Source organism: Cydia strobilella, chromosome 2, assembly GCF_947568885.1.
Source record: "Cydia strobilella chromosome 2, ilCydStro3.1, whole genome shotgun sequence".
NCBI lineage: Eukaryota > Metazoa > Arthropoda > Insecta > Lepidoptera > Tortricidae > Cydia > Cydia strobilella.
In genome coordinates this window covers 27,216,644-27,360,822 of record NC_086042.1, presented here as the reverse complement: position 1 = coordinate 27,360,822, position 144,179 = coordinate 27,216,644, and the positions used below count along the sequence as shown (strand labels likewise).

At 39.5% G+C, this 144,179-nt stretch overlaps 8 protein-coding genes and 2 long non-coding RNA genes across 11 annotated transcripts; 3 read left to right on the top strand and 7 right to left on the bottom strand.

The window, feature by feature from the left end:
- Nucleotides 1-396: 396 nt before the first annotated feature.
- On the top strand, nucleotides 397-4,762 carry LOC134754614 (protein IMPACT-A-like). Its single transcript, XM_063690936.1, has 6 exons — nucleotides 397-533; nucleotides 613-845; nucleotides 2,024-2,156; nucleotides 3,020-3,120; nucleotides 3,908-4,114; nucleotides 4,553-4,762. The coding sequence occupies exons 1-6, from the start codon at nucleotides 507-509 to the stop codon at nucleotides 4,644-4,646; spliced, it is 795 nt and encodes a 264-aa protein (XP_063547006.1). The 5' UTR covers nucleotides 397-506; the 3' UTR covers nucleotides 4,647-4,762.
- Nucleotides 4,763-9,600: 4,838 nt separating this feature from the next.
- LOC134754774 (structure-specific endonuclease subunit SLX4) lies at nucleotides 9,601-14,040 on the bottom strand. Its single transcript, XM_063691136.1, has 5 exons — nucleotides 13,900-14,040; nucleotides 11,125-13,817; nucleotides 10,661-11,031; nucleotides 10,250-10,402; nucleotides 9,601-9,737 (listed from the first exon to the last, which is right to left on the bottom strand). Exons 1-5 carry the CDS (start codon nucleotides 13,920-13,922, stop codon nucleotides 9,660-9,662), a joined length of 3,318 nt encoding a protein of 1,105 aa, XP_063547206.1. The 5' UTR covers nucleotides 13,923-14,040; the 3' UTR covers nucleotides 9,601-9,659.
- On the bottom strand, nucleotides 13,929-14,344 carry LOC134755138 (uncharacterized). Its single transcript, XM_063691619.1, has 2 exons — nucleotides 14,191-14,344; nucleotides 13,929-14,100 (listed from the first exon to the last, which is right to left on the bottom strand). The coding sequence occupies exons 1-2, from the start codon at nucleotides 14,316-14,318 to the stop codon at nucleotides 13,929-13,931; spliced, it is 300 nt and encodes a 99-aa protein (XP_063547689.1). The 5' UTR covers nucleotides 14,319-14,344.
- A 17,699-nt stretch (nucleotides 14,345-32,043) lies between these two features.
- On the bottom strand, nucleotides 32,044-34,203 carry LOC134754606 (pre-mRNA-splicing factor 38). The gene is made up of 2 exons (XM_063690924.1): nucleotides 33,522-34,203; nucleotides 32,044-32,309 (listed from the first exon to the last, which is right to left on the bottom strand). Exons 1-2 carry the CDS (start codon nucleotides 34,178-34,180, stop codon nucleotides 32,063-32,065), a joined length of 906 nt encoding a protein of 301 aa, XP_063546994.1. The 5' UTR covers nucleotides 34,181-34,203; the 3' UTR covers nucleotides 32,044-32,062.
- Nucleotides 34,204-34,691: 488 nt separating this feature from the next.
- On the top strand, nucleotides 34,692-111,735 carry LOC134755151 (structural maintenance of chromosomes protein 4). The gene is made up of 24 exons (XM_063691645.1): nucleotides 34,692-35,123; nucleotides 36,079-36,270; nucleotides 75,324-75,500; nucleotides 76,897-77,001; nucleotides 77,671-77,858; nucleotides 78,711-78,851; nucleotides 79,587-79,755; nucleotides 80,782-80,894; nucleotides 81,866-82,078; nucleotides 83,411-83,533; nucleotides 83,711-83,828; nucleotides 84,172-84,368; nucleotides 85,195-85,379; nucleotides 85,975-86,104; nucleotides 93,420-93,561; nucleotides 94,866-94,994; nucleotides 96,042-96,199; nucleotides 98,103-98,241; nucleotides 99,527-99,706; nucleotides 102,017-102,199; nucleotides 102,503-102,632; nucleotides 106,560-106,677; nucleotides 108,828-109,011; nucleotides 110,754-111,735. Exons 1-24 carry the CDS (start codon nucleotides 34,815-34,817, stop codon nucleotides 110,916-110,918), a joined length of 3,888 nt encoding a protein of 1,295 aa, XP_063547715.1. The 5' UTR covers nucleotides 34,692-34,814; the 3' UTR covers nucleotides 110,919-111,735.
- LOC134755053 (uncharacterized) lies at nucleotides 39,363-41,305 on the bottom strand. Its single transcript, XM_063691534.1, has 2 exons — nucleotides 41,211-41,305; nucleotides 39,363-40,108 (listed from the first exon to the last, which is right to left on the bottom strand). Exons 1-2 carry the CDS (start codon nucleotides 41,230-41,232, stop codon nucleotides 39,363-39,365), a joined length of 768 nt encoding a protein of 255 aa, XP_063547604.1. The 5' UTR covers nucleotides 41,233-41,305.
- On the top strand, nucleotides 44,480-45,158 carry LOC134755129 (serine protease inhibitor dipetalogastin-like). The gene is made up of 2 exons (XM_063691610.1): nucleotides 44,480-44,615; nucleotides 44,811-45,158. The coding sequence occupies exons 1-2, from the start codon at nucleotides 44,594-44,596 to the stop codon at nucleotides 45,128-45,130; spliced, it is 342 nt and encodes a 113-aa protein (XP_063547680.1). The 5' UTR covers nucleotides 44,480-44,593; the 3' UTR covers nucleotides 45,131-45,158.
- Nucleotides 61,717-62,939, bottom strand: LOC134755224 (uncharacterized). Its single transcript, XR_010129014.1, has 2 exons — nucleotides 62,871-62,939; nucleotides 61,717-61,837 (listed from the first exon to the last, which is right to left on the bottom strand). It is a non-coding gene; the product is annotated as an uncharacterized LOC134755224 (long non-coding RNA).
- Nucleotides 111,736-113,961: 2,226 nt separating the features above from the next.
- LOC134755239 (uncharacterized) lies at nucleotides 113,962-114,380 on the bottom strand. Its single transcript, XR_010129021.1, has 2 exons — nucleotides 114,333-114,380; nucleotides 113,962-114,040 (listed from the first exon to the last, which is right to left on the bottom strand). It is a non-coding gene; the product is annotated as an uncharacterized LOC134755239 (long non-coding RNA).
- A 9-nt stretch (nucleotides 114,381-114,389) lies between these two features.
- Nucleotides 114,390-126,928, bottom strand: LOC134754932 (UBX domain-containing protein 6). Of its 2 annotated transcripts, XM_063691416.1 has the most exons (10): nucleotides 126,789-126,926; nucleotides 126,425-126,498; nucleotides 124,650-124,979; nucleotides 123,876-124,018; nucleotides 122,927-123,068; nucleotides 121,202-121,296; nucleotides 120,826-120,979; nucleotides 115,472-115,629; nucleotides 115,118-115,247; nucleotides 114,390-114,789 (listed from the first exon to the last, which is right to left on the bottom strand). In XM_063691416.1, exons 3-10 carry the CDS (start codon nucleotides 124,896-124,898, stop codon nucleotides 114,517-114,519), a joined length of 1,344 nt encoding a protein of 447 aa, XP_063547486.1. In that variant the 5' UTR covers nucleotides 124,899-124,979; nucleotides 126,425-126,498; nucleotides 126,789-126,926; the 3' UTR covers nucleotides 114,390-114,516. The 2 variants fall into 2 exon arrangements, with proteins under 2 accessions (XP_063547486.1, XP_063547494.1); XM_063691424.1 differs by lacking the exon at nucleotides 126,425-126,498 and having other exon boundaries at nucleotides 114,391-114,789; nucleotides 126,789-126,928.
- Nucleotides 126,929-144,179: the final 17,251 nt, after the last annotated feature.

Here is a 144,179-nt window from a genome sequence, read left to right as displayed (position 1 = left end):
AAAGTACAATTATAAATTATTGTTTATCAATAAACTTGTATGAAGGTACATAAAAAAAAATTAATGCAAAAAGGGTCACAAATAATGTAGGTAATTATTGCAAGGATGTTAAGTCGGGGGTTAATTGCGCAAGCAACATGTTCAAGTGAGGTATTTCGCTCTTTAACTTCCCCAGTCGCGCAGATCACGCGGGCTACTGGCACTTACAAAATCGAATCATTGGATACGCAAAGTTCTTTAAACCTGTTAAAATGTTCCTGAACATTTGCCATGTATCCAGGCCATAAATGTTCAAAAAAAATAGCAAAGTACATGCTTTGTGTGCGTGCTTGCTTTATAATATATTGCAAAAACAAAACGCAGAACTGTCAGTGTCACTGACATTTTACTTTTGACATTGACAGTTATTAAATAGATTTCAACTTTTCAGATTTACACAAGATTTCTGAAAAATAATATAAATACAATAACAAGTGAAATAAATTAAATCTGTAAAACACACCAAGATGTTTACTGAGAATTTGACGAAACAGGTAACTTAAGTTAAGACCACTGCTATTTTCAATTTGACATACTTATAAATGAACTATTTTCAGTCTATTATCTTTTTAGGACGAAGAAATAGAGGCCCTAAGCTCAATATACGGCGACGACTGGATCACAGAGAGCGACGTGACAAGATCTTACAAGATCAGAGTTGAAGAGAACAAGCATGAAGCCATTTTGTATGTTACCATGCCACCGGAGTATCCTAGTCAGTCACCACCAAAGTTCGAGCTATCTGCGCCTTGGATGGAGAGAAAAGACAAGGCTGGTCTTCACCAGGCCTTGAATGAAGTTTATTTGTAGGTTGTTTACTTTTACTTTATTCTTTTATCTTGGTACATGTGCTGATATGAGACGCTTAACTTCAAACTACGATAAATCCAACTGTCAGATTTTCTATCAAACTTCGGTTTTGTAGGAAATTTCTTTTCTGTACGGTAGTATGTACTATTACTTAGTCTGTGGTAATGGTCAAAATAGTTCTGTTAGCATCCTAGAAAACCTTGGCAGGGCAAGAAAAGCATTACAATATCATCTGTATTCACCTTGTGGGGCTCCCTGGATCTCTAAGGATCCAGGGTGTCCTTTCAAAAGATCTCTAAGTTTTTAATTGAATATAGACATCATCCAGGGATTTGGTGGCTTTTGCAAGATTAGCCCTGATATGCCACCAGGTTTTCAACCAAAAGGTACAACATTGTCGCTTGATAAGGTTGATTTCTAATTAAATAATAATAAATAAATAATAAAATTCTTTATTTCAGGCCTGATTGCCCATAGATTGTTAGTTATATACAGACTTATAATATTAGAGTTAGTACATCTTAACCTAGGTATTACAGTTTTATTTATTTATTTATTTGGGGTCCCGGTAAACAGGACGATGAGCCGATGCCCAGTGGCTAAAAAACGGACAATCCCACCTCTCGGCTATATCTACCAGCAAGCTGTTGGTGCTACCCCGCAGGCGATACATTTGAGAGGCGATTCTTTTTCTCATTATGGCATGAAAATCGTCCATTCGTGCTTGTGCAAACATGCCTGATGCACTGCAAAAGCGTGGTAGCCCCAACAGCATCCTGAAGCCGTTATTGAACTGGACACGCAGAGCACTGTAAGCACGCTTCGTATAATTGATCCACAGGCCGCACGTGTAGAATGATTGGCAATACGACATGAACAATGTTTTCTTGACCTCCACTGTACAACGCGCAAACCTGCGAATCAACATATTAGCTCTTACTGCCAGTGCCCTGCGTTCCCTCTCAATATCCGCATCGTCCTTAATATTAAAGCTATATGGAAATAGCGCCTTACTGACAAGCGACAATAAGTACCCTTTTGGTTGAAAATGGCACAAATTAAAGGGATTGGTGGAAATAAGCCAGTTTTACAATAGCAATCAGAACCTTGTAGCTATACTGCCACACTAGACTTAAAATTTATGTCAATAAACGAAAAATTATTATTTTTTTAGAGACAACATAGGTGAAACGGTTGTATACCAATGGGTAGAGAAAATAAGAGAAATATTACTGACAATGAAACCTCCTGAAGTAAAGAAGATAGAGCAAAAACAACTGGATGAAGAAAATATGGATTTGTCACAGGTAAAAAATCATTTTATTTCATTTATTTTTTTATTTATAGCAGATATAAAATGAAAAAATTTGGAATTATTTTTCTGCTATTTGATGAACAATTTTCTACATTTTAACACTTTTATTGCCAACAACCTGCTAGTCGGATTAATTTTGTATTGGAAATGAGGCGCTTGTCACTTAAACTGTAACTGGTATCGGAATGCTCCTAGTCAGTATGTCACTGTCACACTGACATTTGACAAATGTCAAAAACCACAAAAATGTAAACTAAGCTCTAGAAATTGAGGGTTACTCTAATTCAATACTTTTATTGGTTTTATCACTTCTAAAAATATCAAATGGCATTTACAAATATACCTATTATTTTTAAATTATCTATGAAGAATCCAGTACTATATTCAGTGAGGTTATATATCAGATGGTCCCATATCAAAAAATTGAAAAAAGATGCAAAGGTACAGAACCATTATCTTATTATTAATATTTAAAGTTTAGTTGTTTTCATTTTGTGCTACTTGCACCAAAAGTGCAATGAAGTCTTGCAAAATAATTGTAACCTGCCACTTATAACTCAATCTGAAACAAATATTTTTTTTTTTTTTTTTTATTATTTATTGAGAAACAAACAGTCTTAAAGTAAACATAAGCAACTTAGCTAATAGCTACAAATTGATTTTTTATAGACCTATAGTTTCCTAATTCACATATCGAGGTAAAATACAATTTAGTACAATTTGTGTCAGAAAAGATTTTTACAAAAATCAAAATTTATTTGTAAGTGGTGAGCATAAATAATCTAACCTAATTTACTTGTTATTGAATTCTAACAAGTTTTGCAAATTATTAACAAATTAATTTATTGCTTTCAGGTAGAAAATTGCCCGGAGATTACTCATGGTGAAGTGATAAAAGACAGGAAAAGTTCGTTTCAAGGTCACGCAGCTGAGGTCCATAGCATGGAGGATGTCAAGTGAGTTATTTCATATTATAGAAGAGGTTAATGCATTTTGTTTTACAAAAAGACGTTAACTGACACGCGGCTACAGGCCAATATCAACCTTCGTGCATTTCAATAAGGTTCACTTTGAAACGCCGTACACGATAAGTTCATAGGACTAACCTTGGTCATATCATCAACCTATATGGGTTTTATTGCTGGAGCAGGTTATACACCAGGGGTTGGGAGTCCATTAGCCCCATAATTGATTGCGGATTCCAAACACACCTGTAAATTACTTCAAAATCAAATCCTTGTAATGTTTTTTTACCAAACCTAAGGTTACCCTTACCTTAACCTTGATAAATCTTGGTTTCTTACTAAAGATAAACCTTTTGTGTGACCAACTTAAATTTCGCCCACTCACCATTTTTATCTTGACCCTTTACCAGGCTGACATTTCAAAAATGACAATCTAATGTCAGTCTTACTCATCGATAATAGAACACATTTTTGAAGTGCCTTATGTGGGAAATATACACGGGTGGTTTAAAAATAAGTGCATTCCGGTTGCCAGGGAGGTTTTGGAATTATACTGAGCAACTTTTACTATGGGACCAACCAACCAAATTTGGCTGTTTCACACATTTTGGCTGGTCCATTTTCTATGGGAGGGTAAATTTTTTTTTCGCGATTTCGTGGTTGGTGTCATAGTAAAAGTTGCTCAGTATAATCCGAAAACCTCCCTGGCAACCTGTATGTCCCTTAGCCCGGTAAAGGGTTAATCAGACTTACCTTAATTTCCATCAACAAATTCCAGCGCCGTCATAACAAAACTGAAGCAGAACAAGAAGATAGTAAACGCAACTCACAACATGTTCGCATACCGGATAGAACGGAAAACGGACAAGGGTACGATGATACTACAGGACTGTGATGACGATGGAGAGACGCACGCCGGCGGTCGCATGATGAAGCTGCTGCAGATATTGGATCAGAAAAACACCTTGGTTGTTGTGTCCCGATGGTGAGCCTACCCTACTACTAGACCGCGGGCCAGGAACAGATTTCCATGACCAATCGCCTGCCGGGCGAAAACTCGTATAGTGGTTAACGGCTATGTATGATGAACCCTCGTGAACGTCAGCTGCCGCTCCATTGGTGGGTTGAGGAATGTTGTTGAATGACCGTTTTGCATCACAAATACATTCTCTTACACAAATTCCCCACACTAGAATGCTGTAAGACATCTGACTATGGAAGTAACTGTAGTACTTATACTTATTCAGCTGTAAACTGTGTTTGACTGTTAAAATACCTAATCCTAGTCCTTATCAAAGCATAAGTAACAGAACAAGAACATAATTCATTACTTAGCAACAATACTGTCAAACTAGAAAAACACAGTATCTGAAATTTTCGATGAATGATTTTCCATATTATTTATGAATCATGTTAATTTCAGGTATGGCGGCATCCAACTAGGGCCTGATCGGTTTCGACACATCAACAATGCCACCAGACAGGTCATCGAACAAGCCGGCTTACTGAAGAAATGACATTTAGCATAAATAACATAAATTTGTTAAGGTGCGTCCAGATCTGGCCGTATGCGGCTTTCTGGCTCTCTTCGTGGTTCTACGCTTGCGTTGCGTGCATTCTTTACGAATAAGGTGCGTTGGGATTTTTTGTCTTAGCCCTCATGAAAAACCCGTTCAATCTTACCTCAACGCACCCAAGCGATGTACTGCGGAGGGAGCCATGTTTGCGCGCCATTCGCATCTTAAATGTCATAATTATTGTCAAATTTTGTATGATAATATGACATTTAGGTATAGTGACAATTCCTCACTTTGTTCTGTTCAAGTCTGTGCCAGATTTCATTTCATTTCATTTATTTCGTTGTAAAGTCATGTACATAGTAAATCTTAAATCTTAAAAATTAGCTTAGGATTATTTTTTTTAACCTGACTTGGGCTCTATTGCACCTAGGGCAATTAGAGCGGTAGGACTGTGTGGGGGGATGGTAGCCTGGGGAAAATCCAGGACCCTTCTGCATCACACGAGACGGTTTTGCTACGCTGGAATACTCCTAAAGAGTTTTCGCTCCAGCGCAGATCAGTTGATCGGTCTCAACCTGATCTGAGGGTGTAAAGGGAATCGAGCTATTGGGAGTTTTGTCGCTGGTTCGCTATAACCTAGCCTAGCCGAGAAGACTCCAGCAAAAAACTCGGCTAGGCCCGACGAACGTCGGAGTGAGTAATAGCTTAGGATGGTATTCCATCTGTCCAATGTGTATTTGCGTCTCACATTTTGCTTAGTGAGAGAGTGAGATGCAATGCACATTGGACCAAGAAATTGGACTGGTATACCAACCTTATGCCGAGTCCACATATTGGGTCAACTTGGGCCAATCTGAGGGACGAAGCTATGTGTGTGGGAGCAAGTGATATCGTATTCTTTCTTTATTGCAGTAACAATATCCATATTACATTAAAATCACGAGCACAATTAAAATAACAATAAATAGGTACATAAAAAAAATATTAAAATGAAATGAAATTAAAATTAAATATATTGCTATCTCATTCCACTGCATAGCTGCGTCCCTCAGATTGGCCCAAGTTGGCCCAATATGTGGACTCGGCATTAGACGGACCTTGTTTGCCAAATCTGTACGCAGTACGCACCTTAGCCAAAACAAACATTCATACTTTTTAAGGCAAGTCATTTGACTGAAACAAACCTAGACTTATATTGACCGGGATATAGACCGTGATTACCTTTTGTATTATTTGTGAGCTCCCGATATTTCGACGCAGTTACATGCATCATGTTCACGGGTGACTGAAGATAGCGGGTGGGTGTCAAAGTTGTGTAGACAGCGCTCTGTCTCATTCTTGCGCGTCGGCTGCGTTCACTTTCAACGTTACCAACGGTCGCATTCACACTTGTTGGTCCGGTCGCGTTCACACTCGTTGGTCTGTCCAAACACACTACACTCACGGTGTCACTACGCGTGTTTGATTCGGATATCACTGGTTTTTTACACAAACAATCCCGGTCAATATAAGTCTAGTGAAACTAACCGTGAATCATTCAAAACTCTAATTGAAACAAACCTGTCATGTCGTCATATTAGTTTTCTTCCTGTAATCTTAAGATGTGTCAAATGTTGTTAGGGAATATTACGTAAAACTCTGCGTAGGGGGAGCCAGCAGCACATTCAGAGGGTCTACTGCGAAAATCGAAATTTCGTTATCTGCCTCTCTATCACTCCTACATATTCGAACGATAGAGAAACAGATAACGAAATTTAAATTTTTGCGTTTCGTGGTACCTGTAAACAAACCGCCTTAATGCGTCCATATCATATTTATTTGCAACAAATATGCCATTTTCAACCAAAAGGGTACTTATTGTCGCTTGTCAGTAAGGCGCTATTTCCATATAGCTTCAATTAGAAATCAACCTTATCGACAAGCGACAATGTGGTACCTTTTGGTTGAAAACGTCACAAATTATCTGTGAAAACTTGTCAAAAGACTGTTTAAGTCGTAGTATGTACAAGTTACTCTAAGGTTTAGGATGTGTGCTAGAGCTGCACTCTGGTGGCAAAACATTGCAGTAATACTCCCTATTATTAGCTTTGTATTAGATTGCAATCCTAAAGTAAACTGATCTCATATGCAGACCTTATCTCTTTGTTATCTTACAACTTTGTAAGTTATTTTTATTTGACATTATTTTATTAGTATTCTGAGTGGGGTTCCCACTGACTTAACCCTTTCGACGCCAATGACGGATATATCCGCACAGTAGGTCCAACGCCAACGACTGATTAATCCGTCACTGACCACAGAGCAACATAGACCAACGTGCATATGCATAGGGTTCAACTTCAGTTTTGACACTTCGGTGACGTGGCGTCCGACTGACAGCTTTTGTGTTTGACATGGCGTCGAAAAGGTTAAGGTCAATTTTAATTAAACAAAAGGTACCACATTGTCGCTTACCATAAGGACGAAATTTGCTTGTATATTTATACGAATAACCTGTCATAGCGTCCTTATGGCAAGCGACAATGTGGTACCTTTTGCTTGAAAACGAAGTATATTTGCATTTTACGCGTTACTGTGACTTAGTAGTAATTCCCGTTATCAATTTTGCAATGGCGTTGGCAACTGTCAAATGTTTGCATAGATGGCGCCATCATAACTTGCCCCTTTCTCTAGGTTCTATGAGATTTGGCTTAGAGCTGGCATCCAGGCCATAAAAAAAAAACTATAATTTGAGACAATTCTATGCTGGCGCCATCTGTAAAATACTTCGACCGGCCAACCCTAAATAAACTTTTGTAAATACATGAATTAAAATGAAATCATAGGTGTATCAGTTATTTAATAAAAATCTGAATTAAAATAATGGTGTTTATTGCATATCAAAGCATAAGAAACACGGAACACAGGCCATAGAAACATTAAGACGAATACTAAGGCGCGTAAAGTACCTAGTGCATAACTTTATAGCCAGTTGTGATAACTTAACCTTTTCGACGCCAACGACGGATTAAACCGACTTAGACCACAGAGCAACATAGACCTACGTGCATGTGCATAAAGTTCAATTTCAGTTTTGACACTTCGGTGACGTGACGTGGCGTCTGTATCAGGGACCGGACAACCCTTTCCGCGATAAAACCCTTTCAATGGGCGACACTTAAACACGGCTAACACATTGAAAGACTTTCCCTTTTGAACTGCAAGCCCATTCATACCCTTACCTTTGACTAACCCTTACCGAAAAGCTAACCAAAAATAAGGCTAGCTCTTAATAAGGGTTACCCTTATCTTTAAGCGCTTTTTATAAAGGTTTCCCTTTGCGTGAAAGAGACAGGATTAGTATATATCTACGGTAGTGTATGAAAAGGAAAGAAAATACGTGCCTAGTCAAAGAACGCCGCCGACGATCGCTCGGATTCGAAGTAATGTGTGCTTTATGAACAAGGTAGACGACTTAAATTAGCACGCTTATATGCTAAAAGGGAAGCCCTTTATAAGGCTAACCCTTATAAGCAATATGCAAGGTGTTGGTGAGCGGATGATAAGGGTTTTGTAAGGGTATTTGGGCTACCGATTACTCAAATGTGGTAGCTTTATATAAGGGTTTTTAAAAGCAAAACAAAGGGTTTTGTCTGGCAAAGGGTATGGTGAGTTAAGCCTTATGCAATACCCTTATAAAACCCCGATAAGGGATAGCGGGCCGGTCCCTGGTCTGAATGACAGCTTTAGTAATGAAACCTGAGGTCACCGAAGAACGTTATCCCGTTCCAGTCACCTGGCGTTTATAAGATCGATTGCAGTTGTGGTAGTTCCTACATCGGGGAAACGAAACGTACCATTGCGGAGCGAGTTAAGGAGCATATCGCAGCTGTCAAGAACCGCCAGGTGAACAATTCTGCCGTTGCTGAGCATTTACTAGAGTCAGGGCCAAACCACTGGATTGAGCTTCACAACCCTAGAATACTTTCTACAGATCGTGGGTTTTATAGTAGAAAAATCCGTGAAGCCATTGAAATAAAAAACAGAAATTTCAATCGAGACGAAGGTTTTAAGATCTCATCCACATGGAACCCAGTCATTAGTAAGTGTAAGCGAAAACAAATATCGAAAGTTGAAAAATCGAATATTGTGTTTTGTGTGTCAACCCGGTGACATCCCTAGTGCGCAAAACGTTCAAGTTAATAAACAAGACCAAGTGCGGGTAGTTAGAAAAACTCGCGCGCCTAGAAGATGTTGATGTCAACTTTAGCCAGTCTTCTCCGAGACCACGGGGACAACGCCGTCCTCGAAACGTCGGAGGTAACTTTAAAACTTATTTTACGCGATTAAGTCCCGTCGTGGTGAATAATAATGACAGCTTTAGTGTTTGAACGGCGTCGAAAAGGTTAAAAGCCGGGTTCTAAGTAGTAACTACCTCTACCTTCCATAGTAGTAACGTTACAAAAACTACAGGGCCGTCTACTTCAGGCGTCGTAGCACGGTACGCTTATCACCATGCCTGTCACGTTCTAACAAGTATGTGAGTGCGAAAGTGACGGACTTAGTGATAGGGGAACCATGCTGCGCGGGCAGCTCTCAAAACTGCAGATACATTATTTTGCATTACTTTTACGCCTCTTAGTATTAATTGTCATAATGACAGGACACATAATTGTCCATTCTTCAATGTCCACTATGTCCAGCTGTACAGTCGCCATCAGATATATCAGACCGGCCAAGCTGCTCACAAATATCTGAGCACGCCTCTATTGTCAAGGCGTTAGAGTGCGTGTTCAGATATTGTGGATACCTTGGCCGCTCCCATAGGTAAATCTGATGGCGACTGCTCTGCACATAAAAATATAGTTTTGGTTATTTTGGTAAAAGTAGAGTACATAATTCTCCTAAAAAAACACGCAATATCTAAATCTACATCTATATACAAAACTAATATTACGTAGTTAAATAATAAACCTTATTACCTTTCAGCAAAGTTCAAAACACACGATTGTCTATAAATTATTGGAATCACTAGTACCTCTTATTGTTTTTGGTATTATCAGCAGTTTTCACTGTAATGCATCTCTTGTCCAGGAATTTTAGAAGATCCTGAAATAATATTTGTATTAAAATATAAATAAAAGAGAAACATGCCCGCAATTCGCGAACTTCGGTGTTCGCGGTAGGCCCTCTGGATCGTTCGGTTGATTGGATACCGAACTATTGTATTTTGTAGAACAAGCAAGTCCTACCTTGGGGTCATACCGGTGGCCACTGGCGACCTCTTTGTGTATGACGTCAATATTGACGGCTCACAGCGGAGGATGGCTTTATGCAACACTGAACAATACAGGTGTGGAACAGGCAAGTTCTACCTTGGGGTCATACCGGTGGCCACTGGCGACCTCTTTGTGTATGACGTCAATATTGACGGCTCACAGCGGAGGATGGCTTTATGCAACACTGAACAACACAGGTGTGGAACAGGCAAGTTCTACCTTGGGGTCATACCGGTGGCCACTGGCGACCTCTTTGTGTATGACGTCAATATTGACGGCTCACAGCGGAGGATGGCTTTATGCAACACTGAACAACACAGGTGTGGAACAGGCAAGTCCTACCTTGGGGTCATACCGGTGCCCACTGGCAGCCAGTTCCTTGTGTATGACGTCAATATTGACGGGCTCATAGCGGAGGATGGCTTCGTGCAATCGCAGGCGACACGACACGTAGTTGTGGAATGCTATGTGTAAAGGCACCCGGCAGGTGTGGAGCTTGAAATAATAAATACAATATTACTATGTGCATGGCAAAGGCGGCCAACTGGCGGCTATGGAACAAGCTATTTGACACTTGAAGCATTTTGAGTTTGGGAGGCAGAGGCTCAACCCTAATGAAACTGCTACAATAAATGTTTCTTATAGGCTTTATCACGATAACATAAAGATCAAATGTATAAAACCCCTATGTGTCAAGAATATGGGATTTGAATATTTTCAATTCTCACATACTAGATATTTCCTCTCACTCACCTTAGCCTTCTCTCGTTTCTGGAAGACCCAGTCATCCGCATCACACTCTACAATTCTAATGACAGGCACTTCTCTTGTCACCATAAACAAGTCATTCTCTTTATCTGAATCATTCAAATTTCCCTCTTCACTTGTTCTTGGTGATCTTGAAGCTTTTCTTGGCGATTTAGTAGCTTTATTTGGTGATTTAGGACATTTTCTTGGTGATTTTGTAGTTTTTCGTGGTGATATAGATGTACTACTGGAAGATTTAGAAGCTGAAGGCTCGCTTAAGTTATCTGTTCTTCGTTTTTTTGATGGTGATGGCAATTCCTCGGCCGATTCAACATATGGGTGGGTTTGGTTGTACAAATGCATTAAAAGTTGTATAGCTGAAAAAAGATCATAGATATTTATACTGAATATAAAAAATTGTATAAAGTGAATGTGTGAAGTGTTCCTATTTGTATTGTAAATAAAGTTACCTCTTTTCCGTTTAAATGGCTTCAGGCCATATTTGTCCAATTCTCTATTCCTCTCCGGTGTAGACATAGAAGCATAATCCAACAATGGAGTAACATTATCAGTCTTTACTATATATTCCGATTGCTCAGGTGTTTCTACATTAACATGCCTGTCAACTTCAGTTTTAGGAGTTTGTGTTCCAGCTTCAATAGGTTTTTCATTCAAGCTTTTATGACTTATAGGATCAGAATTGGGATCAATAACATGTTTTAATGGAAATTTGGGTTTCCCAGTACCCTTTACATCTACCATGGGTAAACTGTCTCGCATGCTACCATTTGGTAAGCTATTTGTATGTCTTGATTTATCATTGAAACTAGGTAGGTTATCTATTACTGAAATGCCACCAAAATCAAAATAGTTATCTATGTTATTACACGTAGAATTTAAATTATTACTGGGTTCTGGTACTTTACTTTTTAAAAGCACTTCATTAGCATTATTCTTTTCTAAATGATCTTCTGTCACTAATGTATCATTATTATAATTTTCATTGTCATAATATGGAAAAGAGTTCATGTTTTCCAAAGCTTCATCATAGTCTACTGATATGTTATCTTTTTTTCCGAGACTACTGTTGTTTATATGATGACTATTGTTTTGACCAATATTGTTAGCCTCATTTGAGTCAGATGTTTGTGTTAAATCTACATTATCATCATTTGCTTCAGGTACTTCACTTTCATCAAGGTTTATTATTTGAGCCTCATCAGTTTCTAATGGTATGTGTTTTGGAGATATGATTTCAATGGCATGATCTGGGCTGGTAGTGTTTGGATCTTGATTTGGCTGTTCAACATCACAAACATGTAATTTCTTGTTACCTTCTGGTGATTTTGTTTCTAGATAATCATTTTCGTTTAATATTATTGTATCATCCAGAGATTTTTCTGGTACTACTTGTGTACCACCAACTTGAACAAAGGGCAATGAATCACCACTTGTGTTTGAAGACTGGGTTAAATCCATATGTTCAATATTATCAGCATTTACACTATTATTATTGTTTTCCACATCAACAACACAATTTTCCGTTAAATCAATATGTTCATCAGTCTGGCCTTCTAAAAAAACATTTGAGTTTGTTATATGTACATTTTCTGTATATGATGTATTTCTATTGTTATCTGTTTCACATTCTGCAGTTAAATCTATATGCTCTTCATCCTCCTTTGCTATGAGTATAGAAGAATCACTATCACATTCTACAACTACTGGATTTTCAACACATGTATTACTCCTTAATGTTGTAACAATGTTTTCACAAGGTCCTGTTAAATCTATTTCTTCATCAATCTTATGCATTAAATGTTGGGAAGAACTTCCTACACATTCTGTCATCTCCATGAAATCATTAGATTTTCTTTTAGTCACATCTATTTGTTGTGATATCTGAGAATGTGTTTTCATATTGCTACTGTTACACATATTTTTTTGGGCATTAATACATTCAGTCAAGTCCATGACTTCACTGGCTTGTTTTGTAAAGTTATTTGCAGTTTCAGAATCTGTCACTGTTTCATTAGGTATTTCAACTATTGCATCATCTTCATCATCAAATAAATCAGGGGATAAGCTTCGGCTTGGCTGTGTTACCACTAGTAAATTTTTCTCTTCTCCATTTCCTACTTTTATTGAAGATTCATTCTCGTCAGTGTCATTAATTTCTTTGCTACTACTTCCTGATATAAACATTGGGGGTTGATTGCCTGTATTATCTTCTACAAATCCTGGACTAAGCTCTATTACTGTTTTACTAATATTTCTTTTAACTTTGTAAATATCAATACTCTTTCTTTTGTCTTTCAACATGTTCTTCTTTCGAAGAATATCTTTGCTATATTTTAAATGTCCACTAAGAACAATGTCTAACTCTTCCTGAGAGCATTCTACTTCCGAAAACAATAGTTCAGATTTGTTCACATCTGGGCTTGATGGCCGGCCGGGTATATCAGACCAATTTTTTAACAAGCATCCCATACTATTTGGTGATTCTTCAACAATATTCTCAACATAAAATATAGAGTCATCCTTAATATTTTCATATTCTATATTAGTAGACATGTTGTATATAAATAAATTAGGTAAAACTAAATTTTTATCACTAGTTGTACTTTTCAAGTTATTTAACTCAAAAAGTAGCTGCGAGTACCTATCGGATATTATTTGTTGTTTTTCTTCCTCGCTTGTCAAAAGCAACTTGTATGGTTTTCTTCGTTTCTTGGTTTTCCTACTTGTAGTTGGCTTTTCAGGAACTTTAAATCCATACTCTTTTAGAGTTGTGCGTATGAGTCCTGTCCTTTGTTGAGTTGTCAAATATTTTGAGCTTGAACTGGAACTATCAACAGAATCTTTTGTTTGTAGCGATTTGGACAGAGCTATAGCTAGCTGAAGCTGTTCAGAATCAACGTCAATGCCAGATTTCTTGCATACTGAGTAAAAATCTTCAGAGTAAGCTATTAGCTCATTCTTTTTGGCTTTCAACACAGTCCGTATATCCTTCTGGCCTTTGACTCGTTTTACCTTTTTTGCTTTAGGCTTGGCAGGTGCTTTATTATTCTTTATTTTAAAACTTTTCTTCTCCTTAAAATCAGAGAGACTTTCATCCATAACAGTCTTACCCACAAAGTATTTGCTTACAACTTTGTACTTGCTGGCAACAAATAAAACAAATTTTAGAAACAAATCAACTAATATTTATTAACATATATATAATCTATATATATGTTACATACCTATTTAAAGTATCTACATTCATTTTACGTTATTTATGGGGCAAGTCCACTCTTTGCTCCTCTTCCATCAGCCGCCGTATAGTTCGTCCTGATCTTAATGGCAGGCCAGTAGCTATCAATATTTTCCTTTCCTGCTCTTCAATGGGATCCTCATAAAGTACGTCTGCGGCTTTTTTCATAGGCTCAGTAAAACTAGAATATCTGTAAGCACCAAATACAATCACAATATGCAACATAACCTAAATATCACTGTTGCACCTCAAATCTAGCGATTTATCTGCTGAAACTCACTGGAAAAATGCACCCCATAGTATACCGAAGCCTAAAATGCCGGCAGCAAGACGATTTCTAAACTTTGCAGCAGGTGTTCCTGTTATTTTTCTAGGTTTCCATTTTGAAGTATCAACACCGATCGCCATTTTTATATTTTACTTGACGTTTTGTTTTTGACATAACGAAGGCAATGAAGTTTAAAGAGGCTTAAACTAACATCTGCGCGACTTTTTTAGTCGTGTCTGAAACGTTCCTATTTTAAGACTTTTTCTACTTCTTTGGAAAATACTTCGAAAAATACTCCTTTGAACTGTCAAATAAAGTGAGTCAACCGCGAGTTGGAAATTTTAAATCATTTTTAAATATTTATTATTATTATTATCTTCTTTATTTATTTTGGGTCTTAGGTTAGGGTTTTATTATTATTATTTCGTTTTAGACAGGCACCTGATGCTGGTACGTCTAAATCATAGTTCACTTAGCACGATTTCACAGTTTAGATAGATTGTCTAGTATATTTATTAGTAGTGTATTTATTAGCGGTTTACATTAATTTCACTTATAATTTGGACTATATAATAAACCTTTAGTAAAACGTTAGTGAAAATAATTGTAAATAAGATAAACAAAGTTTGAGTACAAATACAAAAGCTTGTCGTTGAAGAAATCGTCATCAGAGGCAATGGATTTAGAAAGTGATTTTTGCGTGTTGCCGGGAACCTCTTTAGACGGCCTGCAGCCAGAAGATTCTTATATAATGGGTAGAACAGAAAAACCCATTCTGCCTTGACACTGGCATATCAGATAAGCTCTGAAGGAGCTGTATTCGCAGATGAAACACGAGCAGGTCATCTTCACCTCTATCGACGATACACTCGTGTCAGATTTAATAGAATATGTTACATATGAATATGACCACTGACCAGGGAGCATCCGGGGATTAGTACAAACATGGCAAAGTGTATGTGTGCGCCATAGTCTCTATGCATCACCGTACGCACACTAACAAAATCTCGACCCGTTTCTCAGTGCGCCGTGCGCCGCGCGCCGTGCGCCGTGCGCCGTGCGCCGTGCGCCGTGCGCCGTGCGCCGTGCGCCGTGCGCCACTTGCGCCAGTCAGTCACTAAAGTCGCACAATGTTCGCGCGTCACGGCTTTTTGGCACCGCTAAATAAATGAAAAATGTGTGATTATCGCAGAAGAACTTATTGCTGTGTGTTTGGGTGTCTAAATAATTCATCGATTCCAGAGTTGTCTCTGTTCAGATTACCTACTGAACAGGAAAGGTCACTTAGTCTAGCATTTAATTTTTACTTCATGATGAGATACCTACTTATTTTTTTGTTGTCAGACAGACGAAGTAGGCAGGCCTACTGTCCCACTAGAATGTATTAGGTACTTTTGATCTGTTAATTGATATGCCGCTATTGGTTTGTTTCTGCTATTGCTTCGTTTAGTCGTGCCGATTTATCAGTATTGTAGGTAGATATAGTAACTAAGTACCTACTTACAGTTATAAAATAGTAATCCATACTAATATTATAAATGCGAAAGGCTGTCTGTCTGTCTGTCTGTGTGTTCCCTCTTCACGCTTAAACCGCTGAATCGATTTAGATGAAATTTGGCATAGAGATAGGTTGAGTCCCTGAGAAGGACATAGGATAGTTTTTATCCCGAAAATCATCCCTTAAGAAAGTAAAAAGCGGGGTGGAATTGAGATAATTAATGAAGTGTCTGCTAATTTGTGTGCATAATATGCTCAAATTGAATAATTGCTATAAGATTTTCTCCAGGCGCTATTCTTACTCTAGCTGGGGTTACTAAGTCCACGCAGACGAAGTCGCGGGCAAAAGCTAGTATTATAAATGCGAAAGTCTGTCTGTCTGTGTGTTCCCTCTTCACGCTTAAACCGCTGAACCGATTTAGATGAAATTTGGCATAGAGATAGGTTGAGTCCCTGAGAAGGACATAGGATAGTTTTTATCCCGAAAATCATCCCTTAAGAAAGTAAAAAGCGGGGTGGAATTGAGATAATTAACGAAGTGCCTGCTAATTGTGTGCATAATATGCTCAAATTTAGATTGCTATGAGATTTTTCCAGGCGCTATACTTACTTTAGCTGCTGTTACTAAGTCCACGCAGACGAAGTCGCGGGCAAAAGCTAGTATTATAAATGCGAAAGTCTGTCTGTCTGTCTGTGTGTTACCTCTTCACGCTTAAACCGCTGAACCAATTTAGTTGAAATTTGGTATACAGATAGTTTGAGTGCTGGGGAAGGACATAGGATACTTTTTATCCCAGAACTCACCCCTCAAGGGGGTGAAAAGGGGGGTGGAAATTTGTATGGGGAATCAATAACCGCTGAACCGATTTAGATGAAATTTGGTATAGAGATAGTTTGAGACCCGGGGAAGGACATAGGATAGTTTTTATCCCAGGAATCATCCTTTGCGGGTGTGAAAAGGGGGGTGGTAGTTTGTATGCATGTACGATATAAATGAGTTCCACGCGGACGAAATCGCGGGCAAAAGCTAGTTTAAAATAATTGACGAATTGTGAATCAGATAAATAGAGCAAAGTTCGAATCGTTACCTTTCGTAACAACAGAACAAAAATTGATTATAGTCTGAGAGACGGGCGTTAGTTTTTTTTAGGTTGTTTTACGATGTTTTTGTATATTAAATGTGCCTCAGAGTGCAGTACAACAATGCATTCAGAATGTTGTTGGGCTTACCCAGCAGGTGCAGTGCGTCCGGCATGTTTTGTGAGGCGCGGACGGACGGATTCGCAGCAATCATGCGAAAGAGAATCGTGTCCCTGCTGGGTCGAGTCAGGCATAGTACTAACAGCATTCTGAATGTGATTGCTGTTAAATATGACTGTCCAATCCTTATTTACTGGATTGGACAAATCAAACATGTAGCACTCAGCCCCCCCATTTAAGAATGTGTAAATTTGTATGTAAATATTTGTAGGTAAACTAACGTAGCTTTTAAGTACATTTATAACTAACATCTATGGAGTCTCAGTGCTTCGAAATAAAGAATTTATTATTATTATTATTTGCATTTCAGACGCCTTCAGTGGCTGCGCTTAATTGACCGCGACGATTTGATAAATAAATCTCAACCCAAGCATGTTGTTTGTGAAGCCCATTTCCATCCAGAAGACATAATCAAAAACAGTGCTAGAAAGTTACTAAAAAAAAATTGTTTGCCGAGTTTGAATTTGACTAATCTAAAAAAAAAAGATAAACATACACAAGTGGAAATAACATTAACAACTTCATATAATAATAATTCTAGTCAAACGGAAACAACTAGTCATAGGCATGATGAAGTGGCAACTTCATCATGTCAAACGGACATTAAAACCACGGATAACCTAACTCAAACTACTGCTGGTCTTTCTGCAAGTACCCCACGCAAGAGAAAATTAAAATGGGAGCGATTAGATTGTAAAAAGCGTTTACGAGCAAATGAATCAGCAAATTCTTCACAAAATATGTTTTTAAAATTATGTGATCGTTTTTTTATCTAAGGACTTAGCCGAACTTGTTAAAGCTCAAACATACTTAAAATGTGCTAACAAAGGGAACAGATACAAAATGTTTTGCTTAAACTTGTACTACGTCAGCCCACAAGTTTACCGTTTATTAGAAAAAAATATTTGTCTGCCAAGTAGAAGTACGTTGAATAAGTTATACATTCCAATGAGTACTCAAATAAACGAAGAATTAATGACAGCACTGAAATTAAAAGTTAACAATATGTCGGAGAGAGAAAAGCATTGTACTTTAGTGATGGACGCTATGAGTTTAAAAACGAACGTGTTTTATGATATAAAAAACGATAAAATAATAGGCTTCCACGAAGTAGATGACGTTCAATCGCCGACACCAGCAAAATATGCCTTAGTGGTAATCATGAGAGGTATTTTTGTGAAATGGAGCCAGCCAATTGGCTACGCCTTATTATCGGAATGTTCAAGCGATGCTAATATATCTAAATGGATTGATCAACTTATAATTAAACTCTTTGAGATCGGATTAAAAATTAGAGTGTGCGTTTCAGATATGGGACCAGATTTGTTAAAAGCTGGTAAAGAAAGAGGGATTTGCGTGAACAAAACTTATTTCACTGTTAATGGCCATAAAATTTATTATATTTTTGACGCACCACATTTGAAAGTTGGTTCGTACCAACTTGATGGCGTATGACTTTCATTTCCATAATGGCGTTGTTGCAAAATTTTGTCACATAAAAAAATTCTATGAGCATGATAAGAAAAAAACCTTTAGACAAGCTCATAAATTGACTAACAGCCATATGTACCCTACGAACTTTGAAAAAATGAAAGTTCGTTACGCGACGCAACTTTTAAGCAGATCTGTAGCAGCTGGTTTGTCAACATACATAGATTTTAAAGTGATAGATGAATCAGCAAGGCACACAGTCGAATTAATAATGTTGATGAACGATTTATTTGACGCATTGAATTCATCGAGTCTTCGTGACAGCTATAAGTACAAAAGAGCGTTTTGTGGGCGTAAAGAACAGATTGATTTTTCAATAGAATGTTGTTTTTTTTCCGAACATTAAAATTACGAGATCCCCGAACTGGAAAAGACGCTACTCAAAACGTGAAATTTATTCAAGGGTTTGAGATCACAATCCAGTCAATTTTGCATCTGTATGAAGATCTTGAGCAAGAAGGATATCAATACATTCTAACAAGACGTCTTAATCAGGACGTGATTGAGAATTTTTTTGGTAAAATTAGATCGAAAAATGGAAATGCTCTAGAACCAACCAGCAGACAATTTATATCTGAATATCGTAAAATTTTCTTTGCCAATATTACCCGGGTACCGAAAGAAGACAATTGTACGGAAGATTTGACAGAATTCCTCGTTCACTTGAGTGATCACAACAATACGGATAACGACGCTACTCAAATCAATAACGTTCCACCCGTGATCAATATTAACCAACCAGAGATATTGCAGTCAAATAGTGTTTTGCGTGATATTATGCGTTCAGACTATGTAGAATTTGATATTCCCTAAAAAAATGCATTTTTTTGCGTATGCGGAGCCTTGTTGAAAAAATGCATCGATCGTCACGAGGATTGCGAACTCCTTAAATCGTATTTAAGCGCTAATCAGCAAGTTTGCAATTTAACTGCAGAATCTACAGACCAGATTTTGTTAGTGGTTCCACCTGACGACTTTGTAGAAAATATTAAGAGAATGGAGCAGGTATTTCAAAAAGCTTTTAAAAATAATTACATAAACTGCAAAATTGGTATGTCTATTTATGAACAAATAAAAGATTTAAATTTTTCATCGCCCTGCCCATGCTTTCCGAAATTATATTTGCAAAAGTTATTTATAAGGATGCGGATATATTACACATTAAAGTTTTATAACAAGGCATTTCGTAATAGTCGAAACCGAAGAAAGTATTTTTCTGTAGCCAATGATAGGATTAAACGAACTTACCTGAAGTGAAGTTCAATCCTGATTATATGAAGTATTTAGTCCTGGATAATTTTAACAGTGTAGTAGTCTCGATCGCTGGCCAATCTGACGCGAATTTAGAGTCGCCGAGATGAAAGAAAAAATTACCAACTGTCACGATGACATTCATATAGTTTAGAGTATTCATGCACTAAATGGGAAGTAACCATGGATTCATGGTTACTCGAGGAGGGTGGGGATACCCCTTATCCAGGACTAAATACTTCATATAATCAGGATTGAACTTCACTTCAGGTAAGTTCGTTTAATCCTATCATTATATTCGTATTTAGTCCTGGATAATTTTAACAGTGTAGATGTTTAGAGAAGATAATTAAATAATTTGTAAAAATAAATGTCTCAAAAATCTACCCAAAAACAAGCACTTGTATTTTTGGCAAGAATATGTATATCTATATATTATCTATCATGGAAACCTATACCTCTCTATATTCCATAAAAAAATTAAAATTAAGGCTAAATAAACAAGTCGCTATGAGAAATCTCAAAATATCAAAATCGGCTTTTGAGTTTCCTGGCAAAAAGCAGAGAAATTTTAAAAAATTCTCCGACCAATTACATGAGAATTACCAATAATAAAATTAGGTTTTGAACTTATACTACTTTAATGGGTAAATACTCTGAGAATCAGAGATTTATTTACTGCGTTCAAAGTTTTGAACATGTAAAGATAAGAGTTTTGAGTTTTGATGTAAAGATAATTCATATCTAACAAGAGCAGCAGACAGTAACAGAGTAGTTATCTGGAGCATCCCTTTATGCTTAAAACATTATGTTCACTGGTGAGACCTACCCATATACTATGATCTTTATCTTGACCAATGTGAGACATCATAATTAGAAAATGTAAAGAAAATATGTAATAATGTACCTATATTGCGGTATATAAATATAAAGCCTCCATAAAAGAAAGAAGACATGAGAACTGTCAAAGATAAAGATAAAAGATATTTATTCGTTACTATTTATCTACCCTTTATATTCTTGTTGCTTGTCTAAGACACATCAGACAAGGTTTTAAGACATTATGATGCTATAGTTCTCTCTTATATTATATTTGTTTATTCCAATAAATACATATTTCATTTCATTTATTTATTCATAAACAATAATAAATTGAGTCTAGACAGTCATATTTTCGGGGCATCACCCAGTAAAGGAAAAACGTGGCGTGGCAGTCTTTATTATTAATTTTTCTTCTCTAAAGATTTTAAAGAGTATTGCTGTTTTAAATAAACATAAAAATAAAAGGAACTGTATTATTTGTTGAAACATGAAATATCTAAGACTGTAATTTTACTTTCAAAATCTCAAGTTGATTTATTATTTGTAACATACACCCTTAAGAAGACACTCATTGCTTCACATTCACGCAATTAAGCGTAATAGATTGTATCATGTCCATATTTTAAAGTCTGAATACCACTCTTCTTTTCCCAGACCTGGTGTATCTTGGGAGATTAGGACATGCTCGGAGTTGTTTAAACAACTTTCAACAATAGTACTAATAAATGTACATGGTGATTAAACATTAGATAGTTTATGTTGGAAGGGATTTAAGCACCCTTATTTAAAAAGTTGTTAAGTAACCACTTAACTAAGCTAAGTAAGTAATAGTCACTTACTATGCTATAAGGGGTAATATGTATAAATAATACATCCTACACTTAAAATATTCTAAATTGCTTCCCTATCTAAAACAAGTTTCACATTGTCTTTTAATATATTTTATTTAATATACATCTAGGAATATAAAAAGGTGATGCTGTTAGAGATAAAGAATCATATCTTTCAATTATTTGTTCTAGTATTTCTCAACCACTACCTACTGAATCTGACAAAAGATTCTAAATGAGTTAGTAAGTAAGCAATTTGAACCGAAACAACCTATAATTTGGTTCAGATAATATAAATTCTTATTATATTGAAAATGTGTGAAATTACCACCACATATGTATGTGGATCGGTCTGTGGCGTTTCCTGCATAATTCCATAATAAAAACCATGAATCAATTACAACATAAGCATTAGCCTTGAGAATCCGAAATACAATGAAAAACAGAAAATGACTATTCTCATTACATATCATAATTATGAGTTATTATGAACAGAAAGTTTGTCTCAAATGCTCTGTTAAATGCTACAAATAACTTCATAGATCAGTTTGGACAGTCTTACTGCTAAAAGGTCTTTCCAACTTCTGTTTGATCTATACTGAACATATTCATACAGAAAGTATATAAAAAACGATATAAATGAAATGCAACAATATGATCTGTTGTGAATTTTATTGTATTTGTGAAATTATTTCAATTCACTACTGATTATATAAATATAATTGATTAATTATATCATTACAAATAAAATAAAAATATATAGGAATTGCTCATTATGGCATAAAGCATATTTTTCTTTTTGGAATCCAATTCTTTTTTCCATCTCAGCTCTATTATCGATAATTGTCTTCATCAGGTCCATCATCATCATCATCATCCCCCAACCGTTTAAAGTAATTTTACAGTACCAAGAGGTATCAAACATTCGAACACTTTGGATAAGAATCTTTCTAGTACATACCTAACTAATAATGTTGTTTTATTTAATGTCTTAGGCTTAAAGTTAGTAGACCCTTCAAAACCAAACAATACCAGGTAACGGGGACACTAATGTTTAAATGTTGGGAAATGTGATATGACTATTGCATAATACCTATAAACCTACATTATTATCTACCTACCTACCTACTTATATAACCTACCTACCTATTTAATATTACTTACATATCCATTAAATTTCTATTTCCTTATCACAAATGTATCGAAATCTGAGCTCGTGCTAAATTGAACCCTACCATTTTGTGAAAGGGTTCCAAGCAATTGTAGGAAAAATGTTGCCACAATTTGCCTTGCCTTTATAAAAGGCCCAAAGTTTGGTAAATAATTTAAATAAATGAGAGTTTGGAGCTTTGGACTTGCTCAGAATTTATAATTTATTGATATTAGACATCCATCCAATGGCTGACTGATTAAAATTTTCTATGTATAGTCTTTGGTATTGTAAGTACCCTTGTTCACCTACAGTTTTGTATTTTATACAACTTACTGTTCATTATCTGTAATTTGAAGGAGGAATAAACTCTTGATTTATTTCAATATATAATTCATATTTCTGAAGGAAATGGAAATTATGTCATGTTCGATTATTTTCATCAAAGGCAATTGGGCTTTGAGAACCTAAAAATTTTAATGCACAACTGACTGGGCTATCCGGGAACATATCAAGAATAAGAATAAGAAATATTATCATAATTTGTTGTGATATTTATATTTCTTGTGAGAGTGGCTAAAATAAATTAGTATTTATATTTATAATTGAATTGAATTGAGTAACCCTTAAAGGGTTATTTTTCCTTATGATATTAGAAGGAATGTATTAGTCAACATGTATGGCAATTTACCAAACTGCCTGCAAAAGGAAAAAAATTCCGTTCTAACAATATGATATTATGAAATTTATGAAACAAGCTTAAGCTATAGGAAGCTTGTAAGAAGTGTTAATGAAAATAGTATATGCCATGAACCCCCAGATTTGATCTTCATAATAAGGCAGCTGTCTGGATCTTGTCCTTATAAAGGCTGATAGCATTCTTTTGCATATTAGTATAATATGAGTAGGTATGAAGACTATGAAGTGCACTACTGAGTCACTTATTTATTTACTGACTGCCTCTCTTCTGGATAAGGCTACAGAATTTTTGATTAGCAAAGGAATAATAAAAATGACATGCCTCAAAAGGGTTCAGCATATATTATAAGTGTTTGGTACAGACCTTAATCCAAATATTTTATTCCAGCAGCTTCCAGAATAATGTTATTATTTGTAAACAATAAGTCAGCACTTAATTAGCATACAATACTAGAATAAGCTAGTTGATATTTATGTACACGACACAGGACCCCGTCCATGACTGTGACAAGATGCGCTAAATTTGATCCAGATATTTGGGTTTCTTGTTAGGTCAATCTCAGCTGCTAATGTCATTATAAGAAATTAATTAGCTATTAAAAGACATTTCGTGTATTATCATCCCACGGATGACGTGTTTCTGGTCATATATTTAATTCCATTTTATTATTGAATATTCGGTTCTCTTACTTGTCCCACGGACGAAGGGCTTCTTGCTATGCAATGAGCATAGTAATTGAAGTCATTTTAAAAAAGATCTGACCCTCGTTCCACGAACGAGGCACAATGTCGCCACGCGACATGTGGATATTTTTAAGCCAACATCTCCCAGAATGTCCCACGGACAAAGATAACATAACACCATGTCGCCACGCGACATATGGGTATTTTCAAGTCAACCCTTAAACAATGTCCCACAAGGACATAGACAAACTCGTCACACGAGAATGTATAAGAACTAGATACAAAATTGTATAGGTATTTTATAATAAAGGGAGGATAAGTACATAAACTATTGTATCACACCTCCAAGTTTCCCCACGGGAACATGGTAGAAGAGCCGGCAGTAAAGTTTCGAACCAACGTGATACCGCGATGAGATGCACAATGGTTTCCCATAAAACTGATGCTAAGTCCGAATTTGATAGTCTGCCACGGCGGAAATAGCCGAAAGTACAAAAAAAATAGCCACTTCCGGTGCGAAAAAGGGGGGGTCATTTAACCCATCTGATACTGCAATAAAAGCTATGGCATCAGTTAGAAATTTACTGGTAGATACAGGAAAGCGAAATCTGCCAGTATGATTCCTGCCGGAAGTGCTTGGCATACGCTCTCAAAGGTGACCATCGGGACCCCTAAATTAACCCATCTGATACCAGCATGAAACCAATTCCAGTCGGTAGATATGAACCTTCTCTTCAGGAATATATAAGTCTGCCAGGGCGCTTTCAGCCGAAACACCTTGACATACGAGATTATGTGAGCAACATCCGTGGAACCCGTATTTTGGAATTGTACAGATTACAGACATTTTAATTATTGCAGGCTTATGATTTATTACCTAATGCTTATATTTGTATATTTTTATGCCATTAATAACATATATTTCAAATTTATTAATATACACAATATAATTTGGGCATTAATTTAATACCTGCTCACGGCTTTGTACTTCTTTGTTTGCCTTATAAAGGTGCTAACAAATTAGCTACCGATATCTTTACAGTTGATAGTACTCGGCTCCTGAAGTATATGTAAGTATGAAACATTATAGGTTTTATGATATTATTTTGAGAAAATTGGAAAACAAATTTGCTTTGTAAAAAAACTCTGTTAATGAGATAATTAAATGAGACCTCATTGAACAGATTCTAAAACCTCTTTTAAATATAAAACTTAACTGGCCACTTCACGCTGATAAATCAAATGACACGTTGACAATGACATTTAAGACAAACAAGCAGTTAAATACATGATGATTATTTTTTAGATAGAATTATAGTTTATTTATTTTGTTCGGTAAATAAAACAAAAATTATGAGAAACTTTCTTAATTTCTATTAAAAGTTAATTGTTCTAGTGTAAAGTACCAACCATCTCGTAAAATTTCTGTAGCTAATTTGTTAGTACCTTATATATAAATGATACAATAATTTCAAATTACAATATCTTTTATTTACCAAAATGAACAAAATTATTATTATTACATACTTATTGTAAACGGGTGTAAAAAGACAGGATTTTCAACGTCAAGGACGTTTTTTTACCAATAATCCAAATATGAACATTTTAAATCATTTTTAGGGTTCCGTACCCAAAGGGTAAAAACGGGACCCTATTACTAAGACTCCAATAGATTATATTCTGTTTTTTATTCCGTAATCCGTAGACTAAAATGACATTTCATGTGGTACTAAGAAATGTCATGTCTTACATATGAAACGTCATATTAGTCTACGGAATAAAAAAACAGACCTTAGTTATCTCAATTTGTAGTGTTATAAAACAACACCCTGAATGTTAAACTACGTCAGTTTTGCGTCAACGTCAAGAAATGTAGGGGAGAGGTGGGCATGACGGGATACTTAATGTTTCAAGTCCAATAAAACTGAAAATGCTATTTTTTTTAAGTTTTTGTTATTTTTATTTTTATCTTTGGTTCATAATCAACACTTACTAGGAACTCTCTAGTTAGATAATAAAATTAAAAATAAATTAAAATGGCCAAAAGTGCCTTCTCTCCATCTTGCCCCCCAAGTATGGTAAGATGGGGAACCCCTACGGGACAAGATAAGAATGATTCATATAAATATTATATTTAGGGCCTAAACAAAACTTAAATTTTTGGCTGTTGGGTCCATCGTCTGATAACTTCTCACGAACTGTTTTACTTTTATTTCTTAAGTCGTCTGAGAGACAGAAAATGTGTTTACAGCTAACATGTACCCATCTTGCCCCATGTGCCTAATGAAATTCGAAAGTTTTTTGTAAAATAAACCGTACTTGAAACCAAACAAGTCCTTAGCTGTTGGCGTGATTGCTGGGCCATAGGAATAAATTAACAGTATATATGTGCTGGTGATAATAAGGAAACAAACGCAAACCAAATAAAACACAAAAACCGGCCAAGCGCGAGTCGGACTCGCGCACGTAAGGTTCCGTACCATAATACCATTACGCAAAAAATGGCAAAAAAGTCACGTTTGTTGTATGGGAACCCCACTTAAATATTTATTTTATAATGTTTTTAGAATCATTTATTCATCAATTGTGCATTACAGGTAATGAATACAGGTGTTATAAACAATTAGTTATAGTTTGTTATAACGGCAACAGAAATACATCATCTGTGAAAATTTCATCTGTCTAGCTATCACGGTTGATGAGATAAAGCCTGGTGACAGACGGACAGACAGACAGACAGACAGAAAGCGGAGTCTTAGTTATAGGGTCCCGTTTTTACCCTTTGGGTACGGAACCCTAAAAATAACAAGGAATATGGCAAAAACAGTTTTTTTGCAAATAAATAATTAACGACACCATTTGTCTAGCCGGTCACTGTGCGAACTGATTGCTATGATGGCGACGCATCGTCATGCGTTAACGGGATTCTGATGGTTGGTCAGTCGTGTCGCCATATAAAGCCGCTACCCCGTCTTACTCGTCTTGCCCCTCTCTCCCCTACATAAGATAGTGATTAGATACACCAAATAGGTGAAAAAACGCCTCAAGCGTAAAAGAAACCACCAAAAATCATTTTATGTCGCATTACAAGCCTGATTTAGCTATGAATACTAATACCCCCTTACTCGTAAAACTTTACGAGCCTGAATTAGTTAAATTATGTTTTATCCTTTTCTTACAAATACATAAGTCAAAATGACAGACAAAGACAAACGATTCATATAGCTAATTCAATGACTATTAATCATATTAATCACATTATTTAATTTATTTTAACTTAATTTATTATAAATATGTGTTATTAATAACGTAATAATATACAAATATAAGCATAGAGTAATAAATTAATAAGCCTGCAGTATTTGAAATGTCCGTAATATGTACAATTCCAAAATACGGGTTATACGGGTACCACGGATGTTGCGCCACATAATCTCGTATGTCAAGGTGTTTCGGCTGAAAGCGCCCTGGCAGACTTATATATTCCTGAAGAGAAGGTTCATATCTACCGACTGGAATTGGTTTCATGCTGGTATCAGATGGGTTAATTTAGGGGTCCTGATGGTCACCTTTGAGAGCGTATGCCAAGCACTTCCGGCAGGAATCATACTGGCAGATTTCGCTTTTCTGTATCTACCAGTAAATTTCTAACTGATGCCATAGCTTTTATTGCAGTATCAGATGGGTTAAATGACCCCCCCTTTTTCGCACCGGAAGTGGCTATTTTTTTTGTACTTTCGGCTAGTTCCGCCGTGGCAGACTATCAAATTCGGACTTAGCATCAGTTTTATGGGAAACCATTGTGCATCTCATCGCGGTATCACGTTGGTTCGAAACTTTACTGCCGGCTCTCCAACCAACACTTTTAGCACCTTATAGTAGCAAGAATTTGGAAAATGAAGACTGCTTCAATTATCTCCTGATGATAATGTACTTACGTTCCGATATTTTATAACTTTCACTTTCCATGTGCACTTTGCACCGCATATCGTCTTTTTAGGTATAACTGCATTGATTATTACGGGAAAACTAAGAATTACTCAATAAAACATAAATTGTTCATAAAGCGACATGTGCGTTATATGGCGCGCGAAAAAGATATGAATGTCATCGTGACAGTTGGTAATTTTTTCTTTCATCTCGGCGACTCTAAATTCGCGTCAGATTGGCCCTCAGAATAATGACTAAAGCATAGAAGTCGGGCAAAAATGCTTCGCAAATATGTATACCCGTACTTTACTTCCTTACGAATTAGATAATGTGCCGAAAAGAGATGCATATATGCTTGTTATTTCTCATTTACGTACGGTGTCATAAGTTTGATAATTTGCTAGGGATGTAACTGTGTCGACTTTTTATATCGATAAATTATGCATAAGTTTATGTGCCGTGTAAAATAATAATCACGAAATTGGCAAATTGATAATAGTCTGGCTAATGAAAGTTGAACCTGAAAAAACGCGGCAATTTCAAGAAATCTGTACCAGGCGGCTCGTTGAAATGAAATGAAATGAAATGCGTGGAATACAAGGATTGTATAACTTTTACACTTTTTATAATTTTCATATTCTAAAAATCATTAAAAAGTATAAAAATTATGCAATCCTTGGAATCAAAGAGCCGCCTGATATGAGGATTAATGCATGTACCTAATATAGCTTTTATCTCATTTGCAGTCTACCACTCAGAACCGTCTAACTATACCTCTCGTTTTTTTATCATTAGAAAGAAGGCGAGCGATCTTAACCTGTCGTTTTATCGAAAAACACTTTGAAAATAAGTCACAACAAATATAATATACGATTATTTACATACTTTTGCTTTCATAAGTAAAATATTGTTATATTTATAAAAAAACTTGTCAATAAAAAGACACGTGGAAATGGTTTACCGTTTTTTCGAATGCTAAAAGACTAAGTATAGTTTCTAGTCATGTACAGTCAGCTGCAGAGAAAAGGCACCCCCCTGCATACAAAGTTCTGTAAATTAGTATGGACGTGGGGTACCTTTTCTCTGCAGCTGACTGTACCAAATAGGAAATAATAATAAAAAACGTTCGTGTAATATTTTTTATTTATTTAATAATAGGGAATATTACGCGAAACTCGGCGTAGGTGGCGCCAATATCACAATCTGAGGGTCTATCGCGAAACAAGAAAATCGAACTTTCGTTATCTAACATCTCTGTCACTCTTGCGTATTCGAGCGATAAAGAGGCAGCTAGATAACGAAATTTCGGATTCGAGTTTTCCGGTAGGTCCCCTGAAAACTTGTCAAAAACCTGTTAAAGGTACAGTATGAATAAGTTACTCTATGGTGCACTAAAAAAGCTAGTGCTGCACTCTGGTGGCAGAACATTGCAGTAATATCCCCTATTACTCGTCCTTTGGAAATCTGAAATAAAAAGTTGAGTTTTGTGACCAACAATATTAATAAAAGGAACATTCATCAATGATCATTAATGTCTTTTTTATTAGGGTTCCGTACCCAAAGGGTAAAAACGGGACCCTATTACTAATACTTCGCTGTCCGTCTGTCTGTCACCAGGCTGTATCTCATGAACCGTGATAGCTAGACAGTTGAAATTTTCACAGATGATGTATTTCTGTTGCCGCTATAACAACAAATACTAAAAAGTACGGTCCCCTTGGTGCGCGCGTCCGACCCGCACTTGACCGGTTTTTAGTATTAAACTAGTCTGGCAAACACAATCTGTCAGTAAGTAAGAACAAAGAAAACTATAGGTACAGTCGAAGGCAAAAATATCGATCCAGACAAATGGCTTAAAAATATGTGAACACGATTTTATTGTCTGAGCGTACACATATTTTTGAGACTTTGGGAATGTATATATATTTATGCCCTTGACTGTACTCATCAATTAAAATGAGACAGTCCTGGGCCAAACTATAAGAAAGCTGTAAATCTCGATAGGTTATTGATCTGAGGTCGATACATCACTATGCCAAAAATATAACCTTTCATACTTAGCAGAAAAGTTCGAAAATATATGCAAAAATCTATATAGACTTGAATGCAAGTAATAATTACATAAACAACATATCGATTTCTATGTTTAGGGTCAGGTCCTATAAATAAATTTCTTCAAAATTGAACAAAACTCACCGATTAAAGGTTAACGGTTCGTGCGTATTTTCTTTTCTTCCTGTATGCGATTTACAGCCCTCGATCACACAAGACATTATCACAAAGGGAACTTCAAATCATTACAAATAAAAACTCAGCACGTTTTCCAACAATCTTTCAGGAATAGCAAAAATATAATTAAAATAAACCAAGATGACCGCTGAAACATCCCGAAATATTTCAACTAAAATAATACGACTATGTCAAGTTGTTACAGTTGACACCTACCTGTGAAATAACGAACATATATTTTATTTGGCTGGATTATATTATAGAACCACATAGGACCATTTGACATTTCCCTCAGTTTATCTTATGACAATACAGAAGAAAACGAAAGAACTTGCGGATTGTTGTCTCACTCACTCATAGACAAAAAGTAATAACGTGTTGTGAATACGATATCTTTTACCAAGCTTTTATTTTTGCCCGGCTTCTTTGCTTTAGTCATTATTCTGAGGATTGGCCAGCGATCGAGACTACTACACTGTTAAAATTATCCAGGACTAAATACGAATATAATTTGTAATTGTATAATAAATGTGTGATTCAATATATGTGTTTGAATTATTTTATGTTTGTTTAATCAAAAATAAAATTGTCCGTTATGTGCAAGAATACTACATTTAAGAAGAAGAAGAAAGATATTTATTCCATAAAGCACGCAGCCACACATACACAGGACAATACGATGAAAGAAAAAAGATGTTTAAAAAAGGGAATATAAAAATAATAGCAAAAACAAAAATAAAATCATTTACACATTAAAAAATAAAACTTGACTAGTATTATACTAAGCAAATAATTTAAACACAAGCTCTTAGTCTATAAAGATTTATTAGCGGTTTGGGCGACAACCGAATCCGACGAAGCGCGGACAGTCGCGCCCACACCGCCCCGCCGGTTTATTTTATCCCCTTATTTATAAATAATACATTTCTGTATTTGTTAAGAAAGGCATTGTTGAACTTTATCTAATCACTGAATTAGTTATACAGAGATGTGTTATCTTTGGCAACGGCCGGGCTCTAACCTAATGAATTGGCTGACAGTATCAGTAAATTACGGTTACATCACCGCCCTGCGCCTCCCGTCTGCTGGCTCCGCAACCACATAGGTATCACCTGTCGCTCTTTCTTTCATCGTGAAAGGCTTAGGTATAATCGACCTCAAAATCCCTAAACCCAGGTCCCAGACAACACATGTAAAAAATACAACTTTCCGGCCCTTGCCAATTTCTAAGCACTGAATTAAAATTTATCTAAAAGTGACAACCCTGAGACAGGCAAGTACGGTAGGTAATTATATCGCGGATTGGGCCGGAGATAGCCTACTGCCCTCTTTCTGTATACTATGTCCAGGGAGCGTACAGTTCATGCTGATGACAGACAAATATTATATGCCTATATTTCAAAAACCGGCCAAGTGAGAGTCGGACCATTACGAAAAAACGGCAAAAAAATTAGTATTTGTTGTTATAGCGGCAACAGAAATACATCATCTGTGAAAATCTACCTAGAGGCCCTACAAACATGTCACAGGGCTCAATGAAATTGATAATTGTCTTAAAGATAATCCACACAAAAGACTTATGGAAAAGCCAGCTTTTGACAAATCCTATCAGAAATTTTAGCTATAATCTTGGCCCTGGAAGGAACTGTCGATTTATATGATCTGATAGTAAACTTACAAAAATGTTATTTGATTGTGTAGTTCAATACCTTTAATGGATATAATTGATTTCAACACATAGATGGACCGCTTGAAGCAGTTAGACAAGTAGTCCATCTATGGTGGGCCTAAAGGGGCCCACTGATTATCAGTCCGCCGGATGATATCAGTCTGTCTGTTAGAACAAAAATTTTACAGTTCCGATAACAGACAGGCTGATATCGTCATGCGGACTGGTAATCAGTGGGCCCCTTTAGGCCCACCATAGATGGACTACTTGTCCAACTGCTTCAAGCCGTCTATCTATGTGTTGAAATCAATGAAATCTATGTTGAAAGAAAAAAAAAACTACTGAACGGTTCTTAAAATGATTTTATTCTCACTAATACCTCCCGCCTCTGTCTCTGTCCCTTCTCTCAACCTCACGCCTCTCCCTCCTCTCTCTGTCTCTCTCCTTCTCCCTTTCCCTCTCTTTCTCACGTTCGCGCTCTCTGCGTTCTCTGTCGCGGTCTCGCTCGCGCTCGCGTTCCTTCTCCCTCTCGCGGTCTCGTTCTCGCCGCCGTTCGCGTTCTCTGCTGCGCGAGCGCTCCCGTTTGCGGTCTTTCGGCCTGCGATCACGGTCTCGTGATCTGAAATGATTATAATTATTGTTATTCAAGGTGATTTTAAACAAGTATTTGGACAGGGGTCATAGTTCAAAGTTTTATGGGGTTGGTTGGTTTTGAAAACATCGTGAGGAAACCGGACTAATCCCGACAAGGCCTAGTTTCCCCTCTGGGTTGGACGGTCAGATGGCAGTCGCTTTCGTAAAAACTAGTGCCTACGCCAATTCTTGGGATTAGTTGAAAAGCGGACCCCAGGCTCCCATGGAGCCGTGGCAAAATGCCGGGACAACGCGAGGAAGATGATGGTTGGTTTTGAGAACACAGTAAAACAAACATTTTCATTCAAAGGAATGGGCCAGTAGAATTTTCTGAACTACTGACAATTTGGAGCTAGTGAAAACTGTAGGCTTGTGGGTCAGTGTGCCAAAGGGACCAAAGGAAAAAAGAAAATTTTCGACGAAAAGTACAAATTTCCGAACCCAACTTTCTACTATTATGTTGTGTAAGAAATGTCAACTTAAGTATATTTTGTCATGTAACATTTTTCTCTAGGATCAATAATTATGGAGATAGGTGAGGTTCTAACCGACAATAGTATAAGAACATAAGTTGATTGTGGCTGTTTGATATTATATACCATCACAATAGTTTGGTTATGGCATGAAACTGGCATTTTTTTAGATTTAGTTCTTCAGGATGCAAAAAAGAAATAATTTTGGTAATTAAATTGTCCTCTAGTCTGTTTTTTTATTCCGTAGACTAAAATGACAACCATAAATGTTTAAACATAGAAATAATGTGACCAGCTTAAAACAAACAGTGCTGTTCTTTGATGTCGGTTTGTGAATAACCAATAAATATTAAATTAATTTTAGATTCCATTGCCATTTTGGTATTTTTAGTTTCGACATTCATTACTTTACTCGTATAGTGATCGGATGTATTCAGTGTGTTTCTCTCGTCTTCATCAACAAATATAAGACCTTCCAATGTTTTATTTTCGGTTAGTACCGGTTGTAGCACATCACTATTTATAAGACGTAAAAAACTAGCAACACATGAAATGTCATTTTAGTCTACAGAATAAAAAAACAGACTATAGTTGCCCAAAAACCAAAACCTGTTGAGACAAATGGGATTTTTATATGACTAGATATAATTAATAATATAATGGCATTAATACACCTCTGAGAGGCTGGTATGAGTGTTACAGTAATAAAAAAAAAACATTCTAACCTTTCTCTCCTCTTGTCCCTATCTTTTCTGTCCTTGTCTCTTCGGTTTTCTTTGGATTCTGGGTCATTATCGTCATCAGAGGGCATATCTTCGTCCAAATCATCATCCAGGGCTGATACTTTAGGCTCCAACTCATTGTTTTCCTCCAGTACATGCCGTTTCTGTATCCTCGGCAGTATCACGTCGCATAAACGTTCTTCACGAAGCAGCTCATCTATGAATTCGTCTACGTGCACTATCTCAAACTGTCCCTGGCGATTCTGACGCCTCAATTTGCGGTTATCATTAAATAAGGGCTCCAGGTACTTGTAACAGTCTACGGACGTTCCTGTGAGGCGCATGTAAAAAGCGCCCAATGCACGCACATATTTAAATTCTTCGTTCTTAATAAACTCAACCACAATATCTTTCTCAGGTTGGATCTGCAGCATTTTGAGAACTAAACATAGAAAAGGAGTCGGGTAAATAAAACCGCCGTGCACGCCGCCGACGTAGCGCAATTCCATCGCTTTGTCCACTAACAACTCTGCTGTAAGAGCGAAACATTCTTCTTTCCAATATTTCGAATCGTATATACGTGCTCTGATGATTTTTTCTATTAAATATTGTGGATTTGTACCGCGAATTGATTTCGCGTCCTTTACCGTCCGGTTCGCCATCTTTACTGTTTTTGACAGCTAGCTTAAGAGGGGTCTAAACGAATAATATTGTTCTCCCAAAGTCGTGAGTATTAAATATAAAAAAAACGAGTAATAATGAGATCGTCTTAATCGGTGAAGAAATATAATAATATCAACCTGATATCATTTATTTGAAATATTTGCAATTTTTTTTAATTAACACAATACACATCGTTTGCAACAGTTTTAACATGTCATAGATATTTCAGGTAACTTTTAAGTATGTCAAAACATGTGCGATTTGGAAGCTATAAATTTTGCTGCCAATATTTTATGTCCATTGTTATTTATTGACTAATCTTGTAACTTTTAATTGAAACATCATATTTTTATGCGTATTATTTAATTTATATAAACTATAAGTATTCCGTGTTTTTATATATATATAACAAATGTTATCCTTTCGACAAATATAAAACAATAGGAAAAACGGAATTTATTTTCAGTTTTGATCATGTTTTGACAATCAGCTGTCAAACGTGACTCCAAATTCGCGCTTGGATATTGAAAACGGTCGTTGTTCAAAATATTTTCAATTCCGTGTGAAAATATTGTATCGCGTCGTTTTCCCGGTTTGCGTTAAATTAAGCTGTGTTTCTAAAATTGCCTCATAATGACGACGAGCCGAAAGAAAAAGGGTAACGCGGAGCCTATGGAAGTTGATGAAGTGGATGAAAACACGAATGTGGTTACAAACGGTGGGACTGATGCAGCTGACCAAGAGTTCCTTATAGACGGTGATGTAGACCGTGTTTCTGAAGATGAAGAAGGGGGGATCCGCATGGGTGGAGTGTACATACCGCCAGCGCCGAAGCCGGCCTGTACGTTTGACGCCACAGGGCCTAGACTTATTATAACGCATATCGTTAATGAGAACTTTAAGAGCTATGCTGGTGTACAGACCCTTGGACCCTTTCATAAGGTATGTAACTATTACCAAGACAATTGCATAAGTTTTTTTAGTCATATTTTAGACATATAAAAGCTTTTTATAGAATACTGTTTCTTAAAACCATGCTTTGTTGTTCATCACCATGTAGATGGATGTTATTGTCTATATCAAATGCATGCATGCATCATGCTGATGAATATTAAAGAAAAGAAGAAACTTGTTATAGGATATTGTTACACAAATTAACTTATATCAGGCCTTATATCAGAAATACATTTTCATACTATATCTATAGTTTTCCTTAATCTACGATAGCCGATTCTGTGTGCCTTTGGGCAACCCCAATCTTCTCCACTCTTCCTTATTTTGCACTAATCTGGTCCATGTTTTAGTCTTTCCAGCCATGTCTGTGATTTCATCGGACCATCTTTTAAAGGTGGGCACACCTCTGTTTCTTTTATGTCCTCTAGGGTGCCAAAGTGTTACTACTGCAAGAATATAAATGATAACAAATATTTGTGCCATTTTCAACCAAAAGGGTACTTATTGTCGCTTGCCAGTAAGGCGCTATTTCCATATAGCTTCAATTAGAAATCAACCTTATCGACAAGCGACAATGTGGTACCTTTTGATTGAAAACGTCTCATTTGTTGGCATTAGAAATAATTCCTCTTATTGGAAATAAAATTGGATCATCAGCATTACAGGCAAGGTCATCACTGAAAAGGTTATTAGGGTTCCGTACCCAAAGGTTAAAACGGGACCCTATTACTAAGACTCCGCTGTCCGTCTGTACTTCACCAGGCTGTATCTCATGAACCGTGATAGCTAGACAGTTGAAATTTTCACAGATGATGTATTTCTGTTCCTGCTATAACAACAAGCACTAAAAAGTACGGAACCCTCGGTGTGCAAGTCCGACTCGCACTTGTTTAACAATGACTTCGAAAGTCTACCTTAACATGTTTAATATTTTTAATTTCAGAGCTTCACCTCAATCATAGGCCCCAATGGCAGCGGAAAAAGCAATGTGATTGACTCTATGCTGTTTGTGTTTGGCTACCGGGCCACCAAGATCCGGTCAAAGAAGATTTCTGTCCTCCTCCACAAGTCCAGCAAACATCCAAACATCACCAGCGCCAGCGTTGCTGTTCATTTCTGCCAGATCATCGACGGGGTGAGTTTAGAATTAGTGATCAGATTCTATGTTGTTTTTTTCTAGGGATTTTATGCATAACCTTGCTAATTTGGCATTCATCCCGGTAAGTTAGTTAGTTAAAAGAAAATTTTTTTTTTGTAATATTTATAATATTTTGAAAATTTTTATTTAAAAAATTATAATAGTTTAATATATACCTAAAGTAAATAATAGCTATGGACATCACAGACAACCAAGTTCAGTTTTAACTTAGAAGATGTGAAGAACTGGATGATTTTTTTTGCTAAGGTAGCAGCGGCTTAGTAGATAACATTGTGGCTTTCTCAGAAAACAATTAATCGTTAAAATCATATGGTTTTAAAAACAATAAGGGACTGGTATCAAATAAAAGGAAGAAAATCTCTTGATATGGTTACATCTTTGGTAGAAGGAAATACCCCCGGGTTCAAATCTTGCTTAAGGTAATTTATTTGTGTGTTTATCATGAATATTTGATCCTGAGTTCCATAACTCCATAACTCAATAGCGTGTGCGTAACTTACTTTCTATGCATCTTGTTCATACTGATATATTAGTGCGAGGGAGATGTATAGAAAGTAATTTACGTAGATGTTAGCGTAAGTGTCAGTTCAGTTATGACACTGTCAGTGACTCACGATAAGGCTAAAGGTACGAAATGGTACAGAAATAAATTCTATGACTACAAGTAAATGCATATGTTTGATGGTGTTTATTGAATGATTTGACATCCTACACCACTTTGCACATAGCTAATTAATATTGAGAATAAAACACTATGATTTGTAGGCATGTATAATGCGCATAAGCACATTTTTAAAGGTAACTGAGTGCAATTATTTTCTTAATGGCATAAAATGTGTGAAAAGCATAAGGATGTATACACATGTGCCTGTGACTTATATATATTTTTAAATAAAAATAAAAGTCATCATAAATTTTCTTTACAATCTCATTAATGAGATTAAATAAACTCATTATACATTCCAGTCATACCCTTTTACCTTTTAGTTAATCTAATCGAAAGAGGAAGTAACATTGGTCATTGCATAAATTTATTTAAAGGTGTAGTGTTAATGTATTGTCATAATAAAATGGGGGTATAATCTTAACATTTCTGCTCATCCTTACTTCCCATTTATTTAAATTCTTACTAAAAAAGCAGCAAGTTTACTATTTCGAGGACATTTTTAACCATTTCCAATGAAAAGGTAAAAAAAAGAAGATAAAACGCTTTATCACTACATGCATTGTCTTGTCTGTCCTACCCTTAGTGTGTTTTGGGAGTGCAGACCTAGCCCACTGTCAGAACGAATGCTAAAGGGCAAAGTATGTATCTTTAATATCGTATTTTCACGGGAACGCACGAACGTGTCATACAATTTCAGTCAGTCTCAGTACAAAAAGTACTGAGATTGAATGAAGTAGCATGACAAAATACAAGCGTTTTCGAAACGATGGTAAAAGATTATGCACTACATACAGATGTACGTACAGAAGTATGACAACGGCTTGGAAAGTCATAAAAGTCATAAAAGCACTGTAGGTGACAGATTTTAGCTTAATCTCGTGCCGCCCAATGTGCAATACATTGTACAAATACAAAGTAACACTCGGCATAAACGCCTTGACGTCAAAAACTTAATTTAGTGCTAAACGCCCAGTGTCATGAATCTAAACTGGATCGGGCATGAGGGGTGGGGGGAATGACCGAGCAGGATAGTCTTATGCATCCTTTAGTAGAAGTAGCAGAGAAAGCGCTGTTATTGTTTGTCCTTGTCACAGTCTCACATTTTTTTATTCCCTACCGTAAATTTAGTATGGTTTATGGTGGGCTACAAATCTACTCGACCAATCATATTGTCGCACTGCGTATGTTCTGCCCCTCACGGGCGCACGCGTATAGCTCATCTTATGTAATGCTAGGTCTATGCCCAGTGTACAATATAATGCTCATTCCGCACGCAATAACGGCAGTTTTAAATTGTCTCATAGATTGCACATTGGGCGTATAGCCCTCCCTGCTACACTTACATACGAATTTACAAGTGCGACAGAGAGGCAACACGTCGAACGTGGTTCGCGGTAGACCCTCTGATTTCGCGTTTTTTTTTTTTTCTTGGGCGGCACGAGGATCTTCTAGGTTAGAAGTTATTCGCCTAGAATATTTACTAGTCTCTGACTCTCTGCTCTTATATAATAGGAATTTAAAACGTTTAAAATATAACAGTCAGTCAGTATTAATATAGTTATTTGTTATACAAGGGTGCAAAGTTGTATTTTACCCGCGAGTGTTTTAACACACGAGAAGTAAAATACATTTGCACCCGTGTGTAACACAAAACTTTTCCCCTCACTATAGCGAGGAAAGTGCAACATCCACAGGCGTTAGATCATCTTCATCAACTGGACTCACTCATTTTTTTTACGATATTATAACAAAAAAACTCTGGAAATTCTGTACTTTTACGTGAGAAGTTTTTAAGTAAAAGATTTTTGACAATATTGCCATTTCTGACGTATGAAATGTCAATGATGCGTTTTGAAATTGCATCGACTTAACTTGTGCGTTCAGAATTATATTTAACATAATTATTAAAAAACAAACGTTTTTTATGGAATTTTAAGGTTTATGACTTAAAATCATTAAATAAAGCTAAATTTGGTATTTTTTGTTAGATTCTCAAACCATTTATTTAATGATAATTAATATCGAACGAACCATTATCATGAGCGTTTTACCTTTTGTTATCTGTCAAGCTACTTAAACACGCTCCATCCAAGGTCAAATTACTTTCCCCACTAGTGGATAAAACGCGTTTTTCCCCGCTTGTATTGAAGGATAAACGACAACTTTCCGAGCTAGTGAGGGGAAAAATAATTTATTGATCTTTTTATTTAGTACCTAAACATTCTATTGTAACTATCTAACAATACAACTATTTGTAGTTAATGGTATATTTAAAAACTTGTGGGTATCTTGTCGCAGATATTAGTCTATAAGGGTATACTATCTAACGCTCATATTTGGGAATGGTTGTACTACCATACTGTGTTATTAGGTAAATATCTATATTTGACAGAAATTATTATTAGTATACAATTGGGGTCGGTTTAGGTTTTGGGGGCAATGGGCGAACATACGGATTTGGAGGCAACGGATTCACATAAGGAACTGGAGGCAGTGGGTAGACATCTGGGTTTGGAGGTAAGGGGTTAACGTCAGGGTTAGGGGGTAAGGGACGAACGTACGGGTTAGGAGGTAAGGGGTTAACGTCAGGGTTAGGGGGTAAGGGACGAACGTATGGGTTTGGAGGTAAGGGGATAACATCCGGGTTAGGGGGTAACTGACGAACGTATGGGTTTGGAGGTAAAGGGTCAACGTATGGGTTTGGAGGTAAGGGGATGACGTATGGGTTAGGGGGCAAGGGACGAACGTACGGGTTTGGAGGTAAAGGCTCAACGTATGGGTTTGGAGGTAAGGGGATGACGTATGGGCTTGGAGGTAAGGGGTTTACGTCTGGGTTAGGGGGCAAGGGACGAACGTACGGGCTTGGAGGTAAAGGGTCAACGTATGGGTTAGGAGGCAATGGATATACATCAGGATTTGGAGGTAATGGGTATACGTCAGGATTAGGAGGCAACGGGTACACGTCAGGATTAGGAGGCAGTGGGTTTACATCGGGGTTTGGGGGCAGTGGGTACACGTCAGTCGAAGGTGGCAACGGACGAACGTCTGGTTGCGGTGGCAACGGTCTCACGTCCGGCGTCGGCTGTAGCCGGTAGAGTGTTGGCATTGCCCGTGAATACACCACGGACGCCAGCCCGAACAGCGATACTAAAACAGATTTAATGAAGACATTTAATATTGTTGAAATCTCGATTCATTTAGCGATCTTGTGAAAAGAGAACGAGTTACAAGTAGCGACTGTTGATGGAAAAAGCACCAAAATACACGTGTAGCCATTTTGCGAGGTAGGCATTGCCCAGATGCACGGATCCAGAGGGATCCATACATCAAAATACGATAGAGCATAGGCACAGAATAAGTAATAGTATTATCATACAGAACGGCCACGCACCGCCCCGCCCCGATTCGAATTACCTCGCCCCGCGACAGCAGATTGACGAGCTTTTGCCGAACGGTCAGTACGGTTTTTAAGCAACATACACAATGACGCATGACGCGTGTACAGACGTGCCGTTCACACATAGAAACGCAAATGATTTTTGATGTATGGCGTGTGACGCAATCAAGAGAACGACCCACAAATATCTATAGCGCCTCACGAGTTTGATATTGACCATCGATTTTCAAGTGTTCTTAACGGTCACAATATGCAGCCTACTACTAGGTTACTCGTATTTGAACAATTCATATTATCTTGGAATTAAGTTGTAGTGAATCCCAGGAAAAACGCTAATATGATTATGAAAATGTATTTTATTGAATAAAAGCTAGTCATGGGTGAACTTGAATTCGCCCACAATTTTGTTTAGTTATTCATTATGATACATTGTGTAGTTGCAAAGATAGATATAACTCCGTAATAGATGGATAGTCTAAGGAAAAAACGTGCCTCGAAAATCACGAAAATTTTACTCACGCATGGCATTACTCTCGATCAGATGGCGCCAGTACCTTTGGCCTACTCTCGTATAGAGGGCGTTGACGGTTTCGTTTGTTATTTTACAATTTTAACGCATATCAGTGAAAGAACATGGGTCAAAATCATAAAGATAATTAATACATATAAAAACAATCATTTATCCATATTTTAAATACATTTTATCGTATTTTTATAAATCTCCATTTTTAGTTTTAACGTGTGTCGATAGATGGCAGTGAATTTACTGTGGTTACAAAATTTACTATGACAGTACCGCTCTATAATATTATATCCTCTTTGGTACTTGTATATAGTAGAATAGGTACTTACATGTAAATACAAATGCCTTCATCGTGGAAGTGTATTACATATTAAACGAAATAGCAGTTTTCAATCATTTATATATGTCGGCGCCGTCGTCATACATTTTATCTCCGTTTCTAATTAATGCCTTGCGTGACTTAATTTATTTTATGTTTTAAATATAACATGTCAGAAAATACTACCTGACTACCCGTATCTCGTGACTTTGTCTGTTTGCTTGTCGCTAATTTTTTAAGTTAAAAAGTCGGGTAAGTATTTCATCATCCATCCATTTAATATTGTCTTCGGTTACCGCGATAGTTACTCATGAAATAAAACTATGAAAACGGATTATATCGCGTATATTGAATTTATAATACATCCCGACGTTTCGAACTCTTTACAGCGTTCGTGGTCAACGGGTGACTGAGGAAAAAATTACAAAGTGCAAAAATACCCACATACTAAAATAATGAACAATCATAGACTACAAACTTTAAGGCTGGTTGTACATGCAAAATCGGTTCATAAGGCTAGTTATACACTATAATTATTTTTCAAGTAAGTATTTTTTAAGTACGCGATAAAAACTACGCCGGCTCCAACCCTACACCACGGACCCGAGAAGATTTAATTCCCTCCTAAATTGTAGGAGGGTATCCCAATATGGGACCGGCAACAAACTCGGCGGGACACATCTTTTCAAAGCATCAGAATGTCCAGCATCATCCAACACTAAGGTCTCACAGTCTATGTCTCGCTTGCTCCTTTATCAGATGGACTACAGGATCCCAAGCTGGTGGTAGAGAAAAGCCATCTTCCCTATTAAAGTTTGGATATTTCTTAATCTCAATGGCCTCGCGCAGCATTCTGGGTATGTAACGCTTCTCCTTGGCAAGAACCAGAGGCTTATCAAACTTGATTGAGTGATTGGCTTCCATTTACATAAACATATCCATCCATCCATTTACATAAACATATCTTTTGTGAATGCTTGACACACAAACACGTGAATCAAGTCATTGTTGCATAGTTCATAAATCAAATTAAAATCATTTACATACCTACCTATAAATTTAATAAACATATAAACATTATTTTGGCGCCATAACGGCGTACTCCGTAGAATCGTTTGCTCTTGTATCGGATTCGACAGTTTACCCCGGAACTTCCGAAATACGACACCCATGGCACAGAATAAGTAATAGTATTATCATACAGAACGGCCACGCACCGCCCCGCCCCGACTCGAATTACTTCGCCCCGCGACAGCAGATTGACGGCCGTTTGCCGGCAGTACTATTTTTAAGCAACTTACTCACACTATGACGCATGACGCGTGTACAGACGTGCCGTTCATACATAGAAACGCAAGTGATTTTTGATGTATAGCGTGGCACGGCCAGAAATCTGCGCGCAGATGGTTCCCTGAAGCGGTCGCGGCACGCGCGCACCACAAAAAAGTGCACGTAGTGGCGCGATCGAACCTGGAAGACCTTCACCGTGTAACCGGTCTTCCGGTGTACATACTCCAACACTTCAGCAGTCATAACTTCATACTGTCCGCTACACAACAACATACACTGTAACTCTTCACTAGTTGCTATGTGTCTGCCCAGCGATGCAGCGTCTATCACAAAAAATACAAAATCATTTATTTACAAAACATTATTTCAATTTTTGACTGTGACCTCACACTAGGCTCCGTTGTCCAGCCGAATTCCATACATATGTTTCCGTCCCTTGTAAGATTCTCTGTCAACGTTGTCCTCTATACCTTCGTCCCCTTTTCTCTTTGACTTTACTATCAATGGGGTTGGCCGGTCGAAGCATTTAGCAAGTGGCGCCAGCATAGCTTGCCCTGTCAATCCCTAGAATTGTGTAAATTTTTTGTTTTTTTATTGAAATTTTGTAGAAATTTATGGAATGGAATTTTCTGGCCCGGATGCCATCCAATCTCATAGAAAAAGGGGCAAGCTATGATGGTGCCATCTATGCAAACATTTGACAGTTGCCAACCTTATCGTACTTTTCTACTACTTTAGCCCAAATTAGTTGAGTAATTTTTACTTAGTTTTAAATTCTGTACGTAATATGAAATTATTTATTGGACTTATTTTTGTGGATCTGTCTGATACTCAAGGTAGGAATATTATTTTTACTGTAAATAAACTAACAGTTTATAAAATTAACATTTATAGTACTTAATTCAATCTACACCTATTACCGAGTACTTGAGTCTAATGCGATTTGTTCCTGTCAACGTTCCATTTAAATAAGTTAATTTCTTTTTTGTTGTTCTCTTATGTAACATGAAGATTATGAAATAGTTATTTAATTGTTCAAAAATAATTAGTTAATAATTAAAAGGACGGTTGTCAAGGTTGAGTTTCGAACATAGTTCGTTACGCTATCTTACAAAAAAATATCCTAAAAAAACAATGCGTGATGTAGTTCTGTATTTTTTGTATGTTGCTTGGAGTCCTTGGAGAAATGTAAAACTATGTTTTGCAAGCAAAAAAAGTTGTGCTCCCTGCGTAATTTGCGTAAAACTGCAAAAAAATTCGGACTTTTTGCAGTTTTCTCCAAGGACTCTAAACAGCATACAAAAAATACCGAACCACATCACGCATTGTTTTTTTATTGTAAGATTTGACCGATGTAATATGAAAGTATACATGTATAAGTTGGATTCTTGCTAGATTTCGTTTTGTCTTAAAATAAGGATGCTAGTCACGAACAATATCGTACACTAACCTGCCAGTTCCTATCTCTTCGCACTCACATAGTTATATCGGCCTGGCTACGACATTGCGCGACTGGCTTAGGCTAAGGCGACAACCTAGCGAGACTCAGCGATCGGACCTTTAGTTCCCACCTATGGTAGTCGCCTTAGCATAAGCCAGTCGCGCAATATCGTGGCCAGCACGTATTGCCCCGCCTATGATACAGGCGGTCAATCGCATTGTGCGAGCGGGCTACTTATGCGCGTACGATAGAGATAGGAAATGGCGGGTCAATGTACAATTATTTTTTTTACTTAGCGTTCTTACTTTAGCATAATATCATATCATAGTCCTGCCATGTCATATGTATGTAGATGTCATAAGCGTCATCATCATCGGCTTAAATACAAGTTATACATGAACAGATTTTACTTGTATGTCGTATGCTTAAATGAGTTGATTGGATGATTTTATACTCATGCTTAAGTGGTAATTAGCCGCATGTTTAAGTCATATTTAGCCAAAAGCCCTACGAAAATTTGCGGATGGATATTTGGGACCTTCACTGTACTGAAACTCACCTACCGTATGCACGCACGTTTATCGTCTTGTTAACATAATTACTAAAAATACCTCTTGCTAATTGATTTTCTATTGTAAATCACACTTACGCCACTTCTCGAGATGATATTAGCGGTTTTTGCGTGTATGTATATTTAATTTGTAATTGTAATCTATTTTATTTGTGAAACACTTTCTTGACTTGACTTTTTATCTCTTAAGTTAGTCTTGGCTCTAGCCTACCTTTTTACGTTTAAACGTTTATTTCCATACCCGTTTTTTTACTCCATTTCCATATGGGTTTTCCTCGGAGTTCTATATCGGCCCAATGATTTTCCAGTGACAATCCTCGCTGTCGGATGCGTGGACCAGAAAGGCGTGTGTAAATGCAACCCTCTCGAATGCACCGCGCCGATTTGTGGCAGCGACTTAAACACATACAAATGCATATGTGAGCTGCACTGCCACAATTATTTTGCCGATCCAGCCGTGCACGTCCGTAAGGTGCACGACGGGAAGTGTACTCCGAACTGTGGATGTAAACCTGACCCGAAAGGCCCGCTCTGTGCGAGCGATCTGAAGACGTATGAGAGCGAATGTGTCCTCACTTGCAACAATCCACATTTGATAGCATTGTATCCGGGGCCTTGCGTGGATTAAAAAACAATCCAAAATAATAAAAAAGATATATTAAACATATTAATAACGGGACGGGACGGGGGGTGTTCAATATGTCTGTGTCTCATGGAAGTTTTGTTATTACGTAATAAAAAAGATAATTTAATTTCCTTACTTTTATTTCCTTAATATTTTATTTATGCAGAAAATGTATTTAAAAGTACCGGTTTGATTAGGCACGAAGATCTTATTTAATTTTTCGCCAGAGACTTGGTGCCAAGCCAACAATCGAGATGATAGTTACAGGTTTTTATTAGTGTTTCTCATTTGTTATGAAATATATTTTACAGTACATATGGTGCAACTTTCTCGCCCTAGTGCGTAAAGGGCACTTTTCGTGCATATGTCGAAAGTTTAAAGGGCCATATGTACTGTAAAACGTTGTACGATACACGTGCGAATAGGTAATTCGCAACTCGTGTCGATTTAAGACACTCCCTGCGGTCGTGTTTTAATTTATCGCCACTCGTTTCGAATTTCCTCTTTTCCGCACTTGTATCGTAAATAACTATTTTATCGAAGCGTTAGTTGGTGGTTTAGACATTTTTGTTTTTAAGAAATCTTATATACCTATTAAGAATTTCGAACAATCTATCTATGCCTTATCCAACTTTCTATTTGGCGTTCTTAACTTGCATCCAAAAATCTACGCATCTCTTTCTAACTAGAGGTCACTAAAGTTTTTGACACGAGGCTCAACTCCATGCCTATTTCGCAGACTAGATGAAAATTAGCTCATTTCGCGGGCTGAATTAGCACAATTGCAGGCCGCATCCGGCTTGCGCGCTAAAAACGAACAAAACGATCGATCTAATGCAAGACAACATCATAAGTTACTGTAAACACGCGGCCGGTGTCTACAATCATCGTATTAGTCATAACCATGTTTTCCAGTGATCTTTGTCGTCTTGGACGTGTTGACCTTTGGCCTCTTGGACGTGGTGCACGTTGAGCAGGGCTGCTGCGACCCCACTACCTGCACGGATCTTGTCTGCGGCAGCAATTTAAAGAGTTATAGGTGCTTGTGCGAACTGGCGTGCGTCGACTACTACTCGGATATGTTTACAGGTGGGGCATATAAAGCGAAAAGTCGTTTAAGTAAAAGTTTAATTTTTGGCTTCACTTTTCTCGAAAAGTGCCGCTGTACAAAGTCCACGACGTGGATTGCGTCCCGTCGTGCGATTGTCCCCCTGACGCGACCAGACCGTTCTTCTGGTTTGTTAAATTGACATACTGCTAGGTAATGTTAGGTTAGGTTCTTGTGTTATATAATATTTAATTTCTCTCTGATTAGAGTCCCCTGCTGATGCCCCAAAAATGCCGCTGTACAAAGTCCACGACGGAAGCTGCGCCCCGCAGCCGTGCGACTGTCCCCCTGACCCAACCGGACCGTTCTGCGGTAACGACTCCCTGACGTACTTTAGCGAGTGCGTGCTCCATTGTACCAACTCTACCACCTTTAAAGTGCACGAGGGGCCGTGCAAGAACGGGACGGACGAAACAACAGTGCGACCATTTTAACATAACTATCTGTACAATACAGCCATCCGTGTGAGGGTGTACGGCTCTTTCGCAAGTATGAAGAAATTTTGAAATGTTTTTTTATATCACAAATAGTTAAATGACAAAAGTCTCACTGATCTGTCATTTTAGTATCTGTGGTTTAAAAATTCGGCTTAGCTAATATATGAAAGGGGGTAAAGGAAAATAAAGCTTTTTATTACAATTATTACTTTTCAATTTATTTGTTTTATTTTTTTATCATATATACATATACAAATAGGTGTTAATGAACTTTGATCATTGGAGGATTACAACTAAATAGTATTTCAAGTTGAGTTGAGGCTATCCTCAATTTAGTCACAGAATAAGTAATAGTATTATCATACAGAACGGCCACGCACCGCCACACACCCCGATTCGAATTAACTCGCCCCGCGACAGCAGATTGACGAGCTTTTGGCAAACGCTCAGTTCGGTTTTTAAGCAACTTACTCACACAATGTCGCATTACGCGTGTACAGACGTGCCGTTCACACATAGAAACGCAAATGATTTTTGATGTATGGCGTGTCCGCCCTGTTACATTTAAATTATTTATTCGTTGAATATTGTTTGATGTAGATACTGCAAGATACTGTTATTAGGTATCATGCAATGAACAACATCGCCTAATTATTTTTTTAATGTATCTCTAAATATGATGTCTGGGCCGCGTTGCATAATAAACTACAATAAATATTACAAGCGGAACTCCTTTTCTAATAAGTGAAATTAGAACCAGATAGTAATAGTCATGCATTTTATTATGGACTCATAACAGATGTGACACAACAAGTAAGCATGATGGCGGAGGGCTGTGTTGCCAGCGTTATAACTCTAAACGGGGGGCACAACAAGCAATACTTTCGGTTGTAGTCTCAGGCTGACTAGTTGTAGTACTCGCATGAGTTGTAGTCTCCGTTGTGGAAGAGCAGGGCCCCTCGTACAGAATATACCAGTCATTGAACTTGGTGGAGGGATGTTTGCACTTGTACTCGCAGATACTGTGGTACGTTTTGTAGTCGTTGGCGCAAAATACGAGGGCCTTTAAGCAACCGCATGGTCCACGTTGCGAGGCGACCGCTAGCCCTAACAGGATTACTGAAATATACAAAATTATTATTACCAGCGACCCGCCCCGGCTTCGCCAGGTTATACACAAAAGCATAACAAATAATACATACACCTAAAACATCGTCAGTAATAACTCTATTGATGGGTGAAGCTCGCATAAAAATCCGTTCAGTAGTTTTTGAGTTGAGACGCAGCGGGGGACTTTGTTTATGTTTTATAAAATGTAGTGATGTTAGAGCCAAAACATTATTATGTTTTCTACAAATACATGTAAAATTACAAAGAAGTTGATAAGATTTATTACTATACTTTGTCAGGATCGTAGCAAGTGGAAATCCGTGGTCTCTGCCTACCCCTCCGGGAAATAGGCGTGATTATATCTATGTATGTACGTGTATGTACTTTGACCAGATACTGTCTCATTCTCATTTTAAACATAGATAGAGAGAATCATACTGTTTTTGTCTTACGCTTGTACTATCACCAAAAAAAGGATGAGTATAGTTTTTTGCTCCTTATTTACTGACAAATTGGGTTTGCCAGATTATAACAAGCGGTCCTATCGCTGAAAAGCGATCTCTTCCAGACAACCAAGCTTAGGAAATTCGTGATCCGCTGATATTTGATACAACAATCTTTTTACTTACTAAAACAAAGTCCTATTGTAGTCCTCATGTTTACTTCGAGTGTATCCACAAGATTAAGAAAACCACCGCTATTTAAATTACTATTTATGTGACTAATGTGCACGTACACTCGAGCACACTATCACAGCTTAAACTTGAAAAGTACAGTCACGAGTAATATTATACTACGAAGGCAGGAAAAATATCTGACACGGATCTTATTTCTGGCGCAATAAGTGCGTCAAAACAAATTGTTTTGACGTAGTTTTGACGCACTGTGTTTTTTTTTCGTATGTATTTTTGTGTTACTCTACTTCAGAGATTTACAGTTTTTAGATATAGTACCGCTTCCTTGGTTAAGGTGGTGAGTCTTCATATTCACTTCGAGTGCTTCCACAAGATTAAGAAAACTATCGCTATTTTAATTACTATTTATGTGACTAATGTGCACGTACACTCGAGCACACTATCACAGCTTAAACTTGAAAAGTACAGTCACGAGTAATATTATACTACGAAGGCAGGAAAAATATCTGACACGGATCTTATTTCTGGCGCAATAAGTGCGTCAAAACAAATTGTTTTGACGTAGTTTTGACGCACTGTGTTTTTTTTTCGTATGTATTTTTGTGTTACTCTACTTCAGAGATTTACAGTTTTTAGATATAGTACCGCTTCCTTGGTTAAGGTGGTGAGTCTTCATATTCACTTCGAGTGCTTCCACAAGATTAAGAAAACTATCGCTATTTTAATTACTATTTATGTGACTAATGTGCACGTACACTGAGTGCACACTATCACAGCTTAAACTTGAAAAGTACAGTCACTAATAGCAATAATATACTACGAAGGCAGAAAAATTTCTGACACGGATCTTATTTCTGGCGCAATAAGTGCGTCAAAACAAATTGTTTTGCCGTAGTTTTGACGCACTGTGTTTTTTTTTTCGTATGTATTTTTGTGTTACTCTACTTCAGAGATTTACAGTTTTTAGATATAGTACCGCTTCCTTGGTTAAGGTGGTGAAGTCCTCCACCTGCCCATGGTATCTGGTTAGAGGACAATCAAATACCGTGTGGTGTACGGTCTGCTCGGGTGCTCCACACCGGCATATTGGTGACTCGCACCAGTTCCATTTGTGCCATAAGTAAGCACAGTTCCCAACTCCGGTCCTTATCCGATTCAGCATGCACCAGACGCGTCAGGCTCCTCAAAGCCAGCAGGTCGAGTCTTGGTATTAGGCTTGAAGACGTCGCCAGGGAGAGATCTTGATTCCCATTCAGATTCCCAGGAGTCCCAATGCGCACTGTGTTGAGGAAAGGTGGCATGGGTGGGGATGAGGATAATCCAGGACAGGACCCTTCCGCGCCAGAATTTACTGCACAGGTATACTTGAAGTTCCCAAATTGCGGGGTACCTTTCTCTGTCACTCTACTTACGCGTTCATTGGAGTAAAAGAGAAAGATCCCCGCAACTTGCGAATTCCTGTTCTCGCGGTAGGCCGGCTTAATTGAGCGACTCAACTCAACCTGATCTGGGTATGGTAAGGGACTCGTGCTAATGGGAAAATGTAGGAATGTAATAATTGTCAAGGCATTTTATACTCCTTTCTCAGTTTCTTACATAGGAATAAGTATTACCAAAATTATGGCATTAATTAACTACGTAATCATAATGACGATACTGCAGTTTTTAATTGTAACGAACGTGTATCGAATTTAATTAAAAATCAATCAATAGCACTTCATAGTCTTTAACACCCTTAATATGCTATATTAGGCTATAAATATTGATGAATTATAATTTTTGGTGAATTATTATTATTGTTTGTAAAACAATTTGACGTGCATGTAGAATGAGGGCTATCGTTTTTTTGCTCACCAGTTGGCGCCTCTGTTGATGGTGGTCCAAAAGACTATAGAAAAGCTGTCAGTCATTGAAGTGACAAGTGACATTTGACATTTCGAACTATGGAAAAGACCACCATCTACACTAGCGCCCCTAGCGGCGAATTCATACGCGTTAGCCCTCATTGTCCTGCATTGTGGCCTATTTGCTAAATAAATGGCAAAAGCGGCTGGTTATATTTTAGTTTAGTTTTTATTTTTAGACTTAATTTGAAATATAATCTGTACAGTCATCAGCAATAATATACCTATATTGTAAAACGAAACGCGAAAAAATATGCGACACACACTTATTGCGCTACAAATAAGATCCGTGTCGATATTTTTGCTGCCTTCGTAGTGCAAGATATTATTGCCGGTCGCTGTACTTTTCATATGCGATAATGTGCTAGTATGTACACATTAGTCACATAATTAGTAATTAAAACAGCAACACTTTTCTTAATTTTGTGTAAGCATTCGAAGTGATCATGAAGACTAATATTATAGTATTTTGTTCAAGTAAAACATTCGTTGTACAGTCAAGGGCATAAATATATATCAATCCCAAAGTTTCAAAAATATGTGTACGCTCTTACACCTCAGACAATAAAGTTTAAAGGCGCTGGTCGCTGCTGCAAAGGCTGCGTTCAGCTTATGGTTGGACCGTGTCGTACGGCTGCGATCGTGGCCCAAAATGGTCTCGCGGGAAGATCAGCGCTGACTTTCGGGTCAGCGTTATGCTGAGGCGAGACCATTTTCGTGGTAAACTTTAACTCCTACCTATTTTATAAATGCTTATAGTTTTAGTTATACTTCTGTATGTAATTTGTTTGTTTGTTTGTTTTTTGTTTGTAAGCATGTACCCTTTGTGTAAATAAATTAAAAAAAAAAATAGTTTTAAGTTTATCACGAATAAAACATTTGATTCTGATTCTAAAGCAGGGACCGGCCCGCTATCCCTTATCGGGGTTTTATAAGGGTATTGCATAAGGCTTAACTCACCATACCCTTTGCCAGACGAAACCCTTTGTTTTGGTTTTAAAAACCCTTATATAAAGCTACCACATTTGAGTAATCGGTAGCCCAAATACCCTTACAAAACCCTTATCATCCGCTCACCAACACCTTGCATATTGCTTATAAGAGTTAGCCTTATAAAGGGCTTCCCTTTTAGCATATAAGCATGCTAATTTAAGTCGTCTACCTTGTTCATAAAGCACACATTATTTCGAATCCGAGCGATCGTCGGCGGCGACGGCGGCGTTCTTTGACTAGACACGTATTTTCTTTCCTTTTCATACACTACCGTAGATATATACTAATCCTGTCTCTTTCACGCAAAGGGAAACCTTTATAAAAAGCGCTTAAAGATAAGGGTAACCCTTATTAAGAGCTAGCCTTATTTTTGGTTAGCTCTTCGGTAAGGGTTAGTCAAAGGTAAGGGTATGAATGGGCTTGCAGTTCAATAGGGAAAGTCTTTCAATGTGTTAGCCGTGTTTAAGTGTCGCCCATTGAAAGGGTTTTATCGCGGAAAGGGTTGTCCGGTCCCTGTTCTAAAGTCGTGTTCACATATTTTTGAGCCATTTGTCCGGATCGATATTTTTGCCTTCGACTTTACTAATAACTAATACTTTATTGTTATATTACGTTGATAACGTTTATTATTCAAGTAGGCATATTACAATGCGCTTATGAACGTCAAATATAGCTACGCCGGCTCTAACCCTACACCTCTGCCTCGAGATTTAAATCCCCCCTCAATTGGAGGAGGGTATCCCAATATGGGACCGGCAACAAACTCGGCGGGACACATCTTTTGTGTTCGCACATTGTGTACAGATTAAAGACGCAATAGAAGGTTTTTTGACTGGAGTTAACAATTTGAATATTTTAATCGTTACGAATGAACAATAAAAGTTTAAAGGGATTACCAGTCCGCCTGCAGTCGATGCCTTATCGGGCGGCCTGCCGTCCTAGGCCAATAACGTCCACACACGAGCGATTATTGCCTGCTGGCAATGGCCTGCTGCCACCTCTGCGACTACAGACTAACTGCTAGTCTGTAGTCGCAGACAGATAGTCTTCAGTTTTGCCGGCCGGCCGGTAATGGTCTGATATAAGTTTGACAGGGCCCTAAAAATTGACAAAAACGGCGACAGCTTTGTGTATCTCCTGTGCCAGTAATCGAGATAACCATGAAGACTATAGCGGTGCTTTGTTTAAGTAAGTAAATCATTCGTTGTATCTATACTTCTTTATTAAATTGGTGGCTCTGTGAGCTGTAGACCTCGCTATAAGCTTAATTTTTTTTTCGATGAATCATTATCACAGCGAACTCACAAAGTTCTATCTAACTAACGTATCTGCTCACGAAATTTCTCGAGAATCGGTTGAGAAATGCAGAGGAGAACAACCGGAATACGAAAGCTTTTTTGCCCAAGCTGAAAATGACACAGAGAGAGTCAATAAATGGGGCATTTTCTATGAAAAGGGACCTTATTGTCGATGGCGCTTACGCTGACCAGCGTCGCGCGGCATTGTATTTATATCGGAGCATCGTTAATAATGGCGTAAGCGCCATCGACAATAAGGTCCCTTTTTATAGAAAACAGTACAAATGCTTATGCTAATTATTAACCTAACAGCGTAAGTATTGCATAAACACATAGTATAATATAATATTGTCTTCCAGTGTCTCTGTTTGGGCTAGTGGTAGCGAGCCCACGTCCGTGCGGCTGCAACCCTCTCTTCGAATTTTGTGCCAACGACTATACCACGTACCAAAGCATCTGCGAGTACCAGTGCCTAAATCCCACCATTCAGTTCAAGGACTGGTTTATACTGTACCAAGGACCTTGCTATTTTGAGCCAATGACTATAACAACAACAGCAACAAGTGAGAAGCCAGACCCGGGTGTTTTATTGATGTTTTTGTGTTTTATCAACATACGACATACATGCGTTATGAGCATAGTGAACAACCGCTTATCCATACAAACGTAGTCACAATTTTCTTTCCTGAATATGAAAAGTATTACAGTTTAGAAATTTATTTTTCTCTACTAACTTATAATAATCAAAAAATCTAAATAATCAAACGAAGGGGCACAGATATGGTAAATATACATCAAATCATTACCCTTTCTTGGGCGTTCTCTGCCGTCATCTAATAAAAAACATTGTTTCGTCATATTTTATGGCCTACTATATTGTTGTGTTTCAGTGGCTCCGATGATCGGACCGTGTGGTTGCAAATCTGACTACGTGTTTTGTTACAACGACTACACCACGTACCACAGCATCTGCGAGTACAAGTGCAAACATCCCTCAACCCCATTCAATAAGTGGTATGTTAAGTACAACGGGCCTTGCGGCTCGAAGGTAGAAACTACAACTAAGCGGGGACGCCGGGGACCTACAAATGAGCGTGAAATGACGACAACAACAACTTGTAACCAGTATATTAAGCTATAGACTCTATTTGGGTTCTCTCAGGGTTGTGGGTCTCGACGCTGCTATCACAATACACGTCTGGCAGTTTCCAAGATATCTCCTAGTAGATAAAATATATGAAGCTAAAGAAAGATTGGGCGCCAGCACGCATAAAGCGTGCAAAAGAAAAGAGGATTAATATGAGATAAAATAAACTATTGTTTGAGCTCAGTTACACATTTAATCACAATCCTTAAATAAATAGATGACGGGCAGTAGGCCTGATACAGAATTTACATACTTATGGTAATTATGCTAGGGTGAACTATGTTATAATGAGACGTTAAACGTTAGAAAGTCTATGAAGTCCTGTTTTCACGCTTAGCACTTTGCACTTCAAATCAAATCTAAGAGGCCACTATTGTATGTTCCTTGCTAGGTTAATTTAAGTCTTAAGAGATCACTAAAAGAAATTAGAGTTGACCACACCTGAGACACGTGTTGCTACAGAGGCAGCAGAACTGCGGCTACATGCCGCTCCAGTGGCGCGCAGCAGACGGCAGGAGTCGCGATGATACGCAGCGAGACCGTCGTTGCGTATCCAGCCAGCCGTTCTAACCAGTACGCCACAGCCGCGATGAACAGCACGGAGTCACAAGAACAATACTGCAAGGGCAGGCTGCGCCAGCACGTTCCAGAAGACAAAGCCAGGTGTGCAGGGGCGAAAGGAAGGACCCGGGGAAAGGACCGGCTTTCAAGCCGGACTCTTGATGAAATTGTTGGTATCAACCTCTAACATGTTGACCCGAAGCCAAGTTAAAATCATTCACAAGGAACTCAAAAGAAAGGACGCCATTGCCACGTTGTATGCTCGCTACGGGTTATAAGCTGCAAAGTGTATTTGCATTTTAGAGCTGCTCGCTCGACCAGAATTGACTCTCCATCGACGATGTTTCCCTCTTCACGCCATGCCGAATTGAAAAGTCACGGAGCATCGTACGCCTTCCACGTCCCCACGTATTTAAGTTGCCATATCAAGAGGACAAAAAAAACTCACACTCAGCCATCGAAATTATCTTTATAGTCGGTCAAACCAATCTGTCAGTCAGTGACAACTGGAAAAATCATTCATCCCTTTCTTTCGGGTGCCGGTACTAGTGCAAGACAAAGACGGCATGATTCTCTCTGTCTATGTTTGAAATGAGACAGACTAAAACCAACAACAAACAATTGACAAACTATGAGTCTAAAATAATTTGAGAAAGACGATGGAATATATGGGAAAATAATCCGTGTGCGCTATTTTCAATTATACTCCCAGAACAAGACCTTAAATAATGTATCGAAGCATCTGAGAACACGCCTTGCAGTAAATGTTGCCAGGTTTATGCAAAGGTGTTATCAGACCCCGACAGATGGCGTTAAACGCCTTCGACCCGACTATCGTTTTAATCTACTCAACACTATTCCTAATCTCGCCGCTAGATGTCGCCAGGAGTGTCGAAACGAGATTGGTTCCAAGTTACGATTTTGAACCGTAACATTACCACCTAACTTAGATAAAAAAAAATGTTTTTACTGACATTTTTTTTTTTTTTTTTTAGTACCTTACTACCTATTTTCGCTATGCCATGAGGCATATGCAGCACCAATAAAGAAGTTTAATATGTTTACACCTAACATGCAAGAAACTATAATCTAAGTGAGTTTGGGAGCGATGAAGATTGGTGATGCAGCGAGCACAGGATACCTGAGCGGGGTGCACGTCCAACCTTTGCCGACTCCTCAAACACTAAAAGCTAAGAATAAACTATTGTAACACCAGAGCGTGGTGTACGGATAGGAAGAAAACAAAATTTTCGATCCTTGTCGACTCCATGGAGACGTGTAGCAGAATGACACGAACTCCCCATGCACGGATTGTAAGTGAGAGAAAATCCATTGCATGAAAGCAGATAAACCGCGACTTAGCAGTCAAATAAACGCCTAGTTAAAGAAACTACAAATTTTTTACTTTTATTTTAAGTGTCAAGACCGGTGATACATTTTACCCCCTTCTCCCCTTTTGTACCATATGTGCAGAAATGCACCGAAGACTTCCGTCCCCTTCCAGAGATACAAAGAGAAGCATTCAAAGTAACCATTTTACCAAGACATTAAGTCACGTGAGTATATGTCCCTCAGGATTTTGTTCCAACAGAAGTGGAAGCAATTTCCCCATACACTGTCCATAGAGAGAGAGAGAACAGTGTATAACAAGCAGAACATACCTACACAGAGATTAAAATTCAGTCATACGAGAAAGTCAGTTTTAAATAGAGATGGGCACTAATTACCCCAGTCTCCCCTTTTCCAGTGTCAATGTGTGTAAGAACACACCATGAAATAAATTTCCACAATAAAGAACACGAGAGAAAAAAAAAAAAAACTTCAAGTCTGAATTAAGTTTTTTCACGTGAAATGGAACGCACCCCGTCCTACGTAGGAGCTTCCCATTCCAAAAGGTCATAAGCGCCAAATGTCATCGAAAATTGTAGGTTGTATGAGAGCATGTTATTAAAATTTCGATCCAGATGGGCTCGAAATTCCATCCAATGCTCAGAGGAGCATGAATTAACACATAACTGCACTTTTCAACCACAACTTTCACTGCACAACACTTTTAATCATCACTTTATTAATGAGCACTAGACCGACCTCATAATCCAGAAAACCAGCTGATGTCTTGAACACCAGAGGACAAAATCATAGCCAAGCCTCCTCGACAACGAAAACTCGACGTCAAGAAGCAACAGTTTCATTGCCTGCAATATACCATAGAAAAATCCAGTGTGAAATTCAACATAACAAAGACACTTTATTAGGTTATGGTGAATTAAAAAGTCAAGTCCGAGATATGTATTTTCAAACAGTGGGCACTATGCCAAACTATTTGTATATGTAATCCTAACAATTATAGTAACCAGATAACTTGCTTTGTTGTTTTATTTTCAACCATGTTTATTAAACATTTAGATAGCAAAGTTATCAAGTAATAGACCTAAGCTAAGTGTTTAAAGTAATTAGTATTTACAAGAGTAGGTATTCGTACTTTGCAGAGAGGCAAAAGTACAGCGTTCATTTTAGAACAGAGAAAATACCTAGACAATATTCCTTTGTTGAACATTGCATAAACAAAAGACAATTTCAAAAGAGAGTATACACCTATTTGTTGATGCATTAGTAACCTATGTAAGAAAATTAAAACTATGCTTCGTGTGCTGGCTATTTAAAAACATTCTAAAACTATAAGACTTAACAAAATGAGATAAAATAATACCTACAGGGTAAGAATAGGTATTGTCTATATGACTTAAGTACACTATGTTCCTGTTTAGAACACAGAGAGAAACTTGAGTGACATTTTGCTTTATAAACATCACTTCTAATAGGAAAGAAAATTAGGTTTCTTAAACCTAACTATAGTAGTTGCAAATTAATACTACTAAGAAAGAATGAGTAAGGCGGCATTAAGTTACTTTTAAAAATTAAGTTTCCTAAATGTAAGTATGAAGTGTTTAGAGAAATGAGAATAGGTACCAGCTGTCGTCTTAGTACTGAGTTCTCATGGTAGAATTTTAAAAAAAGTAGTTTCACTTTCAATGAGTATCAGTAATAATAATAGAGTGCTTTAGCCTTCAATTGCAAGACCTATAAAAGCAATGAATGAATAAATATAAGAATAATTAAAGTGAGATGGAGCAGACTAACTTTGACCTTCAAGTAGCGAGTAGACCTGAACGAATAGAACCAGAGATGGCGGTGAGACAACGATGTGAAGTAGGACTACGAACAACATCTGTGGAGACCTGAAATTTTACCAGCGACCAACAAATTTGAAGAAAGAAGAAATAAATTAATTTTAGTGCAGTCGCTTGGTGTCTTTTGAAAAAAAAAAATTGTTTAAATTATAGTGGTCTCTTTCACATTCATTGACATAGAAAATTGAGTTCATCTTGAACCAACAGTAAGCATTTATATGTAAGACTATTTTACATACACAGCAAGTAATTTATAAACAAAATTAAGTACAGAGTAGTTAAAATTTTAGAGAATTTCCTATACAGTTTCAAAAAATACAGATTCTTGTTTTCAGTAAAAGTAATAAATAATACATCTTTCTATATATTATGTTAGACAAGTAGAAGGTCAAAGTATTAAGTAAGGTTGTAGGCTAGCAAACAGGGCAAGTGGCGTTTCAAAAGTAAAGATGTGCGAAGTGCATGCGTTAGCAAGCTCAAAAAATAGCTAAGAGAGATTTCCTTAGAAACCACCGACTGTGATAACATTATAAGAAGCAAAAGCGTCGCTCCACCAGTTGGGTAGCCAATTGTAACCAGTATATTAAGCTATAGACTCTATTTGGGTTCTCTCAGGGTTGTGGGTCTCGACGCTGCTATCACAATACACGTCTGGCAGTTTCCAAGATATCTCCTAGTAGATAAAATATATGAAGCTAAAGAAAGATTGGGCGCCAGCACGCATAAAGCGTGCAAAAGAAAAGAGGATTAATATGAGATAAAATAAACTATTGTTTGAGCTCAGTTACACATTTAATCACAATCCTTAAATAAATAGATGACGGGCAGTAGGCCTGATACAGAATTTACATACTTATGGTAATTATGCTAGGGTGAACTATGTTATAATGAGACGTTAAACGTTAGAAAGTCTATGAAGTCCTGTTTTCACGCTTAGCACTTTGCACTTCAAATCAAATCTAAGAGGCCACTATTGTATGTTCCTTGCTAGGTTAATTTAAGTCTTAAGAGATCACTAAAAGAAATTAGAGTTGACCACACCTGAGACACGTGTTGCTACAGAGGCAGCAGAACTGCGGCTACATGCCGCTCCAGTGGCGCGCAGCAGACGGCAGGAGTCGCGATGATACGCAGCGAGACCGTCGTTGCGTATCCAGCCAGCCGTTCTAACCAGTACGCCACAGCCGCGATGAACAGCACGGAGTCACAAGAACAATACTGCAAGGGCAGGCTGCGCCAGCACGTTCCAGAAGACAAAGCCAGGTGTGCAGGGGCGAAAGGAAGGACCCGGGGAAAGGACCGGCTTTCAAGCCGGACTCTTGATGAAATTGTTGGTATCAACCTCTAACATGTTGACCCGAAGCCAAGTTAAAATCATTCACAAGGAACTCAAAAGAAAGGACGCCATTGCCACGTTGTATGCTCGCTACGGGTTATAAGCTGCAAAGTGTATTTGCATTTTAGAGCTGCTCGCTCGACCAGAATTGACTCTCCATCGACGATGTTTCCCTCTTCACGCCATGCCGAATTGAAAAGTCACGGAGCATCGTACGCCTTCCACGTCCCCACGTATTTAAGTTGCCATATCAAGAGGACAAAAAAAACTCACACTCAGCCATCGAAATTATCTTTATAGTCGGTCAAACCAATCTGTCAGTCAGTGACAACTGGAAAAATCATTCATCCCTTTCTTTCGGGTGCCGGTACTAGTGCAAGACAAACACGGCATGATTCTCTCTGTCTATGTTTGAAATGAGACAGACTAAAACCAACAACAAACAATTGACAAACTATGAGTCTAAAATAATTTGAGAAAGACGATGGAATATATGGGAAAATAATCCGTGTGCGCTATTTTCAATTATACTCCCAGAACAAGACCTTAAATAATGTATCGAAGCATCTGAGAACACGCCTTGCAGTAAATGTTGCCAGGTTTATGCAAAGGTGTTATCAGACCCCGACAGATGGCGTTAAACGCCTTCGACCCGACTATCGTTTTAATCTACTCAACACTATTCCTAATCTCGCCGCTAGATGTCGCCAGGAGTGTCGAAACGAGATTGGTTCCAAGTTACGATTTTGAACCGTAACAAACTGAGAAATTCGACTATCAAACCAATGCAAATAGTATAAATGGTTAATACTCAGTGAGCGTAGGACTGAGGCACTGAGCCGTTCTTCATCCGAGGAGATAACTTGCTAGTATTTGCATCATCAATTCATCACAAATCACTATCACAACATTTATGCGGGGCAGTCAAAAGCGAAACTTATATAAACTATTCCATGGTTGATTTGTTTATATTTCGAATTTATCTGTGTTTGTGTAATTTATCCCTGTATGTATGTTTAAATCAACAGCTTTTCATGCATTATGTCAGAAAACTACCCGGAAGGTATTAGGTATGACAGCTTTTGGCGAAGTACAGCATACTAGGGTAGGGTTTATTTAATACTAGTAGGGCAGTTTCAGGTGATAATGTGGAAACGCAGGACAAAAGCACCAATTTTATTTCAGTTACTTGTTAGGTCCATAGCTTTAAGTTTTTGATAGGAACCAACTCCTCCGTCGGCCATCTTTGATTTTATGGCGGCCAAGGTTTGGACCTAACAAGTGCCTGCTTTGGTGCTTTTGTCCAGCGTGTCCACATTTACGCCAATTTGTTCGAGCACTCTGCCCCATATACGGCTATTCGGAACGGATTGGATAGGAATGTTAAGCTAGGGTTTGCTGATTCAACGTGCTTACATTGCGTCGCACAAAACGGAAAAATGCTAAAAATGTCGGAACATGTAATCTTTGACAGAGACGTGTTAAGATATTTGTCAGCACCTTGACCGTTTAGATAAGTATAACTGATGGCAACATTAGCTACTTGACGTGTACAACTGAGGGACTGGCATCCAAACATGTAAGTGTCTAAAAAATTATATTCTGTTTTTTTATTCCGTAGACTAAAATGACATTTCATTTGGTACTAAGAAATGTCATGCCTTACACATGAAACGTCATTTTCGTCTACGGAATAAAAAAACAGACCTTACAGCTATTGTGTCTATAAATATTTTTGTTTGACATAGCTATTTCAATAGGTAGATTTTGATAAAACAACATGTAGAGAGCGTATGCCGTACGGATTGACATAGGCTACTTTGTTTTCCATTGAAGTCCACCCCCTGAGGGGAGGGACGGTAAAGGCAGACCGAATCAAATGGACAGTGCAACCCAATAATACCCCTATAATTAAGGGGCTATGAAATTAATCTTCAAATGTGAACAAGGTCCCTTTATTTCTTCAGAATCTCTTCATTTTGATAACAATGGAACCAAGCGTGAAACACTTTCATAACGGAATTATCCAAATCTGGAGCGATTTGGAAATCTCTTTGTAGGCGTATTTGAGAAATCGGGGAACATTTCAATTCAATTTCATACAAAAACTCCTCCACTCTTGTTCGGTGAAAGGTGATCTCGAATAGGGAGAGTGGCAAGTCTATATACCCAGTGATGCGTGTATTGAAAATGAGTAAATGTACGAGTAAAAGGTGCCAATGAAAAGGAAAAAAAAAATTTAATTTTTTAATCGCATTAAAATCGTTCGGTAGCTCCCCCCCCCCCACCCTCGCCGAAACCGAATCACCCAAACCGAAACCAACGAATGGGCCCTACGGAAGACCAGCGCTGGCTTTATAGCTAGCATTATGCTGAGTTGATGGGTCCATTTCGTGATGCACACTTGATGATTTCTTCTTTTCTTGCTGTTGTTGTCTGTACATGTTCGTACTTGTGTTGTGATCGTCACGAATAAATATCTTTTATCTTTATCTATCTAAATAGTATGTAGGAATAGTTTAAAACTTTCCTAATCCTATTTTACCTAAATTTGGTCAAAACATTTCTGACAATATATTTGCGACCATCGTCTCAATTTGGTGCGAAAAAGTTCAGGTGGCGTTTTGGTTCAGGCGCATAAGTAACGATAGGGCATCTTATTATTAATTAATAAAACTAAACTTTGTAGATAAAACTTGTTATTAGTATTTTTTGTAATTTTAAAATTTTTGGCTTTCTACTACCAAATCCTTTGCGTTTAGTGCTTTGCCATTTTCAACCCCGCATGTGTGACTTGCACGGCCCGTAGTAGAGTATTGTCCAGCCTACTACTCCAGGGTTTACACACCTGAACTCGCACATACTGTGATAAGTCTTATGGTCGTAGCCGGAGCAAAATTCCTTTTCTGGTGGACATCCGCATAGTTTAGATATTCGAAGGTGATACATCGGGGGAATTTCGCCGGCCGCCGCCAGTCCTAGAAAGGCCACTGGAACAAAAATAAAAATAAATCACTGTTTATTGAAAACATAATTTAAAGTGTCATACCAAGACAATGCAGGCTTCGTCAATATAACTAAGCAAAAATCATCCGCAACGCGCTTCGTCAAAATATTATGTACGTTGTAACTGGGCAGTTCTCCGCAGAAAAATTCTCCGCGAACAACTACAAAATATATATCCACAACAGGTTTCATCAACTGCCTAATACCTAGTACCTAACAAAAATATCAGTGTGAAAATGTCTTCTTGCGAAAATGATGAGCTTTACGTTACGTCTGAAAAATTGCGGGGAAAGCTTTTACAATAAGCTAAGATTTTCCTTCCGATTATTTTTAAATATTAATTTAGTTTTATTTTTGGATTTTGTGTAAGTATTAGGTGTGAAATGGCAGAGAATATGTTATAGGCCGCGGGCCAGGAACAGATTTCCATGACCAATCGCCTCCCGGGCGAAAACTCGTATAGTGGTTATAACGGCTATGTATGATGAACCCTCGTGAACGTCAGCTGCCGCTCCGTTGGTGGGTTGAGGAATGGCAGCAGATAAAGTTTATAATTTTTTTTTTGTAATTGCCTCCCGCTTGATACTTTGTCAGATGATAGTTTAGATGCTATTGTGAATAAACAAAATCGTCAGCCGATTGTATCGCTGTGGAAAGACCGTCAGCTGGTCACATGAACATGTAAAAAAGGAAATTATTTACAGTCATCGGCGTCATCGCCTCCCGTTTGATTCTTTGTTAGATGATAGTTTAGATGCTATTGTTAATAAAACAAATCGTCAGCCGGTTGTATCGCGGTGAAAAGACCGTGTTACGCGTTTCGGTGGAAAATTATTTTAATTTATTTTATATTTTTTAGTATGTAATGTTTGACGATCATGATAAGAAGATAAGCATAATTTTGACATTGATTGATGGTTTTGAAATTTATAGTGTAATTTTTATCCTGAAATAAATAAATCTAAATCTAAAATCGTAACGTAGAACTAAAAAAAAATACTTTATTTTAAAGCTTACCAAAAACTCCTAACAGCAGCACTATGGTTTTCATGATCAGCTGGAATACTGTCAGTGACTCACAAAAAATGTTCTGCCTTTTTATAGCAATGCGTGTGGTGTGACCAGTGTAATTTACATACAAGGACAGTTTTGCAGATAGCAAAATTATTAGCACAATTTATTGTTTTAATAATTGCCAGTAATATGTTCAGGTTTCATTTAATCGATTCGATTTAACACAACGCAACTATTAACGAGATATGTCGCTGATAATTTCTTCCATAAAATTAGTGACAGAATGGAATCTCTTCATTACTGTGGCTATAATGTGGAAACTACAGCAATGCAATTTATTAAGGAAAATGAGAGTGATACGTGTTTTGCGTTCCATCTTGCATCAGCAGCAGCTGCAGTCGCAATCAGAATGTACCTAATTTTAAAGCCAATGTACCTAATTTTATGGACAATACGCCGCTCGCGCTGGGGCTCATACCACTGCACGCTCGCTCTGGACATTGTGGTAGATCTGGACGCACGTTTAAGGCCCGGCGTCCTCAGGCATGCCGAGGTGTACATGGGAATGCCGAGGCATCCCTCAGGCTTCACAAGGTGTCTTAGACATGCCGGGCATTTCTGGACACTTTGGTATGCCTGAGAACGCCTGAGGGATGCCTCGACATTCTCAAACACACTTCGGCATGCCTGAGGACGTCTCGGCAATATGCTGAATGATCCCTTGCCGTGCCATGCCGATAGTCGGCGCCGGGCTTTAATGGAAGGTCGTTCAGACGTAACTAAAAATGTAAAACATTCGGAATACTCGCGAGTACCTATTCCATATTAAGATTTTCGTACAACTCGAATAAAAAAGTTTATCCAGTTTTTTTGTAGATCAAACTTTCTTTTTGCTTTTTGTAGAAAAAATTATAATAGTCCTTGCGCGCTGGCATTTGGCATGCAGGCATTTAGGGAGCTCAAAAATGAAATTGTTATTTAAAAAAAAAATGGCGGTGGTGGTTGAATTTACCTTCCAAGTAATGGCTAGGAGGCCGAAGACCGACCAGAGCGAGACCTTGCTTTTAAATTCGTTTGGGCTGGGAGCCTTACTATAAGCGAGATGTAATGCCGAAAGAAACATCCCCAAAAAGAAGTAAATAAAACCAAATTACATGGTGATCCTAGTGGACGAATGATTTATCAATATAACCGGAACTAAATAATATGACAGTTTTCAATTACTGTATCCTAAATGGCCCCTTGCTCAATCTATTAATAAATTAAAAATATAGTAAACATGGTCACGCGAGTTTTAATTATACTTTGCCTTTATATTTTATGGGCATGTATTAATCGTTGTACATTGAATTAAATTGTGTGTTATTCAGATTAGTTACGCAAATTGTTATAAAAGACGGATAATGTTATTGCGCGTCATTTGTGTAGGTATCAGTATTTCATCTAGCCATGAAGCCTATAATAGGCCTTCTATTGAGTAAGTAAAATTGATTTCAATATTACGTTTTATGGTTTACGGCAAGCTTTTAAAAAAACTTCGTAGATCCTCCCGAGATTACAGTTGATATTTCCATTTTTTTAAATAAATCCTTCATACTAATTAATAATAATAATTAATAATATAATTAATTTAATAGGCTATGGAGACTGCTTAACATCAGGCGGGCCGTATGCTTGTTTGCCACCGACGTAGTATAAAAAAAACAACACAAAATAATTGAAGAACTCGATATATTTATTTTAAAATGCAGTTTGTATCCCTCGCTTCTTGCCACATCAATACCGTGCCTCCTTAGTATGCCGCATTCCGTTAAAAATAAAGGAAATTATAGTTACTATACTTTTCCCTCATATTTTCTTTGATTCGGTGTTTCGTGACCACGGCTATTCGTCCTCTCCTTACGCGCTGGCCACGACATTGCGCGACTGCCTTCGGCTAAGGCGAAAACCATAGGTGGGAACGAAAGGTCCGATCGCTGTGTTTCGCTCCAACCTATGGTTGTTGCCTTAGCCAAAGCCAAAGTCGCGCATGTCGTGGCCAGCGCGTTACTGTCATGGATGCATATTTTTTCTGCGATTGTTCCGATTTTCGTTACTTATGTGACATACTTCAAGGCCGGCAACACAACTCCTCTGATGTTGCTTGTGTCCATGAGCGACGATAATCGCTTATATATTTAATTATATATCACAAAAAAACGTAATATTTTAATTCTATTTCTGTTTTCACTGCCGAGTTTGAATTTTGTATTCGTGTTATGCGCTTTTTGATAATGGACTGTTCATGTTTACTTACTTCTACTTTACTTGTTTATAACATAACACTTATTTTTCAGTGGCTCTGCTAGGGCTTGTGGTGGCGAGTCCTTTGATGCTGCCCCCTAGCTACGATCCCCTTTGCGGCTGCAAACCGGACCACACGTTCTGCGCCAACGACTTCAGAACCTACACCAGCGTCTGCGAGTACAAATGCAAAAATCCCAACTTTCATGACTGGTATATAATGTACGATGGGCCGTGCAAGCTGACACCTCCTGGATAAACACCAGGAATTCCTGATGACATATAAAGAAAATAATACATTAAATGATTTCTAATTGGGCAAAAGTGTTGTTTATTTTTACTCATTTGATGATTTGTACATATAAAGTTTTTTTATAGTTATGACGCTTTTAAAATTTATCTTCGAAACTTAACAGATTCTAGTAAATTTTATTGTATCGTGTAGGTGTGTCACAAACATACCAAAAAATACTTAGAAGTCCTCCGGACCACAGTTTCCTTATGTGTATTTGGATTGCTAAGAAATGCCTACACGAAACTTCTTACTAGTTGCGTCAGTACACGCCCTTATGCAGCGTAAGGCGAACGCGAAGCGAAGCGGCGCGGGGTGAATCAATCCTTTGATACCTATAGAAGTGTCCTACGTGGGCGATCTCGTTGCGAACGCGAACGCCGTGGGCCTGATGAGCCGCACCGCTTCGCTTCGCGTTCGCGAGTTGTTTGCTTACGTAAGACGCTGCGTTAGCGAACAACCGATGTTCCGAGCTTTTGTGAAGAGTTGAAGACTGTACGAGTCACATTTTTCATCACACTTACTCGAAATAGTATTTTATACAATCGTGATATAATAGAGAGCTTTTCAGTCGAGTACCGTGTTTAAGCAACGAAGCTTGCTGAGTTGCTTAAGGTAAGGTACGAGATTGAAAAGCTTGATTATATCACTATTGTATACAATACTTTTTCTACGAGACAAAAAAATTACACTTTCAACTAGTAGAATCATATAGGTAAACAAACCAAAAGTATACAACTATGATACGCGAGCTGCCGCAGCCCGCGATACCTGCATACTCGTACGCGCCCCGGCGGGTTGGTCAACGACACCTCCTCGTAACTCATGAGGCCCTGGTACCTGCTCCTTGCTAAATTCAATTTTAAGACAGTTTTTTTCTCGATTTTGGCCACCGTAGTCTATGGAGACTAACAAGCAACGCTAAGAGGTTTTCGTAGGGTATGGATGTTGCTATATGAAGGGTGTCACATGCGCATTTCTGACTTATAAAGCAATTGTTTCTACTACAACATAAAATAAAATGTTTTTGTTGGCCAACCAACCACAAAGCAGATGCGACGCAGCAGCGTGTTTAAGTAGGCTAATTTGCATTGAATCGAATCTCCCTAAACAAGAAATATTTTATCGAAATGTATGGCATTCTATTGTCAAAATTTTTATAATTGACTAAACCGTATCGATAAAATTCTTATGCTTGAGTCGGAAGTGCCATAGACTATCCAACGTTGAAAAGAGTAAGGTTGTAGTGTAGCATATCAAGTTGTAATACACAGATTATACTCGACGAGTAGTAAAAAGATCTTATTACATGAAGGTGTACTGAAGGGTGAAGGGTAGGCCTATATTGTTCCCGGGGAGTTATGAATTGTAAAAAAAAGATATAACACCCTAGCGAGTTACCTTTTTAGCATAGCCTAAAAAAGGGAGTCACAACGGTATCCGTACCACGTTTCTTGACATTGCAAAAGATAAATTAGTATGCTCCACGTACGAACAAAGTTGTGATTTGTGCAATGTTCCACCGTGCACCGTTGTAGCTTTAAGACGATGCCAAGAATTTTTAAAGCTTGTTGACGTTGGACTTACTAAAAACCAGGAGATTTAGCTGGTCAGTAGTCGGGTATAGAAGGCCTGCCAGGGATCTACACAGGCGCCTAATATCGGGAAGGCGGAAAATCGTGCAGAATGGAGAGCCATGGTGGACAAAATAACGACCTCATGTGGTCGCGACCCTCAGCTATGAGGAACCGAGGAAGAATAATTTGGGTATATTGGGTAGGATACATCTTGGAAAGTAGGAACTAGAAAGTGGCTCGTGATCCTGGTTTGTGTACATATATATTTGTTTAGTGAGCGTTTTACCTATATTTTTAATTGTCTTTCAAAAACCTGACCAACAAATTTAGTAGAATTGTACAACAAAGGAGGTACAATTAGAAGAAAGATACGATACTTTTCTTCTTTTTGGGTTTTGTCCGACTATTTTTTTCATTTATGAAATTATTTTCCCCTTGAACTGCGACATTTAAATACCTACCAGTCCTAACGAGGATATACGAGTTACTTTTGGGCCATAGTTGGGAGCTATTGGACTATATATTTGGGTGGTGGGCACCCATTACCAGTCCGCCGGACGATATCGGCCTGTCAGTTGTTCGGAACTGTCAAATTTTTGTTCTAACTGACAGGCTGATATCGTCCGGCGGACTAGTAAAGGGGCCCATTACTGTATCTATTTGTGTTCACTTGACAAAGCCTTCTACTTAGAAAGAGGGGAGGAGCCTACCCACTAAACCCACTCCAGCGCTTTCCGCAGTGTCCCGTTTGGGTAGGCCAACTAAGTGACAGTTGGGAGTTGTGTTCATTTATGCAACTGACATTAAAAATTGAAGCTTTAGTATGGAGTGGAGTCAAACTCATGCCATCGGTACTGCTTGCTTCGCTGCTGCTAGATACATACTGAGGGTGATGTTACTGATGTTTAGACAGGTTTCAATTACAGCTTACAGCGTCACAATTTTGCGTCGTGTACCTAATCCATTAAATTAACAATCTATTAAACAAAACCTTTTTTCGATTTATGGCGACAATGTATTGAATAGTTATTGCTTGTAAGATTTGTATGTAATTTATATTAACAAACACCGGTTAGTATAAAAATCTGATTACACTTTTTAGCCCTACGCAGTACTTGAGTTTAACATGAAGACTATACTCGCAGTAGCACTTCTTATGAGTAAGTACAATATTCCTAGAGAATGTTTCGTCTTATTTTACCATGCTTTTAAATCTCTTTATTTAAATCCATCCGTTCTTTTTTGGCGTAAATCCAGTCGGGCTTTATTTGTCCGTGTTTCCAAGACCTTGGCAACTGATCGCCACCATGTGGCCTTCAGTAGTGAATTTTTTGCAGATTAAAACATTTTATTTCTTTATAAAACGTTCTTCATGTAAGTTTATACCATAGATTTAAACAAACATACAGCTTTAATTAGGTATAGACCTTCATGAAAATTGTTTCTTTTTGACTATCACTTATTTACTCAATTGACTTATCTTAAGTGGATCTTGGCCTCCCATACGAGTCGGTACCAGCGTGCCCTGTCTTGTTCTTTTCAGGCCTCTTGTATGTTTACCTATTTCAACATTTTAATCTCCTATTTACCTATCTATCAAGGCTGATCGGGCGTCCTAGGTATCGATGGGGCGGTAGGACTTGCGCGATCTTCAAGCCGATAACTGGCGGGAGATTGCGCAGGATCGGGACAACTGGCGTTAACTCGTCGGGGGCCCAGACTCGTTTTGGGTCGCCGCGCCATTATGTAGTAGTAATCTATTTATATATAATCATTCTAATCCAGTGGCCCTGCTATGTCTGGTGGCGGCCGAGCCTGAGCCAGTTGATTACCCCGATGGCATATTATGCGGTTGCCAACCTGACTACACATTCTGCGCCAACGACATGATCACCTACACCAGCGTGTGCCAGTACCAGTGCGCGCATCCCGGCTTCCACGACTGGTACATTGTGCACGACGGCCCGTGCGCTATTCAGGGTTAATGCCAACGTATTGACGCAGTTTGGTAGACTACATGGAAATTATATATTTATTCATATTACCTTTGTTTTTGTCATCATTGTTGAAAAATCATGCCTTATCCGTCGTGAGATTTTTAGAATTTTTAATCTGGCTAAAGCTTGTAATATTCTATCATCGAAAATATACCATGTGTACCTTAACATACATATGTTCGTATTAGATCTACTACCAATATTGTAATAAAAACTACAAACGTAACACTGTTTTATTTTCTACCTATTTTACTCAAATGACCCAGGTAAAGTCGACCATCCCCATAGTCGGGTATAGTTAACGCTATCTCTACTGAGCTCGTTCACTTATACTAAAAATGGCATTCTGTTAAACAAAAGCCATTATTTCTTTTGTGTGAGCGCGTGCTGGCCTTTGTGCCTGAGGCTCACACACAATGGCCACGCGCCCAATCACAAAGGCCACGCGCTCACTCAAAAGAAATAATGGCTTTTGTTTAACAGAATGCCATTGTTAGTACAGGTAAGTGAACGAGCTCAGTAGAGATAGCGTTAACTATAACCAAGTATGACAAAAAAAATCGGCAAAGTGCGAGTCGCACGTGCGCAACTGCGCACGAAGGGTTCCGTAACATTACGCAAAAAACGGCAAAAAAATCACGTTTGTTGTATGGGTCCCACTTAAATATTTATTCAATTCTGTTTTTAGTACCTATGTTTTGTTATAGCGGCAACAGAAATACATCATCTGTGAAAAACTGTCTAGCTATCACTGTTCATGAGATACAGCCTGGTGACAGACAGATAAACAGACGGACAGTGGAGTCTTAGTAATAGGGTCCCGTTTTTACCCTTTGGATACGGAACCCTAATAGTACATACATGTAGGGATAATAAGTAAATAGTGCACTGCCTTATGGGAATATAGTTCAGATCCGGAAACCGCTTTCAACTTTTAGTATGTTGCTGGGCATGGTACTGGGTCTCCAAAACTGCCGGGAGACAGCGGCGCCGGCCATCTACTTCAGCGGAATGACGTCATCAAAATGACTCCCGCCTCGTTGCGAATATTCCATTTTGCACCCAAACTATGCATTGCACTTACACGTGTGGGGTATTAAACGAAAGCCAATAAAATATTATATATTTCACTAATACACTTTGTACCAAAATATACAATAGTTTAAGAGAAATTTAAAAATAAATAAAAATAATGAAAATAAAAAATTCGATTATTTGGGTTTTTCAACCAAAGCAAAAGTCGGATGTTAAAGTAATGTACTACATGATTAAAGCTGATGTCTCAAGCCATACAATGATATCAAAATAATCAAAATCATTAACGAATCATAATATATTTAATAACCTTTCGTTTGATATAGCACACGTGTATGTATGACTCATGGTGTAGTTATAATTTAGATTTTGCAAATTTCGGTTGTGGTTTCATTTCATTTCATTTATTTATTATCTCATATAAGCTTACAGTAATGTACCAAATCGCTTACACGGTAAACATTATGCATAATTAATTGAAAAATACAAGATTCTGACACAAATAACACCATAGAATTAACAACTACATAAAAGGACAACAAAACACTAATTACGGTTAAACAACCAAGTCAAACATAAAGAATAAAAATAATAAAACAGCGTAGTCAATAAACATTAAAATTATTAATTAATTTTGCTTTGATAAACTTTCCCGGCCTATCTGCAAATATGTCGGCATCCGGGACCTGTGTAATGATATTATTAATAAGGGAGATGGCCCGGGCGGTGGGTGCGTTCGCTGCGTGGACAGTGCGTGTGTCAGGACGCGCCAGGAGGCGCCGGCAACGCCGCGCGGGGCGCGCGCCCCCAGTACTCGCACCCTCCAATCTACAGCTCGGCGCGGGAACTGCCAGACCCACCCGACCCAAAACAATGGGATTGTCAATCCCGCCATTGAACAGGGAATGGTAATGCACTATTAACATTAATTTGCGTCTGAGCTCCAGAGTGTCAAGGCCGACCATTCCCAGGACAAAGCGGGAAGGGTAGAGATATGGATAGTATCCGTACCTCCGCTTATAAACGAATCTAGCAAATTTTCGTTGAATACGCTCGAGCATGAGCACATACTTTGTCTCGTGCGGGTCCCACACGATGGCGGCGTACTCTAACCGGCTCCGAACGTACGCGTAATAAAGTTGTAAGGCTATTCTGGTACTCGAGAACTGCGAGGCGATCCTCATAACAAAACCCAGAGCTTTACAGGCCTTTTTACACGTCATAGTTACGTGTTGTCGAAAGTCAAGTTGTGTGTCTAATGTCAGTCCTAGGTCGCGTATGTCATGTACTCTGTGCAGCTCCGTGTCATTGAGATGGTAAGTCGCAAGAATTGGGTTTTTGGCTCTAGTGAAAGTGATCACCTTACACTTCGTAGTATTGAAATGAAGCCGATTGTCCTTACTCCATTTGGCCACTGCGTCAATGTCATGTTGTAGAAGTTCGGAGTCCGCATTACATTTGATATCAAGAAACAGTTTCAAGTCATCCGCGAACATTAGGCATTTAGCGGCACTGATAACCCTCGGCAAGTCATTAATCATTATTAGAAACTGTGTAGGACCTAAAGTACTTCCCTGGCTAACTCCGGAACGAGTAAAATAAGGTTGTGAATCATAGCCCGCTAGACGCACAAACTGGCTACGGTTATGGAGATAATTAGCCAAAAAACGGATTAAATGTGGTGAGAACCCTATTGCTGCGCATTTCTTAAGTAAAATATCATTGTCTACAACATCGAATGCCTTTTTAAAATCAAAATATGCCGCATCCACCTGCCGCCGACCGTCCATTGCTGTTGTAACGTAGTCTACGAAGTCGGTGAGGTTAGTTGCCGTAGAACGGCCCTTGCGAAATCCATGTTGACTGTCGGCGAGTTGAGTTTTAATTTGTTGACTTATTTTGTGATCAATGATTGTTTCAAATAACTTGCCGAAAACTGAAAGTACCGCTATCGGCCTATACCCCGCAACGTCCTTTCCAGAACCACTTTTAGGCACTGGAGTAACACAGGAGTGGTCACATGTATGACGCCATTATTTGTCACTCAGGCACTATAGAGATTGTCTCCCAGCAGTTTTATGATCCTTTTTATATTGCTAATAACATACTAGAAGCTTATGCGGATTATCCTGAAAATGACCAATTTCGATTTTTTTAACTTTAATGCATTTGTTCTAGCAAATACCTACATTTTGATGCATAATTTTCACATTTTTGGTCTGATTTTGATTATTTTGATATCAGTGTATGGCTTGAGACATCAGCTTTAATTTTGTAGTACATTGCTTTAACGTCCGACTTTTGGTTTGGTTGAAAAACCCAAATAATCGATTTTTTTTTATCATTTTGATTTATTTTTAAATTTCTCTTAAACTATTGTATATTTTGGTACATAGTGTTGTAGTGAAATATATAATATTTTATTAGCTTTCGTTTAATACCCCACACGTGTATGTGCAATGCATAGTTTGGGTGCAAAATGCAATATTCGCAACGAGGCGGGCGTCATTTTGATGACGTCATTCCGCTGAAGTAGATGGCCGGCGCCGCTGTCTCCCGGCAGTTTTGGAGACCCAGTACCATGCCCAGCAACATACTAAAAGTTGGAAGCGGTTTCCGGATCTGAACTATCTCTTCGACCGTTTCCCATAAGGCATAGTACTAAAAACTTTGCTAACGAGGTAGATTCAAGACAGCCGCAGGCTGGAATGAATAATATAGACCCGCCCGAGTTTGCAATGGTTTTACCCCCGGAGTTAAACACAATGTTTTTCATCACACTTGAAAAGAAAAAACTAAATATTAAGCAAAATAATTCTTAAATATGGTGATATTAAGGTAAGGCTGCCTGGTAAGGCATCAATTGAAAAATGTGTAATATTTTAAATGGTTATTAAATTAATCAAATTAAATATTTTTAAACATAAACAAAATAATTAAATTATAAACTCTCTCTCTCTCTCTCTCTCTCTCTCTCTCTCTCTCTCTCTGCCTAGCCTTATCCCATCATTTGGGGTCGGCTCTCCTAGTCCTTCTTCGCCAGGACACTCTTAAGCAGAATTAGTAGCTATTTTGAAATAAAACTCATTCTATATCTTGACTTTTAACAAGTATTTTACTTAGAACCTACTTGGTTCGTATGAGTTAGTGACATAATCAAAAAACAAAGCTATCCCACGGGAGTTGGGAGTCTCTCGCTGCACATGCGTGAAATAGCACGCTACTGAGCAAGTGTAATGAAATAGTACATTTCGATGCTAGTGCGGAAAGTATGTCATTACATTTCCGCACGTGTATCGAACGACGTTTTTTAATGCAGTTGCGAAAAATTATAAAAACAAGAAATTCGAAACTATTATATTATTAATACTGTGACATCATTGACATTGAAATTATGAAGAGGTGTTTTTTTAGCTTTTATTCGACTAGAATGGATTTTGTTATTATTGTTGAACCCACTTCAATGAAAGTTTTTTTTTCAAATGCATGTTCTATAAGACAGAAACAATTGTAAATATAAAACATTGTACTATTATTAGATTACCTAAATATCGTTATTTACGATTATTTGTGTATCGTATATTTATAAAAACAATATCGAATGTTGCCTTTGGAAATTTAAAACATTCTTGTGATTCTTGCAGTAAGAAAAAACGCCTCTTCTTTGACAGGCGTTCCGTTCCATTCAGACAATTTATTAAGAACGGTTTTTCTACATTAAAAAATAAACGTATAATAATACTTATAATGATGAAGAGGTTAGTAATAAAATATGAAATATGCATATTTTTCATATTCTTACATTAACAGTAGGTTTTTATGTTGATTACGACGTTTAAAGGAAACTAATATTAACACTCATCAATAAGTAGTCATGAATTGGAACAAGTTAAAATTTAAAAAAATTGGAAAAGTAAAAAGCACTAGTTCGCGAAAACCACCTTTCCGCACGCTAAACAGCCACGAAAACTAGCACTTTTTGAGCAACTGTATTAAAAAACATTTTTCATCAGTTGGAGTCTCTCGCTGCACATGCGTGAAATAGCACGCTACTGAGCAAGTGTGATGAAAAATCACTAACACGATTATTAATATTTCACAAAATCCCTTTTGAGCTTGAATTAGCATTTTAATTTGTTTGCTTTAAAATATCATTTTGTTACAGTAATTATATGCATGTTAGTAATTTTGTCACAGTAAATTCAGACACCGACTCTCCGAATTATCTCCGTGTTGCGTCGTGTTGATTAAGCTAACAATTAAACAAAACCACGAATTAATAAACTAGTGGATATGAAATGACAGCCTTTTTTGTATGAAAACCAGTGTCGCCACTCACACATTCATAGTTAAGTACAACACGGCATACATTAATAGCAACTATGGATGATATAGAAAGGATCGCAATCTCTTATGGCAGAATTGTTGTAAAAGTGACCGCGTTAAGCTTTAAATAATAGTTCCTAATCTCTCCGGTGGCGCTAGTTAGGCTCTGGGACATGAGTATAACATGAACCATATAAGGCAACAAATAACCCGACCAAATTACGTAGGTTGTTTTTGGTAGTATTTCGGTGTATGGTGGCGCCGCCTAATTACTGGTTTTTGATGGACACTTTTCATACATAGAGATTTGGCTCCTTTATACAGTCTCCATGATAGCAACTTTCCATTCCAATAGGATTTTACCGGTTGACATTTTTAGAATTAATATCAACTGTAGGTATCATATACCACGGTCTAAAATATGTGCCATTTTCAACCAAAAGGGTACTTATTGTAGCTTCAATTAGAAATCAACCTTACCGACAACCGACAATAATGTCACATATAATGTTAAAGTTTGAAACATAAAAACAAAACCTTATTACGAGTCACACTGACACTTTATCGTATTGTACGATAAAGTGTCTGTGTGACTCGTGAATATAATTCATTTTTATTTTTCTCATGTTTTATGTGCAATTATTGCTTTTTAGATTTGTATGTAATTTAGATTAACCACCAGTTGCCATAAAAATTGGATGATATGTTATTGCCTTGCGCAGTACTTAAGTTTAACATGAACACTATAGTAGCACTTCTTTTGAATAAGTTCAATATTCCTAGAGAATATTTCGTCTCCTTTTACCGTAAGCTTTTATTTGAATGCGTATCGTAATCCACTTTTTGTCTTAAAGGATTTTCTTTTGTGTAATATAGTTTGAAAATTATAACGCGCTTACAGTTTTTTTTTCAATCATTATTTTAATTTGTTTCTATTTCTCAACAGGAAGGCGAGGATTTTACCGTGGTCCCGAACAGCGAGATAGTTGTGTCTCGCACGGCGTTCTCCAACAACTCGTCGTACTACACGCTGAATGGCAGGAAGGTGCAGTTCAAGGAGGTGGGGAAGATGCTCAACTCGCACGGCATCGACCTCGACCACAACCGGTTCCTTATTCTACAGGTAATGCTCTGATATGACAGTCATGTTGGACTAACAGCGAGATAGTGGTGTCTCGCACGGCGTTCTCCAACAACTCGTCCTACCACACGCTGAACGGCAGGAAGGTGCAGTTCAAGGAGGTGGGGAAGATGCTCAACTCGCACGGCATCGACCTCGACCATAACCGGTTCCTTATTCTACAGGTAATGCTCTGATATGACAGTCATGTTGGACCAACAGCGAGATAGTGGTGTCTCGCACGGCGTTCTCCAACAACTCGTCCTACCACACGCTGAACGGCAGGAAGGTGCAGTTCAAGGAGGTGGGCAAGATGCTCAACTCGCGCGGCATCGACCTCGACCACAAACGGTTCCTTATTCTACAGGTAATCTTCTGATATGACAGCCATGTTGGACCAACAGCGAGATAGTGGTATCGCGCACGGCGTTCTCCAACGACTCGTCCTACTACACGCTGAACGGCAGGAAGGTGCAGTTCAAGGAGGTGGGCAAGATGCTCAACTCGCAAGGCATCGACCTCAAACACAACCGGTTCCTTATTCTACAGGTAATGTTCTGATATGACAGCCATGTTGGACCAACAGCGAGATAGTGGTATCGCGCACGGCGTTCTCCAACGACTCGTCTTACTACACGCTGAACGGCAGGAAGGTGCAGTTCAAGGAGGTGGGCAAGATGCTCAACTCGCAAGGCATCGACCTCAAACACAACCGGTTCCTTATTCTACAGGTAATGTTCTGGTATGACAGCCATGTTGGACCAACAGCGAGATAGTGGTGTCCCGCACGGCGTTCTCCAACGACTCGTCCTACTACACGCTGAACGGCAGGAAGGTGCAGTTCAAGGAGGTGGGGAAGATGCTCAACTCGCACGGCATCGACCTCGACCACAGCCGGTTCATTGTTCTCTTGTCGCGTTCTCCGGATTATATTTTACTAGCTTTTGCCCGCGACTTCGTCTGCGTGGACTTAGTAACAGCAGCTAAAGTAACTATAGCGCCTGGAAAAATTCTCATAGCAATCATTTAATTTGAGCATATTATGCACACAAATTAGCAGGCACTTCATTAATTATCTCAATTCCACCCCGCTTTTTACTTTCTTAAGGGATGATTTTCGGGATAAAAACTATCCTATGTCCTTCTCAGGGACTCAACCTATCTCTATGCCAAATTTCATCTAAATCGATTCAGAGGTTTAAGCGTGAAGAGGGAACACACAGACAGAAAGACAGACAGACAGACTTTCGCATTTATAATATTAGAATGGATGTAAAATAAGGAGCAAAACTAGCTACGCAGAATTTGTTGTAATGATTCATATTATACTAAATTAATATTCTTTTGACATTAGAGTACCTATGCAATATTTGCTGTTTAATTGAAATTTTCTTTGTAGGGAGAGGTGGAACAAATCGCGATGATGAAACCTAAAGCTCAAACTGAGCATGAATCTGGAATGTTGGAGTATTTGGAGGATATCATCGGGACTTCCAGATATAAGGTAAGATGCATGTTTTGTTCAAATAGATTGATATAATTTTGTACAAGTATAATATTTCATTGAGGAACAAAATACAACATATAGTAACAAATAATAAATCTACAGCATACAATTATTAAAATAAACACAGTGGCTAGTGGCTAAAAAATAAGTGCATTCCCGTTGCCAGGGAGGTTTTGGGATTATACTGAGTAACGTTTACTATGGGACCAACCCAGAATTCGCGAATCAAAACATTGTCTGTTTCATACATTTTGGCTGATCCATTTTCTATGGGAGGGTAAACATTTTTTTCGCGATTTCGTGGTTGGTCCAATAGTAAACGTTGCTCAGTATAATTGCAAAACCTCCCTGGCAACGGGAATGTACTTTTTAGAAGTTTATTTAGTAGTTTTATATATTTTTTACGCCTGTATAAAATAGCGTTACCTCTTGGGATGGGCAGACTTATTATCTGACTGAAGTAAGTAATAGCTGCCAGCCACGGAGACCCCCTGGTCACCTGCGGCATCTATGAGGCGCTGGAAAGTCTTTAAACAAGAATTTCGCACTAAAGCCCCACGGTCCCAGAGTTTCGACACCAAACGGCGGAAACATGTAGCCCCCTGCCTTAAATACCTAGGCCATACATATTAAAACTTGAGCACTACAGCCACATCTTATCTTTAGGTACCCCTAGAACAGCTACTCGTAAAAGTGGAAGAGTTCAGCGAGCTACGCAAAGAGAAACTGAACCGAGTGCGGCTGGTCGAAGCGGAGAAGACTCAGTTGGAGGCGCCGATGAGGGAGGCCGTGGAACAGATGAACCTCACCAACGTCGTCGTGAGGACTCGGAACACACTGCTGCAGAAATATATGTGAGTTGTACTTCATTTATCTAGTGATTATCAACCAAATGCTCGTAAAAGTGGAAGAGTTCAGCGAGCTTCGCAAAGAGAAACTGAACCGAGTGCGGCTGGTCGAAGCGGAGAAGACTCAGTTGGAGGCGCCGATGAGGGAGGCCGTGGAACAGATGAACCTCACCAACGTCGTCGTGAGGACTCGGAACACGCTGCTGCAGAAATATATGTGAGTTGTACTTCATTTATCTAGTAATTATCAACCAAATGCTCGTAAAAGTGGAAGAGTTCAGCGAGCTTCGCAAAGAGAAACTGAACCGAGTGCGGCTGGTCGAAGCGGAGAAGACTCAGTTGGAGGCGCCGATGAGGGAGGCCGTGGAACAAATGAACCTCACCAACGTCGTCGTGAGGACTCGGAACACGCTGCTGCAGAAATATATGTGAGTTGTACTTCATTTATCTAGTGATTATCAACCAAATGCTCGTAAATGTAGAAGAGTTCAGTGAGCTTCGAACCAAGTACAGGTTTTAGTCAGAAAATTTCAGATCTAGGTGACATACATGAATATCAAAGGAATCAAATCGTGTACCAAATGTTGAAGCTCATTAATGTTTCCGCGAGAATACGCACTGCTGTAGAAATAAATTATGTGTGAACCGTGAGCCGTACAAGAGAGGCATGAAAACAGACTAATCCTAACCAATTTCCCATGAGGACATGGAACATTTTGCTCCAGAACCACTTTAGATTGACCATAGCACGTTGGGAAACCAAATAGATGAAGTAGGTCATGTGATTCATCTGGACACTACCATAATTGTTTGTTGTAATTTGCTAAATACATTTACATTTATTCTTTTTGTTTACAGCCACGAGACGAATAAGCTGATCGAGGGAAAAACGCAGTTGCTGAATGAATTGCTTGCAGCTTTGGCCGAGATAGAGGGAAAAGTGAACACAGCTCAGGAAAACCTCAATGAAAAAACCGCGGTACTCAGCAATGGGACCAAGTAAGTCATTGTTTCGGCATTGGCTGGGACATGTAATAAGTTGCTTAATAGAATTATGGGGTCAAATAATATTTCGTGATATTTAAAATTGTATTGAATGGACACTGAAAGGCGCTTCAGCAAAATCAGGCTTAAAACAGTGTTATATTGAGGTGTGCGTAGTATATAAGATATAGATATAAGTTGTCGATGTACGTTGTTAGTTACATTATAGACGCTCACGAGCAAGCACGTGTGTTTATATTCTCCTCCGAGTCCCATACTTACCACATGGCATGGCATGGGTTAAGTTTTTTTTAAGCCCTCACACTTGCATCAGTATACTTATTCGTTATCAATTTGATCCTACGTATTTAGAATTTCCATAATTTATTAAACGATAGAATCGTTTAAGTACAGACACGCGGACATAGAATAGTTTGGATTTGACTGTGTTATCAAATATCATATTGATAAAATAGTCCGTTGTTTAACATGATATGATATCACTAGACTTATATTGACCGGGATATAGCCCGTGATTACCTTTTGTATTGTTTTTGAGCTCCCGATATTTCGACGCAGTTACATGCATCTTGTTCACGGGTAAACTGAAGATAGCGGTGGCGGGTGGTGGTGGGTTTTGGTAATCACGGTCTAAAATTCTAAATCCCGGTCAATATAAGTCTAGTGAAACTAACCGTGAATCATTCAAAACTGTTATGATATGATATGTCGCAATTCACTGTTGACCAGGAAATACGACGACTTATCAAAGAAGAAGGAGGAGTTCAGTCAGAAGCTGTCCGTGTGCAAGAAAAGAACAGTCACCACACAGGCGGACATCACGCAAGGGAACAAAAAGAAGAAGAACCTCGACACACTGGTTGAACAGGAAAAGAGCAAGCTGATTGAGTTGGAACTGGTGAGTACCTAATTCGTTAGCATGAATGGGGTCAGCGAGAATAAAGGAACCTAATTGACGAGGGACTTAGTTTCCATGTTCGCGTATACGGGTTGGAGCTTAGACATCTATGTCTATGAGGAAACCTACTCATGGCAGGGGGGTGTCACTTCGCAGTTTAGGTACATTTGGCCGGCGCGCCTCCCGGGCAGGCGTATGGCAATGGGCTGCCGCTCGACTCGCGCAAAATTGAAAATACTAAATCTATACATATATATACATATTGTTCTGTTTACGGATGTCTGAATAAACGGAAGAACAAGGAAGCAGAAATAACATTTTTTTAAATTCCGGACTATATTGACCGACATATTTTCAAAAGAATAAGTACTTCTGTGGCATACCTATACTTCCGTGAGAATCAGACATACTATCACAGATTATATAATAGTTCTTACGAACAGATACTTATCTCTCAAAGAAAACGCAAATACCTACCGTTTTGATACCTACACAAAAATACAACGGAGTGACCTTCGGCGGGCCGCTCCCCGCACCGCGCGCACCGGCACAACGCTAGGGTTGCCGACGACTATTAGTTATTCTGTGCTCATGGAAATAAAATTAGTGCTAAAAGTCTGCTTCAGGAGTCACGTGCAAACGCAGCTTTTACTGCTGAAAAATATAAAACATACATTTTAGGACACTCTTTACACATATCTTTATCTTAATTGTCACTAGTTGTCATGCTTTTTAGGGTTCCGTGCCTAAACGGTAAAAACGGGACCCTATTACTAAGACTGTCCGCCTGTCTGTCTGTCCGTCTGTCTGTCACCAGGCTGTATCTCATCAACCGTGATAGCAAGACAGTTGAAATTTTCACAGGTGATGTATTTATGTTGCCGCTATAACAACAAATACTAAAAAGCACGGAACCCCTCGGTGGGCGAGTCCGACTCGCACTTGTCCGGTTTATCATCGCAGGCGTGAAATAGTATTTCAGAAAATCCAATAAGACATTATATATAACAGAACACATTTTTATAGGTGCCAGAAAAGAACGCAAAGGAAATAGAAGACTGTGAGAGTTTGCTGGTCAGACATCGGGAAAACAAGGTGAAAGCCGAAGAGGAGCTGCAGACGGTCATGGCCAGCGTCAGGTAAGATATACCACTGTCCTTATTCAACTGGCAAATAGTAAACCTTATCGCAAAGACATAAGATCCACCCATGGACAGTTAAGATTGTTACTTTTCTGCCCTGTTACAACAGTGTATATAGGAGATACGTATAATTGCCGTAACAGGATATTTTTGGTAGGTTACCGACTTCTCAGAGTAAGTAGTTGTTATACTGATTTAAACTAACACGATTTTCACTCATAATTTAAAACTAATACGGGACATAATTGCGTACAAACTTACGTTTATTTATGGCCTGACGTTTCGAACGTGACGTTACGTTTGTGGTCACAGGCAGGCCATAAATAAACGCAAGTTTGTACGCGATCAAGTCCCGTATTAGTTTTAAATTATAAGTAGTTGTTGTCTTAACCTTTTGTGTCCCGCTGACCTAACCCGCGGATCTAAAAAGACATTGAAATTTTGATTTTACGATGAATTTAGAGGCTACTTAGGGAGCCACAGGATTTCAAAACACGTGGAGTAGGTATTTCGTGCTTTCCTGGGCTATTTCTGAGTCAAATAAGTTGTCTTAGTAGTCTTTTTTAGGGTTCCGTACCCAAAGGGTAAAAACGGGACCCTATTACTAAGACTCCGCTGTCCGTCTGTCCGTCTGTCTGTCTGTCACCAGGCTGTAACTCGTGATCTGTGATAGCTAGACAGCTGAATTTTTTTACAGATGATGTATTTCGGTTGCCGCTATAACAACAAATACTAAAAACAGAATAAAATAGAGATTTAAGTGGGGCTCCCATACAACAAACGTGATTTTTGACCGAAGTTAAGCAACGTCGGGCGGGGTCAGTACTTGGATGGGTGACCGTTTTTATAGTTAATGGTACGGAACCCTTCGTGTGTGAGTCCGACTCGCACTTGGCCGGTTTTTTTTAAACACAATTCACATTTAAGATCACATTCATAGTTTTACTATATATATTTTTTTCATTTAGATCAAAAACGCAAGGTCTCCAAGAAACTAAAGACAAGTTGCAAGCGAAGATGATCGAGCTAAAGCGGATCGTCGACGAAGCCAACAAGGACTTCAAACTGACTGAGTCCGAGCTCAAGATCTATCTCAGCACGGAAACGAAAGAGACGGAGAAACTGGAGAGAATGAGAGAGAGCTACGAGAAGGCGGCCAGGGATTTGACGGAGAAGAAAACGTAAGTCTACAAACAATGACAAACAGTTTGGTCGGTTGCACCAAACTGTTTGTCATCGTTAAAGAGCTCGCAAAATTTTATTGTATGGAAAGTTTCATAGTAAACCGCCGCGGCGCGCCGGGTGACGTTGATCAGTCTGTCAAGTATGGATGGTATAGATAGGATGCCTATCTCTTATGGCAGAATTGTTGCAAAAGTGACCGCTTTCAGCTTTATATAATAGTTCCTAATCTCTCCGGTGGCGCTAGTTAGGCTCTGGGACATGAGTATAACATGAACCATATAAGGCAACAAATAACCCGACCAAATTACGTAGGTTGTTTTTGGTAGTATTTCGGTGTATGGTGGCGCCGCCTAATTACTGTTTTTTGATGGACACTTTTCATATATAGAGATTTGGCTCCTTTATACATATAGTCTCCATGCTATCAAGCGCGGATGGTGCAACCTGGCACTAAATAGTGTCCATAAAAAATGACTATGGTTAAAAATTACGGCCATGAAAGTGTGAAAAATAAATAACAACCTGTTTTTTACTTTATTTGACGGCGTTTATGGTATTTTAAGCTTAGCGACGGTTTCTACCCTTACATCAGCTGTGATTGTTGACGATCCCGCCTGTATAAATAAAATTAAGTTAATACTTACGAGTACTTGAAAACATCAAATACTGTTGAATAAATGTGATGGGGTGGGAGCCCAAGAGGGGATTTTTGTAGTTACTCGAGCGCGTCAGATTAAGATACGAGTGATATCTTGCTACCCCGTGGAGACTACCTTTACCACTCTTAGCCGTCTATGTTGAGCCGTTGGTTAGTGGGGAGTTCAACAAATCGTTAAGCAGATTGTGAATTTGGTCATTTTAGTCCAAATTAATGCTATAATTGTGCTATTACTAAATCTGACAATTACTTGTAAGCATTTCCTTAATCTGACTGTTAGAATGTGAAAATCGGGCGTCGAACTTATGATCGTCAGAGAACGTATGGTAATGAAATGCGTACAAATAAATGTCATATTAAGTTATAGAAAAATTATAGCATTAACTTGGACCAAAACGACCAAATCCACAATCGACTAACGATTTTTTTAACCCTCCACCAACTCCCCGAAATTGAAAAAAAAAATGTGTAGACGCTTTCCTGTACGCTGGAAAGAAAACTTTTTATAATTTAATTTTTAATTTTTTTCTTATCATCTAATCTTTCGATTCCAACAGGTCTACGACGCTCGAGTTTCTACACATTTAGCATCGCCGGCTCCCAAGCTATGAATATTTCATTATATCGGCTTTCAATTACAAATGATCTTACCCGTAAAATTATATTGCAGTTTACAAGAAGAGCTCGCATCCACGGTACCGACCAACGAAAAGCAACTCACGGATCTCCAGACGCAGCTACGAAACATGAAGCAGGAGGAAACCACTGTGCTCACAGAAGCTAGGACTCTGAGGTAAAGCACATAAAGCGTCGTGAACGTCAGCTGCCGCTCCGTTAGTGGTTAAAGAAACGTTCGCTACCCGATTAGGTTAAAGTAAAAAAGTAGAAACTTTATGAGTTTACATTAGAGATTAAATGACGCATTTTGCACCTGACCCGGGGATTTATTCATATCTATAATTTTTTTCAGAGCTCAGCTAGAAGAATCTCGAGCGGCGTTGAACGCGAATCGCTCACGCGGCAGAGTGCTGGACTCGCTCATGAATGAGAAGAAAAAGGGCAAAATGCCGGGCATCTTCGGAAGGCTTGTAAGTCCATTTATTATTTTGATAAGCACATAAAATTCGCTGTATGCCAGAATATGTCATGGGTAAACTAGAATAAATAACGTCTATAATAAATAAGGAACCTATGGTTCAAGATATTGAAGAAGCAAATATGCAATAACGTGTTTGCGATACTTTAACTCCTTGGACATGACTGTCAAAAATCGTGACCTCGGTATTTAACTGTTAAAATCGTAACCTCAATATTTCAAAATTGGAAGTTCATAGTCGGTCAGTTACAGTTGGCTTCGAGATTTGTAACAGTTGCGTGGTTAAAAATCCTTGCATTGCAATTGTCAGGTATTGTGATTTTGTTCGTCCCCAGGGCGACCTAGGAGGCATCGATCCAAAATACGACGTAGCCATATCCACTTGCTGCGGCCCACTGGACAACATAGTAGTGGATACAGTAAAGACCGCTCAAGCCGCGCTTGACCATTTACGCCGACACGACATCGGTCGCGCCACCTGTATCACGCTCGAGAAAATACAACACCTCGACTATCAGACTAAGAAAACATTGTAAGTACTTTTTTACTTGCTTCAGCACCGCACCGATTCTTTTTTCATTAGCGTCCGTATCTGGTGTATACGGACGACATGATATCGACAAGCAGAAGGCCATAATATCGTAGTCATTTACACTGTGACGCCGTCACAACATCGACCGAGCCACCTGTATCACGCTCGAGAAAATACAACACCTCGACTATCAGACTAAGAAAACATTCTAAGTAATTTTACTTGCTTAAGCACCGCACCGATTCTTTTTTCATTAGCGTCCGTATGTGGTGTATATGGACGACATGAAATCAACAAACAGAAGGCCATAATATCGTAGTCATTTACGCTGTGACGCCGTCACGACATCGGTCGAGCCACCTACATTAACTCTCTAGAAAACACAATACCTCGACTAAATATCGGACTAAGAAAACATTGTTAGTGGAAAAGATCGGATTTTACTTGGGATAGCACGACACCAATGCATTTTTAACTGGCGTCGACGCTCTATGATTGTTGCAATTGTGTGCATGTTGCAATTGTATTCATGACAAATATAATTTAAATAATAATTTGCTAGGATCTATTTTTATTATCGCATTGAAAGCTTGGCTTGGTCTTATTATAACTTACAGCAATCTGTACCATAACTACCATAAGCGTTTTGCTTTGAAACTCTGCTCGCGTAAATATTTTTACGTTGTTCTGTGATCACATGGAAATTTAACTCAGTTGAACCTGTACGTACCTAAATATATAGAGTATAATTAAGTAATTGTGTTATTTTACTTTGAATACAAATACTTATCTGACCTATAATTTTTTATTCGTGTTATTATTTCAGCCCAGAAAACGTGCCGCGTCTCTTCGACCTAATCACAGTACGCGATGAACGCATGCTACCCGCCTTCTACTTCGCTCTCCGTGACACACTCGTAGCGGACAATCTCGACCAGGCGCGTCGCATCGCGTACGGCCGACAACGACACCGTGTCGTCACTCTAGCTGGCGAGGTTATCGAGATATCCGGTGAGTGTTCTAAACAAGAATTACAGAACAGCACACAAGCCAAGGCGGTACAGAAACCCGCTGTTTGTTGGCGTAAATAGCAAATTTAAGTTTTCGATTTAGTCACAAGGCGGCAGACCCTTTTTTAACGATGTAGGAATGCAGTTACGCATCGGGGGGTATGCGGGACTCTCATCTCCGCGCTCTATCTACTGAAAAAGAGGAGAAGGGGCACCAGTATTTTTATTACAAGGTTTTATTTAATTTGTATAACATTTAAAACTTTCGCGTTTTGAACACATTATAAATCACATTTAAATCGGGTCTATCGCGAATTTATTTTGTTACCTTTATCATAGAGTAAGTTATCACGTTTCGACACAGGTTTCACTGGTCGCGGTCGCGGCTAACTGACGTCCCGGCAAAATGTCAAAGCAGAGATTTGCGTGACTACCCGACGAGAAGTGTATTTAAAGTTTGGGGTAGACATCACATTTTCAAACCACCCACTACACATAAATGTTAATTATTGTCAATAGTCCGACAAGTCGTGTCGTGAGTGTTGCGCGTCGGACGTATTAGTATGGATTTATATTGAAAATGCTTGTGTACACAGGCACCATGTCGGGCGGCGGGCGCACCATGTCCCGCGGGCGCATGGGCAGCTCCGTGCAGCAGGACACACAAGACCAGGACCCCGCGGTGCTGAAGGCTAATGAGGAACGACTAGCTGCACTAGAACAAAGGTAAAATGCTTGTGTACACAGGCACCATGTCGGGCGGCGGGCGCACCATGTCCCGCGGGCGCATGGGCAGCTCCGTGCAGCAGGACACACAAGACCAGGACCCCGCGGTGCTGAAGGCTAATGAGGAACGACTAGCTGCACTAGAACAAAGGTAAAATGCTTGTGTACACAGGCACCATGTCGGGCGGCGGGCGCACCATGTCCCGCGGGCGCATGGGCAGCTCCGTGCAGCAGGACACACAAGACCAGGACCCCGCGGTGCTGAAGGCTAATGAGGAACGACTAGCTGCACTAGAACAAAGGTAAAATGCTTGTGTACACAGGCACCATGTCGGGCGGCGGGCGCACCATGTCCCGCGGGCGCATGGGCAGCTCCGTGCAGCAGGACACACAAGACCAGGACCCCGCGGTGCTGAAGGCTAATGAGGAACGACTAGCTGCACTAGAACAAAGGTAAAATGCTTGTGTACACAGGCACCATGTCGGGCGGCGGGCGCACCATGTCCCGCGGGCGCATGGGCAGCTCCGTGCAGCAGGACACACAAGACCAGGACCCCGCGGTGCTGAAGGCTAATGAGGAACGACTAGCTGCACTAGAACAAAGGTAAAATGCTTGTGTACACAGGCACCATGTCGGGCGGCGGGCGCACCATGTCCCGCGGGCGCATGGGCAGCTCCGTGCAGCAGGACACACAAGACCAGGACCCCGCGGTGCTGAAGGCTAATGAGGAACGACTAGCTGCACTAGAACAAAGGTAAAATGCTTGTGTACACAGGCACCATGTCGGGCGGCGGGCGCACCATGTCCCGCGGGCGCATGGGCAGCTCCGTGCAGCAGGACACACAAGACCAGGACCCCGCGGTGCTGAAGGCTAATGAGGAACGACTAGCTGCACTAGAACAAAGGTAAAATGCTTGTGTACACAGGCACCATGTCGGGCGGCGGGCGCACCATGTCCCGCGGGCGCATGGGCAGCTCCGTGCAGCAGGACACACAAGACCAGGACCCCGCGGTGCTGAAGGCTAATGAGGAACGACTAGCTGCACTAGAACAAAGGTAAAATGCTTGTGTACACAGGCACCATGTCGGGCGGCGGGCGCACCATGTCCCGCGGGCGCATGGGCAGCTCCGTGCAGCAGGACACACAAGACCAGGACCCCGCGGTGCTGAAGGCTAATGAGGAACGACTAGCTGCACTAGAACAAAGGTAAAATGCTTGTGTACACAGGCACCATGTCGGGCGGCGGGCGCACCATGTCCCGCGGGCGCATGGGCAGCTCCGTGCAGCAGGACACACAAGACCAGGACCCCGCGGTGCTGAAGGCTAATGAGGAACGACTAGCTGCACTAGAACAAAGGTAAAATGCTTGTGTACACAGGCACCATGTCGGGCGGCGGGCGCACCATGTCCCGCGGGCGCATGGGCAGCTCCGTGCAGCAGGACACACAAGACCAGGACCCCGCGGTGCTGAAGGCTAATGAGGAACGACTAGCTGCACTAGAACAAAGGTAAAATGCTTGTGTACACAGGCACCATGTCGGGCGGCGGGCGCACCATGTCCCGCGGGCGCATGGGCAGCTCCGTGCAGCAGGACACACAAGACCAGGACCCCGCGGTGCTGAAGGCTAATGAGGAACGACTAGCTGCACTAGAACAAAGGTAAAATGCTTGTGTACACAGGCACCATGTCGGGCGGCGGGCGCACCATGTCCCGCGGGCGCATGGGCAGCTCCGTGCAGCAGGACACACAAGACCAGGACCCCGCGGTGCTGAAGGCTAATGAGGAACGACTAGCTGCACTAGAACAAAGGTAAAATGCTTGTGTACACAGGCACCATGTCGGGCGGCGGGCGCACCATGTCCCGCGGGCGCATGGGCAGCTCCGTGCAGCAGGACACACAAGACCAGGACCCCGCGGTGCTGAAGGCTAATGAGGAACGACTAGCTGCACTAGAACAAAGGTAAAATGCTTGTGTACACAGGCACCATGTCGGGCGGCGGGCGCACCATGTCCCGCGGGCGCATGGGCAGCTCCGTGCAGCAGGACACACAAGACCAGGACCCCGCGGTGCTGAAGGCTAATGAGGAACGACTAGCTGCACTAGAACAAAGGTAAAATGCTTGTGTACACAGGCACCATGTCGGGCGGCGGGCGCACCATGTCCCGCGGGCGCATGGGCAGCTCCGTGCAGCAGGACACACAAGACCAGGACCCCGCGGTGCTGAAGGCTAATGAGGAACGACTAGCTGCACTAGAACAAAGGTAAAATGCTTGTGTACACAGGCACCATGTCGGGCGGCGGGCGCACCATGTCCCGCGGGCGCATGGGCAGCTCCGTGCAGCAGGACACACAAGACCAGGACCCCGCGGTGCTGAAGGCTAATGAGGAACGACTAGCTGCACTAGAACAAAGGTAAAATGCTTGTGTACACAGGCACCATGTCGGGCGGCGGGCGCACCATGTCCCGCGGGCGCATGGGCAGCTCCGTGCAGCAGGACACACAAGACCAGGACCCCGCGGTGCTGAAGGCTAATGAGGAACGACTAGCTGCACTAGAACAAAGGTAAAATGCTTGTGTACACAGGCACCATGTCGGGCGGCGGGCGCACCATGTCCCGCGGGCGCATGGGCAGCTCCGTGCAGCAGGACACACAAGACCAGGACCCCGCGGTGCTGAAGGCTAATGAGGAACGACTAGCTGCACTAGAACAAAGGTAAAATGCTTGTGTACACAGGCACCATGTCGGGCGGCGGGCGCACCATGTCCCGCGGGCGCATGGGCAGCTCCGTGCAGCAGGACACACAAGACCAGGACCCCGCGGTGCTGAAGGCTAATGAGGAACGACTAGCTGCACTAGAACAAAGGTAAAATGCTTGTGTACACAGGCACCATGTCGGGCGGCGGGCGCACCATGTCCCGCGGGCGCATGGGCAGCTCCGTGCAGCAGGACACACAAGACCAGGACCCCGCGGTGCTGAAGGCTAATGAGGAACGACTAGCTGCACTAGAACAAAGGTAAAATGCTTGTGTACACAGGCACCATGTCGGGCGGCGGGCGCACCATGTCCCGCGGGCGCATGGGCAGCTCCGTGCAGCAGGACACACAAGACCAGGACCCCGCGGTGCTGAAGGCTAATGAGGAACGACTAGCTGCACTAGAACAAAGGTAAAATGCTTGTGTACACAGGCACCATGTCGGGCGGCGGGCGCACCATGTCCCGCGGGCGCATGGGCAGCTCCGTGCAGCAGGACACACAAGACCAGGACCCCGCGGTGCTGAAGGCTAATGAGGAACGACTAGCTGCACTAGAACAAAGGTAAAATGCTTGTGTACACAGGCACCATGTCGGGCGGCGGGCGCACCATGTCCCGCGGGCGCATGGGCAGCTCCGTGCAGCAGGACACACAAGACCAGGACCCCGCGGTGCTGAAGGCTAATGAGGAACGACTAGCTGCACTAGAACAAAGGTAAAATGCTTGTGTACACAGGCACCATGTCGGGCGGCGGGCGCACCATGTCCCGCGGGCGCATGGGCAGCTCCGTGCAGCAGGACACACAAGACCAGGACCCCGCGGTGCTGAAGGCTAATGAGGAACGACTAGCTGCACTAGAACAAAGGTAAAATGCTTGTGTACACAGGCACCATGTCGGGCGGCGGGCGCACCATGTCCCGCGGGCGCATGGGCAGCTCCGTGCAGCAGGACACACAAGACCAGGACCCCGCGGTGCTGAAGGCTAATGAGGAACGACTAGCTGCACTAGAACAAAGGTAAAATGCTTGTGTACACAGGCACCATGTCGGGCGGCGGGCGCACCATGTCCCGCGGGCGCATGGGCAGCTCCGTGCAGCAGGACACACAAGACCAGGACCCCGCGGTGCTGAAGGCTAATGAGGAACGACTAGCTGCACTAGAACAAAGGTAAAATGCTTGTGTACACAGGCACCATGTCGGGCGGCGGGCGCACCATGTCCCGCGGGCGCATGGGCAGCTCCGTGCAGCAGGACACACAAGACCAGGACCCCGCGGTGCTGAAGGCTAATGAGGAACGACTAGCTGCACTAGAACAAAGGTAAAATGCTTGTGTACACAGGCACCATGTCGGGCGGCGGGCGCACCATGTCCCGCGGGCGCATGGGCAGCTCCGTGCAGCAGGACACACAAGACCAGGACCCCGCGGTGCTGAAGGCTAATGAGGAACGACTAGCTGCACTAGAACAAAGGTAAAATGCTTGTGTACACAGGCACCATGTCGGGCGGCGGGCGCACCATGTCCCGCGGGCGCATGGGCAGCTCCGTGCAGCAGGACACACAAGACCAGGACCCCGCGGTGCTGAAGGCTAATGAGGAACGACTAGCTGCACTAGAACAAAGGTAAAATGCTTGTGTACACAGGCACCATGTCGGGCGGCGGGCGCACCATGTCCCGCGGGCGCATGGGCAGCTCCGTGCAGCAGGACACACAAGACCAGGACCCCGCGGTGCTGAAGGCTAATGAGGAACGACTAGCTGCACTAGAACAAAGGTAAAATGCTTGTGTACACAGGCACCATGTCGGGCGGCGGGCGCACCATGTCCCGCGGGCGCATGGGCAGCTCCGTGCAGCAGGACACACAAGACCAGGACCCCGCGGTGCTGAAGGCTAATGAGGAACGACTAGCTGCACTAGAACAAAGGTAAAATGCTTGTGTACACAGGCACCATGTCGGGCGGCGGGCGCACCATGTCCCGCGGGCGCATGGGCAGCTCCGTGCAGCAGGACACACAAGACCAGGACCCCGCGGTGCTGAAGGCTAATGAGGAACGACTAGCTGCACTAGAACAAAGGTAAAATGCTTGTGTACACAGGCACCATGTCGGGCGGCGGGCGCACCATGTCCCGCGGGCGCATGGGCAGCTCCGTGCAGCAGGACACACAAGACCAGGACCCCGCGGTGCTGAAGGCTAATGAGGAACGACTAGCTGCACTAGAACAAAGGTAAAATGCTTGTGTACACAGGCACCATGTCGGGCGGCGGGCGCACCATGTCCCGCGGGCGCATGGGCAGCTCCGTGCAGCAGGACACACAAGACCAGGACCCCGCGGTGCTGAAGGCTAATGAGGAACGACTAGCTGCACTAGAACAAAGGTAAAATGCTTGTGTACACAGGCACCATGTCGGGCGGCGGGCGCACCATGTCCCGCGGGCGCATGGGCAGCTCCGTGCAGCAGGACACACAAGACCAGGACCCCGCGGTGCTGAAGGCTAATGAGGAACGACTAGCTGCACTAGAACAAAGGTAAAATGCTTGTGTACACAGGCACCATGTCGGGCGGCGGGCGCACCATGTCCCGCGGGCGCATGGGCAGCTCCGTGCAGCAGGACACACAAGACCAGGACCCCGCGGTGCTGAAGGCTAATGAGGAACGACTAGCTGCACTAGAACAAAGGTAAAATGCTTGTGTACACAGGCACCATGTCGGGCGGCGGGCGCACCATGTCCCGCGGGCGCATGGGCAGCTCCGTGCAGCAGGACACACAAGACCAGGACCCCGCGGTGCTGAAGGCTAATGAGGAACGACTAGCTGCACTAGAACAAAGGTAAAATGCTTGTGTACACAGGCACCATGTCGGGCGGCGGGCGCACCATGTCCCGCGGGCGCATGGGCAGCTCCGTGCAGCAGGACACACAAGACCAGGACCCCGCGGTGCTGAAGGCTAATGAGGAACGACTAGCTGCACTAGAACAAAGGTAAAATGCTTGTGTACACAGGCACCATGTCGGGCGGCGGGCGCACCATGTCCCGCGGGCGCATGGGCAGCTCCGTGCAGCAGGACACACAAGACCAGGACCCCGCGGTGCTGAAGGCTAATGAGGAACGACTAGCTGCACTAGAACAAAGGTAAAATGCTTGTGTACACAGGCACCATGTCGGGCGGCGGGCGCACCATGTCCCGCGGGCGCATGGGCAGCTCCGTGCAGCAGGACACACAAGACCAGGACCCCGCGGTGCTGAAGGCTAATGAGGAACGACTAGCTGCACTAGAACAAAGGTAAAATGCTTGTGTACACAGGCACCATGTCGGGCGGCGGGCGCACCATGTCCCGCGGGCGCATGGGCAGCTCCGTGCAGCAGGACACACAAGACCAGGACCCCGCGGTGCTGAAGGCTAATGAGGAACGACTAGCTGCACTAGAACAAAGGTAAAATGCTTGTGTACACAGGCACCATGTCGGGCGGCGGGCGCACCATGTCCCGCGGGCGCATGGGCAGCTCCGTGCAGCAGGACACACAAGACCAGGACCCCGCGGTGCTGAAGGCTAATGAGGAACGACTAGCTGCACTAGAACAAAGGTAAAATGCTTGTGTACACAGGCACCATGTCGGGCGGCGGGCGCACCATGTCCCGCGGGCGCATGGGCAGCTCCGTGCAGCAGGACACACAAGACCAGGACCCCGCGGTGCTGAAGGCTAATGAGGAACGACTAGCTGCACTAGAACAAAGGTAAAATGCTTGTGTACACAGGCACCATGTCGGGCGGCGGGCGCACCATGTCCCGCGGGCGCATGGGCAGCTCCGTGCAGCAGGACACACAAGACCAGGACCCCGCGGTGCTGAAGGCTAATGAGGAACGACTAGCCGCACTAGAACAAAGGTTACATTTCATATTGCTCCGCATTTGTAACTAACTGTGGCTTTCCATCACAGAAGTCCTTATACTTTAAGTGCAATAAGGAGTTTTCATCTGAAATTCCAACAGAAATTCTGCAGTTACTGTCCTTCTACGGTCCACGGTCATACTAATATTGTTTTGTTAATGAAATAAACAAAAAAAAATTGTAAGGGCCACTTGCACAATCTCGCTAACCCGGTGTTAACCCGTTAAACTGTTAACTGTGTCAAATTATACTGGTAACCATGGTAACTCCAGGTTTAACCGGTTAACCCCGGATTAATGATTAGTGGTGGTATGTATGTATGTGGTATCACCAAATAACAAGATTGCGCTTATGTTGTTTCGAGCAGGTGATGGGAGTAGGTAGTGAAACACCTTGTGTGATAGTATAAGAACGTATATTCTCTAAATGCCTGCCTATATATACATGTTAGGTTGCACTGACACAAGCAATATGCGTTTATGTCGCAGTAAACCAAATCGTTACTGCTAAACACGGAAAGTGGACATTTGCCACATTGCGTGGTCTTTTTCTTTGTCGTTTCACTATTGACAGTGTGGTTGCGATTGTAATTTTAGTACCCTGTCATATTTTTTGTAACATTCTCGAACACATAATTTGTAACTTTTATCATATAACAAACTCCCAGACTAACAGCGTTGCGAGGCGAACACAGTGTGATAGAGGAGAACGTGGTATCGCTGCAACGAAGCACTCGCGAAGGAAAATCCACACTCAACAAGCTCAACTTTGAACTGAAGAGTCTTGCCGAGCATGTGCCGCTCTTACAGGTACCTCTTTTCACACCTTGGTTTTATAGTTTTGTTTATTTATTAGAACACAAGTTATAAATGTAATAATGAGGGCTACCGCGTCTAATTTAGCCGCTAGGGGCGCTAGTGTAGATGGAGGTCTTTCAAAATGTCAAATGCATAGAAGTTTTGGGGGTTTCAAGCTTTTTTATCGGGAATTTTCACTCCTTATTCATAACTGTGGTAAATCTTTGTCCATCTTTGATTAATCATGGTAAACAATAGATATAGCTCAATAAATGTTAGTGGTTTAAAAAAAGTGCCAACTAAAACATATGCAAAACTAAACGGGTTGAAAAAATGGCACATTTAGACATTATCGTATTGATTTTATAAAAATAAGCATAGAAGAATTTTGAGATCTGTTATTCTGGACCTACATCTATAGTGGCGCCAACTGGTGAGCACAAAAACGGTAGCCCTCATTGCTACAAAACCAGTTATTCAGTTTGACTGCCAAGTTTCAGTGTTAATAAGAGGTAGATACTATGTCTCATAGTATAAAGTAATTGTATACTTTCGTTATTACAAGTAACATATTTGAAATAGGTATTTAGTCACAATAATAAACTACGATATGCAATTGTAAGTGGTTTGTATGTTTACGTTGACCTGTGAGATTGCATTTAGAACAAAAATCTAGATACAGACTAGTCTTTACAGATGGCAAATGTTGAGTAGCCTAAGTCAGGGCAAGAGAATTGATTGTAAATAGAAAGGTAGTCTAAAAAATAACCGGCCAAGTGCGAGTCGCACTCGCGCACGAAGGATTCCGTACCATTACGCAAAAAACGGCAAAAAATCACGTTTGTTGTATGGGAGCCCCTCTTAAATATTTATTTTATTCTGTTTTTAGTATTTGTTGTTATAGCGGCAACAGAAATACATCATCTGTGAAAATTGCAACTGTCTAGCTATCATGGTTCATGAGATACAGCCTGGTGACAGACGGACAGCGAAGTCTTAGTAATAGGGGCCCCGTTTTTACCCTTTGGGTACGGAACCCTAAAAAACGTGCCCCTTAGTTTGACATCCATGTGTTACACACGTTTGACAGATGTTAAACGTCAACTTTTGACAATCAGAGTTACCGCAAAATGTAAAGCGCCATCTCATTTACCTGTCAAATCTGAAGCACGAAACTGTCATAGATTTTACGCATCTTAATCAATGTATCTTTGGTCAGGGTTATGTTTTTGTGACTTGATAATGCAAGCTCTAGTGGATTTGCAAGCTTATTTGGCTTTATAATACTGTGACCATGTAACATTTGATTTTAACAGAACCAAGTGCGACAACAAGAGACCAAAGCGGCCTCGTCCCGTGTCGACGAGGCCCAGAAGGCGCGGCTCGAGGCCGCCGTCGAAGAGGCCGGGGAGAAACTCGACGAGGCCAAACGGGACGCCGGCGAGGTAAGGACATCTTTTAACTTGATCGCGACACAACTATAGCATAAAAGACAACTGACACTTTCTCTTTTATTGTAATCGTGTAAAAACTTCTAACTAATGGAATACTCACTTTTTCCTAAATCATAGTGGAAGTAAAATGAATGTTTTTGGGGATGTATTGTTTTTCAGTGTATGGCAGCAACGTACTATACCCTAACCCTGACCCTGGGGAGTCGTTTTCTGGGTTTTCGGCAGTGTCGCTTTGATTATGTTATGAGCTTATGAGAATCGAACAAATCGTATTTCGGGCGCATAAAATAATAGGTACAAAAGATTATAGCGCATTTCTTAATTAACTCACAAGAGGTCTATTTTCCAGTCAGGAAATCGCGAAAATTTTTTTTATCCTCCCGTAGAAAATGGACCAGCCAAAATGTATGAAACAGACAAATTTTTTTTCGCGATTTCGGTGTTAGTCCCATAGTAAAAGTTGCTCAGTATAATTCCAAAACCTCCCTGGCAACGGGAACGCACTTATTTTTTAGCCACCCTGTATACAATGGACAAAGGCGAACTTATTGTCTATTTTTATTAATTCTAGCTGTAAACTAACTCCAGAATAATTAGCCTCATGCATGAAGTTTATATTTGAACGAAATATGTTTTATTCGGATGTTTGTTACCGTTATATCATGTTATAAATGCATTTCCGTTTTTAAATTACCATTTAATTACTTAAAATTATAAATAAAAAGTACAAAAATTTGCCCGCGAAAAGCTAGTGAGCGAAACGCTCGAAACGCCACGTGACGTCACGCGTTCGACAGATTAGTGTCATTAGTAGCAAACGTCAGTTGGACCGCCCAACGTGTGACGTCATCACGCTCTGTCGAATTCGCGCCAAAAATTATGAGCGTTTCAACCGCTCAAAAATTTTCAACATTTTAAATATATTTTAATAAAATAATGTTAAGGTTTACAAAAGTATTTTTATCATTTCCGGTGTTCCAACGATATAAATTATGAATCCAAAAATAAAAATAAATTCATGCATGGAGCTAATTCCAGGTGGAGAAGGAGGTGCACGGCGTGGACGCCCAAATCGCAGCCGTCGCCGGCGGCAAGGTCAGGGAGCTGCAGAAGAGCGTCGACGACCTCTCCAAGAAAATAGACAAGGTGTCCAGCGAGATCACCAAGCTGAGGGTCGCTATTAACACTAGCAAAAGGTCGGTTTTCCTTTAACAATACCCATTACACCACTGGTAGTTACAAGTAGACAACTTGTTCGAGAAGATGGACAAGGTGTCCAGCGAGATCACCAAGCTGAGGGTCGCTATTAACACTAGCAAAAGGTCGGTTTTCCTTTAACAATACCCATTACACCACTGGTAGTTACAAGTAGACAACTTGTTCGAGAAGATGGACAAGGTGTCCAGCGAGATCACCAAGCTGAGGGTCGCTATTAACACTAGCAAAAGGTCGGTTTTCCTTTAACAATACCCATTACACCACTGGTAGTTACAAGTAGACAACTTGTTCGAGAAGATGGACAAGGTGTCCAGCGAGATCACCAAGCTGAGGGTCGCTATTAACACTAGCAAAAGGTCGGTTTTCCTTTAACAATACCCATTACACCACTGGTAGTTACAAGTAGACAACTTGTTCGAGAAGATGGACAAGGTGTCCAGCGAGATCACCAAGCTGAGGGTCGCTATTAACACTAGCAAAAGGTCGGTTTTCCTTTAACAATACCCATTACACCACTGGTAGTTACAAGTAGACAACTTGTTCGAGAAGATGGACAAGGTGTCCAGCGAGATCACCAAGCTGAGGGTCGCTATTAACACTAGCAAAAGGTCGGTTTTCCTTTAACAATACCCATTACACCACTGGTAGTTACAAGTAGACAACTTGTTCGAGAAGATGGACAAGGTGTCCAGCGAGATCACCAAGCTGAGGGTCGCTATTAACACTAGCAAAAGGTCGGTTTTCCTTTAACAATACCCATTACACCACTGGTAGTTACAAGTAGACAACTTGTTCGAGAAGATGGACAAGGTGTCCAGCGAGATCACCAAGCTGAGGGTCGCTATTAACACTAGCAAAAGGTCGGTTTTCCTTTAACAATACCCATTACACCACTGGTAGTTACAAGTAGACAACTTGTTCGAGAAGATGGACAAGGTGTCCAGCGAGATCACCAAGCTGAGGGTCGCTATTAACACTAGCAAAAGGTCGGTTTTCCTTTAACAATACCCATTACACCACTGGTAGTTACAAGTAGACAACTTGTTCGAGAAGATGGACAAGGTGTCCAGCGAGATCACCAAGCTGTGGGTCGCTATTAACACTAGCAAAAGGTCGGTTTTCCTTTAACAATACCCATTAGACCACTGGTAGTTACAAGTAGACAACTTGTTCGAGAAGATCGACAAGGTGTCCAGCGAGATCACCAAGCTGTGGGTCGCTATTAACACTAGCAAAAGGCCGGTTTTCCTTTATCTTTGCCAAGTAGTAACGGTCGTTACCTATTTTCTTGATTCGTGAAGGTTTGTCGCACTTGTGTGTTGTGGTGCGGCGCTTGTGAAGGTTTGACGCACTACGTCTGAGGATGCTTTATGAAGCTTCGCTCACTCCCCACAGACACACGTTATGTGCGGTCTCTTTCCTACTGATTCCTACTCAAACTCTAGGTATATCACTCATAAGTACCTAATAACAAAAAAATCTTACCTGCCTGCCCGTTGTGGAACCGACAGATAACTAGGCTTATTTTTTAGGGTTCCGTACCCAAAGGGTAAAAACGGGACCTATTGCTAAGACTCCACTGTCCGTCTGTCTGTCACCAGGCTGTATCTCAAGAACAGATGATGTATTTCTGTTGCCGCTATAACAACAAATACTAAACACTAAATATTTTCGTGGGGCTCCCATACAACAATCGTGATTTTTTTCCATAATTTTTGCGTAGTCCGACTCGCACTTGGCCGGTTTTTTATGATACCTGTAGGATAAGGTGCACAAAACGCTAAACAATTGGTAAGCCGGTAAGAATTGAGCTGGCTTGAGTGAATTTTTTGAATTCGCTCGAATGATGACAAAGACAATTAATGAAATGAAACTTTTCAGAAACGCCAAAAAGTCCAAAGACAAGATAGCTCAAATGGAAGCAGACCTCACAGAAAACGACAGGAAACTGGAGACGTGGAACAACGAGAAGAAACAGCTCACTCTCGACAGCGCAGAGCTGCAGAAGTTTATTGAGGAGGTAAGTTTACAGGAAACAAATGGAATGGGCCGAGAAAAGTTGCCGATAACATGATTAACCAGATCCTGATCCTGATTACAGAGACCTGATTATGTTAGTTAAGTTAATATGTCTCACGATAGTTTAAATTCGATGATTAACCAGTCTTAAAGTTCGTAAAGTAGCGAAAAATAATATATCATATTTTTTCAGATATACATTTGCATCTTTTTTGGTAATTTCTCAAAAACGGCTCTAGCGATTTCGATGAAATTTACAATATAGGGACGTATGAAAAGGACAATTCGATCAAACTAGGGTACATTTTTAAAATAATTAGTTTGCCCGAGTCTTCGCGTAAGCCCGGTGGGTATTAAATTGTATTGATTTGAATTTCGATTTAATACCATAGTTATTTCGCAGAAATTAAGGCAACAAATACCTCTTTTTCTTCTTTCGAAAACTGTCCCCTCCCCTCCCCCCTTGCTTCGTTCTCCTCAGTGCTGAGGGTCGAATACTTTAATCAGTAGAGCCAAATATTACACAACTATCGATATCGATAAAAGATGTTTCTAACTCTAGCAAAATTGCGACAGGCTTTTGAATTTGCCGCGAAAATTCCGGGCTCTGTTAAATCTTATCAATGAGGATATAATAAGATAGAGCGGTACTGTCATAGCAAAGATAGATATAACTCCGTAATAGATGGATACAGTCTAAGGAAAAAACGTGCCTCGAAAATCAAGAAAATTTGATTCTCGCGCAGAGGGCACTACTAGTTTTGGCCTACAGTCGTATAGATGGCGTTGACGGTTTCGTTTGTTATTTAACAATTTGAATATTGACAGATGGCAGTGAATTTAAAATGGTTACAAAATTTACTATGACCATAGAGTAACTTATACTAGAGCGGTACTGTCATAGTAAATTTTGTAACCCCAGTAAATTCACTGCCATCTGTCGACACACTTTAAAACGAAAAATGAAGATTTATAAAAATACGATAGAATGTATTTAAATATAGATAAATGTTTTTTTTTTATTTGCATTAATTATTTTTATATGATTTTGACCCATGTTCTTTCACTGGTATGCGTTAAAATTATAAATAACAAACGAAACAGACAACGCCCTCTATACGAGAATAGGCCAAAACTAGTGGCGCCATCTGATCGAGAATCAAATTTTCGTGATTTTCGAGGCACGTTTTTTCCTTAGACTGTATCCATCTATTACGGAGTTATATCTATCTTTGATCTTATATAAATGGTTTCAAAACATTGTGACGTTCTCCCTCTCTTTCTAGCTCGACGAGCAAATCTCCGACGGTACAGACGAGTTCTCAGAGCTGAAGAAAGAGATAGCAGCACTACAAGCTAAGATGAACAAGTACAAAAGCGAGCAAATAGAAGCAAAGAACGCCGTCACCAAGATGGAGAAGAGCATCGTCGACTTCAGGGCGAAGATGCCGCAACTCGAAAGAGACGTAAGTATTATAAGATAGTCGCATTACAAGCAGATCAAAGCTAAGAACGTTTCCGCGTCATCGATTTATTCCAGCAACGATTTCCAGACCGAATCGTTTCACTAAATTCAGATATCAACTGGCTACCAAGATCTTTGAGATTTTGAGAAATCATGGGTTTATGCGAATAAATCAGAAACAATTCAACGCGTTATCTTTGTCAAAAAGTCATCGATAATTTCATGAAAAGAGTAATAGAATAGAATAGAATAGAATAGAATAGAATAGAATAGAATAGAATAGAATACTTTATTCGTAAACACACACAGACAATAGACATACATTAAAAGGACATGAAAATAAAGTGTCACGAAATGGCCCCATCTCAGCATGCTGCTGGCGACTTCCAGCGCTGATCTTCCGATGAGACCATCAGGTGAGAATCACGGAAGGTAACAGACAAAAAGAAAGCAACATAAAAGAAAGAGACATAAAATATGGCGAAAAATAAAATTACACATCGTTTACACAAACTAATACAAGAAGAGATAAAATATGACGACATAAGAACATAACATAAGTACATAACATTAAGTTACAGTAATGGTCTGTCATCAGATAAAGATCAAGATTGAGATTGAGGATTGATATTAGCAATAAAGATATTGAGTATTGAGATCCGTGGCGGCCATTTGCCGGATATTTTATTCTATACATAATAGGAATATGTCTTTTTGTAATGCAATTTAAATATCACTATCTCACACTCACTCTAAAAATACGTGTTTTTATTTTTAAACGAAATAGGGCACTCTTATTGAGACAACCTTTATTATACCTAATCATTAAGGTGATTATTCTCAAGTGATTATTATTAAGGTTGTTTCATTCTCAATTGCACAAAGGTTGACTGGAAGAGATCCCTTATAGGGATAAGTCCGCCTTTGTACATTGTATATATTTATGTTCTTTTATTGTGTTTGTAATCTGTCTTATGTACAATAAAGTGTTTACATACATACATACATACATTATCGATATTTCAGAATCGGCAAATGGACAATAGTTTTATTCTCAACTAGCTTTTGCCTGCGACTTCGTCTGCGTGGAGTTAGTAATTTGGGTAGCTTTTATTTTATCCAATCTGCTTTTTATCGATTCCCCATACAAACTTCCACCCCCCTGTTCACCCCTATAAAGGATGATTTCTGGGATAAAAACTATCTTTCGTCCTTCCCCGGGACTCAAACTATCTCTATACCAAATTTCAACTAAATCGGTTCAACGGTTTAAGCGTGAAGAGGTAACAGACAGACAGACAGATACACTTTCGCATTTGGGGCATTTCACGTCAAGCGGGCAGCAAAAAAATAGTCAGGTTCTGGATTTTGTTCATTGTTGGATTAATTGGACCTATATGTGAACTAAAAAATTTGGCATCATTACTTTTGTAATATATTGCTTCGTTAAAAATTTCTACGCATTTGAAAAAACTACAAAATTTGAGGAACGGATTTTTTAAAAATTATAATTGCAATTCTTTCAATGGATTTAATTATAACTGAATAGTGATTATTTGAGAATCTTAGTTGATTTCTTTGAAAATTTATAAAAAGAGTTTTTTTTATCTTTTTTTCATATAACAAACCGGAAGTTAGTATTAAATATCTTTTTTTTTCCAACTTCGCATTTTTTTATATTTTTTATTTTTACACAATAATGTAGCTTATGGTGTACTAATGTCCTATAAAAAAAAATATAATGGCATCTCGATTGGTTTTGAAGATTCATGAAGTAATTCGAAAGTACTGCGCGACGCTCCGTACTGAGCGGTAGTTCTATGTGGCAGTCTTTAATGGCCAATTACGGGTTTTTTTACTTTTGCGTAACGGAATTAAAGCAATAAACAATATTTCATCGGTTAAGATGTATAAAAGCAAAAAAAAGATATTTAATACTAACTTCCGGTTTGTTATATGAAAAAAAGATAAAAAAACTTTTTTTATAAATTTTCAAAGAAATCAACTAATATTCTCAAATAATCACTATTTAGTTATAATTAAATCCATTGAAAGAATTGCAATAATAATTTTTTTTAAATCCGTTCCTCAAATTTTGTAGTTTTTTCAAATGCGTATAAATTTTTAACGAAGCAATATATTAAAAAAGTAATGATGCCAAATTTTTTAGTTCACATATAGGTCCAATTAATCCAACTATGAACAAAATCCAGAACCTGACAATTTTTTTGCTGCCCGCTTGACGTGAAATGCCCCATTTATAATATTAGTATGGATAGCGGCTTATAAATCATATTCTCACTTTGTACAGCTACGAAACCTGAAGCTAGAAGATCCAGGAATCGAAGGAGTACCCGGCATCGAGCCACCCGACCCTCTCGCCACACATACTGCTGAAGAATTAGAAGAAATGGCGGTAGATGAGCTGCGAGAGCGGCTCACAGCTCAGCAAGGCCGGCTGGGCGACGCTAAACCTAATCTCCAGGCCATACAGGTGAGAGTCGTTTGATAATTTCTTTATTGGGAATAATTACTAGAACTTTTTTTTTACCTTTAAGGTTTAGGCTGCGTTTCCACCAGAGATGCGCGAGGATGCGTAGCGAGGGATGTTTTTGTTAAGAACCAATAGGATTCTATCGATTGATTAATTTACCTATCCTCGCTCCGCACAGCTCTAGTCGGCAATTTTCTATTGGTTCTTAACAAACAAATCCCTCGCTACGCACCCTCGCACATCTCTGGTGGAAACGCGACCTTAACCTCTTATACACATATTTCTAAATTATTTTATCTTCAGGACTACAAAGCGAAAGAGGAACTGTACCTAAAGCGTGCGGCCGAGTTGGACCAGATCACGACGCAGCGGAACGAAGTGCGCAACGGATACGACCAGCTCAAGAAGAGACGCACCAACGACTTCTTAGCAGGTACTTGTAGTACATTTTGCAGATAATAAACAATATCTAAATTTACACAGACATAAAAAAAAAACAATCACTAAAAATCCTAAGAACTAAGAAATTAAGGTTCTATTAATAAAATTAAAGATAGATATAACTCCGTAATAGATGGATACAGTCTAAGGAAAAAACGTGCCTCGAAAGTCACGAAAATTTGATTCTCGATCAGATGGCGCCACTACTTTTGGCCTACTCTCGTATAGAGGGCGTTGACGGTTTCGTTTGTTATTTAACAATTTTAACGCATATCCGTGGAAAACATGGGTCAAAATCATATAAAAATAATTAATGCAAATAAATAAATCATTTATCCATATTTAAATACATTTTATCGTATATTTATAATCTTATTTTTAGTTTTAAAGTGTGTCGATAGATGGCAGTGAATTTACTGTGGTTACAAAATTTACTATGACAGTACCGCTCTATCCTATTATATCCTCTTTGCTAAAACTAAACTAATCTTTAAAAACTAATCGAATAACCCACCCCGCATCGTTCCCGGCGAAAAGGTGCCCATCACGCTAGCCCCGTTTCCGCGTTGAATCGCGATGGACAACCTCTGCGCCAGGAACGACCCGGAGCCGGGGCGGGGGTGGAGACCTCTCTCCTGCAACCGACGCCCCAGCTCTCCGAGTTTTTTTTTTGCAGATACCACTTCATATACATATTTGACGACTAGTCTGGCCTAGTGGGTAGTGACCCTGCCTGTGAAGCCGATGGTCCTGGGTTCGAATCCCGGTAAGGGCATTTATTTGTGTGATGAACACAGATATTTGTTCATGAGTCTTGGGTGTTTTCTATGTATTTGTATATTATATATATCGTTGTCTGAGTACCCACAACACAAGCCTTCTTGAGCTTACCGTGGGACTTGGTCAATCTGTGTAAGAATGTCCTATAATATCGCTAGAAATCGCAAAAAAAAATTGACTGTCCCATATAAATCAGCGGCATCCTCTAGCAACACCGTAGAGCTGTCTATCAATCGTACAATCTCACAACTGTACTAGTTCGGTCTTTTTGTTCATTTAGTACAGTAGTACACCGAGAGAAACGTGAGTTTAACTGAGAAAACAGTTCTATACGGAAGTCGGGGACAAAGACTAAACACCGGCCAAGTGCGAGTCGGTCTCGCGCACTGAGGGTTCCGTACTTTTTAGTATTTGTTGTTATAGCGGCAACAGAAATACATCATCTGTGAAAATTTCAACTGTCTATGAAATAAAACTATGAAAACGGATTATATCGCGTATATTGAATTTATAATACATCCCGACGTTTCGAACCCTTTACAGCGTTCGTGGTCAACGGGTCCGTTTTCATAGTTTTATTTCATGAGTAACTATCGCGGTAATCGAAGACAATATTTTCAACTGTCTAGTTATGGCGGTTCATGAGATACAGCCAGGTGACAGACAGACAGACGGACAGCGGAGTCTTAGTAATTGGGCCCCTTTTTTACCCTTTGGGTACGGAACCCTAATAAAAAAAGAAAAATAATACAACACATAATTTATTAAAATCTTCATTCATTTTTACATGGGCCCTCATAGCGTACAGTGAGATTTAAAGGCGGCTCTGAGTAATAGTTGGAGCATCCTAATTCGCACTCGCATTTAAATGTCTGGTTGTTGGACGCGCATACCGACTGGTTGCACCGGAGAGCCACGTTGCAGCTGCACCAGTCTTTTGTGAAATTGCGTTGGGCATCGCAGTCTATTATGAACAACAAGGTCACTGAAAATAATAACAATAGCTGTCAGCATCAAACAAATACTGACAAAAATAAAACTATGAAAACGGATTATATCGCGTATATTGAATTTATAATACATCCCGACGTTTCGAACTCTTTACAGCGTTCGTGGTCAACTGGTGACTGAGGAAAAATTACAAAGTGCAAAAATACCCACATACTAAAAATAATGAACCATCATAGACTATAAACTTTAAGGCTGGTTGTACATGCAAAATCGCGATATAATCCGCGATAGTTACTCATGAAATAAAACTATGAATTTATTTCATGAGTAACTATCGCGGTAACCGAAGACAATATTAAATAGTGACAAAGTAAAAAAACCGGCCAAGTGCGAGTCGGACTCGCGCACTAAGGGTTCCGTACCATTACGCAAAAAATGGCAAAAAAAATCACGTTGGTTTTATGGGAGCCCCACTTAAATATATTTTTTATTCTGTTTTTAGTATTTGTTGTTATAGCGGCAACAGAAATACATCATATGTGAAAATTTCAACTGTCTAGCTATCACGGTTCATGAAATACAGCCTGGTGACTGACAGACGGACAGTGAAGTCTTAGCAAAGATAGATATAACTCCGTAATAGATGGATACAGTCTAAGGAAAAAACGTGCCTCGAAAATCACGAAAATTTGATTCTCTATCAGATGGCGCCACTAGTTTTGGCCTACACTCGTATAGAGGGCGTTGACTGTTTCGTTTGTTATTTATAATTTTAACGCATACCAGTGAAAGAACATGGGTCAAAATCATATAAAAATAATTATTGCAAATAAAAAAATCATTTATCCATATTTAAATAAATTTTATCGTATTTTTATAAATATTTATTTTTAGTTTTAAAGTGAGTCGACAGATGGCAGTGAATTTACTGGGATTACAAAATTTACTATGACAGTACCGCTCTAGTATACGTTACTCTATGGTTTTAGTAATAGGGTTCCGTTTTTACCCTTTGGGTACGGAACCGTAAAAAGAAAATTTGTATAAAACAAAAAATGTATTGTACAGATATCTATCAGAAAAAAACATACACTTACATATAAGCAGAGCACGTATCATCTTGTTTTACCGTTTACATGTGGGATTGCTGTATCTTGTAGCATTTTAGACATCAAAATCTAGGACGTGAAATTGATTTGTCTTTAATTAAATATTATGGTGAAATAAGATGCGTGAAATTGTTTACCTTACAAAGAAACTATGCATGCGATAATTTGAAAATTATTTTCAAGATTCATTGGAAGACAAAAATTACAAGCATAGTATGACGTCAGTTATTTAAGGTTATATGGGGCATTTTCTATGAAAAGGGACCTTATTGTCGATGGCGCTTACGGCGCACAGCGTTGCGCGGCATTGTATATTTATATCGGAGCATCGTTTATAATGGCGTAAGGTCCCTTTTCATAGATAATACCACATATAGGGTAAGTGAAACACTGGGGCAAGGAATTCTCATACTGTTCCTCTCACCCATTACATAGAGTAACTGATACTAGAGCGTTACTGTCATAGTAAATTTTGTAACCCCAGTAAATTCACTGCCATCTGTCGACACACTTTAAAACTAAAAATGAAGATTTTTGAAAATACGTTAGAATGTATTTAAATATAGATAAATGATTTTTTTTATTTGCATTAATTATTTTTATGATTTTGACCCATGTTCTTTCACTGATATGCATTAAAATTGTTAAATAACAAACGAAACCGTCAACGCCATCTATACAACTGTAGGCCAAAGTTAGTAGCGCCCTCTGAACGAGAATCAAATTTTCTTGATTTTCGAGGCACGTTTTTTCCTTAGACTGTATCCATCTATTACGGAGTTATATCTATATTTGCCCATTATGATCGTAGGCAGAAATTTCGGCGTCAGCTGACGTTCACGTGGGTTCATTACACGTCCATCAACGTTAACCATTTTACGAGTTTTTACCCGCGATGCTATTGTTCATGGAACTCTGTTCCTGGCTCGCGGTCTATTATCCACGTATCTTTTGACTTCCTCTTTACGCTCTAGATTCTAAATTATCATTTAACCTACACGACTTCAAAGACGTTTTAGGGAGGAAACTATGTTAAATTTTCGGAATATTTACCTACTTATAAAAATTATTTATTTCAGGTTTCAATACGATAACGGCAAAGCTGAAAGAGATGTACCAGATGATCACGCTCGGCGGAGACGCTGAGTTGGAACTCGTGGACACTCTGGATCCCTTCACGGAGGGAATTACCTTCAGGTAAGTGTTATTGATTATCATATAGGTGGCAGGAGAGTTGAGGGCAGTCTTCAGGTTTCAACACAATAACAAGGTGAAGGAGATGTACCAGATGATCACTCGCGGCGGAGATGCGAAGTTGAAGCTTGTAGATACTCTGGATCCCTTCATCGAGGGAATTACCTTCAGGTAAGTGTTATTAATCATATAGGTGGCAGGAGAGTTGAGGGCAGTATTTAGGTTTCAACACAATAACAAGGTGAAGGAGATGTACCAGATGATCACTCTCGGCGGAGCTGGAGCTTGTGGACACTGGATCCCTTCATCGAGGGAATTACCTTCAGGTAAGTATTTGATAGTTTATCTGTACCAAAAGCGTCTTCAATTTCTTTGGCAAGGCAAACTTCTATAATATCCGCTCCTAATAACGTCGCTCGTTACATATTTCTCTCTCAGTCTTGCCTCAGTTCGTTACATAATGTAAGATTTGTCCTAAAATTGTGACAATATGCAATTGTTCAGGGGAACATAGGAAAGTAGGAACAGGTGTTTTAAGAACCCCCAGAACTAGAGAATTGACCTATTTGTATATACAGATGTCAATCACAATGAAAAAAATCAACGATGATTTATAGATTATAATAATATGGTACGTCCCACAATAAAAAAGGAAAAATATATTAACGTTTAGAAAATTGACCTTAAACTTAATAGATATGGCAGATCTTAATTGTGTCGTTCCAAAGTTTTTGTAGATCTTAATTGTGTCGCTTTGATTTATTAATTTAAAAAAATACACAAGCATTACAGATCATGTCCAAGTCGCTTACATACTAAGTTACAATAGAATACTATAGAATTAAACAATATAATCATTCAAATACTATTAAAATACTTACATTTATAACTATTAGTCATTACAAATTTAAGACCATTCAGACAAACAATAAATAAATTAAAATTTAAACAATATAAGTCATAATTAACAATAAATTTAATTCAAAACATAACTATTTAAAAACAACATTAGCTGTCGTCCAAAACCACCAACACTGTCCACAAACACGTCAATATGTGGGGCCTGCATACATGGTTATACCAAAGATTGATATAACTCCGTAATAGATGGATACAGTCTAAGGAAAAAACGTGCCTCGAAAATCACGAAAATTTAATTCTCGATCAGATGGCGCCACTAGTTTTGGCCTACACTCGTATAGAGGGCGTTGACTGTTTCGTTTGTTATTTATAATTTTAACGCATACCAGTGAAAGAACATGGGTCAAAATCATATAAAAATAATTAATGCAAATAAAAAAAAATTATCCATATTTAAATACATTTTATCGTATTTTTATAAATATTCATTTTTAGTTTTAAAGTGTGTCGACAGATGGCAGTGAATTTACTGGGGTTACAAAATTTACTATGACAGTACCGCTCTAGTAAAAGTTACTCCAAAGAAAGATATAACTCCGTAATAGATGGATACAGTCTAAGGAAAAAACGTGCCTCGAAAATCAAGAAAATTTGATTCTCGTTCAGAGGGCGCTACTAGTTTTGGCCTACAGTCGTATAGATGGCGTTGACGGTTTCGTTTGTTATTTAACAATTTTAACGCATATCAGTGAAAGAACATGGGTCAAAATCATAAAAATAATTAATGCAAATAAAAAAAATCATTTATCTATATTTAAATACATTCTATCGTATTTTTATAAATCTTCATTTTTAGTTTTAAAGTGTGTCGACAGATGGCAGTGAATTTACTGGGGTTACAAAATTTACTATGACAGTACCGCTCTAGTATAAGTTACTTTATGGTTACTCTATGGTATAACTGCCATCTGTCGACACACTTTAAAACTAAAATTGAAGATTTGTAAAAATACGATAAAATGTATTTAAATATAGATAAATGATTTTTTTTATTTGCATTAATTATTTTGATGATTTTGACCCATGTTCTTTCACTGATATGCGTTAAAATTGTTAAATAACAAACGAAACCGTCAACGCCATCTATACGACTGTAGGCCAAAACTAGTAGCGCCCTCTGAACGAGAATCAAAGTTTCTTGATTTTCGAGGCACGTTTTTTCCTTAGACTGTATCCATCTATTACGGAGTTATATCTATCTTTGGTTATACAGATTACTTCGTTATCCCCAGCGTCCGACCCCCGAACAAGTCGTGGAAGAACATCTCGAACCTGTCCGGCGGCGAGAAGACCCTCTCGTCGCTGGCGCTGGTGTTCGCACTGCACTACTACAAGCCCACGCCGCTCTACGTCATGGACGAGATCGACGCGGCGCTCGACTTCAAGAACGTGTCCATCGTGGCCAACTACATCAAGGTGTGTGTGACCAGTGAGACGATATGACGCATGTTACGAGTGAGACAGATATTGTGTTCCAACGCCTAGGGGCGCTCTTCACACTATAAGATCAGGTGAAGCCAGACATTTAGAGCGCACTGCGGATTTTTTCTTGCGGTTTCAGTCTAAGTGTGTCACGAGTGAGACGATATGACGCATGTTACGAGTGAGACAGATATCGTTGGCGTACGTGTCGCCATTATTTTTAGATTAAGCCAGGTCCCCACAGAAAACCAGCGCCACGGTTTGCCGCGGCACTATGCTGAGTGGGGATCCTTTTTGGCGTCCAAATGTTTTTTTGTCTGCATGCTTTTCTTTTCTTTCTTTTTTATGTACTATGTTGTGGCGTCAAATAAATGTATTTTCTTTCTTTCTTTCTTTCTATATAGTGTTCCAACGCCTAGGGGCGCTCTTCACGCTATAAGATCAGGTGAAACCAGACATTTAGAGCGCACTGCGGATTTTTTCTTGCGGTTTCAGTCTTTTAAGTGCGCGCGCTTATAAAGCATGCCGTACGTTACATTTTTTGCGGTTGCGGAACCGCTTTTGAAAAAGCCGCAGTGCCTTCTAAGCCTAAGTCCCAGTAAATGAGAATCTTTAGTTTCGTCAAAGAGGATATAATAAGATAGAGCGGCACTGTCATAGTAAATTTTGTAACCGCTGTAAATTCACTGCCATCTATCGACATACTTAAAACTATAAATGAAGATTTATAAAAATACGTTAAAATGTATTTAAATATGGATAAATGCATTTTTTATTTGCATTTATTATTTTTATATGATTTTGACTGATGTTCTTTCACTGATATGCGTTAAAATTATAAATAACAAACGAAACCGTCAACGCCCTCTATACGAGAGTAGGCCAAAACTAGTGGCGCCCTCTGATCGAGAATCAAATTTTCGAGATTTTCGAGGCACGTTTTTTCCTTAGACTGTATCCATCTATTACGGAGTTATATCTATCTTTGGTTTCGTTTTTGGATTTGGAACCTCGATTTATTTAATCAAAATTAAAATTACGTTTTGGAATAAAGCCTTTATAAAGGCCTGTGGGACCCAGGACAGTAGTAAAACACAGGACTGTTGGTTAAATACTGTCCTGGGTCCCAACCTCACATGGCGACCCTGCCGGGATCCGTAGTAGGAAGGCATTCTCTCATCGCGGGTGACCGATACCGCCGCGTATTAAATACGTCAAGATGGTGTAGTGTCCAGCGGAATAATAACCTACAATATGGGGAATCAAGGCAGTACTACAGCCAATCAGCCAGCGGTTGGACATATTATACGACAATCGAAAAAACTAATCAGATCGACCTCGATACGAATTTCACCGTAGAAGTTTCACGGATTGGGACCTTTGTGTCGTCACAGTAGCAGCCCTAATAATAATTCTCGCGATCTGCCTAAGATATCTTAAACACCTGTGTCTTACTCCTGTCCTGGGTCCCAACCTCACATGGCGACCCTGCCAGGATACAAGACTGGGGACTCGAGAGGATACAGAGCGCCTTTTACACTGTAAGCTTTGCGCGCTTTAATACACAGTGTACTTGTTCTGTGCCTGAGCACTAACCTCCCGGACGCTACTGGCCTTCGGCCCTAAGCGGCCTTTGCAATAATTTTCCACGCCACGTTTCACGTAAACCATTGCGGCTGTGTCCCTGCAACAGCCTATCCCCAATTTTTGTTATAACTGTTTTGTTTCATTTTCAGGAGCGCACCAAAAACGCGCAGTTCATCATCATCTCGCTCCGCTACAACATGTTCGAGGTGTCAAACCGGCTGGTCGGCATCTACAAGACGGAGGACTGCACCAAGTCACTCACTATTGAGAACAAACTGCCCGAAAAGCCGCAAGAGGATATTGCTGTTTCGTAGGATGTTGTACAAAAAAGAGAGATAAGATTAGGAAATTCGGGCAGAGTAACCGCCCTAACATTGACGTGCTGTTCTGTCGGTCACTTATTCTTCATAATAATCGTAAAGTTACTGGTATTATCTACTAGCTTTTGTCTGCGTGATTTTTTTTGGTAGCTTGGTTTTTATCCAATCTGCTTTTTATCGATTCCCCATACAAACCCACCCCCTTTAAGGATGACTTCTGGGATATAAACTATGCCCCTATGTCCTTCCCCGGGACTCAAATTATCTCTATACCAAATTTTAACTAAATTGGTTAAGCGGTTTAAGCATGAAGAGGTAACAGGCAGACAGACACACTTTCGCATTTATAATATTAGTACTTATGGATTATATTAGCTTCTAGTGTTTGAAAAAGTGGACAACATATGTTATATTGAGCGATTTTTAACATCTCTGTACTTACCGCTGAGACCTTAAATAGTCTAGAATATGATTGACACCTGCTCACGACAGTTATTCATAAGTTTTTGGTTGACTTAGGGTCTTGAAATTAAATAATAATAATATTATTAATTTCATATCGGGTCGTAGAAGCATCATATATTATATGATCCTTCTACGACCCGCGGTCCTATATATAGCATTACTTCAATGTAATTAAAACCGATATTCCTTTGGAATAAAATTGCATTTATTGTTTCTTTTGATTTCAAAGCAAATGAAATTCAGCCTTATGTCCTATTCTATTGATTTCAAATTCAACTGCCAACGTTGATTTTTTGATGAAGATAAGTAAGGACATAGGTTATGCTTTGAGCTCATTGACATACCTTTTTCTGCTGTTTACTGTATTTGATGTGTTTTTATAATAAAATGATAAGCCATTATAACGTTGTTTTAAATATTTATTAGACCAATTTACAACTCAATATACAATACAATAACGGCTGCTATGCAATAATAAATATCCAGCCAAATGTATTATAATAAACTAATCATTCATAATTTGGAGCCATTTAGGGAAAAGGATCCATCCTCTAAAATTTGCCATTTAAATCAATGACTTTTCGTTTTTGACAGAAAGTTCAAATTCTATTGACAGTTTTTTGTGGATTGGATCCTTTTCCCTAAAATAGACGTGTAATTATTTTATACCTTATTGCAAAACGATAAGGTCCATCGAGGAACAGTTAAGTGTTGTATTTCTTGGAAGTTAAGAGGAAAGGGGACGGCTGTTTCTCAATACAAACGTAGTCCCATTTTCCTCTCTGGATATTGACATTAACAGGAAAAGTAAAAGTAGTAGTTATGGAAAGTATTTTAACATAATTGGATGTATATTAACCATAGCTATGCCCTTACGTTAGATTTTTTGATTGTGGTAAAAAATAGGAGCGAAAAACAGATTTCATACAAATTTTTAATGCTCCCTTTTATAATAAATATTCGAGAAAAAAAAAATCAAACGTACGGGGCATAGCTGTGATTGATATACAACAAGTTGTATAGAAGATTAGGGTGACTTTCGTTTGTTTTAGAAACAATGAAACAAAAAACGCTACTTAATTCAGTTAGTATAAGGTTCAAATTAGATTGAAACAGAGTGTACATTGTAATGCACATTGGGCCTTACGAGGTTAATCATACCAGCTTTAAATAATCAACCTGTACTAATAATAACAACAAAAACATCATTTTTAAATAAAAAAACAAAACATTTAGTACAACATTTGTGCCATTTTCAACCAAAAGGGTTGTCGCTTGTCAGTAAGGCGCTATTTCCATATAGCTCCAATTAGAAATCAACCTTATCAACAAGCGACAATGTGGTACCTTTTCGTTGAAAACGTCACATTTTATTACACAGAGATAAAGTGCAATGCGGTGCAATAATTTAGTTACATAATCTAGTGGAAGGAAGAATGTCTTTAGACATAAATTTGCGATAAAGGTGCTGCTGGTGATGGTGGGACCTTTACATTTTGACACTTAAAACGTATTTTACATAAAATAAGTTAGGACGAAGACAAGAAAATAATAGAGACTTATAATCCACATTTAGAGGCGTGTTTCTCGTCATTATTATAGATCACCCACAGAAATAAATATACCATAGAAGACGCAAATGCATCTACTTCGTGTCCGAACCCCGACCAAGCGTCGAGGTTGACCGTCGCTATTTACAGTCCACGCGCGTCAGTTGTTGCAGTCGGACGTTCGTGAAAACTTAAAAAATGCTTCGTTGCATGATAATTAACTGCAACAGCCCAAAAATTGCGAGCACCTAAAGGCAAGAACAAATTTCCTATCACAGATAAGCAATTTTAAAATTATATTATGCGTAAATTTTGTATGATAAAGTCGGCACGCTTGGTTTCAATACAAATTGTGGTATTTGTGTCATCTAGCGTATATATTAAATATGTGAGATCACCTCTACGCTAATGTGTATTGATGTAAATTAACGCGTTACTGGCGTGAATTAGCTATGAATCGTTTGTCTTTATCTGTCATTTTGACTTGTGTATTTGTAAGAAAGGGATAAAACATAATTTAACTAAATCAGGCTCGTAAAGTTTTTGAATAAGAGTGTTTACTATTTACTTGCGTCTGGCATTAAAGCAATAATTTGACGTTTAGATAGATGGTCAATTTATAATATGTGAAGTGTAAAGTTAACGTATTCACTGCCAGGGGGCGTGGCCTAGGAACAAACTTGTATGACGGTGAACGCACATGTGCGTTGGGGGCAGTGAATCAGTTAGCAGCAGAATTATCCGAGTTGGCGAGGTGTTTAAAATAATACGCAAGCTCTTAATCTCAGGTTCAATAAAACGAGCTATCAGAGAAAAAAACAGTATTTTTTTATACTACGTTGGTGGCAAACAAGCATACGGCCCGCCTGATGGTAAGCAGTCTCCGTAGCTTATGTACGCCTGCAACTCCAGAGGAGTTACATGCGCGTTGCCGACTCTAATCCGCAACCTGGTTGAGCTCTGGGCAACTTTACTCACCGGCAGGAACACAACACTATGAGTAGGGTCTAGTGTTATTTGGCTGCGGTTTTCTGTAAGGTGGAGGTACCTCCCCAGTTGGGCTCTGCTCTAGATCTGAAATGACATCCGCTGTGCTGTGCCCTACACATAGACCTAGCATTACATAGATCAGCTATACGCGTGCGCCCGTGAGGGATGGAACATACGCAATGCGACAATATGATTGGTCGATTAGATTTGTAGCTCACCATAAACCATACAAATTTACAGTGGGGAATAAAAAAAATGTGAGACTGTGACAAGGACAAACAATAACAGCGCTTTCTCTGCTACTCCTACTGAAAGATACATAAGACTATCCCGTTTGGTCATTTCCCCCCACCCCTCATGCCCGATCCAGTTATACTAGATTCATGGCCCTACCACGCCCTACTACCACATAACGCGCGATTACATTCACAATGCCCATACCTCTCAAAACGCTTTGAACAACTCGCCTGCTCAGCTCTTCTCCTGAATGTAGCTGCAGAGATAGTTGACCCCCCTGCTAACAAACTTCTATGCAGGGGGTCAGTTATCTCTGCAGCTTAGCGTCATCCATCATTGCTATCACAATCCTAAATCTCGCTAACAAGAACCATAACTTCAGGCTTCAAAAACACATCCTTATTCGGACTACTATTGATCTGATCTATCACGGACGCGTGCCACGCGAAAGTGAGCACTGTGGCCGGTACCAGCCGTAGGTCGATAAGGGTCTTAGTGGCGTCCTCTTCGAGGGTTAATTTGTGGCCGGTGGGCGTGTTGAGGATGAAAGGTAAGTCGTATTCTAGGTTCTGTTGGACAAAGTCGTGGATTTCGCTGTAGTGCTCGTACACGGAGAATGTGCCCTGAAACATGGGAATTATTAAATGGGTAAGGGTGTTGTGGTCAATGATAGGTAGGAGCTGACTATTAACTTATGGTTCTAAGATGTAGCGCCATCTATCCGAGAATGACTTTTTTCTTGATTTCCGAGGCACGTTTTTTCCTTGGACTATTTCTTATATTTCATATTATCATATTTGTATTACATGTCGTTTTTATAATTACATTAAAAATTAAATTAAAAAAATAACAATTAAAATATAATTAGCATTATAAATACAATAATTACATTCAAAACAGAGTTACATAGGTATTGGTTTGAATCTTTGAATGAAAGAAATGTAACGTTACCTGCAAAAGTATTCCGTCGGGGAATCGAACCCGTATGATGGCGAACTTGTACTTGCGCATCTCACGCAGCTCATCCTTTTCGCGCATCGCTTTGGTGCGCAGCATCTGCATCTTCTCTATGGCTTCGGTCCTGCAACAATGTAGTTCGGTTTTACAATCAAATCTGCCGTTACTAAAACCACTACCAAAGGGAATAGAGTGTATAGAGGGTTATTGGGGTCTCTATTGTGGGTCCCTAAAAATATCTCTCCAACCCTTATATACTAACGCAATAAAAATCTCGTTAGCGCGATGTAGAAATCGCCGCGTTCGGTTCAGCGCCATCTACCGTCATATTCAGTAAACTTCCAGTACCTCAGTTGCTGTTCTCGCTTGATGTCCTCAGGCTTGAGCGCGTAGAAGGAAGGCGGGAGCTGCACCTTGGTGACGGCCTGCGATGGCAGCAGCACTTGCAGACCGCGGTCGAGTTCTAGGGGTACTGGCTCGGCTGAACGGAGCGCTTCTATTAGGGTCTGAAAAAAAAAACAAAATAATTATTCAGAACAGAGTTCCCAGAGAAAATAGCCCGTGTCGGTGAGTTTTATTGTCGCTTTTAGATTGGTTTTTGTATCAAGCAAAACAACCAAAGATAGATATAACTCCGTAATAGATGGATACAGTCTAAGGAAAAAACGTGCCTCGAAAATCAAGAAAATTTGATTCTCGTTCAGAGGGCGCTACTAGTTTTGGCCTACAGTCGTATGGATGGCGTTGACGGTTTCGTTTGTTATTTAACAATTTTAACGCATATCAGTGAAAGAACATGGGTCAAAATCATAAAAATAATTAATGCAAAAAAAAAAAATATCTATATTTAAATACATTTTATCGTATTTTTACAAATCTTCAATTTTAGTTTTAAAGTGTGTCGACAGATGGCAGTGAATTTACTGGGGTTACAAAATTTACTATGACAGTCTTCTTCTTCTTCTCGTGTCGATGGTTTCAGACTTTCAGACTGTGCGGGACCAAAAAGCAGCGACATTTATCGCCCTGTCCGTCGCATCACGGAGATCCTGCTCAGAGCAGGAATGCGGGCACGCTGGGCAAGATAACATGTGTTCCATTGTTTGGGGAGTCGTCCCACATGGACATTGGGCGTCCGAGCCGCTTAGAGCGCCCCACTTCAGCATGTTCTCTTTGCTACGACCGACCTGGGAACGCAGTCTGTTTAAGGCTTTCCAGATCGGCCACGGCTGCTTATGCCCAGCGGGAAGCGCTTCAGCGGGGCGGACGTAGTCGTCAGGAGGGGCGCGGGAACTCTTCCATTGGGCAAGTCGCTTCTGGGACGGTGGAATCCGGATCGCTGCAGTACACCGCATAAAGCTCCTACGGCTCTTTAGACGAGATGGTGGTAGCTTGTGGCCGTGGAGAGGATGCCTAGGGTCTTGTTCCTGCTTCAATTTTTCAACGCTACATGCCACTTCTCTGCGGGCTTCCGGGGGTGCGATTCCTGCCAGAGGGTACAGCTTATTAAGCGGAGTTGGTTTAAGACATCCGGTTATTATGCGGCAGGTGTCGTTAAGTGCCGAGGTAACTTGTCCCGCGTGGGTAGAGCGGTGCCACACCGGGCACGCGTATTCGCCAGCTGAATAGCAAAGTGCCAGACCAGTGGTGCGAAGGGTGTGCGCAGAAGCGCCCCAGTGGGTTGACGTGAGTTTCCGCAGCAGACAGTTTCGCGAACTAACCTTCTGACGCGTTTTTAAACAGTGGTTCTTGAAGGACAAAGTTCTGTCTAGGGTTATTCCAAGGTACCTTGGGCAGGGGCAGTGCTCAATAGCGACTCCATTCCAGGCAACACTGAGCTGCCTATTTGCTTCCCGGTTTCGTAGATGGAATACGCACGACTGAGTTTTAAGGGGGTTTGCTTTCAAGCAGTTCATCTCATAGTACCTCGTTAGACCCTTTAACGCCGCAGATAGTGATATTTCTGTACCCTCAAAGCTGTCACTTTGAGCCGCTAGTGCTAGGTCATCTGCGTATGCGAAGCGCTGGGTTTTGTGCAGGACTGGCTGATCATTGGTGTATATGTTGAAGAGCATCGGGGCAAGCACGCTACCCTGCGGGAGACCATTTTTTTGCGGGCGCCAGCGGCTTTTTTCAGATTGCAGATGGACTTGAAATCGGCGGTTGTGGAGCAGTTCGCGAAGAACGTTCGTAAATCCAGCATCTCCCGTCATACCCTTAACCTTCAGGAGCAGCCGTTGTATATTTACTGTGTCGTATGCGGCTGTTAGATCCACAAAGACCACTCCTGTAACCAAGCCAAGCTCGAATCCGTCCTCTATGTGTTGTGCTAGCTTTAATGTTTGGCTCGTGCATGACTTTCCCGGGCGAAATCCCGCCTGTTCTGGGATTAGCTGCGGTTCGATAATCGGGACGAGGCGGTTTAGAAGTAATCGCTCTAGCAGCTTATAAGTGTGGCACAACAGGGATATGGGACGGTAACTTTTCGCGTCCGAAGGGTCCTTTCCTGGCTTGAGAAGTGCGATCACTTTCGACTTACGCCATGCTTTTGGTATTTTGAGTGACGAAAGGCAGCTGTTATACAATTCCAGGAGCCAGTCCCTGGCTTTCGGCCCAAGATGTTTGATCTGCTCGACGGTCAGGTCGTCAATGCCGGCAGCTTTACCATTTTTAAGTGATTTTATGGCTGTCTCAAGTTCGTGGTGGGTAAAGGGCTTGTTGAGATTAGTGCAGGGCTGTTGGTTAACAGGTGCTGGTGTCGGTTTGGGCAAGCGGCCAGTGGGTTTACCATTGAGCAGAAGCTGTGTAGCCACCTGGTTAGCCGAAACTTGGCCTGGATTCATTGGTGGAGGTGGTTCACCAGTAAGTTTGCGCAAGTTTGACCACGCTCTCTTGCTATTATGGGTCATATCGGTATTGCTAACAGCTTCGCACCATTTTTCCCTTCTGTTAGCCGATATTTCACGCATCAGATCTTCGCCCGCCGAGATAGTCTCCTCTGAGAAGGGATCATTACTGTATAGTTCTTCGTAGGCCTTCAGAAGATCCGCAGAGGTAGAATTAAGTCCCGGAATATGGTGTGCACGGCATCCCCTTGGTATGCATTGACACGACACAGTTCGAATAATTTTTATGAATTTGTTGTATTCCGATGCCCTTGGTAGCAATCCGTCCAGATTTTTATCTATTTGATTCGAAAACTCGCTCCAGTCGGCTTTTTGGAAATTAAAGCGACGACGGAAAGGGACTTTGACGGGTTGCACGACAGCTTGGATCCGGCACATCAGGGGTCTATGTTGCGTTCTCGGTATCGGTTTGCAGACTGTTTTGACACACTGAGGACTTATTCCTTCGCTAATAAATATTAAATCGGGATTGTAGCCACGCTTCCAGCGTCCGCTGTTGAAGGAGGACGGTAATTTAGGGTTGTGAAGGAGCAGCAGCCCGTTTGCCTCCGCCCATGCTTCTACTCTCTCACCATCTGGGTTAGAGTCTCGGTATCCCCACGAAACGCTGTGGCTGTTAAAATCGCCCAGGATAATTTTCGGCCGGTGGTCGCCGGGTGCGGATACGTCCCAAGGTTGGAAAGTCTGTGGAGGCGGCTTGTATACAGACGTGATCGTACACTGGCCGATGTCTAAGGTTATCAGCTCCATCGTTTCCCTTAAAACACAAGAAGAAGAAGTGATCCGGGTCTCAGGTCTTGTGAAAATTGCGCTGCCATGTTTTGCGTGGGGAATTTCAGCGGCAAGTGTCAGTCCGGGTATATGCGGCCGGTGTTGGCCTGTGTCACGGTGGGTTTCTTGTATGCATAGAACGTCGCAATGCGTCTCGCGGCACATTTCGGAGAGAAGTTGTGCTTTGTCTTCCGAGAAGCCCTCTATGTTTATAGAGATGACAGTCAGGGCTGGCGCTGTAAAGTGCCTGTTGTGATCGCATGTATTTGTATTCGCATTGGAACTCAGTGAAACCATCGTGGTGGAAGGATTCGCCGGTCAGCACAAGTGTTGACCGTTGCCCGGGGTGCGCCAGACGCTGGGATATCTCGTAGGAATATCAGTTGCTCGTAGTGCGTCGTGCGGGGAGGCTCCTTCCATGCACCCCTACTATGACAGTACCGCTCTAGTATAAGTTACTCTATGAAGACAACAAAGGACTATGCGTCAAAATGGCCCCAAAACCAACAGAGTTGAGAGTGAGGTCATTGCATAGGTATTTATATGTACTTCATTTTGTTCTATGGACACCAAGCGGAATTTTATTGCAGAACTGAGATATTTGTATTCTAGTCAAAATGTCGACACCCTTATTACCTAGGCAATAGAGTCCACCACCGGGCGAGCGCGGCAAACCATTCGATCTACCCTGCAGCAATTAATTTACTTACTTGGACACTTTATCGCTCAAATATGCAAGAGTGACAGAGATGTTAGAAAACGAAATTTCGATTTTCTTGTTTCGCGATAGACCCTCAGATTGTGGTAGTGGCGCCCGCTACGCAGTTTTTTTTATTTTATGAAATAGGAGGCAAACGAGCAGACGGATCACCTGATGGTAAGCGATTACCGCCGCCCATGGACACCCGCAACACCAGGGGGTTGTAAGTGCGTTGCCGGCCTTTAAGAAGGGAGTACGCTCTTTTCTTGAAGGATTGAAGGTCATATCGGTCCGGAAATACCGCAGGCGACAGTTCATTCCACAGGTTAGCTGTGCGAGGCATGAAGTTTCTAGAGAAACGCACAGTTGAGGACTGCCAACCATCTAAGTGGTGAGGATGGTAATGTTGTCGCGTAGGGCGATGGCGAAAAGAAGCGGCAGGGATTAATCCGAACAATTCCTCGGAGCACTCCCCGTTATACACGCGATAGAAAATGCAGAGCGAGGCCACATCTCTAAGCAGCGCCAAGGAGTCAAGCCGTTCCGAAATACGCTGGCAGTCGACAATTCGAGTCGCTCTTCGTTGGATGCGGTCCAGAGGGAGAAGCTGGTATTGGGGTGCCCTTGCCCATAGATGAGAACAGTATTCCATGTGTGGGCGAACCTGCGCTTTATACAGCTGTAGGCGGTGGGCCGGCGTGAAATACCGTCTCGATCTGTTGAGCACACCGAGCTTTTTTGAGGCTAATTTGGCCTTACCCTCTAAATGGCCGCGGAACTGGACTTCACTCGAAATGTCGACGCCGTGGATTCCGATGCTGGCTGCGGCAGTCAGGGGAGTGCTCTCAAAACGAGGTTTCGCGTAATATTCCCTATAGACAAAGGATTAGCCGTTCGGGGCCCGTTTGTAATCGAAAGACTATACTCTTCATCCTGACCATAGATGGGTTGGGCAGCATCTGCTGATAAACCAGCTGCCATCAGATCATGGAGCTATCTTATACAATCTCTACTAATAAGTAATATCTCGTAAAACTGATCGAATCAGAAACACGGAACTGCGCTCCAGAACTAGAGTTGTAGGCGTCAAGACTGCTAAGCTTAAGTAGGACTGGGCTGGACATGTTTGTCGCATGCATCTGGAAAGGTGGGCCAAAATGGTGCAGGCCGGGGTTCAGGCAGACCGAAAAGGAGATGGCGGGACGGCTTGGATGCATTCTACCCCAAATGGTGGGAAAATGCTGATGACAGGGTCGAGTGGAAAAAACGAGTGCCTTTGCCCAGCAGTGGGAGACCAAAGTAGGCTAATAAAAAAAATATCTTACGATCAAACTTTCGACGCTAGGCACATTGTCCTTGTTGAACACTAAGTACTCTTCATCCTGACCATCCGGGTTGGGCAGCGTCTGCTGAGTGAACCCAGCTGCCATTAACAGATCCATGGATCCCTCTATAGGTTGTACTCGGTCTGTAAACGCTCTGTAATAAGAAATTACTACCATTATTAAATAATAAACCGATTTTTTATATATTATAAACTGATCGGCGATTGGACCTAGTCACACTTGATGGAAAGTGAAGACAGGGCCTAAGATGGAGCTCATCAAGAATTTCACGTCCTATGGGTTTCTGTTTATTAACTATAATATTTTCCTAATATCCCGATAAGTTAAGTTAACAAATAATAAGTTAAAAACTTGCCTATTAGACATCCTGATCTTTTGGTACTTCTCCTCTTCTGGATAAGTGACTATGTTTTCTAGGTACTTGCACAGCGTTTCCACGCAGGTGTTAATCTGGAATAAAAATATGAAAGTTTTTAATGATTCACGGTTAGTTTCACTAGACTTATATTGACCGGGATATAGACCGTGATTACCTTTTGTATTGTTTTTGAACACCCGCGTGTAGACCGCGCTCGGTCTACCCCAGGGACCGGCCCGCTATCCCTTATCGGGGTTTTATAAGGGTATTGCATAAGGCTTAACTCACCATACCCTTTGCCAGACGAAACCCTTTGTTTTGGTTTTAAAAACCCTTATATAAAGCTACCACATTTGAGTAATCGGTAGCCCAAATACCCTTACAAAACCCTTATCATCCGCTCACCAACACCTTGCATATTGCTTATAAGGGCTTCCCTTTTAGCATATAAGCGTGCTAATTTAAGTCGTCTACCTTGTTCATAAAGCACACATTACTTCGAATCCGAGCGATCGTCGGCGGCGACGGCGGCGTTCTTTGACTAGGCACGTATTTTCTTTCCTTTTCATACACTATCGTAGATATATACTAATCCTGTCTCTTTCACGCAAAGGGAAACCTTTATAAAAAGCGCTTAAAGATAAGGGTAACCCTTATTAAGAGCTAGCCTTATTTTTGGTTAGCTTTTCGGTAAGGGTTAGTCAAAGGTAAGGGTATGAATAGGGTTGCAGTTCAAAAGGGAAAGTCTTTCAATGTGTTAGCCGTGTTTAAGTGTCACCCATTGAAAGGGTTTTATCGCGGAAAGGGTTGTCCGGTCCCTGGTCTACCCTCATTCTTGCGCGGTCTACACAACTTTGACACCCACTCGCTGTCTTCACTCACCCGTGAACAAGATGCATGTAACTGCGTCGAAATATTGGGAGCTCAAAAACAATACAAGAGGTAATCACGGTCTATATCCCGGTCAATATGTCTAGTGAAAAATATGAACATTAAAAATAGTAATTTTTTGGAAATGCCTGATATCCGCCATATATAATTAAGAAAGATACAAAATAACAATTTAAACTTTTACATTTTCAACAAATACTAAATACGATGTTTTCCTGTTTTATTGTATGTGCCTTTGATTTTAATGTTTCAACGCGTGTTTTAGGGGTCAGGTTCGCATATAACTAATTAATTTAATAATAATTTTAATCATAGTAGGTACATGGTATTTACAAAAAGGTCATTCTGGGCCGTTTTCCCTAAGATTTTTCCTTTCTTGCAGGGTTCGAAATTATCCAGATAATTATAGTCTTTGATAATTATCGGATAATTATCCCAGGTATGAATGGTGCTATTTTTATTTTCTTTGAATTTTTTAGTCAATTTTAAAATCTCGTCTTAGAATCTTCGTATAGGTTATTATCAAATCGATAATTATCAGGCATTAAAATCACGATAATTATCGCGATAGTTATTAAGATGACTATCATTGATAATTATCCTTTAGAACCCTACTCTCTTGTGAACTTGATTCTTAAATAATAATTTAGGTCTCATTAACTAGGCTTTAAAAGTGTAAAACCACATTAGTGTCGTTTTCAAGCAAAAGGTACCACATTGTCGCTTGCCATAAGGACGCTCTGACAGATTTTTCGTATAAAGATACAAGCAATTTTCGTCATTATGGCAAGCGACAATGTGGTACCTTTTGATTGAAAACCTCACATTTACCTTTTCTCTGTTATCGTTACAGGATTGTATAATGAGACAGGCTGTCAACCCTCTCTCTTCCTCTAACTGTTCATACAAAAACGTTTTGATTTTCGCTTTCCATTCTTGTTTAGTTAAAACCTCATCGTTAATCATTGGACATCTGAAAATTTAGGGAAATTTTAGTTCAAAGAATAAACGAAATAATACCTATATACCAAAAGTAGGGTATAGTTGGAATTTTTGAAGATGTCCGAATGTTACTTAAGAGCTTTTCCCAAAATTAGAACTCTGAAAATTCCACTTATACCTTCATGCAGTCATGCAAGACTGGGGGCAACTACCTGTTAGGCTGCGTTTCCACCAGGTATCTGCGAGGATGCGTAGCGAGGGATGTGTTAAGATCGAATAAAATCACTTCAATTGTTTTCTTCGCTCAGCAGGTAGTGATTCTATTGGTTCTTAACAAATATGACTTGACCCCTTGGCGCTGCGTAGAGATGTAGCCTCGCTCTGCATTTTCTATCGCATGTATAATGGGGAGTGCTCCGAGGAATTGTTACGTCCTACGCGACAGCACTACCATCCTCACCACTTAGATGGTTGGCAGTCCTCAACTGTGCGTTTCTCCAGAAACTTCCTGCCTCACACAGCTAAACTGTGGAATGAACTGTCGCCTGCAGTATTTTCAGACCGATACGAACTTCAAACCTTCAAGAAAAGAGCGTACTCCCATCTTAAAGGCCGGCAACGCACTTACAACCCCTCTGGTGTTGCGGGTGTCCATGGGCGGCGGTAATCGCTTACCATCAGGTGATCCGTCTGCTCGTTTGCCTCCTATATCATAAAAAAAAAAACAAAACACATCCTCACACAACTCTGGTGCTACCCTGCAGAATCTGTCTCCAGTTCTCGAAGGACTGCAAGTAACCAGTAGGAATGTAAGTAAAGAAAACTCATAAAAACTTACTTGAAAAACACACCATTTGTAGCCATATTCTTAGGTAACATCAGCTCCTCTGTGTTGTCTTTTTGAGCTTCGCTATCTGGTTTCAGTTCTTGCGGCTTAGAGGTTGTCGCCCTCTCGTTTTCAAGTTCCTTTTTAACTTGCGCCTAAAACACAGACATTAATTATTACTTGAAACTTTACATGAATTTAATGCTTTAAAAGAAAATTTCACACTTAAACTGCAATAAGTTACCTGCACCAAAGAAGGCCATTCTTAAGCATGCATACAAAATTTCATACTTATAAGTGTGAATGGGTTGAAATTTTGTGCTAGTACCATAGACAAAATTGCAACTTCATATTAAACATAAGAAAAAAAAGATGGGCCTTCTTCGGAGCAGGTACCTAATTTGTAAAAAGTGAAAGTATTTAATTTGCTACTCCAATTTGGTATGATTTGCTTTTTCTGATTTTGTTAAACAGAAATAGTGATTCACAACTTTGGGAACAAATCAAATTATTTTGTTTAATATTTTGATTTGTTTTTTTAAGTAGTCACTTCGTCACTTTTTCTTTATATATGACATCTATTTCAGTTTATAAGATATAGTGATTCTTTGTTATAAATGTTCCCAATTATCACCAATATTTAGGTTTTTAACGCGCATGTAATATATCTGGTGTTGCAGGCGTCCATAGGCTACGGAGACTGCTTACCATCAGGCGGGCCATATGCTTGTTGTATGAATAACAACATCTTCATATATATTTTCATGTTAATTTAGTTGAATATACCTGTATAGCAGCATAAGATGTGTTGAACCCAGGGTTAGTGCTCTTGTTCTGCATCCTGGCCAGCGCTGCTTCAGCGGCGGTCTTACTCTCCTCCGACAAACCAGTCCTCCTAACCACCGGCTCATTCTTCACCGACGTCGAACTCTGACTGCTCAACGTAGCCTCACTCAGCCTGTGTCCGGGTCCTGCCCGCTTAAACTGAACGTCTGACTTTTTCTTCTTAAAAAAATTTATAATTTTGTCCGCCATTTTATATTCTCGGCGAGTGTTCTTTAGGCAGTTTTAGCTTTGAAACACTTTCTTTGAGCTGTTCTATTGTATCCAATGTAGCTGAAAGATTATGTTGAGATAAGTTATCTGAGATAGCATGATGTTGTTTGATTACAAACATTTTTAAACTAATTTTTATATTCTATACATAATTTAAACAGTAGAGAAAGATTGTAGCATTGAAAGGTAAAAAGTAGTAGTATTTTAATTTAGTTTTATTAGACATTGGTCACAGTTTTGCATGAAGAGTGCAATCAGTGCCGGCCCGAATCCTTGATCAGGGTAGAGCGAAATCCGGTTTTGGCGCCCTTCGTTGAAGCTTTTTACCCAAAAGCAAAACGAACCGTATTTTGGGCCCGCGTCACACTCGCGTCTTTTAAAACTTATTTTTTTTTCTCATTTGCCATTTTGGCGCCCCCCTTGCCACTAGCTCTAACCTAGATCCGGCCCTGAGTGCAATGTTAACATTAGGTAGTTTGCTTTAGATTTTAACTCTTTTATCTTCCACAACATACAATTTAATAATCCCTTGGTTTAAATTCAGACTATAATTATTACATAGAAAACGTAAATAATGCAAAGTAGTAGTAATTGGGGTAATAAAATGTGACATTATCAATTTAAAAACATATTGTGGGCTGTTTATTTTGGATTATTTTTATTTATTATTATTTACAACGACGGGACTTAATCGCGTAAAATAAGTTTTAAATTTATTAAAGTTTTAAAGACGGGACGGGACGGGGGGGGGACGGGGGTCTTCTCCGAGACCACGGGGACAACGCCGTCCTCGAAACGTCGGAGGTAAATTTAAAACTTATTTTACGCGATTAAGTCCCGTCGTTGTAAATAATAATGAGTAAAAATCGTGAAAGTTTAAATCAGTGTTATTTTTATTTATCTGGAGTTAGATAAATGACTACTATTTGTCTGTTCTACTATATGACATACAATTAAATAAATACGTAAAACATTATTAATAACCAACAATATCCTCTTATCGCCCACAAATAGATATTTGCCAAGACCCAAGACTAGGGTTTGCACGACGGATCTGAAATTGATGGGAAGATCCGCAGATCCGGATCCAGATCCGGATAATTTTATACATTTCGGATCCGGATTGCAAACCCAAAACTAATACAATTTTGATTTGTCATAGTAAAGATCCAAAATTTAATGGATCGGGAGACCTTTTAATAGGCAGCTGGGCAGCTTGAGAACAAGGAACTTATCTGTTTGCAAAACACTGAGTTAAACTTTCACGATTTTTACTCATTATTATTCACAATGACCCTAGAAGATGTTGATGTCAACTTTGACCAGTCTTCTCCGAGACCACGGGGACAATGCCATCCTCGAAAAGTCAGAGGTTTTAAACTTATTTTATGCGATTAAGTCCCGTCGTTGTGAATAATAATAAAGTACTTATGTTTTTCTTAAAAGCATCACAAGTATACAAGGGTTCAAAATAATCCTCTCTTTTTAACTTGAACCTAACCTACCTTGGATTGCTAATGTTGGCATAATGCTGACAGGGATTGGGACATCTACCTTCATGCAGTCTAAGATTCCATGCCTATGTTGAAGTAATCTTATAAATAACCTCAATAATACAATTAAGAATGAATAAGCATGATATTTTCCAGCAACAATGATTCAAATACATTAAAAAGCAACCATATGGGCTCAATTACAATTAGCAACTTAATAGGCACTAAGAGATAGGCCAGCTGGAAATAAAAAAAATACAATTTGTATGTCTATTAGCTACTTTATGCGCGTATAGATTAGAATGCAACTGGTGCGCAAAGACTAGACATCCAAGGTCATTGCGAATGTATGCAAATATTGACAAAAGTTACTCACCTGGTCTCATAAACCGCTCAGAAATCCGTTTGCCGTAAACACGCCAAGAAATGACAATCAATAACAAAGTAACCAATAAAATGAGAACGAAGGTCTTCAGTAGCAGAAATTGGAATTCGTTGAAGTAAAATACGCCGGCTATCTCTTCGTACCAAGATAGTTCAGTGAAGTTCACAACTGATTTGGAAAAATCCTTAATCGGTAAGGATGACACGCATGATCCGAAAAAGTCCTTTGCTAGAGCGAAAGTGTCCCCGATTTGAAGATATAAGGCCTCGTACAGGGTCGAATTAAAAGCCGCGGTGTCGAATACAGACATCACACATGTAATTTATGTATTCCGGATCGGTTAATATTGAAAATAAAAAGCATTTGCACTACAAAACCGAACTGACAAATGACAGTTTCCTTTGACAAGTTTGACAACTAAGTAGCTGTGTTACCATTCGAAAAAAGTTTTGAAGAATTTGCTTGCACATGGAGCAAGAACTTGCGCATGGTATAATACGCACGCAAAAAAGCGTCTTGTATTGCGTCGTAATACGCGCGAAAAAAAGACGCGTTAAATCCATCCGTCCAGCGTTTAATGAGAAACAATATCTAGTTAACAATTTGCAGATATAGCCGATCAAACAACTTTGTCAATAGAAAAGGCGAGAAAAATCAAAATTTCTATTTTTTAAATTTGCCGCTCTTTTCTACTAACGGAAATGGCTTGACATACTATATATTTCAATATAAATACATTGTTAATCTCGCTTTTTCCCCTATTTGGTAATAAAATTGTTTGTTATGTACAGTCGCTATCAGGATATATCGGAGCGGCCAAGGTGCTCGCTTTTGTAAAGGCGTTAGAGCATATGTTCAGATATGTTTGAGCACCTCGGCCGCTCCGATATATCTGATGGCACCACAATGGGATTTAGCTAGGCAACGCAACCTATATTCTTAATATATAGGTATAATATCAAGGTAAAAACTTCAGTCTTACTATTACAATACTTAGTCGAAATTCCTTTAAAGGATCTTCCAATAGTTACACCAAAATCTTTCAAATCCGTTAGAGTTAACCCAAGATAATAAGTCTGCAACGATTTTGACAGCACACGCAGTGCAAGTGTTATATATACGTCATCATTTCATTGAAGTTTGATGTTTAAAATAACACTTGCACTGCGTGTGCTATCAAAATCATTGCTGACTTGTCTTGGTCTGACTTTACTTAGGGTTAAAGAGCGTGCCAAAGAAAACTACCTACAATACATATCTATAACTATCGCATAGCTGTTTCTTCAGCACCACATTCCAATTTTGCAGCAGAACTCACATGCAGTAATTAATCTGTTAGTTTTATTTTAGAACACAAGCACCGTTTAAAAATTACCCATCTTCATTGGATGGTCGGCTGTAATGGCTTGGGACACGCAACGTGGCGATTTACTTGTCTTCGGCCTTATATAAGTAATGGTTTGAATTAAACCTGGGTACTTATACGCAGTGGTTTATATGGGGTTCTATTCTTAAATAGTGGAACAAACTACGTAGGTAAAGAAGCTTTTTACGCCAAAAACTAGGTCTAGGACATCAGGTTCATGAACTAAAACTATGAAAACGGATTATATCGCGCATATTGAATTTATAATATACGCGACATCCATCCCGACGTTTCGAACCCTTTACAGCGTTCGTGGTCAACGGGTGACTGAGGATAAAACTACAAAGTGCAAAAATACCCACATACTAAAAATAATGAACCGTCATAGACTATAAACGTTTAAACTTTAAGGCTGGTTATACATGCAAAATCGGTTCATAAGGCTAGTTATACAATACAATTATTTTCAAGTAAAGATATATAATACGCGATAAAAACTACGCCGGCTCAAACCCTACACCTCGGACCCGAGAAGATTTAATTCCCTCCTAAATTGTAGGAGGGTATCCCAATATATCCATACTATCCATACTAATATTATAAATGGGAAAGTCTGTCTGTCTGTCTGTCTGCCTGTGTGTTCCCTCTTCACGCTTAAACCGCTGAATCGATTTAGATGAAATTTGGCATAGAGATAGGTTGAGTCCCTGAGAAGGACATAGGATAGTTTTTATCCCGAAAATCATCCCTTAAGAAAGTAAAAAGCGGGGTGGAATTGAGATAATAAATGAAGTGCCTGCTAATTTGTGTGCATAATATACTGAAATTGAATAATTCCTATGAGAATTTTTCCAGGCGCTATACTTACTTTAGCTGCTATTACTAAGTCCACGCAGACGAAGTCGCGGGCAAAAGCTAGTAAATTCAATAATATATTCCGTTTTCATAGTTTTATTTCATGAGTAACTATCGCGGTAACCGAAGACAATATTATAGACCAAATCGGTTGAAAATGTACGGATTTGTTTTAAAAGCGAATCGATTGACATTGATACCTCATTCTCCAAAATTAGATTAGGGGTTAAGGATTACAATATTACAATTGTTTGCAGAAAATGAAACGAAACGATGTCTCTATAGTTAACTCTGTCATATTATGTATGTGGGTATGCAGCGCATTGGCTTTTTGTAAGGTCTACCTGCGTCTAAAATAAACATTCAGTCATTGCTCGATCTTGTCGTTTAATTAAAGAGTTCCTTATACTTTTACAAACTCTTCCATATTAATACGATAGAGACAGATATCGCGGGCATGTGAGAGGGATGAAAGTCATGTGACGAGTAGAGGAGTAAGGTATTACCAATTACGAATTCATGTGGAGGGAGGTACGAGGAGAGGAAAACCGGGGAAAAGGTGGATGGACTGTGTGAGATGAAAAACTGAATTTCAAAAACCACATTCACAAACTCACCGCTAGAATAAGGAAATCCATATTTATTTTTCAAAAAGCTCCGAAACACTGCCGATGATTCTGTATGTGTATTAAATTTATAAAGAGAGACGGGTAGTCTATCTCGCGGGCGAGATACTCTCGCGCCAATTAGGGCCTACCGTGAACACCAAAGTTTGCAAAATGCGGGCATCTTTTTCTTTTACTTAAGGCTCCCATTATTAAAAACGTAGAATAGAAATTGGAAAAAAAGTTAGGTATACTTTATTCTGTCTGAGGAATAATGTTACAAGAGGCGTAAACCTAACTTATTTACGATTTACGAAATTGTAGTGATTAATAAATATATTTCTATTTCATTATATTAAACACTAAGTATAAAAAAATCAAAATTACAAACTAAATTAAAAACTAAAATTAAAAACTAAACTTAAAAATAAACTATAAATAAAAAAATTGCCCCAAATCAGTACCGTCTATTGGCAGCGTGCCCAGAAGGCTGGCAGCATTGCCACGTTGTATGGCAATGCTGATCCGCTGTGCTAGATATGAACCAGCCCTCTGGTCACGCGTCAACTCTACTAACCTGCGGCTACATTCCTTAAAAACTCTATGGGCACTTTCCCCCCAAGGCCCCATAGTTTCAACCCCAAACGGCTCAATTGTAGTTGTTTCCAAAGTTTATCCAATATTATGTATTGACGGCTAAAAATCAATAGCACAGACTGCGTGCCAAACTGCCAGCGTAAATATTCCAGAATAGGGAAAAAGTAAAATCCCCGGCTTACGCCTAAAATATCAGACATTTTACTAACATTTTGTAGGACTGCCGTCTCTACTGCCTTGAAATAAGGTTGAGGTTAGAAAGGCAGGTTTATCTGTCGATGTAGATAAAAGGGCTCAATTTCAATGTAGTAACAAATGCCTAGGTTTAGATTGATACTGGTGTGTAAGCATAGAATAATGATAGAGATATTACTTGTGCCATTTTTATCCAAAAGGGTACTTATTGTCGGTTGTCAATAAGGCGCTATTTCCATATAGCTTCAATTTGAAATCAACCTTATCGAGAAGCGACAATGTGTTACCTTTTGATTGAAAACGTCACATTTGATATATATTAATAAAGACTCAATAAGGGACTCGGCTTAAAATACTCAAGTTTTTTTTAGCGCAGTTTCGTAAATATGAGTCAAATTTCGACTCCAAAGATTTATTGAGTTCATGCCAACACTTTCGGGCCGCCATTCGTATACAGGGTGTCCTTAGCCATTGGACAAACCCTGAAATCCCACGTAGGGTTACTTCTCAAGTTCTCAGGAATGCTCTAACGTTAAATTTTTTTTTATTAGAACAAAAGAAAAAAAAAATCAAACAAAAGTTATTTCCAATAATATATAACAATTTGTTCGAAAATGTGCGGCAATGATGACATTTGTCAAAAGTCAGAATCTTTTTAGTATCATAAATAAAATAAAAAATCAAAAAGGTCGAAGAAGGTTTCATACTACTTATTACCTCAGGAGCTATAATACTAACACATACAGTACATACAGGGCTGCTCCAAAGAAAAAAATCGTAATTTGTCGATTTATTCGTAACCGCTAGGTACAACTCAAAAATGACGTAATCAATTCCAAAAAAATGTGAGATATATAATTGAGATTTCACAACTTGTTACGGTTTGGATCTTACTTTTATACGACCTTGAAAATAGCTCATGCCAATTAATTCATGCGAATTGAAGTGGAAAACGTGAGATGCACGCTAATCGCCACGACCGTCTAGGAGCCCGTTTCTCGAACGATATTAGACTAATATTATTAGTCCACAAACTGTCAAATCGTATGGGTTACCATGGCAACACACTAATAATATTAGACTAATATCGTACGAGAAATGGGCCCCAGGAGCCGATTGCATAATAACTTGTAACTAATAATATTAGCGGAAGTCTCTCTCCAATTCCTTTGATTAAAAAGACACTTCCGCTAATATTATTATGCAATCGGCCTCAGGTCGTATTAAAACCAGTTCAAACCCGAAACAACTTGTTAAATGTGAATCTGGGTGATGATCTCCCCTCCCTTCTAAACTTAGTGGCTAGAATACATCATATTATGATATTTGCCATCGTGTCAATATAAGCCCAACCCTCTTTACGGGCAAGGTCAAACTTAATGGAATACAACCACAGAGTATTTTAAACCTTATGCTTTGCTGGACTTTCCTTTAACGTGTGTCCCTTTAGCCGAGTCCTATAGAAAAAGGTTATTTCATGTATGACAAGGTGCGGAGTTTTAATAATCTATTGCTAAATATGGCTGGCTATACTTGAGAATTGAGCTTTCGCTCGTAGCCTATAGCATAGTTTTACCCGTATGTAGCGAAAATCTCGCAGAGGCTTCGTAGAGGCGTAACTTGAATTTTGTTTTTGTTAAATATGATATCGTCGAAATTGATAGTGACAGCCTAAATTGCCAAATAAGGTGTGTTAGGAAATAGGAATCAGGTTCTGACTCAGATTCATTATCTCGGAGCATAAGCGATGGGCGTAGAGATTTTTGTTTATATTTTTTGAAAATAAGGATAAGGAAATTAAAAGGAAATTCTGTGCAACATACGCATTCGCACATAAATCCAGCCATACACTAGGGGACAAATGTCCCGCGACATGTGTCGGCGATAGTCAGGCGAAGTTTCGCGAATTCACGTGTCTATGTGTGTCATAAGTCGACACACACTGGCGACACGTGTCGTGCGATCTTGCCTGACATCGAGTGAAGTTCGGTAACGTCATGCCACTTCATCCGACGTCGGTGGTGTTTAAGTTACATTTGGATGGTGATTGCAGTATTTTGTCACTGACAATTTCCTTGATAACCTACGTTTTAAAATATTTAAATCACTACGGTTACACTCACTAGTATTTTTAGTCGCTTTTGGAGACATGTTTCGGACTCGTCGGAAGTCCTTCCTCAGGCTCGAGTGCCCGCGGTGGCTGTACTCCGTGAGTGTAACCGTAGTGATCTAAATATTTTGATAACCTACGTAACTATCGCGGCCGCATTGCTGTCGCGAATAGAACATTCAATCCGTCACTCATTTTATCATAGAAATTGACAGTTACGTTGTCCGCTTCGACGCTGCTCTCGTCACTCGAAAGTAACTTTATACTATTTTGATTGCCACCACATAAAGTGATATTTTGTAAACGTTTCTCAGGTACTATTTCTGGTGGTAATTAACAGGGTGTTGGGAGGAAATGAGCCGGGACGTCAACATTTATTCGCACCTTGCTTAACGACTTCTAAACTACGCATTTCTGGAAAGTGTATTCTGATTGTGATAACAGGTTATGAATTTGATCTGGATATGATCTGATAAGGTCAAAAGTGACATTACTACTATCCGAAACGTCACTTTTGGCACTGACAGATCATATCCATAACAAATAGGAGATCAACTCAAACGTAGCTTCCGGTTCGAGCGCCATCTTGATTGTTAGCATCGTGATTAATTACTTTGTTTTTTGCTTATTAATATTGTTTAAAGTGTAATATCGATAGCTTATTATACAGTAAACTAATGTGGTAGTGTGCAGTGAATGGAGAATTAATTTTGAAGCGCGTTTAACCACCATCTTGGAGTCAACGGCCGGTAGTCCACGTGCTTCTTGTAAAGTCTAGCTATCGATTTACAAGAGCTAACAAATCACCGTACACTGTCTTGTACAACCGTACAATTTTTGTCGTTTGTAAACCTCTCAATACCTTGATACTGGCGAAATAGTCCCACTGGGCTGAAGCCATAATTTTAAAAGAAGAAGAAGAAGAACTCAAACGTAATTCTTATCGTGCGTGGTGTGTCGTGAAATTTCATTATTTTTTTAAAATATTTATTTAACAAAAATACAGAGTATTCTTACTATAATCATAGCCTCGCAAAACTCAATAAAGAGTTTGACTGTGGGGTCATCCGTCTCTAGTTACATATGCACTTAACCTATTTAACTTAATTATACCTATATAGTAGTGCAATTACTACAAAATATTGAGATAGTGTATTTTTAACATAGATTACACAAACATCATAGACTCATCATAGACTTTGCACAATCCCTCTTGCCAAAACCTAAAAGAGGGAAAAACTATATTAAACTAACCGGTCAAGTGCGAGTCGGATTCGCGTTCCAAGGGTTCCGTACATTACACAATTTAAACAATGTATTTTTTATGTGAAACGTGAGTGAAATGGCTTTAATAAACCCGTAGGGGTCGGATCAAAAACTAAGTAAGTAAGTCCGACTCACGCTTGACTGCAATTTCTAATAGGTTTTCCTGTGATCTATAGGTAAAGATCTATTTTGTGTATTTTTTTCAAAATTTTATACCCAGTAGTTTCGGAGATAAAGGGGGGGGGGGAATGGTCATTTTTAGCCTATTTTCTTGAATAACTTCTAAATTGTTTATCCTAAAATTATAAAAAAAAATGTTTGAGATTCTCACAATGAGCTCTTTCATTTGATATATAACACGATATAGTTTAAAAAACTTTATTTTTGAATTTTCTCATTTACCCCCAAAAGTGGCCCCCGTGTTTTCAAATTCATTTGTTTACGTTACATGTCCGTCTTTGGGTCACAAACTTACATTTGTGTGCCAAATTTCAACTTAATTGGTCCAGTAGTTTCGGAAAAAATAGGCTGTGACAGACGGACAGACAGACAGATGCACGAGTGACCCTATAAGGGTTCCGTTTTTTCCTTTTGAGGTACGGAACCCTAAAAAAACGCTAACGGATATATTGATGTCAAATAATGTCATTTTGTTATCATCACTTGTCCGTACATGTATTGGCGCGACCAGGACGCGCGGGCGCCTTGTGAGACAGAATAATATTTTTTGACATCAAAATGTAAGTTCGAATTGGCCTCAAGTTCAAATTTATAACCTGATATAACAATCAAAATACGTCTCTAGGGCTGTATTAAGGAATTAAAACTAGTAATATAAAGGTTAATACTTATTGTCTTCGGTTTCGACGATAGGTATATCGACGAATATTTTCCATAATGTCAATATCAAGAGAGGAAAAAATGGGGACTACGTTTGTATTGAAAAGCTCCCCCTTTCCTCTTAATTCGGGTAAAAGACACCCATTCTGATTCAAACTATTACACTCTCACTCCGTTCGTGCGCCAAAATACCTCTTCAGAATTGGGTGCCTCATCCCTCGGTTAACAATCTACTACTGCATAAGGCATACAACGGCCTACGTGTCCAATATTATAACGCGTTCCGGGTGTTGATGGGGTTATGTTTGCGGAGGCACAAATTGCTGACAGCTTTGCGGCTATAATGCGCAAGAACACTAGTAATAAGATTTTTCAACACACTTGCTCAAAACGACGTTATTATTCCACCGTTTTTTGGCTCATAATCCTAGATATTAAAACACGCGTGTTTTATCAGTATATTATAACACGCGCTTTTTCATTATATTATCCGACTGAGTTAAGAAGGTAACTGATTGCTAATAATATGCATGGAAACGGAGCCTTCTTTAATTGGTCGGACTGGCGGGCACCGGCGCCCCGACCGCCTGCCGCGGCCCGGCCGGCCCGCCCGCCGCCCGCGGCCGGGGCGAGGGGCGGCCGGCAGTATGACAGATTTTAGACTTACTCTTTTACATGAATCTAGTATAACTGGATCGGTCATGAGGAGTGGGGGAAAATGACCGAACGGGATAGTCTTATGTATCTTTCAGTAGGAGTAGCAGAGAAAGCGCTGTTATTGTTTGTGCTTGTCATAGATTCACTTTTCCACCGCTGCCACAACCGAGGTTGTGGCAAACAAATAAGTACGTGACATGTCATGTTTGTTCGTTGCTTGTTTAATTATCGTTGTTTTGTATGAAATTGTGCTTTCTCTTATGAAATATAGTGATGGTTAGCGTTTTGAATGCTTGAACTTTGATAAAATACTGGTGAATTGTTCTGTAATCGGCTGTAATAGCCGCTCTGAGCAAAAATATGAGATCATAACCTTTCACACGTAAGTACGGTATTTTACACCTTCCTCTTAACGCAATATGTGAGAATAACATCGTAAAATTACGTTACACTCAAAGCAATGTAGAATCAAACGATTTCAATAAAAATATCACAATTATTTACGCAAATTAACAAAACATTATTTGTAAAATTATCCGCCCAAATTACGTAGGTAGGTAAGAGTCTGAGGTCAGCTATTTTTAAACTTCTTCTTAATTTAGCTGCATAACAATCATGTTAGGGATACCAGATGAAAATATCATAATTTTATGGGTAATTTTGACCTCGAAGTTTTTTCGTACTTCTAATTCCAAAAAATAAATAAACAAATGTTGTGAAGATTAAATGTGGTGTATATTAATTGGTGTGATTGCAATTTGTGATTTCTTTAAATTAAAACCCATAATACATTTTATTTTACGTTTTATTTACTAAACATGTTTAGTTTTTAACCACCTGCGCGAATTATAGGAGGTATTTCATTGTTTATACGCCTAAAAAGAACGGCCCATTGACATTTTATTTAACAATTTTTTAATACCGTCAAACAAGCTAACTTTGCCTCCAGGGTAATCGCCCCAACGTGATATCAAATATTGGGGTAATTTTTACCAATATGGTATCCCCACGTTTATGACGTCATCTATGTCTATCCCTTACAGGCGCACGCGTATAGCTGGTCTATGTAATGCTAGGTCTATGCTCTTTTAAGAATTTAATTAATATGTCTTTTTTTCCCCGCAAGTGTGTTGAAAAACGTCGTATGAAACGCGTGTGCATTAGTCATTACACAGCTTACAGCTCGCGCGCACAATATCGCCTCGTGTGTAATGACCAACTTACCACACTTGTATAGTTAACGCTATCTCTACTGAGCTCGTTCACTTACCTGTACTAACAATGGCATTCCGTTAAACAAAAGACATTATTTCTTTTGTGTAAGCGCGTGGCCTTTGTGCCTGAGGCTCACACACAATGGCCACGCGCTCAGGCACAAAGGCCACGCGCTCATACAAAAGAAATAATGTCTTTTGTTTAACGGAATGCCATTGTTAGTACAGGTAAGTGAACGAGCTCAGTAGAGATAGCGTTAACTATATCACAATGTACCACTAATGTTTACTGGCCATGGGTCCATACATGTTTTAGTCTCAATTAAAAATATTTTTTATTATTTTATAAGTCTTTGATATTTTTTATTTAATTTACTTCTAACATTGCGCCACGAGCAGTTTATATAAATTCTAACAAGTGCATCCCACAAATTCCATTTATTAACGACAGTACATTAGAAACGAAGAACAAAGGAGGAGTAGGCGGCCCACTGTCTAAGTGCACATTATTGGAGTTCATACCTATAACGCGTGTATATGTTATGGAGATGATAATACTTCCAACAGCTCTATTTTACTTGCGTTAACTCTCTTTGTAGCCTATGTTTTAGGTGAAATATAAACCTAGTTTAAAATGATTCACGGTTAGTTTCACTAGACTTATATTGACCGGAATATTGACCGTGATAAGTCTAGTGAAATATAAACTTACCTATTTATTTTTCACCTCAGCAGCTCGAACAAGCCTTCTTTCGTCACTCCATGGAGTTAGGAAAGTGAGACTTTCCTCACTCCAGGGAGTGAAACAATGTAGCTTTTTAATTTAGTGAAGGCCATGAACTTCATACTTTTATTACTTTTTTTTTATGGTATGGTACGGTACGGTACGGTACGGTACGGTCCGGTCCGGTCCGGTCCGGTCCGGTACGGTCCGGTCCGGTCCGGTCCCGTATCGTATAGCATCTTATCGTATCGTACATATTATAATACTTTTTTTTTCTGTTTATTCTGTGTAATTCGAAATACATTTTAACCTTTAATATGTTCTCACTACTGAGGTGAAAAATTATGTGTGCAACACGAGAGCAAAGTTATTTTACATCTCGTGTTTTTGAGTCCCTCGCTACGCTCAAGATTCTACCTTAGAATCACTCGCTTCGCTCGTGATTCAATTATACAATCTTTCGCTTTCTCGGGACTCCAAATAAACACTCGCAAGAAAAACCAACTTTCCTCTCTTGTTGCACAAATAACTATTGTTTCTTTAAAAAAGAATCTAATATAGTAAAAGACGCACCATAGCAGAATATCGATGGTCTCGGAATAAATTCAGATGTTGTCTATGGCACCTGTTTTATTGTGTAAAAAAATTAGCTATAGTTTATCAAAGGACTGTCTCATTTCAAACATAAACAGAGAGAATCATACTATCTTTGTCTTACACTACTACTAGCACCCAAAAGAAAAGGATGAGTATAGTTTTTGTTTTTTCTTATTTACTGACAATTTGGTTTGACCACTGGTTTGACCAACTATATTTAGCTTGTATCCGCGGAAAAATTAAATTCAGATAGTAGTTTCTTGTTATGAAACGGTTAAAGATATTTTATTATTATCTGTCAGCAGACAACAGTAAAATTTCTTCAAACAGAAATATTAAGGTTGACAGCTGATCGATCATATCCATGACCGTTTCATAACAAGAAATTACTATATGAATAGGCCTCATGATCAACTTTTCTTGGTTCAGTGCACTTCTTAAAAAAATGATGTGTTTTTTTGCAAAAAAGACATGCTCGCTGTTATCTTTCCCTTAAAAACCAACACCATGCGTAGACAGCCTTTGTTGGGTGTATTTAGAACACCCAAGTTTATAATTGAGACTCTTTCATGAGTGCGTATTAACTCCTCCGTAAACTTCTTCTGACGTCACTATACCTACTGAGATATCAGCTCTTACACAGATCCTATCTATGTATGCAGATCTTAAATTATTAAAGGAATATTTGACGACGAAAAGGAATGAACGATGAACGAGTCAGTCGCGTACCGAGACCGCGTGGGTTTAGATGCTGTAGACGTTATAAGCGGCCATTACAGCCTAATTTTTCAATAAAAATAAATAATACACAGTAAGGAATGGTCAAAATAGCAGTACCATTAAACCACATCCTTCGTACTACGTCGGCCATATTTGTGAAGTGACGTTACGCTGATCGGTCGTTCTAAATTCGATTATCGCGCGCGAAAATTTTCTCCCGATCAAATTGCTAGTGACTTTGTGACCAGTGCGAACGAAAAAATACTTAATTTAAGTGCTAAAGGCAAGTGTTTATACGGAAAACCGTGGAGCCGTTTGTGAAAAGAACGATGAAAGTATTCAAAAAGAAAATGCGTTTCTCTATAGCTTTCGCTAAACTGTAATTTAGTACATTCTGTGTATATATATATATATATATAGTTAAATTTAGTTTTGTATTAGCAGCGACATTGGAGGCCAGAAATAAGGTACGCTTTAATCTATTATATGTTAGCATGTTCGTTAGTAATAACTTGGTTCAGAGTGATATTGAGAAGTGGAATGTAGTTGTGGGCGTTTCGTTATTAGATTAAACGTTTAATTTAGGGTGATTTAGCAATCGACCCCGTTTTACCCTAGTATTAATGTAAGTAGGTACTTAATGTTTTATTCTGGGGGAAAGTGAGGAAATTTGGTCCTAGGAGTTTCTTGTCCAATTAAATTATAAAGGTTTATGTGAAGTCCTTCTAATATAGTGTTAAAGAAAGTGTCGTGTCTTATCAAGTGACCTATCATTCTGCCTCGTTTATTTTCTATGGTTCTCAGCAGGTTTCTCTTCTCTCCCACAATTCGCAGCACTTCCTCGTTTTTTTTTTCTCCGTCCAAATTATTCTCTCCATTCTTCTCCACAACCACATCTCAAAAGCCTCTAATCGCTTCCTATCTTTCTGCCGCATTGTCCACGTCTCACACCCATACAAAACGATGCTCCAGATGTATATCTTAATTAGGCGTTTTTTTTACTCGACACTTTCTTTAACACTATATTAGAAGGCAAGATAGAAGCGAGAAGAGGCCGCGGAAAACCACGAGCAAGCTACACACAACAACTGAAAGCGAAAGCAAATGTCGTGTCTTACAGGGACCTAAAGAACCTGGCCGAGGACCGAGAAAACTGGCGCATACTCCACCGACAAGAGCCATGCTCTTAAATTATGATGATGATGATGTGAAGTCCCCAATCCGCTTTGAGTCAGCGTGGAGACTATAGCCCAAACCTTTTCGTGCATGAAAGGCCTGTGCCCAGTATTGGGATGTATACTAATATCTATAACGCATAAATTCAAATTTATTATATTATTATTCCAGTTTATTTTGTTTATTTAAAATAGGTGACAAAAATCACAAGAAGCATTTCTTACTCTACATTGGAATTATTATTTTACGTCATTTTCCTCGCGTTGTCCCGACTGTTTGCCGATTGATATTTTTCGACGATATCCGGACTTCGAATAAAATACAGATTTCCATCCAGATTTTGGTACTTATAACCTAATTGTTTTAAAATTAGTTTACAACCGCACTAAGTTCTATAGGTAACAATACCAATAACTTTTTTTAGTACCACGTTGGTGGCAAACAAGCATACGGCCCGCCTGATGGTAAGCAGTCACCGTAGCCTATGGATGCCTGCAACTCCAGAGATGTTACATGCGCGTTGCCGACTTTTTAAAAACCTGTACACTCTTTTTATTATGGTTTTGAAGAACCTCATACTGTAGACCCTCGGCAGGGAGCTCATTCCGCAGCCAGAGCGTTCCCGGGAGGAAATTCCTCTTAAACCCCACAGTACGGGAACATTGAGGTTCTAGGGTGTGAGGATGAACACCCTGCCGACGGCGGGTGGTGCGGTGATAGAAACATCGTTACTTTTCATTACTTTTCTCTTGTGAAATTGTCTCTCGATACACTCGTTATTATTTGTCACCAGATGATATCTTAACACTCGTGATATCTTTATCTCTAAAATGTCCTGTTATCTGATTCATAAGCGTTTAATGTTATTATTTTTCATTTTTCAAACTCTGAAAGAGGGTCAGTGTTGTTCTAAAAGGTGTGCAGAAAATGATACGTTTCTGCACTAGAGAATTTTAAGTTCCAAGTACAATTTTTAAATTTTATTGCGATAAGCAATTGAAATTTGGGTTTAAATGGATTTGTTATACAATTTCCATTCTGATATTTAACTCCCCATTCCATAAATAACGATACTTTGGCCTAAATTGTTAATTGAAAGTACCCTCAGGAAATACTATAAAAATGTATACTTAGTCGTCTTTAAAAAAAACGTACATTTTACTTACTTTCCTCGTATTCGAAATGAAAAGTAGAGTGTCTAATTCGGGTGAAAGGCATCATTCCAGCCTCGGACTATTAGCGCTTTCTCTACGTTCGAGCACCAAACTACCTCGGCAGAACTGAGTACCTTTCATCCCTTGGTTAACAATCTACTATATAGCTTGAGATACACAGATGTGTCCTTGAGATCTGCTGGGCAGAAGTGTCTTGAAGACAAATCTGTCAATTTATGTCGAGAAACAGGCAAACATGTTTACTGGCGGTCTGATCGCAGACACGTAATAATTCTTACATATCTGTATACATATTCTTAGATACCCTATATTAACAGATTCGTCCGCCAGGCATTCTTCCAGCCAAATCTGATAAAGGTGTCTGTAGTATACCCCTAGCTTAAGGTCTTTAAAACGGTAGTGTGACCATTTTAACAGCATTAGGGTGGTTGAAATAGGCTACATTTAAACGCACGACCATATTAAAGCCAATTTGAAACAATTAGGTTGTAACATAACAAAATCTAGATTGTAATAATTATTGTCTTCGGTTACTGCGATAGTTACTCATGAAATAAAACTATGAAAACGGATTATATCGCGTATATTGAATTTATAATACATCCCGACGTTTCGAACCCTTTACAGCGTTCGTGGTCAACGGGTGACCGAGGAAAAATTACAAAGTGCAAAAATACCCACATACTAAAATAATGAACAATCATAGACTATAAACTTTAAGGCTGGTTGTACATGCAAAATCGGTTCATAAGGCTAGTTATACACTACAATTATTTTCAAGTAAAGATATATATATATATATATACGCGATAAAAAAAAACAATACGCGATATAATCCGTTTTCATAGTTTTATTTCAAAATCTAGATTGTATTTGAGTCCGGATTTGTTAGGTAACTGACTAAAGAAAAGTACAGTCGGTGAACTTATTATATATACCGCCGGTGTAACCGCTAAGTTAGTTAAGTTAATATGTCTCACGATAGTTTAAATTCAACTTATATAATAGTCCTAACTACCATTGAAGTTTATTTTCACATTAAAAAAGTTTCTATAGGCACAATGTTAAACGAAATATGTTTTGATGAAACGGAGAAAGCATATTTATACAATATGTTTTTATTTACCACTGATTAGTGCTGCAGATTATCAAATTACATTTCAACAATAGTAATTTAGAATTTCTATTGTTTAGCTGTCGTAGCATTTTAATTACTTACAATACAGATACTCTAATAATATCTCTCGTAGAACCCCTCAGGCCCTCACACACAGAGGGTTGATGTATGTAAAACAATATTTTCATCGTCAGCAAACTCGAATTTGAGAACAATAACATAATTAATTCAAACCCGTCGGTTCCGGGTTTGTAATCCATTTAGAAAATTCGCATTTTCGTGTAGGGTTGTCACCATTGCCAGATAATTACTAAAGTTTGGAGATTTTTTTGACACTCGTCGGTGCTAAAATACCGACGCCATTGCGACGCGATTGATATTAGTCGCCAGACTCGTGGCACAAGCGGAGTCCCAAGCCTATTGTGGCATTTAGTATTTATACGTTAACTATAATTCTAAATGTCATATATATAGTTAGTTCCTAATATGTACTTGTATACTGCTGTAATTTAAGCTTATTGTACCTACCACTGTTTTTAAACTGCGATACAATAAATGACGTTTTTTTTTTAATTACCGTGCTTTGCCGGTCTAGCCAAGGTGGCATTGAATGAATCGTTGATAGAAAACGCCAATCGAAATTTAAATAAGTAAAGTATAGAAAATAGACGTAACTTTTCGTAGCATCTGCTATCCCAATATTTTTTAGGGTTCCGTACCCAAAGGGTAAAAATCCTAAAATATTATTACTTTTGAAAGTGGGAACTTATCCTGTCCTGAAAATTAACCAAACAAGTCAAGCATTTGTAAAATAACTTAACTAACTATGTTTGCTTGTATAATCCTCATTTTTGTCTGAATTAGGTTAAAAACCCATGTTCCAGTTGAATTGGTACCTCGTTGATTTTTTTTCGCTATGCCACGACGGCCACGACACAAATATACCCATTGTGGCAAAAAGCCGGGACAACGAGATGAAGAGAGCTAAAAAATAAATTGTAAATTAATAAATAGTATAAATTTAGAGTAGTATTGCAATGTAATTATGATGACGTGTAAAATTGTAATTTTGAGAGCTAAAACCATAAATAATCCTTCATTTTGGCTTTGCTGTAATCTTGCAATTTAAGTAAGAAAAACGCTACTTGTGGCAAGGTTGGCAACCCTATTTCCACGTTTCCCATAAAGGATTGTAAGAAACTCGAAGCGGCTACGAAATTATGAATTTGCGGTATTTTATAATTCTTACGTTTGGAATTTTGGAGTCTTGTGATGCTTTTGAATTTTGGCGTTGTTATAATGAAATAATTAACTGAATGGTGTTTCATCTGTTTTGTATTTTATGATTATCTGTAGGTACATATTTGAGCCGTGGTGTGATTGCAATTTGTTCTAAGTAACTAAACTTCTATATAAGGAAACACAAAATTATATTACATTGTGCATCGAGCGGCTAAGCGAGATTTTGTAAACGAGGTCTATAATTTCCGACAGCTGCAGGCTGGAGGGAATTAAAGTCTCGAGTTTACAATATTCTTACCCCCGGAGTTAACTTTATGGTTACACACAATGTTTTACATCACACTTTCCAAGAACAAACAAAATTTTAAGCGAAATAGTTATTAAATTCATTCATTTATTCCTTTATAAAACATAGTTACGGTTAATACGGTGAAATTTCAAACATTCGTCCGCCATATTGTCATTTCTTGACAGGTTAGGCATCGAAGGCACATTCGGCATTCAAAGTATATCCAATGCATGACAGATAAAATCAACCGCGCCAACTAGCGGACGCACTTCTTGCGTAAAATTCCAAAAATCAGTCATAATTCCATTCCATAATTCATTTTCGCATTTACCTGATATGCGGAATTACCCAAATACACCTAACACCATTTGTTCTCTAATTACCGTAGTTCTCACATTAATGGCCACAAAACCAACACGCTTCATTTTATCGCAACTAAAAACGCTACAACCACAGACTACAACACAGACACCGCATTAACTATGAAGCGTTTACAAAGAGCCCAAGGTCACCACACGTAGGTGCAATTTCTCTTGTAAAATGCCACAATTCAAACAACTCAACTAAGTTGTATTCTACATGATTTGTATGTATAAACTCTTTATTGTACAAAACACAGAACACAAATATGGCACAG

Excerpts from the sequence above, each read along its gene's own strand:
- LOC134755138 (XM_063691619.1), bottom strand. The coding sequence starts at position 14,318 with ATGGCGATCGGTGTTGATACTTCAAAATGGAAACCTAGAAAAATAACA. Across the intron at positions 14,101-14,190 it reads CTATGGGGTGCATTTTTCCA|ATATTCTAGTTTTACTGAGC; the intron begins GTGAGTTTCAGC and ends TGGTGCTTACAG.
- LOC134755129 (XM_063691610.1), top strand. The coding sequence starts at position 44,594 with ATGATATTAGCGGTTTTTGCGT. Across the intron at positions 44,616-44,810 it reads GATATTAGCGGTTTTTGCGT|TGACAATCCTCGCTGTCGGA; the intron begins GTATGTATATTT and ends ATGATTTTCCAG.
- LOC134754614 (XM_063690936.1), top strand. The coding sequence starts at position 507 with ATGTTTACTGAGAATTTGACGAAACAG. Across the intron at positions 534-612 it reads CTGAGAATTTGACGAAACAG|GACGAAGAAATAGAGGCCCT; the intron begins GTAACTTAAGTT and ends TTATCTTTTTAG. Across the intron at positions 3,121-3,907 it reads CATAGCATGGAGGATGTCAA|CGCCGTCATAACAAAACTGA; the intron begins GTGAGTTATTTC and ends AACAAATTCCAG.
- LOC134755151 (XM_063691645.1), top strand. The coding sequence starts at position 34,815 with ATGACGACGAGCCGAAAGAAAAAGGGTAACGCGGAGCCTATGGAAGTT. Across the intron at positions 78,852-79,586 it reads GTACTCAGCAATGGGACCAA|GAAATACGACGACTTATCAA; the intron begins GTAAGTCATTGT and ends ACTGTTGACCAG. Across the intron at positions 79,756-80,781 it reads AGCTGATTGAGTTGGAACTG|GTGCCAGAAAAGAACGCAAA; the intron begins GTGAGTACCTAA and ends ACATTTTTATAG.
- LOC134754932 (XM_063691424.1), bottom strand. The coding sequence starts at position 124,898 with ATGGCGGACAAAATTATAAATTTTTTTAAGAAGAAAAAGTCAGACGTT. Across the intron at positions 123,069-123,875 it reads ACAAATGGTGTGTTTTTCAA|ATGTCCAATGATTAACGATG; the intron begins GTAAGTTTTTAT and ends CTAAATTTTCAG. Across the intron at positions 121,297-122,926 it reads GTAACGATAACAGAGAAAAG|ATTAACACCTGCGTGGAAAC; the intron begins GTAAATGTGAGG and ends TTTTTATTCCAG.
- LOC134755053 (XM_063691534.1), bottom strand. The coding sequence starts at position 41,232 with ATGAAGGCATTTGTATTTACAT. Across the intron at positions 40,109-41,210 it reads GAAGGCATTTGTATTTACAT|TATCGCTGTTCGGGCTGGCG; the intron begins GTAAGTACCTAT and ends AATCTGTTTTAG.
- LOC134754606 (XM_063690924.1), bottom strand. The coding sequence starts at position 34,180 with ATGGCGAACCGGACGGTAAAGGACGCGAAATCAATTCGCGGTACAAAT. Across the intron at positions 32,310-33,521 it reads AGGGACAAGAGGAGAGAAAG|ATCACGAGACCGTGATCGCA; the intron begins GTTAGAATGTTT and ends TAATCATTTCAG.
- LOC134754774 (XM_063691136.1), bottom strand. The coding sequence starts at position 13,922 with ATGAATGTAGATACTTTAAATAG. Across the intron at positions 10,403-10,660 it reads AGAAACGAGAGAAGGCTAAG|CTCCACACCTGCCGGGTGCC; the intron begins GTGAGTGAGAGG and ends TATTATTTCAAG. Across the intron at positions 9,738-10,249 it reads GGCACCGGTATGACCCCAAG|GATCTTCTAAAATTCCTGGA; the intron begins GTAGGACTTGCC and ends ATATTATTTCAG.